Source organism: Falco biarmicus, chromosome 1 (genome assembly GCF_023638135.1).
Source record: "Falco biarmicus isolate bFalBia1 chromosome 1, bFalBia1.pri, whole genome shotgun sequence".
Lineage (NCBI taxonomy): Eukaryota > Metazoa > Chordata > Aves > Falconiformes > Falconidae > Falco > Falco biarmicus.
In genome coordinates, this window is record NC_079288.1 from 74815031 (window position 1) to 74959209 (window position 144179).

The window sequence follows — 144179 nt, forward strand, 5'->3', positions numbered from 1 at the left end:
ACCTTGGTGCTTTTCTGTCAGCTGAGAAGCTGTGCAGGCATCTGTCTGGAAGCTTGTGCAGTTACAGCATAGACTATCATGGAATAATAGAATCATTTAGGTTGGAAAAGACCTTTAAGTTAAACTCCAACCGTTAACTGCAAGTCCACCACTAAGTCATGTCCCTAAGTACCACCTCTACACACCTTTTAAATATTTTTAGGGATGCTGACCCAACCACTTCACTGGGCAGCCTGTTCCAATGCTTAGTAACACTTTCAGTGAAGAAATTTTCTTAATATACAACCTAAACCCCCCAGTACAACTTGAGGCTGTTTCTTCTCGTCCTGTTACTTGTTACTTTGGAGAACAGACTGACACCCACCTCCTTTCAGGTAGTTGTAGAGAGGGATAAGGTCCCCCTGAGCCTCCTTTTCTCCAGGCTAGATAACCCCAGTTCCCTCACCCACTGCTCATAAGAATTGTGCTCTAGACCCTCTCCCAGCTTTGTTGCCCTGGGAGACAATGCTGTGTTGAAGGCTTTACTAAAGCCCAGGTAGACAACATCCACAGCCTTTCCCTCATCCACTAAGTGGGTCTTCTTGTCATAGGAGATCAGGCTAGTCAAGCAAGACCTGCCTTTCATAAACCTACATTGACTGGGTCTGATCATCTGTGCATGGTGGCACAGAGGGTGATATGCTCCATAACCTTCCCTGGCACTGAGGTCAGGCTGACAGGCCTGTAGTCCCCTGGATCCTCCTTCCAACCCTTGTTGTAGACGGGCGTCACATTGGCTAGCCTCCAGTCAACTGGGAGCCCTGTGTTAGCCAGGACTGCTGGTATATGATTGAAAGTGGCTTGGTGAGCACTTCAGCCAGCCCCCTCAGTCCCCTTGGGTGGATCCCATCTGGCCCCGTAGACTTGTGTGTGCCTAAGAGGTGTAGCAGGTTGCTGACCATTTCCCCTTGGATTATGGGGGCTTCATTGTTCTCCCTGTCCTCGTCTTGCCTGTTATAGAAGTTACTCCTTCTCTCCCCAGGAAAAGTCTGGATCCAAAATAATGGATTTCTGTAAATGCCTTTTTATTCCATAAACTGAGTACAAAGATACTTTATTCACTTGAAATCAAAGGTAAATTAATTTGACTTCTAATGTCTTCCTGGAATCTGCTGTTTTGCTTACATAATAATTCCTATAAATTATTAGACCACCTAAATAATTAGGTATTTAAGAAGTGTTACTTACCATCCTGAGCAAAGATTGACAACTTTTACTGCAGAAAAATTGTTTTACAATTTGACTGCAACTGAAGCAAAGACAATCTTTTTTTATAGAGAATTCCTTTTGCTGTTACTAGTGCTAACCAGCTGAAAGAGTCCTGTTTTTGACAAATAAAGATACTATATTAAATTCTTGTAGTGTCATCCACTTCCCTTTCTGGAGATCACAGTTCAAATTACTAAATTTTCCAGAGCAGAAAAACATGGAATGGAAACACTTCTGCTTAAGATATTGTTTATTGGCAAAGAGGAAGCACACCTTAGATCTGCTAAGAGTTTACTGTGGTGAGCTTGTTACTATAACTGGAATTTTATGAGTCTTGTTATTAGTCCGGATCTATTTATTACAGAGGAAGAGAGAATAACAATGCGGTCAGAAGTGTTACCCACACACTCTGCCTAGAGTTGTACACAGCCATCCCCTGCTCCTCTGGGCCCTAAGGCTGATGGTCTCATCCTGGTGGGGGGTGGGTTATGAGAAGTTATCTGCGTCTCCAGTCCTTTGTTCTTTTTTTTACTGGTCTGCAGCTCCACATGGCCTCTGAATTTACTAGATAATGGTGCCTTTTATGCATGTTAGATACTGTTCCTTTGCCTATCTCTTTGTTTGACTGCTAGACATCTGGTAGCAGTGGCCAGGTTCAGCCAAGAGCCCCCATCTGCAGACAGCCCCCAGGGGGTGAGGCAGGTCTGGGGTTCAGATGAGAACTGAAGTCAGCACATGACCCCAGCACCCAAGCTTAGGCACAGCCCTGCGATCAACAGGCAAGTCCATGGTGACAAGGGAGGTCTGAGTTTGAGCCGCAAAGTCAGGCCTGTTGGTCAAGGTAAAGGTCTGGATCAGCTTAACCTGGACTGAGGACAACGTCCGAGAACGTCCCCTTAGCGGGCTTTCCTGCGTGAAGATGGAGGGGGAGTCCCCTCTGTAGAGAGGCTCTCCCTCATGGCTGGGTGCCCGCACCATCCTCTGAGCTGGCCCTGAGCCCAGTACAGGCTATGTGCTCAAGGCCCTGACACCAAGAACTGCTGAAAATGGTAATAACTAACAGACTTTGACCCCGATAGCTTTTGAAATGCAAAGCAGGCACTTCAGCCATCAGCCTTTCCAGTATTTCACAACCCCTGGAAATGTAAGGGAGTTTCATATCTTCACGTCCCTATAACTGAAAACTACTGAGTGTGACAAAACACTTTTTGTAACATTTTTAAAGCTACAACAAAGAACATTTAAATGCCCCTGGAAATCACAGCGAAAGCTTGGGAGAGGCAGAAGGATCTATCTCACTACTTCTTTCTTTCATCCTCCAATTCCTCAAAGTGGGAGGAAAACACCTGTGTTCACAACATGCAGAATTTAACTGTATTTACATTATAAAGCTTTAATTACACAAATTAAGGTAGTGATATTTAAGAGGCAATTCTTATGTTACATTATATTTCCCTGCTTTTAGAGGGGAGTATTTCTGTAACATCTCTTAGCCTTCAAGAGAATAAATGCTGAGCTGCTGCTTGCCGGGTTTCATGAAGCTGTGGAGAGAATAATTTGCTACACAAATATCTCTGCATTAATTTTAGTCCCTAGGTGAAGAAAAATGAGATATTAGACCTTCAGACTACAGCTAGACAAGCTAAAAGGGTCTTGCAGCTTGAAGTGAAGCTGGGACTGGGGCTATTTAAAATAAGTGGGGAGGTTGGATAGGGCAAAGTTTGGTAACGTTTATTTTCCTAGCTTGATTTCCAGGACCAAATTTCACAAGAAAGCAACATGAGTATGTACTTCTACTCTGGGCTTGCTCTGCATCCTTTTTAGGCACATTCAGCATTGCAAGGAATGTGTGGACTCTGGGCTCGAGCAGTCCTCGCTGCTCCCAGGGGGCCAGAGCTCAAGCTTGGCAACTCAGGTTTTGAGCAAGCTAGAGACTGACTGAGAATGCAACGCATGCAAAGGTAATTTGTTTAATTTCCCCCTCCACAAAGGTCAAGACTGATGTCTAAGGCTAGAAGCAGCCACTATATCAATGAGGATGATCCTTGTGTGAGTCAGAACATGGAGCTTCACTTGGAGGGTTAGGAATTTCAGTGATCTTTCAAAAAAATCAGTGGTTCTCCTCTGAAGATTTCAAAAGGAGTAGTAAGCAATTCCTAAGTGTAATAGGACTGTGTAGTGGGTTTGTATGGCAAGAGTTTTGTAGCAGAGGTCTACAGGTGTGGCTTCTGTGAGAGGATGCCAGAAGCTCCCCCCATGTCCAATGGAGCCAACGCCAGCCGGCTCCAGGATGGACCTGCCGCTGGGCAAGGCCAAGCCCATCAGCGATGGTGGTGGCACCTTGGAGATAGCAAATTTAGAGAAGGAAGGGGGGTGGGGGGGTGAATTTTGCACAAAAAAAACCCGCAGTGGAAGAGAGGAGTGAGCAGGTGTGCGAGCAGCAGCCCCGCAGACACCCGGTGGGTGCAGGCAGGGCTGGAGGGGCTCCAGGCGCCGGAGCAGAGGTTCCCCCCCAGCCCGCGGTGAAGGCCGCGGCGAGGCCAGCTGTGCCCTCAGCCCATGGAGCCCGCGGGGAGCAGGGACAGACATTGGGAGTGAGGCGTGAGGGTGAGCCCGGGAAGGGGTGGGGGGAAGGTCTTTTTCTGATTTGAATGGTAATAAATTAAACTAATTTTCCCCAAGCCTGTTTTGCCTGTGACAGTAATTGCTGAGTGACCCCCTTGTCCCCTTGTCCTTATCTTGACCCATGAGCCTTTTGTTATATTTTTGCCCCCCTGCCCAGCTGAGGAGGGCACTGACAAAGCAGCTTTGGTGGGCACCTGGTGCCCAGCCAGGGTCAAACCACCACAGACTGCTGATTGGAAAAACAGTTGTGGTAGAAATTGTCTGCCTGCTCTTGATGCCTATAATGAGATTTTAGAAAAAGATTCATAAAGAATGCATCTGCCAGGGTATAGCTGCCTGCTGGAAGCAGGTTTTGCTACCACTTAAGAGAGGAGGAAGGCTGAAGCCCTTATTACCCTGGTGAGAAGAAGTTTTCTTGCTTACAGCATTAATAAAGACTACTCAAGTAGCAGTAGAAACTGCTCAAATGTGGTAGTCTTGGGAATTTTGAAAGTATTCTCCAATGCTCAACAAAAAATTACTTGGGTGCTGCGTACTCTGCCTTCTTCAGGATTGACCCCAAAATTACCATCCTAGAAGTCCTTCATTTTGGGGCATAATCCTTTATAACAAGATTTATTTTGAGAGTGTTTTCTTTCCACCTGGAATGAACCTGTACCCAGGAGCAGCTTTGGTCTTAACTCAGGGCATGACCTTACAATATAAAAGCTTTCATTGTCAATATTTAATTCAACATTTACTAAATGGCAGGTGGATGCTATACTGACTTCACTGGAAATAACTTGGCAAAGATTTAACTAGCTTTAATCTACATGGAAGGTAATGTTGGAAATAACCCTAATATAATGACAGCATTAAATGCATGGCTCATAAGTTTTTTTCCTAAATGATGACATACCAGACTTGCATGTGTAAATGAGAGAAAATGGTTAAAACATCACTAATGGCCACACAGCAAAAGGTAATTATTAACTGCTTTTTCTTGCAAAGAACTGGGAAATACCCTGCTGCAGCTGATTCAAGGCACTGTTTTGTAAGAATCAGTAAAACGTATTTTTAAACACTTAATATTCTTGTTCCTCCTTCCTCCCCACCCCAATCTGTTAGATCTGTTTATACTAACATCTACATATTGGGAACTTTGAGGGTTTTAAGATGATAAGACTACTTAATAATGATGGTCAGTGTCCTGGCTTTTCTCTCAAAACTATGTTTTTAGCAGTTTGGGAATACAATACATTTCCATCAAGACATGCAGCCATGAAAGACACCAAATTCCAGTTTTGAGGGTTTGACTAAGTGAGAAGCTAGATGTTCTCACTTTCACTAGTGAAGTACTTATGTACATAACTAATTTTCCTATGGAATTGGGTTTAAAACTAAACTGTATACTGCTGCTTTGCCAGATCAGGGCATTTTTATATAACCAAAACCTAAGCATTAATTTGGCTTAGCAATTTGAGACTACATTTCCAAAGGGGCCTATCTGCGTAGAAACCAACTACATCTTTACATGTGAATAAGCATTCACACATATAGTTAGAGACACTGTATGCTCTCTGGTTACCACATTTACGCCAGCATTTCTGTTTCCAACCTCCTAATTATTCTTGAACCTGAAATTAAAATTTCACAGACTGCTGCCTGAATATTAGCCTTGCTTGTAAAGATTCTCTCTATTTTTTCTGTTCTGTTTATAATTTCCACCAAGAATATCTTTGCTACTTTCTGCTGTGGTGTCTAACAAAGTAATTCTTGGTTTGTTTGTCCTACTGCTTGGTCATGACTGCGTAAATTGCCCTTGGGATGGTTTCTTTGTATTCTTGCTCAGGTTGATACAGGACAAATGTATAACCTTGAATCTAAAACTTGGGAAAACTTGGAACAAAGAGGTAGCTTTATTTAGTCTGAAAAGATTAGTTCCAGCGTGGAATGGGCTGCTCTTCAATAATCATTAATTCCTGCTTTTTGAACAGGCACGTCTTCCCAAAGCCTACATAACCACATGTAACATGTTCTATAATGTAGCAGTGCCAGCTTCATAGCCTTGTCTTGTTTATTTCCCTGTCCTTATGGTAATTGTGGGTCATGCTGAGTAACAAGTCCTTTACACAAATGACAGATGCTACTAAGTAGTAGGGCATCTTGGTTTCAGATGTCACTTTGCATTAATTTAGAATTTGTGAACATTTCCGTTAAAATGTTGATGATCTAAAATGTAAATTAAAATATATATAGGTCTGGAAGGCATCACCTGTCACTTGTATCTGAGATACAAGATCTGTTTGAAACTCACCTCTCTGCCCACTCTCACACCAGAGATTAAGAGAATCTCCTATTGTCTTATAACTACCGTGTTACAGAGAGCTAAAGTACAAGACTTTATTATTTTAATGTTAATTATCAAATATTGGGTGCCAAGTCTAAAGACACTTTTAGATAAAATATGCTAGGGGATATTAGGGAGAACTTCCTGTCTCTCAAAAGTGGTGTTTTCATTGATTAGCTTCTTGTAACCCAAGAAGGATGCATATATTTAGCTGAAGTAAATTTGATGGTAATATCTTTTGAGAACTTCACTGAAATTTATGGAACAGGGTCAAAAGTGATCCATAGGAGCTGCCAGAACAATCATAACCTGAAATACAAACCAAGCATCGCTTGTTCAGTAATGCCACCTTCCCTAAAAGAACACAGTTACTTCAAATCCTAGACAGAATTTACAGTTTCAGCAAACTTACATCTGTACAACTGCCTCTCTACCTAACACATCTTGGATAGCTTATCGTCTGCAAGCTTACAGAAAATCCAACTAAATTTGCTACCAAGGTCCTTGAGGAAACAATGATGACCCTAATTTAACATAAGTTGGATTTTCAAAGAAATCAATACACCAGCGGAGAAAAGCCAAAGCAGGGCATACTTCTTCACATCAAAGAGTGTTCTTACCTCTGCTTAGCTCTGGGGTGTAAGGAACTGATAGCAAAAGCAAAGTCAGAACTGCCACACCCTTGTCCTGACCAGTGTTTTGTTTAGTATTTAAACCAACACTGTTATGGAGTTCCTCTCTATGGCACAAAGCCAGAAGAGTAGACAAGGTAAATCTTTTTATGAAATACCGTGAGGTTTGTTACTGTACAGTATGTCTTGCCCCAGTCTTTCAAAATCTTGTGAAGAGGTGACTCCCAACAAGTAGCACACACTGTCTCACGTGCACAAGTACTGGCCCAACACATCACTGTTAAAAGCCTTTTGCAGTACATGGAATGCTGTGGGTGTTCCTCCACCTGGTCACTTGTAATCCTGTAAGAGTATATGAATGCGAGTCCTAGCCTTAGGCACTTGCATTTCAAAAGTCTGATGGTTTGAATGTGGGAAGCAAAGCTTTTTCACATTGTGTGGTGACTGAAACAAAGACCTATTGTATGGTATTGCAGCCATACAAGGCAGTTTGTTCTCAGTTGAGTAGGAAAGAATTATTGCATGAATTCCAGCTAAAGCATCATACTATGCTTTGGTTTAACTGTTAATCATTTATTACTTCTGAAAAGGTATAAAAGAGTTAAAGCTGGCTTTAAATTTAATTCAGCAATTTAACTGTCCCTATTTCAGAGAAGTGGGCTGCTGTAGCAACCCTGACAAGGGCTGCTTCTGAACTGCTTTGAACTTGAGAAACCGCTGGAAGTGAAGAATACTTTGGATAAGTGGTGAGTAGCGCCTGGAAATTGGACTTGATACTTTGGAGCTACTTCTCAAATTTGGCAATGTTCTCAAGGGTTTGATTCAGGGAGGGAGGAACATTTATCTTGGTATAAACCAATTTTGTGAAAATTGTAAGCAAATAATTTCCCGTGATCCTCTCCTGGTTATTAGATTTCTATGGAAAATAACTTTATTTTTTCCCCTAGTTTATATTTTTAAAACCCACACAAAGCATTTAATTTTGAAATAGAAATTCAGTCTTTCCCCTTCTCAGTATAAGAGATCAGATTGTGACTTGTATGGAATACTGAAATCCAGGTACAATAATTCATCACCTTGTAAACACACTTTAGGACTGATGCCACAGATAGAGGGAAAAAGCGACATACTTTTTTTTAATGTTATGTCAACTGATTATTTAAAAGAACAGGTGTTTCTGGAAGTTGGGGGGTCTACAGTATTTGAGAATTTAAGAATCAGAATACATAATTTGAGAACTCTTACTAAATAGTTCAGCACCATAGAAATGCTCTGTGCCCCATTAAAGTCATGCCACACCTAACTCCGGCAATGGTATTTTAATATTGGGACTGTTTGACTTTTTGCATAAGCAGTATAAGAAACATTGACTAGTACAGTATTATTTGCACCAGAATACATCTAGCTTAACAGAACTACTTGAGAAGAAAGTAATCCCTTCAGTTTCTAATGGGGTTCCAGAACACCTATTTTAACCAGATAGTTATGTCACTTAATCAAGATCTAATACATAAAGTGTTCCTGATTTGGGCAACACAGAAACTTGAAATGTATTCTTCACACTGCATACTCTCATTAATCAATCTTTTCATTAATCAATGGTGGATTTATTTTGTGTGGGTATATATGTGTGATTTACAGTACCAGGGAGAGGAGCACATTTATTGAAATAGACGCGATAGACTAATGACAGAAGCATCTAGCTTCAAGCAGAGAGGTCTTCAGCTTGTCTGTTACATTGCAAGGACAGCTCCTGTTTTGAAAGGTACAAGTGTTCACCCATGGAGAATTTCAGCTGTAGGTGAGTGGAAAAAAGGTAGCAGCACACAAGCTACAGGACAGAAGTAAGATTCAGAACTTTTCTCCTCTGTCCTCTTTTATTACAATTCTAGTACTGAATCAGGAAAACAAACAAACAAACAAAAAAAAACCCCAAAAACCCCACAAAACAAACAAACAAAAAAACCCCCAACCAATAAAGGTCTTCTGAAGCACCTACCGATTTCCAGTACAATTAGATATCAGTTTACCACGGCCAAATAGGACTTGCTGAGTCTGTCTCAGTTATTTTTATACCACCATGTTTTCCAAAGCTTTGTGATTCACCATACTGCAGTGTCGTCTCTCTTTTGTCTTTCTCCCATTTAAAAGATACCAAACTATTCTGTGCTACACCTGAAAGAGGTTTACTCTGAGGAGTGCAAAGCAGTCCCTTTCCATTCCTGAGAGGCTGTGCTGGTTTATAATTACAAGTGAATTTTGTCACTGGGGGCTTCTCTTCACACATTTTCCTGTCCATTGTAGCACAATGTTGACACAGACATAATCTTTCTACAGAGGTAATATATTTTGCATTCGGGAGACAGACATGGAAGCTGCATATGCCCATCATGAGGAATTTTTGTCAGCATAACCTTTTATATTGCTGATAAACTGCCTGAAGCCTGCTTGTGTGTGCCTTAGGTGGAGTGACCAGTGACTTGGTGTAAGTCCAGGCACATCTGAACAAGATGGCAAATGGGCCTTCACTGGCTACTGGCCCAAACAGTGCTTTATGGTCAGACTGGACAACAACAATAATTGATCTATTCCAGGTCTTATACACTTCTTATTTTGGTTTTTGGGGTTGCTTTTTTTGTTTTGGTTTGGTTTTTTTTAGTAACTGTGGCTTATAACTTAGCTTTTCTGAGGTGGTCAACTCCTTCATGATTTTGTCATCTAACATAACAAATATGGCCATTTAAAATTTGAGTTCATCTGAAACAACTCCCTTTGCATATTTGCTTCTTGTGAACACAACAGCTTTCCAATGTCTTTTGTTTTTCCTGACTTGCCGTCAGTTAATGAATGCTGAATGTTCTGTAGAAGTTCAGAACCAAACCTAGATTACCTAGATTACAGTAGGTTTATCCACACCTCCCTCAAGTCAGTTTGCTGTGCCAGCCATAATGCTCCTGCTCCGCAAACTGCTGAGCCATCCTTGCCAAGGCTAACAATTTGTAGGACTCGGATTGCATGTCCTACTAATGAAGTCAACCCATTCATTGCTGAATAAACTGCTGGATAAGTAGGTAAGCAAACTGTAGCTCTGATCATAATGCTGAAACGGATGGTGCCCCCTGGCCTGGCGTAAATCAGCCATTCCTGACTCATGGGTCACCTCCTGACTAACTGTGGAAGCTAGGAAGCAGAAAGATCTAATCTTCCGTAATAAAGAATGGATCATGAATGAATATTTTTGGATCCACAATTTAAACAACTTACCTGGTACTAGCAATATGAACTTCAGGGGGAAGGAATACACTTTTCCACCCCATCTTTTAAAACCTTTCAATGAACGGCTAGCAGCAGCAGTAGTGCACATTTCAGACTTTCATTCCCCTAAGTGGAACTTCACTTCTTCAGATTTTGTTAAACACTGCAATTTGAAGACCGGGTTCCTGCTTGCTGTAATCATGTCTCTCTTCCCTGCACACAAGTCAGTAAGACTACAAAAGTAATACTGACAAATCCATGCAGGATTTCAGTGATTTCTACTCCCTCCTCAGCCCAGATTTCTTTTTTTTTTTTTTTTTGCATCACATTGAATGTCTGTCCTGGATATCATAACATGCCTTCTTCTACAGTCAAGTGGATATGTTCAAAAACAAGTGGAACAGGAGGGACAGTTCAGTCTGAACAATTCTGCAGATGGTGCACTGCTAGTAATTAAACCTTCCAGACACAGGAGACATATCTTAAGAGCATTTTAAAGATGGCTCAAAGAACAAGACAAAGAATCAGACATATAAAAAACAATGCCGTGAGGGAAGGTAGATACAAGTTATCCTTGCCTAGTGGCTTAGCTGTGAGGCTGCGTTATGTCTCTTTAGATGCTTGGCAGACTGTTCTTGACTGAGCCTGTGCTGTCTGTTCAAGTGCTACGCCCCATACATTATTTGTCTTGTAAGCTCTTAAATTCCAGTTTGATCACACTTTGTTTGTGCTTTATTGGAACCTTCGTTAATTTAATTATCCACATTATCTATATATGAGATACAGTATAGCATGTGGGAGCTGCAGTGAGCCAGTCTGATGTTATTTTTTGCTATGCTTGTTAAATGTGATATGAGACATGTGAACTGTTTGATGAGACTGAGCATCTCTCCTAGAAAGTGAAATACATTTGCCTTGAAAGCTCTTTTAGAAGAGCAATTTAGCAGGGATTGACAAAGGCCCTTTGCAGCAGAGTAAAAGGAGTTGTTTGCAGGTTTTTAGTATTGAGTGCACTGGGAGGTAAAGAGGGATGAAGGTAATTTTTCTGGCTTTGGCACTTACAGTATGCTGTCATGTCTCTAGCTTCTCTAACTTAAAAGCTCAGCCTGATGTCTTGGAACCATTTGATATAATGTCCCCAGTACTGCCAATGGCAGTACTTCTATCAGACAGGATTTCTTCTTAGAAAATGTATTGTTTGTGTGATGGCCTCAACACAATTTCCACTCCAATGTGCTGTTTCACTAAATTGACTGTTACTCCCCATGTATTATATAGCTCGCTATCTTGTAGACTCTTGTCTACAAGACAACTTGCATCCAAGATTGGATCTACTGATACCATAATGACCAAGTAAGCAAAGATCTTGAAATGTGCTGTCATCTGAAGATGTTGAGATAGAAGAACTTGGTAACCCATATTCCAAATGAACTGAACAGACTGATGGACTGCCCAAGACTATACAAAGAAGCACAGTGTAAATAACAGATAATCCATCCTCTTTGGAACTCCAGAAATCAGTTTAGTTTCTTAATAAATGATGATTAAAATGTCCTTTAACATTATTAAAGCATGTAAGGGGATGTTCAGGCAAGAATTTTCTATACAGAGCAGTAAATAAATGGACCTCTCCTTTGCAAATGCATTCAGGCAATGCCCCAGCTACTATAAGGTCTAATAATCATTAGAATCACACCACCAATTAATCCAGATGTCCTGGCTGCAACCCAGCGATAGTAAAGTAGTTCCACCTGACTATCTAAACTCCTTTTGTAGTTGCAATGGGTCTGATGCTCCTATTCTAATAGAGACAGCACATTCACTGAAGGGCCTGATACTGCAGCTTTTTCCCCTTCACGCTTTAGTTGGGCTAGGAACTACTGCATGCTGCCCTCTGAGTAGACTACTTAAACACAGTTAGCATGTACGTTTCGATTGCTGCTAATTTGGTGCTGCTAATGCCTTCCTGAATGAGGATCTGACTTTTGAAGGGAGTAGCTAGACTTCTTATAGGCTTTGTCAAGTCCTTCCTGGGTCGGGTTTATGATTTTATTAAAAAAAGAAAATCTGCATCAGCTGAACAGTACCACAACTTTCCCTCTTTTCTTCCTCAGCTATCACCTAACGAGGTAACAGAATGGAGAGCAAACAGCAAAGCAATGGTGAGATGAAAGAAAATAAGGTGGTGAAGAAAAAAGTGGTGAGTGAATTCCCCAAACCTTCTGTCAACACATTTGTTTGCTATTTGGGGACTGGAGGCAGAAAATAACTTTTTGGAACCTATCTGAATACTTGCAGGTGCAGGCTCAGTGTCTTGAACGCAGGAATGCTGCTGTTTCCTTTCTGCCTTTGGTACCTGCACTGCACCTGGTACCACAGGACTCTCATTTTCTCCTGTGTTTCTCTTTAACATGTATGTCTACTTTTAAACTAGCCAAAAAAGGGTTTAGGCAAATCATACTGGGATTACCTGACTTTAGGATTTGACTAAAGCCTCCCTTTTATGGGAGGGACTCTGTCATTTGAGAGCAGTGGTAACATTTTGAAGGAGAGTTTCTGTGCCTTCAGAAGGAAATTTTTGGAGGATCTATTCTGTGGAGAAAAGCTTTGATTTTGTCTCTGATACCTTTCTTATACAAGAACCCACAAAGCTGTGTGTTCTTCCCCTTTTTGCCCTTCTGCTCTGACATGCGCAAGAAGAGCAAAATTATGCTTCTTTCCATAGGAATATGGAGACTTGAGCAAATGGAGGCTTCTGGGATGAAAATTTGAGGGGTATAGAGAGTAGCGTGTGTTTAGTTTCTGTAACTTCCTAACAGCAGCTGTAAAAGGTCAAAAAATGGGAGTGTGTTAAGGTGAGAAACTATGTATGCATTAATCACATGCAGACATATTATTTGTATTTGAGTACTAACAGAACTACTTGCACTGCACAATTTTAAATGAAACTAAATAAAATACAGGTGTGTGATTCATCTCAAATACACTCCATGCATTTTAGAGGCTTGATTCTCCTGACTTGACCCTTTTACTGCTTATGATCATTCAAAGACATTACAAATTATGTCTGGATCACCTATCTACGATGACATTTCTCAAAAAGTACAATAATTTTACATGTTAATGAGTAGCATCTGGCTTTCTACTCAAATACTGCTCAGCTTGATCTGAGTCAACGACATATTGAAGTTGCTGCATCATAAACTGCTTTCAAACCTGCAGTGCTTTACGGCATTACTTATTGTGGCTTTGAGAGCTCTAAGCTAGCTGTGAGGTCCGTAGCCTGTCAGAAGTGGCAACAGCACAGATTTACACCAATATTAACCGCAGCCAGCTGGGAATAGTTCCTTATGCACTTAATACTCATCCACTGCCAACCTGAAGGTGTAGTATAACTCTGGGGAGGCCAAGATGCCCATGCTTGCAAATAGGTACCTTCAAAAATAATAGCAGCAGCTTTTACCTTCCGCAGGTAGCGTGTCTCATCACCATCTGTTACACAGCTGTAGTATGGCATACATCCATGCGCCGTGCGGTTAACGTCTTAATTGGCTACAAGGCTTGTGGTATCTTCACTTGCCAGCCTCGGCAACACGGGAAAACTCTTCCCCTCCTTACTCTAGCGTCTCGCCTACAGAAAGGCAGCCCAGGTTTCCAGACCGCAGCCGCGGCAGCCACCCACTCCAAGCCGTGGACCCCAGCCCCCATGCCACTCAGTGGAAGGCCGTGAGGGACACTCAATCGTGACATTTCCCCGCACTGGTGGGTAAATCCCTGCTGAGGGAAGGGTCCTGCCAGGAAACCACCCGCACGGCGCCGGGCACGCACATTTGCTGAAGTTACGTACAAGCAGGCAGATAGGTGAGCTCGCGCTCCTCCGACCCCTGCGTCCCGCCCGCACCCCGGGGCGGCGTGCGCCGGGCACGGACTCCCTGCCCCCCCGGCAGCCGCCTCCCCCCGCGGCCGGCGCTGCAAAGCCGGCCCGGGCACCCCCGAGCGCCAGGCGCCCCCCCGCCCCCCCCGCTCGGCCACCGCCTCCCGCGGCCGCGCCCCCGCTGCGCCCCGCGCGCTGCCCGCCGGAGATGCGCGGCCGCTGCGCACGTGCGGTAGCGGCATGGACCGTGCGGCGGGGCCGGAGGCGGCCACGCTGGTGGCGCGGGGAAAGGGGGGCGGCCGCCGCCGCGCTGGCAGGAGCGTAAGTAGCGCGGGGCAGCGCGGCGTCTCCCCCGGGCCGTTTTGTTTTGGAGGTGACCGTCGCCGTTTCAGCAGCGTGTCATCGGCGGAGCGGGCAGTAGGGCGGGGAGCTCGGCCTGCGCTGCCCGCGCCTGGGGGACGGGGAACCGGGGTGGGGGCTGAGTTCAGTCCTTTCCCGGCGCGGCGGGGTGGGAGGAACGGCGAGGCTGGCGCACGGCGGCGGGGGGGGCCGGAGCGACGCCGAGCCCTTCCCCGCTCGGGAAGTTGTTGGTGCCGGTGCAGAGAGGCCGGCGGCGGGCAGGCGCGGGGGCAGAGCTAAAAATACCGCGGCCGCCGCGCCGGGACCCAGAGGACGGGCGGAGGGCAGCGCCGGCCGCCGCTGCGCGGGGAGAGCAGCCGCCCCCGCGGGCGGAGCGGAGCAGGGCGGGGGCGCCGGCCGCCCCCCCGCTGCCTCCCGAGACCACCGGGACTGGCCGGTCCCCGGGGCAAGGGCAAGCGCGGGGCGAGCGGGGTGGCGGCTCCCCGCCCGCCGCCGCCGCGCCGAGGGCAGGGCAGCCGGCGGGGCCCCGTGTCCGCGCGCGCACCTGCCGGCACGGCCCTTCTCCGGGCTTAACGGTGCTGGGGTACCTGCTGCTCTCCTACAGCTGCATCTCCTCAAGGGTGGCGAGTAAGGTGCGCCAATTCCAGCTTCCCAATATCAGTAGAGAGTCTTAGAAATATCCGTTTAAGAATATTAAAACTTCCACGTAGGAGCGTGCAATGTTTACTCCTTATGGCTGAGAAGGGGTTTATAACTAACCAAAGTACAGTATTCTAAACCGTGTTTTGAAAACCAAAATGCGAACTGTCATACATTTAAAAAAAAAAAAAAAGACAATTTAAGACTTATCGTAGTTGACAGTGATGTTACAGTGTATGCTGAGCTGGGATGGGAGTTGGCAAAAGCATCTTGTAGAGCATGGTGCCCTGGGATCTGTGGTAAGAACAAAACTGTGGACTTTCACAGGTAAGCACTTCCCAGGTATCTGGAGGTCTTTGCTGTGAACTGACATGCAACTTTCCTGCCTGAACACTTACTGCTGTGGTGGCGGTCACACCTACCTGCCCTTGCGCTGGTGGCTGCTACGCATGAGCACACGGATGGCAGTGAAGTCAAGGAACACCTATAAAGGAGGCGTGGTTGCCACCTTGTTTCCTGGTCACTGTAAAACACATTGGATTTTTGGGGGTGGTTTTTTCCTTTTTTTTGTTAACGTTGTCACAGGGTTAATATTTGTCTGAGCAACAGATTTTTATTTTTTTTTTTTTTTTTTTTGCATTCTGTCTTCATTATGCTTTCATCTTTTATCTGGTGTTGCTGAAGCCTGAGCAAATATTTAAAATAGTGTATAAGGAGAATGAGGAGACAGGTCATGGAGAAATTGAAGTTCGTGTTCCAAGAACTGTGAACTGTGAATCGATTAAGTCTGAGGTTTTCTGCAGAGGGCTGTATACTTGAAAAATTCTTGGTATTGAAGTAGGTTATTTGCGATATTTTAAAATAAAGTAGATGTGGAGTTTTCTAATTTGGCAGCACTTTGTGATTTGTCCTGCCTTAGCTTCCACTTAGCCACATGTGCATATAATTTGCCAGCGCTGAGAGGTTTAAGCATTCACTGGAGTTTTTAATAACCACTACACTGTATGATCTGAATTGTTCTGTTTGCAGGATTTTTCTGATGGGTCTAACACTGTTAGAGTAGAGCGCTTTAGCAATATTGCGTCAACATTACCACACAGCACTTGTGAACTTGCACTTACCATTTGTGAACCCTTTGGGAGCAGCCTGGTAGACGTCCAGGAATATTCTCAGTGTTAATAGTTCAAAGTAGTAGCAGCTTCTGCTAAGTGTAGGAACACTTGCACATAATAGAGAAATAATGGACACCTAATATGAGGTGTTATCACCAGAAGCTAAATAAAGTCCTATGTCAACATTTCTACTTTTTGCTACCAAAGTAATGGTGCAAAGCTCTGTGTGTGTGTGGCAGGTTCATTTTAAGAAGCTGGCTAATAATAAGAAATTGTATTTGGCTTATGTAACGAACTCCACAGGATATATTTCTTAATGAGGCTTTTTTTCCCCCCTCGTACACTTCCTCCTGACCTGACTGAAAACAGGCTGGTTAATGAACTGTATAATGTCTTTAAAAGGTCCCGCATCATGTGGAAGAAATTAAAAACACTCAGCTATCCCACAGGGCTTGTTTTGAGCTCCACAGGGCAGCTGTGGAGCACCCCACTTTTGCTGGGTTGTACACTGTGGTCTCTGCCCTGGCACCTGAGAATCTCATCCTTCTTCATGGGTCATAGTGAGCCTACAACGATCGTGTGGAACATCAGCTCTGGCACATGCTAACAACCACAGTGCATTCACTTGCCCTTCTCTGCTGGTGATGCTGGTGGAGCTTGTTCAGTCCATCATCACTGCTTGTATGCCATGTGCTGGTTACACAAAACCTAGTTCGTGCTCCACGTCTTCGTTTTCCAAAGTGAACATACAGCTTTGTGCAGCTGACAGAATTTATTGACTCATTAACCCATTGTGCCTGCTGTAAGTGATATAACTGAAGCTGAGTTTATTAAGCCTGCTCAAGCAGGCCTTTCTCCTTTAGAAAGGATTGATGCTTCAGTGAGTGATGAGGCTGGGCATAAAATGACAGTGAGCTGTGTCTGAAGTTCTAGATTCTTAGCAGTTTTTGTTTTATTCAAAACATGTTAAAAAGCCACCTACTTTATCATTCAGAAGTCAAGAAAAGTGAGGTGTTTTCCATGATCTGCAAAACTTCATTCACAACTGACCAGCCACCAAAACACTGACTTTAACATCTCTTGGGGATAGCAACGGTCAATTCTGATGCCCTCTGATAATCCAGTAGGAGAACTGAGTGGCAGAAAGTCATACTGAGGAAGGTGGAAAGGACCCTGAAAATGCAAAATCTGTCAAATAAAAGCAGTCCTACGTTTTATTCAACAGCTAATGTGGAAGAAGTTGTTAGCATAGGTGGGCTAAAAACAGGATGAGGGGGATGGAGGGGAGAGACCTGAGGAGGGAGAAGTACAGGTGTGTCACTGGGGAAAAGGGCAAATGGCATCTCCACCAGAGAGTGTGTGTGTGTCAGCAAATTGCTGCTGGAGAGTTGCATTTGGGTTACAAAACCTAGTTTGTAGGCATAATTTTGCTTTTTTGGTCACAATTTCACTAATCTTTATACTCACGGGACTGGGGGGCACACGATCTGACAGGTTTTCACAGAAGTCAGGTCTACCCACGGACCTGTTGCATCAAATATATACAACTACTTGCTTTGTTGCATTAGTGCTATGTTGCCAAGTTACCTTTCCTGAGAATGTGCTTCTTCAGCATTTTACTTTTTGGGTTGCTTACACAAAAATCTGTGAGGTTGAAAGAAGTTCAGATGTTCACTTATGCCTTGGTAAACGTTAACTGAGATGCTGTCACTCAAATTTACTGTTCCTCATCGCAGCAAGGGGAGGTGTTTCAGGGTATTATTTTGCCGCAAGGATATATGCCTGCAGAAGCTATACAAGATAGTGTAAAGAGTGTTTAAAACCTGAGGCACGTTAATTTAAAGTATACTAACAACAGCTGCATCTTTCTTTGTTTTTCAGAATTGGTCTGGGAGTCTTGTTGTTGCCTCTTTAACTGGTGCTTTCGGATCATCTTTTCTTTATGGTTACAATCTCTCAGTGGTGAACGCTCCTGCAACGGTAAGTGGCTGACAAAACTGCAATTTAGTATCAGTAGAGGGCAGCCTTGTCCAGCTAGTGTGCACTCCTCAACATGCTGCTTTTATGATCTTGATGTAGTAAAAGAGGTTAAATCTCATATGTTAACTTTCCTTTGCCTGAAAACCTCTTTCTGCTGTCCATGAGGGTTTTGCACAATTGCAGTAGCTGTCATGAAACTAAATGTTGCTGCTGAGGTGAGAGAGTGCACGTGGTTTGCTTCTCATTCTCCCTAAGCCCAGACTTAATACTAAATCTTCTTGCACACTTTTGCAGAAGGTATTTTTAATAGTCTGTCTTTATGACTAGCGAGTACTTGGTGGCTCTATGCACATGTTCAGCAACTTCTGTTCACTTCATTCAGTTCTGGAAGTTTGCACAACATTTCATTCCCACAGTACTGACATTATAAATAATGCCTCTGGCATCATCTTAAATAATGGGCCTCTTCTTCTGTGTTTCGTGGTGATGCCTTGTTTAGTTCTGAGTCCAAAACTGCTGTGTTGACCATCTGTTGGCTGCAACATATGGAATAGATTTGATGAATAGAGTACTGTGAAATCAGTGTGCAGTATTTGGGGGAATTTCATTAAAATATCAGTTATCGCAAACGGAACTCGGAACATTTGGGTTTTACACTGGCTGTCTAGAGATCCTCAATTCAGTCAAGCATAGCAATGGGTAATAGCATAGGTAAGCATATACCATAGCATAGGTAAGCAATTCAGTGGGGTTGCAAGCAACACTATTTTGAAAAGGTAGCTAGTAAATTTTGGGAACTAACTGTGGAAATGCTATTGTGAAACAGTTCCTTTCCAAAGCTAAGCTCCTTCTTTTATGGAAATCTCTTATGAAACCGTGTGGTTAGGTTTCCACCTATGCAGGTTGGTTAAATTAAAGATGGATACAATATTTATGCAAATAATGAAAGAAGATTTTTTTTTTTTTTTAATGATGTTTCATACGTGTATTTTATTTGGTAAACTGATGACCCGAAGAACTAGGAAGAGGCTTACTCTGTTGGAAGCTCTAATTGCCCCCTTCTTAACTTCTGGGAATTTTCTTGGAAGTTCCTGGTCCTTTTTGTACAAATAACACAGGGTTGGACAAACTGGGTATTTATTCTAGCATGACATGTCTGGGTATCACTTCACCTCGCATTCGTCAGAAGATAAACATAGGTTAGAAGAAATCAACAGGAATCCGAATTTCTGTGAGCAATGGTATTGATTGTTCTGATGGTAGACATTCTTCCTGCACAGCCTCGGTACTGTCAACAGAGGGGTGAGAATTATCTGATTTCTAAAGTGTTAAGTGCCATTTAAAAAATGGACTGTCCTGGTAGTCAGGGCTATCCTGTCACTTTCTGCGGGAGTAAAGGAAAGAAAGGATGACAGGATGCGCTCTTTGGCAACACTCAAATGGTTAGGTTTGAGCCATTTGATAGATTATAGTGATGACCAGAGTGTGGGTGGGGAGGATGGAGGTGCAACCATACCATGAGAAATGCTAAATTCCAGGCGTTGTGGTTAGTAACGCTTCCAGGATTGTCCATTTTTGCTTGAAATCTTTTCTGTTGATTTTGGACTGAAACCGGGCACTGTGGTAATGGCTTCAATCATACCGTTGACAGGTTTGCATGAAGTCCTCCTTTTTGCATTGTGGTGTTTCAGTGTTTGAGCATTTTATGTCTGTCTTATTCATGTTGTCACACATTAGCTAGGGCTAAGAATAGTCCTACTGACAGGGAATGCATAGCTGTGTAGTTCAAGAGCAAAATACCAGTGTGGCATCTGGTCCCCCCTCTAGTCCCAGGGTTAATCTGTATCATCCATTTGCCTAGGACAGACTACCTTCCTGTCCCTGTCCCCAGAGCTGTGGTGACTAGGTTGAAGGGAAGAGTCTGGGCTCTGCTGGTAGCCGTGGTGGGGAGGAGCAAGCTATACCAAAGCTGTGCTTCTTGCAGCACAAGAAAAGGAACCTCTGCCCCATCTGTTTTCCCCCTGAATGTCACCAAATCAGTCTGCTGCAAGGCGACCCTTTGGGAATAGCGATGTGAGGTGACTTGAGGTAGACCAAAGGGGAGCACCTGTAAACAGCAGTCCTGTAAGAGGTTATATTGGGAATGCAGTAATTCCTAGAAGTTGTGAGCTAAGTTTCGTTTATAAACTTGGTAGGACAAATAACTTCTTCTGGTGACATGCAGCTTACAGCTTGCATTGTATGAGCATCTCTCTGTAGGATGTTGGATATCTGCTGCCCCCATTTACTTCACTACAGTTCCTTTTGATGTCTAAATTTCTCCAGCCTTAGAGAAGGACTGTATGATGCTTTGAGAGGTATTGAATAAATGGTTGATAATGACTAAAATATGGGATGTTTCCAGGATCCTGGAACTGAACATATCAGCACAATGACTGAGCTGGGGCGGGGGGAAGTTCATTTATGACTGAAGCATTGGAAGAACTGTTTGTAAATTCATGTGTACATTTCCTTTTGGTGTGGCAACTTGTGCCAGCTCATCAAATTACAGGGGAGTACCCCTGCAGTTCTCACCAGTGAACTTCACTGCAGGTGACCTCATAACATGGAGTCAGTCCAACTTCCTTTTTGTTGCAAGAAGGGAATAAACTGCACCAGCTCTGCTCAGAGCAGAATTGCTTTGCACTCAGCCCCCTGCTATTCTGTGGGAAAGAGCAGTGACCCACCGCAGGTATGCTTCCCCCTGCCCATAGCACCTGACAACATGAGAAACCAGCATTAGAAGCCTCCATTAGCTTGTTCAAAGAGTTACAAGAATTTGTTAAAAGCATATGGGAGCATTTGGCAGTAGACAAATGCAATTGAAGCTGTCTTTTTTTGAGCTGAATTTCTACAATTCATTTCATGGACTGACTGCGGGCAAGGTCTGTAGAACAACGATGTGCCTTGTGCTCTGTATGGGAAGCAAAGTCCCTGCTACTGACTGCCGGGCGGTGCTTGCCCCCTTCCCACAGGTGGCTGCAGCTTGGCATTCCTTTTAGAGCTGATACAGGGAAGGTAAGACTCTTGCAAAAATGTATAGAGTGCTACATCAGCCAGTTCAGTAGCTGTTTCTGTGTGTGAGTAACCTTCATAACTATGGGTAAGACAAGGAAAATGTTCTCCTGTATTTAAAATATATCCCTTATACTTATAAGGCATAGATATTTTTATATCTATATTTCCCACCCCAGCACTAGTGCTTTGATGAGCTGAGGCAGCCCAAAATGAGATACTGGTATCAGTCAGCTACCATTCCTTGTAGGCTTTGGTTAGGGGCTATAATTTTTGTATACAGCTTTATGCCATTAGTGTTGTTCAGACAACTGATTAAAATACCAAAGGAGCCTTTCCACAGAATTAGTGGATTCAGATCCAGTGGATTTGGTATGTTTCATGTGCAATTTCTCAAAACTCGTATGTGTTACTAGCTTCCCATTTCTTGGCAATGGGAATCCAGACACCGGTGAGGTACATGCCAGCACATTTATCTGCTACTGTTGACTGTAGTAGTTTGTACTTTCTTTTCTTGAATATTTGCAGTTATTTTATGTCTCCTTGTAAATAACAAAGCTATGCTGAGACAATTAGTCGTAACACAAGGGGAGAATAATTTGCATACTATTTTTAGCCATTATCATTAGCAAGAAATGCTAATAGTGTTCTAAAAATGTGTTCTTTTAGTATTTATTAGTATCAGAAATGAACTTCAAATAAATAAGAAGATATCCAAATCTAAATATAGTCTGAGTATTGATGTTAAAGAATAAGATGTATTTATTGTATGTACTTGATTTAATGGCAGATTAATTTGGAGTTTTACTGTGAGATTCTTCTAAATGGATTAAGCACCAGCTTGACTTTTTTTCCTTCTTTTTTATGCTTTTTTCTGTCTGTATAGATATATGTTTGTATAGAAACATGTAAGATAGGATGGGAGAAATATCCCTGTCCTCCTTTCAATAGAGGGCATAACAGACCTAATAGAAACTTGATAGAAGGAAGACAGTAAGTGGTACATTCTACCTCTACCTTTCTTAGGTACTTTGCAGATGGAGAGGTGGTGTTTCAAACTAAGTCCTCAAATTGAATAGTCCATGTGTCCAAGGCTGGAATACCTAAAGTCTGAAATTCCTAGTTTGAACAGGGAAAATGTAGTGTTAAGCTTATACTGCTGAGTCCTGTCCCAGGATAATTTAATACCTATGACACGTACAGGACAGCCAGGTGATCAGGCCCAGCCAGCATGGGTTTGTGATAGGCAGGTCCCGTTGGACTGGCCTGATCTCCTTCTATGACAAGGTGACCCGCTTAGTGGATGAGGGAAGGACTGTGGATGTTGTCTACCCGGACTTTAGCACAGCCTTTGACACCGTCTCCCACAGCATTCTCCCGGAGAAACTGGCTGCTCGTGGCTTGGACAAGTGAACTCTTTGCTGGGTTAAAAGCTGGCTGGACAGCTGAGCCCAAAGAGTCAATGAAATGTGCAGTGAAACTGCAGAGTTCTTCAAAAGACACACAGGCCAAGCTGCAAACGGACACCCAGACAGAGCATCCAGTGTATTCCATAGGCACACTCAGACAGCTCTTTCCAACAGGATGGGTGGTCCCATGCTGTTACAGGTGATAACAGGAGCCTCAGCGGCAGTGGCATCTCCAGCTGGACCGGCGGACATTCCCCACACGCCGGTGATGCTGAGCTCCCCTCGGGCGGTGTCATGTCCGTGCCCAGCTTGCTCAGAGCTGCAGCACGCACTCCCCAGGCGGTCTCTGGGGTGAGCAGATTCTCTGTGCCAGTGTCCGCAGTTGTCCCTCGGGCCCCACCGTTGAGAGATGAGAGGAGATCCTCAGGGTCGCAGGCACGGGTGGAAAAGCCTGTGACCACCAGGAGATGGGTGCAGAGCTGCAGACCTCTGAGGTGGAAACTGTCCTGCTGGGTGCGCCTTGCCATGTGCCTGCAAAGCAGCATCTCGACAGCAGCGTGGCTCTCTGGCCGTGGCGTGCTGCTGGTGAAGCTGGCCTCCCTCCGCCTACTCAAGGCTCAGCCTGGCTGTCCTGCCACACCGCAAAAATCATTTCAGTGCAGATGTCCATCTTGGAGGCGGTTGTCAGCTGGAACCTGCAGGACTGGGAGGAGGGCAGCAGCGTTAGCTGGCAGTGGCGCGACTCAGGCAAAAGCAGCCAGGCTGTTTTTACTAGCATTTGGGTCCAGCAGACGATTTTCTCCACGTCTAGGCAGGAGTGTGTGCAGAGGGTGTGGAGGAGGGGCGACCTCTGGTCCCTCGGCAGCTGGTCCTCGGGGTGGTGGAGAAAGCACAGTGTGTCTCCCAGCAGCTGCTGCCTCAAGCACACGCACTCCAGCCCCACGCGGATGTTGGGCTGCTCTTCTGGCAGCTGCCCCGTGGTGTCCGGCTCCAGGGTGAAAGAGTGCCCGGGGGGTGGCCACAGGAACACAGGCAGGTGGTAGGTGATGCTGTTCCCGTGCACACTCCAGGTTTCATGGGCACCCTCCTCCCCAGTGGCTGGGTACAGCTCTGGCATGAAACTCCTCTTGCACAGTATCTGGCAGACCTTAAGGAGGTCACCCACCAGCTCCTTCAGGGCCTCGCACGTGTCAGGCAGCTCCTGCATTGGCGGTGGGGTGGGCACAGCCATAGAGCTGACACCGCTGTGTGCACCATGGAGGTCTTCCTCCTCCCTGTCATCCTCCTTTCTGTCCTGCTCACTGCGGCTGCCAGAGGCAAGCTTCATTTTCCTGACCAGCCAGCAGACGCTAACGAGCAGCACCAGGGCCCCCGCAACAGTCCAAAGCGGCCACTGCTGCAACGCGGGAAGGAACGTGCCCCAGCTCCGGTCAACCTCCTGCATCACCCGAGTCGTCTGCTCATCCAGATAGGCCTTACGCTGCCGCATCCGCTCGTCCGTGGCCGTATCTCTGTGGTGAAGGCCCTTCTGCGTGGGCTGCATGGCCAGTATAGCCAGGATGAGGGTGAATGTCACAGCCATGGCCTAGAGGAGGTGGGAGAAAAGGGGGCTGAGCAGGGCTGGGTGGGAGGGAGCGCGGGGCTGGGGGAGCGGGGCAGGAGCCGGCTGGAGCTGGGGGCCGGTAGGAGAGGGGGTGATGGAGGTGCGAGGGAGCAAGGGCAGGGTTTGTGAGCACTGTACCGGCGGGAGCCGCGGGCTGTCCCCATAGAGTCTCCCGAGGCCCCATCCCTGCCACAGGACAGCGTCCCATGGAGCCACGGGCACGCGTCCCATCCCCAAAGCCGCTCTGGGCACCTGCCCCCAGCGGGAGCCCCCAGCAGCTCTGCCCCAGCCCCGAGGGCGGTACCGTGCCCTGCCCTGAGGGGCTCGCCTCTCGCTCTGGGTTAGAAAGGCCCTGGGCATCTGCCCCGTCCCCCACCCAGCCCAGCCTTCCCCCTGCATGCTGCACTCACCGAGCGCCGAAGGCAAACTGCAGTGGGGCTGCCTGGTGATGTCCCTGAAGACAGCTCCCATTGTGACACGTCCTCAGTGATGTCACAGCCGCTGGGACAGCATCACCCACCCAGCAAGCTCCAGCCTTCGTCCCCACCGCCCGACTCAACGGGTCCTGGGCATCGCACCAAGAACAAAGCAGCCTGGCGGGAGCAAGTCCCCAGGGGCTTCTTGACCAAGGGAGCAGACACCCCCCAAAACTGAAATGAAGACGGGGACTGCAGGTGGATGTCCCTGACTTATGTAGAGAGGTGCAAAGTTTTCTGGGCCGGGTGGTCTGACTTCGAGCTGTCTTGAAAAGAGGAGCTAGGAGCCCTTGGGCAATAGATAAAACTCCTCCTCCCTGTGCTCCTCTCGGATTCCTTCTGGCGGGGCAGGACTGAGCCCTGCAGACACTGACGGTTAAGCCAAATGCGAATTGTGTCCCTGGTGCAGGTGGGAAAGATCCGGCGGCTCCTGTCTCTGGTTACCAAGTTGCCCCCTGCAAGGGCACGTGAAGGAGCTGGAGAGGCCATGCCGGGGACCGCGTCTCTCCGCTCCCCTGAGATATTTCCATGGTTCAGGACAGCCCTCTGTACAGCGTGCTGCATCTTGCTTCCCAGAAACGTGGCCTGTACTGCATGAGTGCACGCCCTGAGACCCAGACAGCTCAAAAGCTTTCTTTAGCATTGCTGAATATCCACCAAGACCGACATGGGTGCCGTGTTTCTGTCTGTTCAGCATGTGCAGGACTGTACATCTGATGGGCCTCCCGTCCAAAGCCTTCTGGAGGTGAAAAGAGGGAGGGAATTGTGCCCCAGAGTCCCTTTCTGTGTCAAGCTTCTTGTTGAGGTGATGGGGACCTGAGGTCCCAAGTGGAGGGAACCTAGAATCATGGAATCATTTAGGTTGGAAAAGACCCTTGGGATCAACAAGTGCAGCCATAAACCCAACACTGCCAAGTCCACACTAAACCGTGTCCCCAAGTGCCACCTCTACACGTCTTGTAAATACCTCCAGGGATGGTGACTCAAGCGCTTCCACTGGGCAGCCTGTTCCAATGCTTGAGCACCCTTCCAGTGAAGAAATTTTCCCCAACAGCCACTGTCATCCTCCCCCGGCACAACCTGAGGCCATTTCCTCTGATCCTGTTGCTTGTTGCTTGAGACAAGAGACCGACACCAGCTTTGCTACCGCCTCCTTTCCGGTAGTTGTGGAGAGTGAGAAGGTCCCCGCTGAGCCTCCTTTACTCCAGGCTAAACAACCCCAGTCCCCTCAGCCGCTTCTCGTAAGAATTGTGCTCCGGACCCATCAGCAGCTCCGTTGCCCTCCCCTGGACACGCTCCAGCACCTCTGTGTCTTCCTCGTCCTGAGGGGCCCACAGGTGAACACTGTAGTCGAGGCGCAGCCTCACCAGTGCCAAGTACAGGGAGATGGTCGCTGCCCTGGTCCTGCTGGGCACACGGTTTTGGATACAAGCCAGGATGCCCTTGGCCTTCCTGGCCACCTGGGCACGCTGCCGGCTCGTATGCAGATGGCCGTTTTCTGCCCCAGGCCCTTTTCTGCTGGGCAGCTTGGCAGCCGCTCTGCCCCCAGCCTGCAGCGCTGCGTGGGGTTGGTGTGACCCCAGCGCAGGCCCCGGCACTGAGCCTTGTTGAAGCGCACACACTTGGCCTCGGGCCATTGCTCCATTCTGTCCAGGTCCCTCTGCAGAGCCTCCTGCCTTCAAGCAGATCAGCTCTCCCACTCAACCTGGTGTTGTCTTCAGACTCACAGAGGGTGTGCTCAATCTCCTCATCCAGATTGCTGGTAAAGACCTTAAACTGAACTGGCCCCAGTGCTGAGCCCTGGGGAACACCACTTGTACCCAGCAACCAAGTGGATGTAACTTATTTACCACCACTCTTTGGGGTCAACTGACCAGCCAGCTTTTTACTCAGTGAACAGTACACCCATCCAAGCTATGAACAGTCAGTTTTTCCAGGAGATGCAATGGGAGATAGTGTCAAATACTTTACTCAAGTCCGGGTAGACAACATCCACAGCCTTTCTCTCATCCACTAATTGGGTCTTCTTGTAACAGAAGGCCATCAGGTTCGTCAAGCAGGACCAGACTTTTATAACACTGTTGACTGTGCCTGATCATTTGGTTGTCCTGCACCTGCTACGTGATGGCACACAAGGTGATCTGCTCCATAACTTTCCTTAGCACCAAGGTCAGGCTGTAGAGGATGTATTGGAGATGCTGAAATGGCAGTAGAGGTAAGGAATAAAATTGGTGATAATATTGTGTCAGGTTGCCAAAATACCTTAACGTTTGTTCAAGACTGGAAAAATAACTCAAAATATAGCCTTCATATCACAGTGCTGCTTCTTTTTAAATAGCCTCAGTTACTGAGAAGGTTAATGTGACTTAGTTTTTAGGGGACAAACGTGGAACATGCATGCAAAGAATCAATTATTTGTACCTGATAAACCAGCAGACACTGTAGTAGAAAAGTGAGAATTTGGAGAAGAGCTGGCATGGGTTTTGTGAACGAGAACTATGACTCAGATATCTATCAGAGTTCTCTAAAGTTTCAAGAGGGCCTTGGACTTTCAAAAGATACCCTGGAAGGGCCCTTATGGAAGGGTCTTAAGGAAATTAAGCTTCCATGGGAGGAAAGTGTAGGTCTTAGGATAGCTGAAGCATTAGAGGAGAGGTCTTAGGTTTTCATTCCTTCAGAGAACCAGCTTGTCTGGTGAATAGATTCATATCAGGGTCTTAGGTGTCCAACTTCATGTTTGATACATCGCTTACGTTATTCAGCAACCTGTACTTCATTCAAAAACCAGGTTATGTAAATTTGAAGAGGAGAAGCTATAACAGACTTATAAAAGTGATTTGGGATCCTTAATTTTAACAGTGTCAGACAGCTAGCTCTTTTTGACTGATACTGTGGGCTTTTTTCCCCTATCAGTATCAAACAATGGCTGTCAGCTCTTGCCTCCCTCATCTAACAGTTATTTGTCTTGGATGTAAATTCTTTGGGAGAAAAATGTTGCCTTTCATTGCTTGGCTTAGTAGGTCCTTGATTTTGCATAGCTCCTAGATGTGGCACTGTCATAAATACAATGCAAAAGTGGACACAACCTCCCTTCTTCCCTCAATGCATGAATGCCAGTTGTTTTCAATTCACTCTATCTTGTTTTTTCTAGTGTTATGCTAAAGAATTTATAGAATCACTCACTTTTACAATACTAGCCCTTTGGAAAAAATAGACTAGTGAAAGGCACTTAATTTTGAGCAAATCTGAGATCTGCATTCTGGGACTGAAACAGAAAATAGAAATTATGATAAATGTTGTTTCATGGTGAGTACAGTGTAGAGTTTTGCCAAAACGATTCCTACTTCTATAACTTTTAAAGCATCTTTAAACATTTCCCGGGGAATTTCCCAAGTTGCATGTGAACTCCATCTGGCAGGAATTGGTTGCAACTCCCTTCCTCTACGTTACCTTTACATTTCTGCCAATTCACCAACTTCTTCAAGATGTTTTCACCTGTACCTGCTACTGGAGCCTCCTTTTTTTCCTTTGCTTCCTTAGTTCCAAGTTATTGGCACTACAGATCTATGAAAGAACAGTAAAAATAATTGCTTTTAGCCTAAGACTCTGATTAATGATCATTGGCTAATAGTAGTTAGCATTTAAGATTTGTGCATGTTCTTTTTTTAAAAGTCATGGCAAATGCTAGGCAGTGCAGTTTTCCTTGGCTTGTCCAAAAAACTGTTGTGCTAGGATGTGGTATATCAAATGCATGAGGTTAAGAGTATGTATGCAAGCAGTGAGCAGAGCTCAGCTGACCTCCAGTACCTTGCCAAGCACAGGTGACATAATTTTGTGGAGTCTCCCTTCTTAGAGATGTTCAGAAACCTCTGTACACAGTCCTGGGGCCTAGGCGGCCCTGCTTGAGCAGGGGAGTTGGACAGGATGGCCTCCAGAGGTTCTTCAAACCTCAACCGTTCTGTGATTTTATGTCTGAGCCCTTAGCCCCAGTTCAGGCTGAAATGTTTATGTATGTGTACCTAGTAAGGGTAAAGCAAACTGTTGTTAATTTTGTACCAACAACCTAAATGTCAACATCCTTGATTTATAGGAGTTTGTCTTTTAAAAGCCTCTTCTAAATTCATATACACCTATGGTTTTTTCTCCGCCTTGTTTATGTATGTAGTTAAACATTTGTATGCTTTGACTGGTTCAGTTGGTCTGTATTGCAATTGCATCTAGAAGTGAGGCCCCATTTTCTGGAGGAGGGAGACAGAAGAGCAAGGGTGATTCCTGCCAGCAAGCTACTGGGGTTTTTTTGTTCTCTTCCTCTCAGTTCTGTTCTTAAAGTGTGATTTTGTACATGTATTCTTATTGTTATGTATTTTCTTTCAGTATATCAAGAAGTTTTACAATGAAACTTGGGAAAGAAGATACGGTTTCTCAGTGGATGAAGGCACACTGACTCTCCTCTGGTCCATAACTGTTTCTATTTTTGCCATTGGTGGCCTTGTGGGTGCCATTATTGTTACCCCAATTGTGAAGTTCTTTGGACGGTAAGTGTGTTGGAAAACTTTTATTTTCTAAAGCAGTTTCTCACTTAGGCTCTCTAGAAGGCTTTACTTTTCTTTTAAAACCCTCTTCAACAGAATGCAAATTTAAACATAACATCTTCAAATTATGAAAGCTCATTTCTAAGAGTTCTGAATTTCCAAGAGTGTTTTTTCTAACCCTGCAAGGAGTAAGTAATTTTCATAAATGTATGTTTTTAATATCATGGATTTAAGGATGAATTATAATGACATAAATATGTCAGTGTTGGGGAGTTCCCAAAATGGCATAACTGTATGTAGCTTAAAAATGCCTGTAGTTACATCAGCTTATTGCTATTTGAAGTATATTCTCTGGTTCCTACATACATACATTTACCCAGAGTATGCTTGTTTAGTTCACATTCATACATAGAGACTTGGTCATCGCACTTGAGTTCTTAGGGTGTGTGGGCTGGCTATTTGCCATGCCTTTGAAGTACAGCTCTTTAGTTAACTGCAATATGATTTATTTTAAAGCTGTGGTATAGGTTTGGAATTGTATACATTTGGATATTTTGGAACTCCACACAACATCGAAGAGGCAGTGTTTGTTAGGCACTTGTTGGTCTTATGGATATTTAAGAATAATAACCTGGTGTGATATGAATATGACTAGATCCAACTGTTGTGATGCTGGTATCTACATAAAATATGTTTCCCTTTTAGGAAATGTACTTTGCTGCTCAATAACGTGTTTGCGGTGACAGCTGCATTGTTGATGTCCCTCTCCTTGTTAGCAGGGTCATTTGAAATGCTCATACTGGGCCGAGTTATAATGGGTGTTGATGCAGGTAAGCTTTTATCGTGCTGTACATACCTGAAATGCTTACACAATGCATGATCCATCTCTTCTCCCCCAGCTAGATGTTTCTTTACTTTAAAGAGGCATTTCAGGCACTAACCACACAGATGGGGACAAAACAGCAGACTAAGAAGTTGTTGGATCCCATGCTAATACCAGTAGGATTAAGTGGAAGGTTTGGTACATCATCATTTACTCCTAGCAACATGGTCTTACCCATTTAAAAGTAAACCATGGAGGCAATGCTGCACCAGAATAGTCTTGCAGCAAGCAGCGAGGGTTTCAGCAACTTCACAGATTGCTAGATGGTGAAAAATATTTACCTAATGTGCAGACAGACTTAATGAATTTAGATGGTTTTACACTCTCAGTGTAATTATGTGACTAAACAGTGGAAAGTGCTCTGACTTTTGCATCGCTATGCCCCATTTTTGGCAAGCTTTGGCTATGTTAGTAAGCACAAACTATGGTTGTTTGAAAGTGAATGTGTCTGTCACAGGCAGTGTGAAGTTCATGGGTAATTTTGGTGCTGACTGCTAATTTTTGTCTCAAATTGCTACCAAACTTCTGGAGCTGTGTAAATATTGTCAGTATAATGTATTTGTTTTCTCCTTGCTTTGGGCAGCATTCTCACACTGAATTTATGCCTGCTATTAAGAGTTCATTGCAGCTGTAAGCCTGTATTGAAAGGAATGTCTGCTAATACCGTTTACAGTAAAAACATTTCACCTGTCTGTGTCTGCTTTCTCTGCCTGATGCATTGGGGTGTTTTTTTTTCCTTACCTGTACCAGTGCTAACTTGATTTTGCTTGCTTTGGGATGAGCAAATTTAAAACATGTGTTTTCCAGGTGCTGCTCATCTCTGAGTAACCTTTGGTGCATTTCATCAAATAGCCTACTCGCATCACTGTAGATCTCTTAACAGATAATCAATCCCATGGTCATTAAATGGTGCAAGAGTAATTAGACATGCGGAGAAGATAATTCATATTATCTGTGGATAGGTATAATTCTGTTCTTTGCCTGTTTTTGTGCCACTCTTGTGAGCAGATTAGCACTTCAACTTCCTTCAATAGATGTTTGTTTCATACCTGACATAATGAAAAAGCGATTTGATGTAATATATGGGCTTTTTCTTCCTTTATAGGCATTTCTCTGAGTGCCCTTCCCATGTATTTGAGTGAAATATCTCCTAAGGAAATCCGTGGTTCATTGGGTCAGGTCACAGCAATTTTCATCTGTATTGGTGTTTTCACTGGTCAAGTTTTGGGGCTGCCAGAAATATTTGGGCAAGTGAGTATTTAACAGATGTTTTCTGTGAAAGGACACAAGCATGCTTAAAGTGTTACATTTTCATATTTTGACTGAGTTCCTTACAAAAGTGCAAACCAGAAACATTGGGGTTTTGTTTTGAAACAGTTTGAAAAGTGGTTTCTTCTGTGTCTTTTAAAAGCATGTGTGTGTGACTGAGTTTGGTAGATGTGGGATGCAGTTTTAACAGCTTGAGCAGCTTCTGTGTGTGTATATACGCAGATGTCATGTGTGTACCCTTCTTGATATACATTTATTTTTGCTGGTTTATGGTTTCTTTGGGCATTGTGAAAGTGCTTAAGAGTTTTTTGTGGTTTTCATTTGTAATTTTTCAATGTGAGACAGAACTGGAAAAGGCTTGGTTAGAGTTCGTGTGAGGACCTGAATAGGAAAACTCTTGCTCAATGATTGTAGTGTTCCTTGTAATGCCTCTTCCTTTTAGACTAAGAGGTGGAAGAGCAGAGTTAATATGTACCTTTATGGAAGGAGATTATCTGTTCTGATACAAGAGGTTGTCTTGCTTTTGTAAACTGAGATTAACTTGTTGGCCACTTGATGTCGTCATTACTCTGAATAAAGGAAGTCAAGGTTTATTCGGGATGGCATTTAGAAATGCTTTTCATCCGGAGATGAATCTTCAAGGCAGTGTGGAGGAAATGTCTGCAGCAGTCCTCTCACAATGAAACCTGGAATAAGAATCTCTTCTGACAGCCAGCAAAAGTAGTAAACTGTTGAAAAGTGAGGAGAGCTTGTCCTCCTGGGTCCATCCAAATTCAACTCCTTGTAAATACACAATACCATCCTTTCTGACACTTTTTATTTTTGTCTGACTGGCTCTCCTATACTGCCCCTTTATCCTTGGGCTCACTTACCCTGTTCAGCTCTCCTGATGGCAAATGGTTTGATTAAATGTATCCTTTATTGAAGGGCAGATTACTTACTTCCACCCCCCGCCAAAGCAACGGATTTTAGGAAAAAGCTTCAAATGCCTTTCACTGACCTTAATTGCGTGGCTTCTACAGATGTCTCTTCTCTTGCTTTGAAAGCTAGTCTGTTACAAACAAGTGTATTAAATGTCAAGAGGCTCATGCAATTTTCAGAATTTATGTCAGGCCTTATGTAGTAGGGGTTTTTGTTTTGTTAGGGGTTTGGTTTGGGTTTTGTTTTGGTTTGGTTTGTTTTTTTTCAAACATGCATACACTAAAGGTGAGGTGTCATGCAGTTTCTTTTTCCCCTGTTAGGTCTTTGGGATATTTTGAATAGGAAGTACTTATTCCTTGGTTTCAGCTCATTCTTGTTCTTTTTATTTCTCTTCTCCCCTTCCCTTCCTCCTGACTGTTGTCTCTACCAAATTACTGAGGTTGCATTTGTCCTTCTACAACCTGCTGTAGTATGCAGTTAATTAATACTACACCAATAAAGATAGCTATTACTTTACGTAAGAAGAAATACACTTTATCTGTAGAATTAGTTCTTTTCAAGATGGGAAACATCAGCATGTAAAAGGAGCAAAGTTTTGGCTGGTGTGAACTAGCGTATTTCCAGCAAAATCATTGGAACCAGCTTGAATTTTCCATTTGGGTATGCGGGTGTTTTTTCCTTTTAATACGTTAATAAAATTTAGCACTGAGGGGAAACCTCAGGCTGTTTGAAAGATGATTTCTAGTGCAGTTTTAGCCTTCTCTGAAGGTTTTGTCAAAATTTCTGTTGTTTTCAGTCAAGCCAGGATTTTCTTCCCTAGCTTCATGTGGTTCCCACTGAAGTCAGTGGGCAGTTTGCACCAGGAACAGCAATCATTGCCACAGAACATTCCTACAGAGGGTATGTGTGATAAGTTCACTTCTATTGAAGCTGAGAGGTGGCAAACATGGTGTCCTTTAGTCCTTGCAACACTTTCTCTCCTCCCCAGCAAACACCTTGCTCCAATTTCTGTCACTTTGATTTGATCAAGTTCAAAAGGAGGTTCAGGATGTTTGCAGGCTATTTTCTAGTTGTCACCTTCTTTCTGATTGATGTCATGACTTCTGTTCACTAATGATGTAAAAGCTTCTTAGCAATTCATTCTCGTATTATTTGATTTTTTTCCCCTCCCTTTTCTTCTGTTGGAGAAGTCTTTGTTGCATTTGAAGTGAGGCCAGTATTCCAGGTCCACAGCCACCATATTTTGGAGACAGCTATGCATTCATGGTGTATTATTGATTTCAGCTATAATTGGGAAGCAAACTTGTTTTTCTCAGAAGCCTGAGGTTATTTGCGTTATACTTAAGCCACTCTGTAATAAGCCAACCTGTGGCAGTGGTATAATTCTGCCTTTGTAAAATTCATGAACTGTTTAAAGCAATTAGACAGGTAAGTTGTGATCAGTAAGAGCTTTTTGCCAGTGGTCACTCTTCTGCACAACTACTTGCACTAGCATGTGGAGAAGCACCTTTGTCAAGTTTGTCTAACAATGTTCAGCATTTTAATGATCGTGTAAAACCTCTCAGGAGTATTTTTTGTTGCTCTGTGGTTGGTTGGTTGTTTCTATCAGAATTTGTTGTAGATAGTACTAATTACGAATACTTGTTTTCTGTCATAGTTTTGTAACAATTTTCTCCTAAGCTCTGTCATGTAACTATTACTTGTAACCTTAGCAAGTATCTAAGACTATATTAACCATGGTAGCTAAGCAATGATGGTTTTGAAGAAAGGAAGGGCAAAGACCAAGCTGGAACAGGAATGGACATGGGGAGGGCTGCAGGTATGGCTGAGATCCTGTCTTGTAAGAGGAGGGGACAGCAACATTGCTTGTGTGGCCAGGTAACTAGAGGGAATTGAGAGGAATGGACTGCACCATGTTAACACAAGGAAGAACTGCATAAGGAATAAATAGCTTAATCTCAAGGACAATATGACTACAAGAATAACTTGTTATAAATGCTCTGTGAGTAATTGTGTGCTGAAATTAAGCAGAGTGATGTTTGGAACAGACTCCTGGCTGAAGTAGCTTGAGCAGAAAAATTTAACTCTTACATTGGAGCTTGATGCATTTGTCTGGATTATATGAGGTTATTGCCTTCAGTGGTTGTGTAGAAGTCTCTCCACAGAAAAGGAGAGTGTTTACATCAGCTGTGGGACATAGCCTTACAAGCATTTATTAACAACCTAACTGATAACTTCTTCCCATACTGAATGCAAGAGTGTTCTTTTAAATGCAGAACTGTCATAAAAATAGCTCAAAGCACTGTTACTTGAGGCAATACAGAAAGTCCTTACTGATTTTTGTATCAAGTAAGTTAAGGAGACCCAATTTTAGCAATTCTTTATTTATGAAGACCAGCCCAGGTGAAGCAGGAGGTGTATAGGCAGCCCCAGGTTTGGTGCTGGGGGGCGATGGTCAGCTTTGACTGTGCTACTGTCTTAAGGCTGGTTGGCCGTTTCCTATTCCTTCAGTCTTCCCAAGCTTTCTGCTGGAAGTGCTGAGGGTTGACAGTCTTCTAATTTCTTTCTAATACTTTTCTCATGCCAGTTCTGTCAGCTTACTATTCTTCTGGTCAACTGTTATTGATCCCTTAATATCTTCTCCTTTCCCTTCCCTGCACCCCCCACGCCCTGCCCGCCCCCTGCTGCGGTGTGCTTTGTTTCTCCTCCCCTATCACTTGTGATCTTTCCATTTCAGGTTAGACTTCATCTCCTTTAGTAAAACAAGCTCTTCAATCTCTTTCTCACTCTATGTGCCTTTCTTTATAGTCATTCTGATTTTAAATTTGAACCCAGGAGAACAGGATTATACAAATAACCCAGATGAAATGATACTTCTAAAAACAGAACCATATGAAATACTTACTTCCTGGTTTTCCTGGAAGTGTTTTGGCTGAAGTATTACAGAAATGCATTTACTTTCTTTTTGTGTGTCATGCCACATTGACACGAACTTGTCAAAACTAGTATATCCAGTTTTAGAATGATAGCACAAAAGAGCAGATGCAGAAATAATATAATAATCTAATAATGATTGTACAACTTAAATACAGGCATTCCTTTGGATTCTGAGTATATAGACTTTTATTCTGTTTGTGTCCAAAGGTACTAATTTTAGTGTTGAGTCTGAAGAAGGTGTTCTGTTAGCATGCAATGCTTACTAAGAGTGATTACCTGAAGGAGAAAAGCTGCAGTGGTGACAATGGTCCTCTGCTGCGGTGGTTTGATACTCTTACTTTCTTTCCTCTGTCTTAATTCCCTCCCATCCAACAAGTCCCAGCAGTGCTTTTTATTCAATATTCTAATTTTGTAGGACATAACCTACAGGAAACTGCATCTACTATGTCTCTGTTGAGGTTTGGGAAATTACACAATGGCAAAGCTGGTTGGTGATCAGACTACACCGCACGACTTTACATGCTTGTGACCTGCTTCTCTCCACTACCCTGACTGCTGACAGCAGTGTGCTTGTTTTCATGTGCTAGCATCTTGGTTTAGTCTTCTGTAAGCCAGGGCCCTTAAATTCTTCAGGAAGTCATGGCAACTCTAGATTACAATTTGGTGCTGGCCCACAAGTGTGCAATCACATTATCTGCTGTAATGTGGGCACTGAATTATTGCTACTGACTACAAGATTATGTAATTTGAGACATTTTTGGTTGTATAGCACATGCAGCTGAGTATAATTGAATAATATGGGGTACAGAGGGAGCAGCAGTGGTCAGAGATAGGAAGTGGTTCTTCAGGAGAAAAGGCTCCTGTATTTGTATCCTTACAAACATGCTGCTTTGGGGAGCCTATTATAGTATATAATTTGCTAGTTCTTACTAAGATCTTAAGAGCAAAAATTAGTGTAGGAGAGAGGAAAAGTAAATTAGGAATTTAGCTCATCGGTTCTGGTCCCCAATTATTTTTTCTTTGAACAGGAGTTGCCTACATTTGGAGCAAGAGTTTGAGGATGTGGTTTCAAGTACTCCTGTAAATGCTGTAATATTGAGACAGACTTGCAAAAGGTGACTCCAGGTTACCCTGGTCCCTGCCGTTCCTCTGGACTGCCAAGTTTGTATGGTGTTTCTCATAAGCACAGAAGCAAAGCTTCTTTATATTCTTGAAATGAAATGCAAGCCTCTGAATTAAGGACTAGAGCCTTCCCAGAAGAGTGTTTTAAAACCTCTGCTAAGGATTCCAGAGACATGTTGGTGCTTGTCAATTGCTGCTCAAATCTACAAGGGGATGGTATCTGCTAAGAACAGCTCAGAAAAACGCCCGTACAAAGAAAGGAACCTCCAAATATGATCAGGGCAGAGGGGAAAGAAACAAAACCAGAAAATAGAACAAGAAAACATTTCAGCTCTTATTCAGGTAATCACTGACTGCAGCAGGTGTTTGTATGCCTTTTGGAGCCTGGATTGATTCTGTTATCTGGATGGAAATCCGCCTGCACTTCCTGCAGGCTTGGTGCTAGACACACCAGTTAAGAATTGCTTGAGGTAGTGATTTTGAAGATGGCAATCCTTTTTAAAATATTCTCTGGGTTCCTCTCATCCAGCAATGGGAAATTTCTTTCATCTTTTCACAGTAACACGTAAGGCACAGAGTTTCTTACTGCTGAAGCAATTTCTGTATCATTTGTTGAGGCATTTGCACTTAATTACAAGCTGTGAGTTGCTGATCGAGGGCATGGAGGTCACCTCACCCAATATGCAGCCAAGGGAAGCTGCTGTGCAGCCACCAGGCTAGAGATACATAGCCTTGGTGGTGCTGACAAGAAACGCTGCCAGGACCCTCTGAGTTGTTGCATATTCATAGTTCAGTAGTCCCCGTGGGAAGATAAGGTCTACTTTGTTACACCAGCCCTGTTGGTGGGATGTAGTGAGTGTTGATATATCTGTAATGGAGACATTAAATGAGGTGTTCTGTTTATATCTTTTTTGGACCAGCTGAGATTATGTATTTACTGAAGATTATAAATCAACTTTTTATTGGTTCCCCTAGACAGACACAAAGGTATTTATTCATCCCTTTTCTGTACAGAACTCATTAAGTAATACATCTGAAGACAGCTGTGAGTCTTTGTATTTGCCAATGAGTTTCAGTCCATGAAAGTTGTGCTGTGAGACCTCAATTCCCAAAGTTTTAGGACCAACACATGGCTGATTTGCCATATGTAATAGTCAAATGTTGCGGTTTTGCGTTTGGGAAGGAGAACATCCTGCATGAGAGGCTTTCTCTGAATGCGAAAGTGGAAGCATAGTTATAGAAGAAAGAAAACAGTGGATACATATATATTTATTTATTTTTAGACATTGTTGAACAACAAACTTAATGACAAAGCATCTAATGTTTGGATAAAAGTTTGTCATCAGTGAGGACCACATTCTCATAGACAGCTGAAACAGTGCCCACCTAGCTTTTGAGAAGATAAGATTTCTATGTAGCAGTACTCTGTTTAATTAGTTAGTTGGCAAAGCAGTAGACAAACTTTCATGGTAAAGGAAGACTTTGAAATACCATGGAAGTTGAGAGCAGTTGCATATAATTTGTCAGACTGTTCTCCTGATCCTCTGAAACATAGTTAACACATATAACTGAAACTGAAGCATCTGTAAATGTTGTCTATGTATTTAAGGTTTGACTTTTTGCTGCTTTGTCAGACTTACAGAGGTGGACTTTTTCACTTATTATAGTTGACCTAATAACAGGCAGTGTCTCTGATCCTCATCTTGCCCTGCATTAATGGGACTCTGCTTCAGATGTTTATAAGCAAGTAAACATTTTAGATTTGCCTGTCTTAGTGCTTGAGTATCTGATAATATTTATATGTGTGTTATTAAGCAATAAATCTAAATTTATTTGACCTGTGACTTCCTTCCCAGTGTGCTTCACGCACTGGGGAGACAGTACCATTTAAACTTTTTTGAAGGTTCTAGATGATTAACATTTCAGTTTTAATTTCCATTGTCCTTTATAAAATCACTCATTATTGCAAATTCATGTCCTAATATGTAAATTCGTCCTTTACAAATCTGATATTAATGCTGTGGAAAATCAGTCAAGCATCATAAGGTAGTAGTATCATATTGAGTAGTAGGGTGTATTTTCTAGCCTTTTGTTTCTTCATTTGCTTTTGAAACCACTGGAAAAAAAAGAAGAATCAGGACATATATTCCTGATCAGTGTTTTGAGGGATTTCTTAACTTAAAGTAAATATCAAATCATGAGATTTTTTTTAAAAAAAGTTTAAAACAGATCTGTTGCCATTTAAAAAGTGTCAAGATTAAACATGCAATTGTTTCAGTTGTTTTTAAAACAACAGATGTGCTTTGGGGTTCTTTTAAATATTTTTCTTAACCTTAATATATCTTAGTCTAACCTTTATAACTTCAGTTTGTCAAAATATGATCACACAGAAAAGGAATTGCTTCTAATGTAATTTCTAGATGCCGTGAGGAATTTTGCTTCACCTCCTGCTGCAGCCTCAGGAGGATGCAGGTCTCTGGAGTTGTGTGTTGCATCTGCCAGCCCCACAGGGACATCTGAGGTACCCTAGGGCATCAAAATGATACTGTATGCTCATGTTTGAGGAACTGAATTTTACCCTCTTCAATTAGTTTATTTTACTATTTTATATTTTATTATTTATAGAAGTTAACCTGAGTCTAAATGCATAGCTGAAAGGAAGTTTTATCAGAAATTATAACTCCAACATACCTCTAATACTTCTTTCTAAAGAAGCTCAAGTATATATGCTGGCTGCTGATCGTAATCAGAATTTGAAAGCTCGCCGTTTCCCATTGCTTTTCTCAGAAATTTTTGCTTTTCTCAGAAATGAATAAGCAGTGAAAACAAATTATGCCGTTTAAGTGTGCAGTAAGAAGCTAGTTACTCCAATAAACGGTTGGACCAAAGCGCCTCCTGGGAACTTGTAACAGACACTTTAATTCTCCTTCTCAATGTGTACAACATGATCTAACATGCAATTTAATGAACAAATCATGGGATTTGGACACCAAGCACTTTCAAGGCTGTTTTAAGTCCTGATCCAAAGGTGGTTTTCTCAGTAACAAAAACCTGCTGCTGACTTCTTTAAGTTTTAGATTAGGGTCGTACAGCCTTAAGTCTGGTAACATTTTGTGCTGTTTAATACCTGGGAAGATATCCAGACTTGAGTAATCTTGTTGTCAGACCTGTATCTGTAGTAATGATGTATAAAAATAAATACACATGTGGGTGTAAGAACAGAGGTGAAATACGCATGCTATCTGGGTTGCCTCTGTTTTAAACGAGAAAGTAAGCAATCCATAACACTGTTATTAAAACACATTTTGACAGAAGTGGGTTACAGAAATGGTCGTGCAAAAAGAAAATTGTATCCAGCAGGGATGCAGCTGTGAGACGGGGAGGTAAGTGCACTCTGTGGCCAGAGGAGGTTGTAGGGCAGTGTCTGGATGGGCACAGGGAAGGTGAGAGGAAGGTAGTTGCCCTGCGCATGAAGCCTGAGATAAGAAAGTACTCGTTTCTCAGCTGCCTTATGATCGTCACCACTGTGCCATACCCTTGACTCAAGGAAGAAAAGACAGTTCTAATGCTAAGGAATTGGTTCCATCTCAATGCTTTTTCAGTCCTTGGCCGGAGGCTGGTGAGGTTCTCTGTCACCTTTAGGTGTGTTTTATGTGGCACAGTAACAGTTTAACAGAGAAATGCTGGACTTGTGCAGTCTTCCCGACTTTGCACACCCACATAAGTCTACGCAGTCTGTTATGAGTAGGGATGTGATTTTTTTGTATGGCAAATGGAATATTTCTGTGAGACTGACAGATGTGACACAAAAAAACCCAGAGACCTGCATCTTTCTGGGGTTGCTGTGGGAAGTGAGGCAAGATGCTTCATGGCATCTGGAAATTATACTAGATGTAGTTCTTTTTGTCTGTGTGTGTGCATGATTATATGTTCCTGCTTTTTATAGGAACATGAAAAAGAAGAGCCTGCCAAATCACTAGTTCCTGGACATTTTGAGTATCTTGCATTGGATGCAAGAGGGCTTTGTCTCTGCTCCCCACTTATAAAATGAGTAAAATATGTCATTTGAAATGAGAAAGGTATTATACAATAAAATCACTGCTGTTTGTAAAGTGTTTAGCACTGTAGTAAACCCATCATAACCACCACCACTGCCACAGCCCCCAAGGAATTAATTCCAGAATTAATATTTAAGTACTATTTAATAGTGACTGGTAAATAGACCTGCTCACTGAGACATCACAGGTCGTCCTGTGCACTGAACAAGAAAAAGAGAGAGTATTTATGTGTATAAGTTCTGCTGCACATTTCAAGCAGTAAAGCTAAACAAGCCCTTGGTAGCTCTGTGAGGCAGCGTGGCTGTTACGCTGGGGTGCGAGGTGGGGCTGGAGTTCATGGGGCAGTACCATGTGCTACCCTGTGTGCAGGGTGCTGCCTAGGAGGAGGTGTCTGGGGCTTGTGTTTGGGGTGCAGTAGTTTCCCTGTGGCTCTAGAATGGACAGGAGGCAGGGATGTGGGAAGTGTGCCCTGGGGCAGTTGGGATCAAGGATGCTCAGCTAGACGTGAGGGTCTCCACAGCACAGAAGACCAAACTTAGGGTAACAAACAAGAAGCCTGACTGTGCTGTAGTGGTTGATACTTGCATGGGATGCATGTCCAAATTATGCTTTTGAAATAAATAAATAAAATTATTTAGAGAGAGAGAGAAAGAGCAGAGCTTTTGGCAGTTGTGTATGTCTGTACTCAATCTTTTTGATCCCGTCATACATGTTATACTGAGATACTTAATTGCCCTCACTAGATCTTTCAAAAACTGAGTGCCCACATACAGGGCAGTACAGCATTTCTTCCCATCTCTGTTGTATGACCCCGTCAATGACTCAGTTCTCCCTTTGAAATTTTTTATATCAATGTGTATATTAGCCTTTTCTGTGTTGTGTATTCAAATTCTATTAAATTCTTCCTAATTAGTGAAAATATTACATGTAACTGATGCTTAAATAGGTAATATATGAACCAGTAGTTCAGCTGTCAGCAGTGCCTGTAAACATTTCCCCATATAAGTTTCTTTTCCATCTTTTAATTGTTACAGTAAGTTCCATTTTCTGCATTGTAGCTGATGGTTCTCTGACATGGTAACATTCGCTTTACTGTATTTTGGTATAGCTTAATCTCATCTCATTTGCAGTTGATAAATCCATGTCATGCTTTATCCACCCCACCTCCCCCCTTGTATTTCTGCAGTTTTGCTCTTTATTATATCAACCTTTGAATGAGTCTGTGGTTGTCAAAATTGCTCTACTATTTAACTGCCTTTTGTAAATACATCAAAACTGTGTTTTTTATGCTCCAGCCTAAGCAAATATCCATAATGTGACAGTTCAAAATTAAAATTTTACTGTCTTGACATGTTATTTGTACTGATTCCAAGCAAGTGATGAATCAAGTCCCCTGTAATTAAAATATTTAATGTTTTTTTAAGTTTTTCCTGAGATAAAATGGGATGTGATTGTTTTCAATTCTCTCAGCAGTGCCTGTGTGCTTCTCCTTACTGATGACAGCTGAGATGAAGTGTTAACGTGTCTTCTAAATCACACCTACACTGTCTTTTGCCTTTACCTTATTATTGTTTCTGAGCATTGTCCCAGCTTATATCCTGGTCTGTTCCTTCTTAAAGACATTAGGGAACCCTCCTCCCCCCTGCTTCTTTTACTTCTTTTTATAGGGTCTAGTTCAGCTTGATTTTCAGCAATTTTTTATGGATCTTTTAAACTCATTTTAGCCCTTTTCTGTAGAGTGATGAAGAATTTGAACGTGGATAATGTAAATTAAGAAAAAGGCAAGTAGAACACATGTTCTGTAGTGTTAAACAGGTGTCACCTGAAAACTTTTGATATGAATGGAGAAGTTTCCATTGACTTCAGTGGCTTACTGATCACTCATACCAGCAATGGCAAGTGGGAACATATTTATGACTGTTTACCTTAGGGTTTTAAAAGTCAGCATAATAAAAAGTAAATCAGAAATCTTTCATAGGAAATGAAGGAAGCTCAGTGTCTTGTGGAAGTAGAGGGCTTTTTATTAGACTGTCAGGATTTCTTATTTATTGTGAAGGGTAAGTTCGGAGGTGCAGTCTTGTTCATAGCTTTTTCCAAAAAAACACTTTCAGAAGAGTTATTTGAGAGAAATGGACCAACTGAAAAAACATACACTATGGGAGACTTTAAATGGCATATAAGCATATTCCAAGTAAGTCTCCATAAGTAGGCAGTGTTCATAATAACAATATACAGAGGATACTTTTTTTTCCGTAAGAAGTGTCCTTGACATTATGGAAAGAAACTATATATCATATATAAAGAAAATATGATGTGCTGATGAAAAGTAAGTTTTTAATCTAGAAGTATTGTAAGAAATTATCATGCTGTATATATTTTTTTATATGGTACATAGCAAGTGTGTTTCATAGAACCATAGAATTGTTTGGATTGGAAGGGACCGTAAAGATCACCTATTTCCAACCCCCCTGCCACGGGCAGAGACACCTTCCACTAGACCAGGTTGCTCAAAGCCCCATCCAGCCTGGCCTTGAACACTGCCAGGGATGGGGCATCCACAGCTGCTCTGGGCAACCTGCTCCAGTGCCTCACTACGCTCAATATGTTTATATTATAGGAAATTACTCCAGGCAGACACAGACTGAAACTGATGAGTTATACTGCCTGTTTTCTTAGGTTATTCTTCACAAACAGATGCTTACTTTGATTATGTCATTATTAACTGTTCTTAAAGTCTTAATCTTAGTTCAGTTTTCTGGTTCTTGAAGTAAGATTTAGGCTCATCTGTTTATAAACAGACTGTTAACCGCTCTTGATTCTCCTGTATTAGGTAAAGTTCTCCACTCAACTGCATTAAAAAAAAATAATTGGGAATGAAGAAACAGGATCTTGAAGTCTTCATGGTAATGGAGGCTCTTAGGAAGACTAATAATCTCAAGCTTTAGATTGTTCGAAAAAATCCCTTTCTCAAGTTGTTTTCCCATCCAGGAGTTATTTAAAAAGAAAAGATCTCTATCACTTAAAGGGCAAGTGAAAAGTTTGATTAGGAGATAGCCCACATATTCTGCCTGGGACTTGTTCAGTTATCTCAGGCCCAGGTTCAGGTTTGGGGCTTGGATTATGCCCTGTACCATGTGGTACATGGTATTTTAGACATTGCTGAAGTAGGAGTATATAACATAAAAACTATCAACAGAAAACAGTTTGGGGGCTTTTGACCTTTGATTTGACTGTGAAAAAATAATATTGAAATAAAATTTATCCAGCTCTGTTTAGGGAGATACGGGTTCTGAATAAATAGATTCATTCTGATGAAGGGACAGGATCCAAACCCCCAGTGCCTCTTGCAGCTCAGTCAGCAAGGATGCAGTGCAATCTGCCTTTGATCTAGCCAAGCTTTTGAAAATGTGCTAGACGTGATTCCTGAACAGTAGGCCAACTGAAGTCTCAGCAGGCTTTTCAATTAAGAACCAAGTCTGAGATTAGAAAACATTGAATTTAATAGATGAATGCTGAACTTGGAGAAAAGGAGTATAACATTTCATCTTGGCATTCAGTTGGAACAGAAGGTATCTTAAGAACAGGTTGAGGGCCATTTTGCAGGAGAAAATAATACTGCTGGCACCTTTCTCCTTCAGCTACTTTAAAGTATTCTGTCTGGAGAGTAAGCCCAGAGCCAGATGAGCTCTCTACTACCTTTCCCAGCCTTTTCCTGAAAGAGCTTTGCTCAGGTCGCTCTCTGTAGCTGGTTTTAAATAATGAATGCATTTGAGGATGTTAACAACTTTGTTTCAGTTGCTTTCAAAGAAAATTATCAAAGTCAAGTTGTATCTGAAATCTGCTGTGAGTGGGGATGACTTGTAGAATAGTATTTGAGTACATATCATATTTTTACATGTATAGTTGTTAATGCTGAAGGAGCAGAAGAACATTTTATGTATTGCTGTTTTCCAGCTGTCTTGTGTGTGTCTCTTCAGCCAGTTGATAGCTTGAATTCTGTCTTCCTTGGCCCTTGAGTAAGGTGATCTGAAGGGGAAGTCTTCAGACTGCTTACTAAGCTCAAGCAAATGACATTACTCTGCTCATTGACACAATATGTTGAATGATGAAAAGTTAACACTAAAGCTATTTTTCTTCCTAGTGTCACTGTGGGAGTGTATTACTGACTTCTGTTTGCATGTGTTTACAGGAATCTCGATGGCCTTACTTATTTGGAGCAATCATTGTTCCTTCATTGATACAAGTCATGATTCTGCCTTTTCTTCCTGAGAGTCCTCGTTACCTCCTACTTGAAAAACATAACACAAGCAAGGCAGAAAAAGGTATGAGGTGTTACTTTCTTGCGACAAAGGCTGTTTATGGTAGGGGTGCAGGCTAAGTAAATTCTGCAATCACAGTAAAAGCAGAACTGTTCCAATAGGAGAAATTCTCTTGGGAATTATTTTTCCCTCACCTTTTTTGTTTGTCTGTGTGTGTGTAAATATGACTGTTGCTTTGAATTTTTTTCTAAAATAAATTCTCCAACAAATTAACCTATAGCATTATGTGATGCAAACCCAACCAAATCATCTTGCTGTTGTGTGTCAGCCATTATGTGCAGGGTTCATTTGGGAGTGAATGGTGATTCAGTCTTCATGACTCTCCCTTCTCTACAGTTTTTACAGTTTGGCTAACAAAACTACCAATTCTGTTGCCGGTTTATTTTCAGTAGTCAGTGTGTTTGACCCTGTGCTTCTGTAAATCAATAACCTTTCTAGGTCTAATAAAAACCTTATACACCTATTTAACTGAAGCCTTCCGATGCTTCCATATGGCTTGCTTTAGTTTCAAAGTCACAGACCAGAGTGTTTTGTTCTTACTTTAGGTTCTATCTATAAAAGAGTTTGCTTATGTCATCACAGCTACTGTATACTCTGCCCCAGTAAAATTACTATGATCAGTTTGAGTTCCAAGATATCATCACATTATGGCTGAAAGAATGTTGAAAATCTGTTTTTGCTGATTATAAGGACACATTAAAAATAGTGTACAAAGAAGGAGTCTGATTATAATACCAAAATGTTTGCAGAATATAACTGGACTTTAAAAATGATTCCCAAAAACTTCATTAGAATATAACTCTTAACATTTTTAGTCACCAACAAGTTGCTTGCAAAATTACTTGCAAGGTGTGAATCAGCACCTGAAAATTAAATGTAGTAATCTTTTAGCATGAAATTAGTACAACTCACTCTATTCTGTTTCTTCTGCTATGAAATGAAAAACCATCCTGTTTTGTTTTGATGAGCGCTCTGAAGCAGAAATGGCACTCTAATGAAGAGGCTCCTGTGTTGTCTCAGTTTGGTGATGAATGAATAATTCTGTAAATGTTGGAGCCTGAGATGTTTAGATACAGTTCAGTGTTTAAAAAAAAAATGTGCAAAAGCAACAAGGCTTTGGGGAGAGTTCTTTAGCTTTACAGAGTCAGCAGAGATTTAGTGAGGCAGAGAACAGCTTTTCCAGGGACCGTGAAGGATAGGGCTTGCCTACCACCCGTGATCAGGGCACCCAGCAGGGATGCAGTAGTGAGCAGCTTGAGGCTGGCTCTTGAGTAGTAACTTCTGCAGCACCGCAGCTGGGCTGGGAAGAAACACCTTTGGGTGCCAAGTTTAAACTGGCTCATTTCTACCTGATAAATTCTAGATGCATTTCCAAAACTATGGCTGGCAAAGAGTCCAGATCTGCGATGGTATTGCATAATGTCACACTTGTTACAGGGATCTGTTGGAAATCCTGCCACAGCACCTGGAAACCTCAGCACTCACAGTGATGCTGGACCTCATAGGTAGAGTTTAAAAACTGTAAAAAATTGGCAGTAAAATAGCACCACCTGCCTTGAAATTCACACCATTTACTGTTACTGGTAATGGGCCAGCTGCAATCCGGGATGTTTTCAGCATACATGTTCTGAAAATGATTTGAAAGCTACTCTAGGGGCATTGGAGGTGGATCTTGGAGTAGAAGACATCAGGAGAGCAAAGTTACCCACACTTATTTGGTGGTTGAAGGGAAATGAGTTTTAGCAATTGGCTTGCTGGTTACAAGAAGGTGGCTTTCATGAGCCACCTTAAAGACTATAAATTTAGATACTCAGAAAAAAAAGAGGAGACTGGTATAAAAAACCTTTCAATGTAACTACTTATCAGTAGAAGCTTTTGGACCTGATTAATTCTAAAAGAAATTAATACCGAGATACATTTTAGTACAGAGTGATACTCATTTTGAGTATAGTTTACAGAGCTTTCAGAACAGCTAGGGTCTGGTGATTCTAGACAGAGGTTTGCAAAGGACCATAGGAAGTCAAATGTATACGTCCCCCTGAATTTCTCTCCTGTTCCTTGCCTGTCAAGCAGCCATCCTTCCAGAACTGTCCACCTTGTTGCACAGGCAAGGTTGCCTGTAGGATATCAGGTGCAAAACAGGTAAGGATGATTCTTAGACATTGTTTTGGAGTTCATAAAATCTACCTGTAAGGCAGCATAGATCATATCATCATATACTTCTGTGTTATAAAGTATCTTATTATGAAGCATGCTAGGAACACAAGCAATTTTCTTGCCATTGCACATCCTTTGTAATCTCCCCTCTCCTAATGTAGATTTGCAAGCAAGTGGATCTTTGGATCTCTGTTCAGCATGTGAGTAGCTGGGGAAGGAGTTTGATTCATGGAACTATTGGGCAGAGGACTCCTGTGATGTTAGACCAGTAGTGGGGGTTTGGAGCCCTCCTCCCCACCCCAGGGAATGTGGAGAAATCCAGATTAGGTATGAGCCAAGTTTCAGCTATCTGGAGTAAGGTAGTGGAATAATGAAAGCAGGTAGGGAGGGGAATTCACAAAATAGGGCAGTGAATAACTTTGAATCAGCAATCAAGAAAAATCATCTGGATGTTAGCATTATCTGCAGAAATGAGGGAGGAAAAGCCTAAGTATCAGAGGGATCAGAGGAGTTTGTGGGTTATTAAAAAAACCTACTGCTTGTAAGCCATATAATGACAATGCAGTATTTTCCCTTTTAATGACTACAGTAATGCTTTTAAATTATTTGCCTCTTAAGTTAAAGCTGCATATTAATTTCAGAAATGTGCAAGCCTTTCTTCTGACTAAATCCTTTTTCTTTCCCCCAATGGATCAAGGCTATTCATGCAAATACACATTTCACTGTGGATTATATCTTGTTGGAGAAATATAAAACTGTTATTTGTAAAAGGTCTGCTGTATTTAAGGCAGATGACTACATTAGTCTTTATGAAATAGTCTAAAATGTACATGTATGTCAAAGCTTCTAAAATGGAGATGACAACATTAATCTTCCTAATCATTTTAGAGCAATAAAAATCCAGTGGGATAATATAAGTCATTGAGTTCCCACAAAGTTCTGCTCCTGCTTTCTTCCTTCCTTTTCTTCTGTCCTCAGGAGATAACCAGACTATAACTACCAAAATATGAGCAGCCTCGTTCTCTTTCTTGGCAGAGCTGTAAAAGAGCATGTCTTTTAACTGGAAAATAAGAGACTGAACGAGGGAGCAGGACCAAAATGTGTTGTGTAAGTGATGAAAAAAGAGAAGGAGTGAGGTTAGAGCAGGCAGACATCATGTGCAAGCATAAACCACACCACCATGAAGCTACTCTGTGAGCAGAGGAGTAGTGAGGCCTCAGATGAATGATGTCTCCTGAGTTCCATTAACAGGGGTCGACCCGGTTCCCTTCTTTTCCCCTTCTAGCAGTGCGAACAGTGCATTCTGTGGGTGGCTGAGCCAGTGTCTGCCTCATCAGCTGTACAGACACCGTGGCTGACTTGTAGTTGTCTGCTTTCAAATGCAATGCTAACAGCAAGGATCTGCTTATCTTCCTGGAGGTCTGTATCCAACTCACTGGGATCAACAGGAGCTGAGCTGTCTCCCATATTCCTGTCTCACTGCTGAATGTGGGAGAACTAATTTATATGTTGTGAGGGGAGAACAGTAGACTGGACCAACACAATCTGTAAACCTGTTTTGCTCAGGAAGCTGAAAGTCTAGTAATGGGGAGAAGGTGGAGCCATTCCAGCTCCCCGCCCAGGTCCTGTAACTAACATGGTCCTCTTGAGGTAAGAACAGAAGGGAGAAAAATGCCTAGTATTTAACCGATGTGATCCTTCTTTAATAATGCTCACCAGACAGCAGAGGAGAAATGGCTATTTAAATGGTTGAGGAAATGGTCTTTGGAAGGAGATTGTTACTCACTTGCTAGAGAGCACTAGGAATGGAGAGTAACAGGGGTAGAAACAGGAAGAAAAAAACCCTGCTGCTGTAATCAGGCAGTTTACCATCCAAGCTGTAGGACAGTAAGACAGGAATTTGACATGAGTTGTCTATTAGTTCCATGCCAGGTAGACCCCTGGTCTGTGACTGTAGCAGTGATGCAGTATAAATAAAAACACTTGTTGTTGTTGTAGTAGTAGTAGTAGTAGTAGTGTGATTAAACAGAATATTTTTATGAATAACAACATTGGTTATAAACACTTTCAGTTGGAGAGTTTATGTGTTTCTTTTGGAGAATACTGTTACAAGGAGGAAACTTGCATTTTTGATGCAGCTGCAGGTCGTTGTAAATCAATAATGGAATTCAGCTGGCACCCCAGTTTGCCAGAGAACAGAATATTCTTAATGTCTTAAGGGTCAAATAACTTAGACAAAATGTCACAGCAACATCTGTTGGTGACATACAAAGTCTGCTCATCTAGTGTGTTCAGTCATACATTAAAACTCCCATGGTTATAAAAGTAGCATTACAACAGGTATAATAAGAAGTGTAGATTTAAGAATCAGTCTTAGAAAGATGGATTAGAGTTGATACTTTTCATGTGATAAAAGAGCGAGTCCATTCCTGATTTATAAAAGGAGGTAGGTAATTTTTCACAAAGTTCCTCATGGGGCCCACATGGACAGGAGAGAGATTAAAACCAAAGTTGCAGCAGGAACAAATTACTGCAAATCCAGTGATTTAGATAAAGTTGTAAGGGCTGACAAGGACATCCATGATTTAGTTTTGTTTATCTGTGGGTTTTGTATGTCTCTAAGCATTATAAGCTGTGTTTATTGGAAAGGAAGAGACAGCCATGACTACTGTATTTGCTGGCTTATGGTAGAGGCTCCATCTCAAATGGTTGCTGGCTGCCAAAAGCTGGAGTGTTTGTGGTGTGTCTGTTTAAAACCAAAACTTTTCTTAAATCTCCTGTCTGTTACAAAGGATACTTGGGTCACTGGACCTTTGATACAACTCAGTTTACCAATTGTGTTATTTTAGGGTGGCATGCAGGTATTTTGTTTTACCTGTACATCTTGGGTAGTTTCAAGTGAATCTGAACAGGCCTGTTTTTTATTGATGGTCTGTGAAACCAGACATAAGAGCAGATAAAGATGTAATCCCAAACTGGATGATAACTCACAGAAGATCCGTATGTTGCTTTACTTAGAAGGAAGTGACACATGGGAAAAGCCTAAAACCTTTTGCTTGCAGTTATATTTACTGAATTGGAATAGCAAATTTGAGATTTATTCTCAAACTTTGCTACATGCTAGTAGTTAATATTTTGCTACATTTAAACAGGTATTTAAATGTCTTCTGGCAATGTACATCTAAATTAGTCTCATGGCTATTCAGTACTGTAATAAATTAGTGGTTTATGAAAATAACTGTTTTTTCATTTTGCCAAATATTTTTGTGTTGACATGAAGTTTCTACAGAATTCAATTCAATTCTGCGTATTGAATTCAAAAGCATTGAGACAAACAGCAATGCACTCCATATGTTTACTGTCACTCAGAATACTAGCTAGCATTAACAGGAGATGCCTGACTTGGTCTGTCCAGCGCAGTATTGTGTCTCCCACAGTGGTCAAAGAAGATGCTGTTTAAGCAGAGCGTAGACAAAGCTTTGTGTTAAAGACACTGGGTTTAATATGCTTAATCATCAGTGAAGTGAAGGTGAACATGTCCCTGGGAAACAGATGACAATAATACTCATGCAGCTTATTTTTAAGTTTTTAAAGGCATAAGCCTACACTACTACCTGTGACCATTTCTCTCTTCTGCCTCCTCTTGCCTGGGGCTGTCTCTATCCTGTAAATCACACAATAGCATTTTGATCCTTTAAAATGTCTTCTCGAAGTTCACTAATGCTAATTCAGTCTTTACGATAACAGCTGCTTTCTTTGCACAGTGCTGGAAGTACTACAGTGGAAAAAGAATTAGTAGTTCCCTTTGTAGTTGAGTTCTTGAGTGTCTTCAGTTAATTTAAAGGCCTAACTGGTTTTCAAGGCAGTACTGACTGATTTTGTTCAGACCTTTGAACCGCTTTCAAATGTTTTACCTTCACTTAGAGGAGATGAATAAAAACTGGTAGTGTAAATGGAAGGGTTTCCTAGCTCTTTTCCCCTTGATTGGAACCATCCGCTTTTTTAGCTATTTATAAAGGCAGTGTCCCGACATTTGAAAGCTGAGCATCTAGGACCTTCTGATCCAAGGGAATTAAAAAGAAATCTGGGAAAAGTCTAAAAGTTGCTACAACTGTAACTCCTCAGATGGTTTTAAGCATGAAGTGAAAATAAAACCTCCTTAGAGAGAGAAGCAGCCAGTCACAGAGGGATATGAGTCACTGCAATGGGGAGAGGAATGACTGCTGTACTTCTCAGTGCCAATAATGCAGGGGTTTAAAATGTAAAATGAATAGAATTGAACATCACACATTGAAAGACCTTTGAGTTTTCCAATCTCCCTGCTAATGCAGAATTTATTTCCACATTAATTATGTATAAAATTGTGATTTTTACTGTACTGAAAAAATGTTAATGGAAGAAAATTGAAGATCTGTTGAGCAGCAGGAAAATGTGTTTTTCCAGGAAGACCGAGTGTTGTCTACTCAAAACTATGCATGTATAGCATAGCATTTTCTTAGCATTTCTTGACTTGTTGGTAATTTTAAGTATCTGTCAGAGTTTCCTAGTGACATTCAAATCTCTGGTCCTAGTACCAGGGAGGAAAGAAAAAGAAAGAGTTGTCTGTATTTTTCTTGCTTTGTACTTGGTAATTTTGGTAATTGCATTTTTTACTTCCTTGTTCCTCTAGAAATATAGCAAGCTCCCTTGTGCAGAAAAGACAGATTGCTTTCTTTTTACTTGACTGCACCTATATTTTTGACTTGTGTGCCCTACAGTAATGCCGAGGATTCCAAGGACAGGAAAAATAAAGAAAATTGTGCACTGACCTAATTCACACCGATAAACCAGATGCTTAAAAATCTGAGAAGAGTGTGGTGATAGATGTCTGGTTGTTCTCATCTTTATCTGGATTTTTCTTTATTGGTGCTCTAATAAACACTGAGGGAAGTGTAATTTAAGCATGAGGCATTGACTTTAACATACCATAGACATGCATTATTCTAAGTTTACATTTCTTACTGGTGTCTTTAAATACATCACATTCATTTTAACAAGAGTTTAGAATGTCCTTTAATAATAAATGGGCAGTGGCACAAGAACAAAACTCAGCAGCTTTAATTCTGGGTTCTGAGGTCTGAATTTGTTAACTCATTTCTGATTGTAAGGCCTGTGTGAAAAAATAAATCTCATGCTGTTTCCAAGGGTTTAAAATATTTTGACCTCTCCTCTCCCAGGTGAGAAACTGGATATCAGAGTAAATGAATGTTATTAATTGACTCAATGCCCAGAGGTGGTCAGTGTTCACCCCTTAAAAATATGATCCTTCTTGTTAAGCAGAGTCATGTAGGGCCCATTAAAATGTGATAGAAGTGCTAGCTGCCTCTGAAGATCTTGGCCCAGAGCTGGAGTTCCTCATGCTGCCAGACTGGGAGCTAACAGAGTGTGGAGCGTTGCGCATTTGCCAAAGGGATGGAGAGGGGTTCTCTGGGGGGTCGGAGAAACTGGTTCATTTGTGTGACCTATCCCTCACAACATTGAAATGCCACTACTTGGTCTTTTCACCTACTGGGTGAAGTTAAAATTTTGTAACTTCAAACCATAAATAGAGTCCAGGCGTTTTAACCATGACTAGTCAGTGTCTCTGGCTTTCTTGACCATCCTGTCAAGATGATCCAAAAGAACGTATACTGAATGAAAAATGTGAAGGTCATTTATTTATAAGCAGTACTAAGCAAAGCTGTGGATAAGAGAAAAATTGACTTTTAGGAGAACTAAATCAACTTATTCACTTAATGAAAATAACAATTTTAAGTGACCTGCTGTGTAAAGGATTGTTTTTAGAGTTAGCATCCTACTGGGTTGTAGAGCCTTGCTGCAGGGGTATATGTAATGTAATGGTTTCTCTGCAGTCATTCCAAGATGATGAGCGTTTTAAACATCTCTTAAAAAGCCAGCCCCTGGGGTATGTTCATAAGATTGTGACAAAAGTATCATCAGCATATACAAAATCCATAAAACAGGGTTGGTGGAGATACACCACCTCCAATAGGGGATATCTCTTTGTACTACTTCTTGGAGGAGGTGTGAGATGGAAAGCTTTTATTATTCACAGTGGAAAGATATCTCAGTAAGTCATCAATGTGCAATAATATAATACTAAATGGTCTGTTTTTCTGGGGAGATAAGGTCGTTTGTTTGCTTACATTTGCCAGGTAAGTTCACTCCCATGTCTCCAGTGTTGACAAATAGAAAGTCTTGAACCACGCTGGGTAATTCTTTCTAATATTAGTCATCCTGACAAAGTGAATTCTTGTCTATATGCTAGTAAAAATGAGGTAATGTGAAGAGTAATAGCTATTCCTTTCAAATGTTTGCCTTTTCTTGCTTTACCAGACTTACCTATGGTTTTGCATCTTATTACTTCTCTATCCAATCTATCTCCAGCAACTAAGTCTGCTGTATTGTTGGGCTGCAAAAGTAGCCAAGTCAAATAATGTTCAGAACTGTTTTGCAATTAAACCCTTTTTTTTTTCAGGTTACACAGGGGTTTGACTGCACTGGACCCTAGGTTGTATTAAAATACATATGAAATAATATAAGGAGAGATCTGGTAGGGTGCTAAATAATTTCTACTCTTGTTGCAGTTTCTGAGACCAGTTGCAGGGATGAGTCAGATCATACCCAGAGCAGAATGATATTATTGGCAGAAGAATAATTAATATGTAGCCCATGTATGTGTCCTGTTTGTGTCACACATTTTCATTTCTGTGAAACAAGTCTGTTGTAAGTGCACACGTAGTGCCAAGTGCCTGGCCTGAAATACATGTCCTCTCTTTGTAGCATTTCAGACTTTCCTTGGGAAAGATGACGTGTCTCAGGAAGTAGAAGAAGTTTTGGCAGAGTCTCGAGTCCAAAGAAACACCAAGTTAGTGTCAATACTTCAGCTGCTGAGAACCCGTGCCGCGCGATGGCAGATCATTACGGTGGTCGTCACCATGGGCTGCTACCAGCTCTGTGGGCTAAATGCTGTAAGTGTCCTTCTTCAGTTCATGGCATCTCCTGGGTTGCTTCTTTCTTTCTTCTCAATACAAGATTTCTGTTATACCGTTCAGCAACCTCTATGACTTTCATTTTTGGCTGTTTCTTACTTGTAGTGATTTTGTTAGGCCAGCATGTGGGAAGGTCCATGGAGATCTGTATCATTTATTGGGGTTTTTTTTAACAAAAAAAAGAAAAAGGGAGGGAAGCTATGTTGTGTTAACTTGGAAGGAATACATGAAAAGGTAGCGCAGAGCAGCAAAGAGTGTGCAGCTTCTGCTTCTGATACTCCGATTCTTTGTTTCTGGTCAGTTAAGATCTGGTCTGCTATGCCCCTTGCTTGTTCATGTTTGTTAGGTAAACTTGGTCTTTTAAGAAGACGTTTCTGCTTAAATCAAATGGATTAATTCAGTTCTGTACTTGTAGAAGTCAGTAAAAGTTCCTGCAAGTGATTTTAAGAGGTTGCACTGGATGTTTGATTTTTGCTGTTCTTTTATACAATTTGAGGCGTAAGCTGTGTTTTCAATATGCCTTTCTCAGAAAGTGGAGCAAAAGAGGAAAAAAGACGCAGAACAGTTAATAGTGGGAAATCCTGTTGACTATTAATATGTCTGAGGCTAATGGATATCAAAGTCATCATTTCCATCTGTCTGAACCTATTGCATCAGCTAGAAGAGGGTCACAGGGCAATTTAGGTTGGAAGAGATCTTTGGAGGTCATCTGGTCCAAACTCCTGCTCAGAGGAGGACTGACTTCAGGGTTGGCTCAGGCTACTGAGGGCTTTGTGCCGTTGAGTTTTAAACATGTCCAAGGGTAAAGAGTCCACAGCCTCCCTGGGCAACCAGTGCCAGGTGTTTTCACCACTGTGGAAAGATTTTTCTTTATATCCAGTCAGAATTTTCTTTGCTGCAGCTTGTGACATCTGGCTTAGGTGCTTTATATTGCACAGCACGAATGTTCTCATGAAGCACCTCAAAGCAAAACGGGTTTTCATCATGGTTCAAAGGTGTACAATGCTTATGTATATGAAAGGCAGTATTACCACTGCTGAAAGGACCTCTCACTCTGGCTTTGTGCTTTATAGCATGCTTCACCTAGTTTTTTCTTCCCAAGGGCTAATCAGTGATAATAAATGTAAATGCTTGTGATACCTAAACCAACTAGTTCAGGCTTATCTCAGGTATCGCTATAACTTTAAAACTCCCAATACAAAGTAGTTCATTCAAGACCATTTGAAAGATTAATGCAATTAGAACTCTGGTATCAAAAAGTTTTTGACAAAATCCTAGGAAGGAAAGATTTGTATAGGATTTGTATAGGTGGTGTTTTCTAATTGTAGAATTTCAGTGCTAATGACAGGCTATTTTGTTCCTTATTGTGGATACTTATTTTAAGAAAAGAAATGAAATTTTCTTGTCATCCAATCTTTCTAAGATTTACCAATGTATAAGTGAAATAAAATGACACTTAGACGGTTCAAATAATAAAGCACATTGCTTAACAATAAAAACAAAAAATGGCACAGCTAAATTTTCAGGGGAAATAGAAGTTTAATGGAGGAGACTTCATAGATGACAGAAATTGTCCAGTATTCCATGGCAGAAAAAAGCCACACTCTCATAGCTTAAATGGAGGCAGAGGAGGACAGTGAGACATGACCAGTCCAGAATGGATGCCAGAGTTCTTGTACAGTGTTATTGTGTGCCCACTTTCTGAAAATATGCCTCAGAAGAACTTTGTCAGGAAACCTGTGTATCGAGTTGATTGTTTCAAGCCTTACCTTTTTTTTATTGTTTGTTACTCCTCCCATGCAGTGCCAATAAACATGAAGAAAATATATTCACACAAAATTTGCATTCTGAAATTGATTATTTAAATAGTTAATAATAATAGTTAATTGTAAAAATAATCAAATTATAAGAGAGGTGAAGAGAAATAGCTGGACCACTTGAGTAAGAGACCAGGTTTCAATTCTTTGTCTCTTTTGCATGGCTCTCCTGGCTGATACTGTTCAAGTCACCTGAAGCTGAGAGATTAGTGGACAGGTACAAGTGTGACAGATACTGCTGAACCTGGGTCTTGGTCTGCCTGATTGCATCTGAACTAACCTGCTGGGTGTGAGGCAGCATCAGCAAGGTTTAACTGGCTGTGAACGCTTCCTTCTAACTCATAGCTCCCACCAATTGCTTTGTCTGTAGTGCTCTATTAGTCAGTCTGGTCTTTTCCACAGCTACCATCTGCGCTGGGCATATGGGAAAGTTGGACTTCTTGCAGGCAAGAGTCTCAGGTCACTCTCTGGGGAAATTACCAACTGGCAGACTTCTGTAATCATCCTGCTGGTATCTGAGAAAACTTGCTTCCTTTTAAGGCTTTTACTTTGCAATAAAAATTCTTTTTGCTTAAAAACAGTACATTTGTTGGTTTCCACATGGAACATAAATGATGGTGAAGCCCTGATCGTATTAGTGTATTCAATTATAACAAAATGCCAGGCAGTCTGACCTAAATTTACATAAATAAATTAATCTGTATTAGTCTCTTTTCATCTGATAAAATTCATGATACATATCATCCATAATAAATTTATTAATCTTGCACTATTGTATCTCAGTTAGAAGACACAAAACTACAGTGAAATTCTCTTTGGTGATCTTTATCCTTTTTCATATCAAGAAATGTACTATACTGCGTATCACTTTAAGGAAATAATTCCCAAAGTGGGATCCCTGGGCATCTGTTGCATCTGTCCTTAAAGCAGAGGGCAAGAAACCATGCTGGGGTCAGGTGTCTGTACAGCAATGCATGTTTTAAGTATGCAAATAATCTGCCATGGCACACTTGGTATGGAGAAGACTGGGCATTGGGTAGTGTAGGAAGGGGAGAGTATACAGTGTGCAACACCGTATATGTCTGTGTTGTTGCCCATCTTTTTTGTTTGTTGCTTTCTTTTCCTGCTGAATAGTTGAATTGCTTAGGAAGAAATGTATGTAGGGAGCTGGATGAAAAATAAAAGGAATAGAAATCTGAATGAATGCTAGAGGTATCAATGGTGTGAGAAAGTTTGGGAATACCACTGATAACATATACCACATGCCACTTTAAACTAAGAGATTATAGCTTATGATAAGCAAAGAAAGCACATTTCATACAGATAATGGCAATCTACAGACAAGAATGCTAAATTGTTCCCTCCAGACTCACAGAGATCGTACTACAGAGATGCAGCTGTTCCTTAATGACAGCTGTTTAACTGACCAAAGTGGCAAAGTTTTACTTCAGCCTATGAAGCAGCAGCAACCGACCATAGGTGCAGGAAATTAGATGTCCCAGTGTTGATTTGGACTCGACAGCAGTTGTTTCTGGGTTTTTGGACCTTCTGCCCTATTTTCCACAGCTCCTTCATTCCAAAACTTTTAGCCCAATCATTAGCAAATTTTGTTAGTTAATGAAATCACTAGCTAAACAAAAAAAAACATGTCAGAAAAACAACTGGTGAAAGTAAAACAGTCATCATTAGCCTAGGAAATTTGTCCCAGTAATATTCTAGAGCAATGTCTTTCGCTGTTTAATGATACACAGGTTGAAAAACATTCACTTTTATTGTTTTGAAATGTGTACTTCTTGTTAATTTTTACACTAATTTATTTTTGTGCTGCTACAGAGACTAATAAGTCACTACATGCTGTCTTTGCTCTGCCAGTTTTTTAATCCATCTGTATTACTACCCCTCTTCCCATCAATGGCTAGTCATGCTCTTCTGTAAAACCACTTGCAAAATGTCTTGTGTTCTAGTTGTCATGCTTTTGCAAATTGCATTCAGGAGTTGTCTCTTTGCCCTCTTCTCTTTCAAGGGCTGTATACTTGCAATATTGCTATCCTTCTCAGAAACTCTGCCTGCTATGCAAAACTGATACCAGGAACAAAATGCCTAAACTACAGGGTCTCTGACTTTTATTGCATGAAGTTTTCAATCTTGTAACTTGCCGTATGGAGAAAAAATTTACTTTTGTCACAGTTTTGTCTTACTTTGTTTTCCTTATGTACTGACTAGGTATATGGGATGTCAATAGTTTGTCAGAGTACTGGGTCCAAAAAAAATTATTAGTGAGCATAAACACCGCAGAGGGAATTGGGAGCTGATCCTTGGTTTTGCTTTAGTCTGTGCTCTGTATCAGCAGGCCAATGAAGTGCACAGTTAGCACCAGTGCATGCTACATGAAGGCAGATTACTTCATATGGAGGTTTGCTGCTGTCACTTATTGTCACTGCATCTGGTGAGAAATGATGTGCCATCAGTAGGCATAGAAGTCTACAGTCAGATTCTCTTTATCTGTAAGGTGATCTGGTGACTTTAGTCCTTGGTATTTTATTTTACTTTTTTTTTAAATGTAAGGTGAGTTGGATTTTCTTCTTTGGTCTGGGAGAAGCAGCTTTGCTGAAGGGCCAGTTGAGAATATAGAATTACTTTTTTTTTTTTTTTTTTTTTTTTTTTGCAAAGCTCCTGAATTAGTATCTTGAACAGATGTAGCATACGTATAATATGCTGATAGGCAACGGGGTTTTCCTCATGTGATCAAAACACTTCCATTCATCAGACAAGCGTTTTCTTAGCAGTGCTTGCCCTGTTAGGGCTTGTCACACGGACAGCATATGGTAAAATATATTGCTGCTACTTTTATGTTTAGTGTCACCATTAACTCTGGCTTTCAGGGTTTTTTTATTTTATTTATTTTTATTTTATTTTATTTTATTCTGATAATCTGTTGTTTCAATGGTTTTTCATATTCTCTGGTAAATATGTTATCTTTTTGTTCTCCAAGGCAGTCTCTTCTTGTTGCACGCTTTTGGCCACCAAAATCTTTGGCTAGTTCTTTGCTGTCACCTTGAGTCCAACTGAAATATTATATGGTTTTCAGATTTTATTTGTGATGTGAATGGGGCTCTGATACTTACCAGATTTCTTATTTTGGAGTATTACCACCATATATTCTCATCTGTATATTGTCACCACTGGGTATGGTTTTATTGACCAAACATGAATGGCTTCCTCTAAGCTAGTAACCCTATGCCCCTGTGTTGCTGTGTCAGCTCCTATCTATCTAGCCTATGATTCATTTCATCCTAAAAGCAGCTTTTTACTTTTCACCGAGCAACTCTCACTCTAAAAGTGTCTTTTCTTTGTGTTGATAATGGTGATTATTTCTGGGGACCTACAGCCTGTCAGCCTGACGTCGGTGCTGAGAAATGTCATGGAGCAGACCAGCCTGAGTGCCATCACACAGCACATGCAAGCCAACCAGGGGATCAGATCCAGCCAGTGTGAGTTTATGAAAGGCAGGTCCTGTTTGACAAATGTGATCTCCAATGGCAAGAAGACCCACTTAGTGGATGAGGAAAGGGTTGTGGATGTTGTCTACCTGGGCTTTAGTAAAGCCTTTGACACAGCATTGTCTCCCATCGCATTGTCCTGGAGAAACTGGTGCTCATGTCTTGGATGGGTGGACTCTTTGCTGGGTCAAAAGCTGGCTGGATGGCCAGGCCTGGAGTGAATGGAGTTACATCCACTTGGTGGCTGGTCACAGATGTTGTTCCCCAGGGCTCAGTACTGGGGCCAGTTCTCTTTAATATCTTCATCAATGATCTGGACGAGAGGGTCGAGTGCACCCTCACTAAGCTTGCAGACACCACCAAGTTGAGTGGGAGTGCTGATCTGCTTGAGGGCAGGAGGCTCTCTAGAGGGACCTGGACAGAATGGAGCGATGGCCCGAGGCCAAGTGTGTGCGCTTCAACAAGGCTCAGTGCCGGGGCCTGCGCTGGGGTCACACCAACCCCACGCAGCGCTGCAGGCTGGGGGCAGAGCGGCTGCCAAGCTGCCCAGCAGAAAAGGGCCTGGGGCAGAAAACGGCCATCTGCATACGAGCCGGCAGCGTGCCCAGGTGGCCAGGAAGGCCAAGGGCATCCTGGCTTGTATCCAAAACCGTGTGCCCAGCAGGACCAGGGCAGCGACCATCTCCCTGTACTTGGCACTGGTGAGGCTGCGCCTCGACTACGGTGTTCACCTGTGGGCCCCTCAGGACGAGGAAGACACAGAGGTGCTGGAGCGTGTCCAGGGGAGGGCAACGGAGCTGCTGATGGGTCCGGAGCACAATTCTTACGAGAAGCGGCTGAGGGGACTGGGGTTGTTTAGCCTGGAGAGGAGGAGGCTTGTGGGGGTATCTTACTGCTCTCCACAACTACCTGACAGGAGGTTGTAGCAAGGTGAGTGTCGGTCTCTTGTCTCAAGCAACAAGCAACAGGATGAGAGGAAATGGCCTCAGGTTGCACAGGGGGAGGTTTAGATTGGAAATTAGGAAAATTTTCTTCACTGAAAGGGTTGTCAAGCATTGGAACATGCTGCCCAGGGAGGTGGTGGAGTCACCATCCCTGGAAGTGTTTAAAAAACATGTAGATGAGGTGCTTAGGGACATGGTTTCGTGGTGGACTTGGCAGTCCTGGGTTAACAGTTGGACTTGATGATCTCAAAAGTCTTTTTCAACATAAATGATTCTATGATTAGGGTGATGTCTTGACTGCAGTGAGGTTAAGGTGAGAAATCTCACACCTTCTGACCAAAATCGAACCGTTTTTGCATTGCCTCTCACCATCTCTTTCCTGTTCTCTCTTCTGTTGTTACATGCCATCAAAGTATTCTGTAAAGCCACTCAAACCTGCTTTTTAAGCAGTGTGGCTCAGCCATACCAAACCTATTTGTATCCTCCTGTTCAAGCTTAAAGTGCATTTCTTTGATTTACACCTAAAGTGAATTAAGCTAAATTGAGTTAATGCTACTTGTAATTCTGCCTGGATCTGCAAGCAGAAGTACAGCAGTGTTGTGACTAATACACCTGAAGTTTGCACCTTCCCTTCATTTGTTGCCCTGACCAACCCTTGGTCTTTTGGGAGTGCTCAGTGTTTTAACAAGCCTGTTCTCTGGCAGATCAAACGCTTGAAGTGAATACTGATATGTGGTAGTTCAAAACATAATGATTAATAACTCATTTTCTTCTCTCTGGTACAGATCTGGTACTACACAAACAGCATCTTTAGTGAAGCTGGAATCAATCATGAAACAATCCCCTATGTTACTCTAAGTACTGGTGCTGTTGAGACTGTGGCTGCTGTTCTTTCTGTAAGTGTGGTTATAAAAATCCATTAACATGCTTGCTATTTAAATTTGTGATTTTGTTTCCTTATACAGGTTAAAATATAAACAGAATAGTATATTGACAGTTGTGTGTAATGGTTGATAAAACAATTGAAAATATTATTTCTAGGTTTAATCGTAAACCCAGTTTCATGGCTTGGGATTTTATTTTTTTTTTTGGAAGACGATCTTTAGTTTTAGTTGCATAAAAGGAGCATAAAAAGTTGACATATCCTAGGGCGCTTTGTATGAATGTAGTGGAAGAAGGCAGGAACAGTAAGACCTGAACTATATTAAGTGATAACTCATTAATTATTTCACCTGGTAGAATAACTTTACTTGGTAGAAGTTTATTCACATCTTGATCTTCATGTGCCTGCTGGAAAGCGGGCAGTGTTGTTGGAGAAGGCTCAGGCATAGTACAGCTAGGTGTGTTCAGTGTGGATTGCAAAAACAGCCATATGTCTTACTGGGCATGTTCTAATGACATGTTTTTTATAGCAGTTTACAGGCAGTGAGGAAAATTCTTCAGCCGTTTCAAAATATGGGAGTAAAAGTTTGTAGCCTGCCTTGGTGGAAGCATAGCCAGCATGCTAGAACAACGTTTTCCCATGTTATGTAAAATTCTGCTGTCTCATTCAACAAGGGCAAGCAGGCATCCTTTCATAATATGTGAGCTCCTTGGTAGGTTGTGTACCTTTGCTATGTACTGAAAGTAAAGGAAGATGTTAATAGAAAACATTATCCACACAAACTTTTTTCTTTCCTATTTCAGAATGGAAAATTTGACTAGGAAAAAAAATGAGCAAACTAAACCTGAAAGTTTTAGTAGGTGAATACAGGATTGATTGCTAACAGAAAGACATTTCTGTTTGCATGGCAATAAATAAGAAACAATGGGAGGGGTCTTTGGAATGGAAAGTTGCAAACAAGCTAATATTCTTTTCTTTCTTTGTTACAATTTTTCCTTGTCTTCATATATTCTATACCAAGTGTATTTGCACAATACTGGACACACTAGACAAGCATTTTTAAATGTCAGAAGAATGAGTTCAGCAAAAAAATCCTTTCCAGTGGCAGAGCAACTGCTTACGACCTATAAAATGTTAAACTAAATCCAGCTATCGAGTATATTTTCTTATACATAAGGACTGTAAGGTCACAAAGATCTTCTTCTGATCTTTGTGAATGTACAAATCTATTTATGGGCAAACCATCTTTTTTTTTAATTAAAGGGACATTCTTCTCAATATGTGGAAATAGTGAAGTATGAAAGTCCCTGCCTCTTACAGTTTTTTCTTTCTGATACTGCAAAAATGCTTCTTTGTTTAAGACATATGTAAAAATAATAACGATAATCCTGCCAGTGATTTAAGTGAAGAATGCACCTCATTTTTACGGAAATGGATGAAAATTCATGGAAGTGATTCCATGATATTAAAGCTGTTCTATTAATAGAGTCTGACATCTTTTCAGTTCCTTCTTTGCTATCAGTTTCTTGGGCTTATTCAGAGCATACTGTTCACACATAATGAGGTGGATGTGTCTGCCTGGGTTCCTGGTATGTGTAGTAACTTTTTTTGTGCCTAAGAGGAGTGTTTTTAATAATTTTTCTGTTTATGCTACTCGGTCTGAAAATGCTGATACATTGACATTTCTGCTCCCTTCAAATTTGCACTTTCAGTTCAAGAGAAAAGTTGCTTTGTAGCCTTAATTTTATTTCAGTAATCTTCATAAATGTTTCATTGCTGCTGTTTAAAAGAACAACATGAATTTCGTTTTTCAAATGACAGTTTTGCAGCTTTTCATTTCTACAAGCAGTTTCCTCTAAATTTTTTTCATGTCTAGAACTAAGGGTGGATATTTCCTCCCACTCCCAACCTCTCAGCTGCTCTTTTTCCTTTTTTTTTATTTAAAAAAAAAAAGATCTATTTGACAGCATTAAATATTAAGTCAGGTGCATATGTCTTACATGCTATCCAGAGGGAAGAAGGGAAGAGGCAGGAGAAAGCAAGGGGAGACCTCAATTTTCCTGATATTTTTTTATATGTTGTGCTTGCTAGCAGAAACCAGGTTTTACTAACAATAATTTCCAGGATTTCAATAGATACTCCTATCAGTAACAGAGGCAGATTTTTTGTTCTCGTAAATGAAATAGCTATTGGAGAAGTCCACAATGAAATCATGTACCATCTCTTATCATTATGCATGTGTTAGGTGGTCATGAGACTCTGAGCCTCAGTAAGAATACTTAGGTATTGATGAACTCCATTGATGAGCCCTATATGAATGCCGAAGGAGAAGACTGAAATAAATTTCAGAGAGAAGCAAAACAATATTTAGGAGAAAATATCATTCAAACTGTGAAAAAAATTGAATTTTGAAAGTCTCCCTTTATGTTTCCTGGGAGCATAATAGTAAAAATGTTGATGTGGTCCCTGAGAAAAGGTGAATAGCATCACATCCTTCTTACAGCCTTTTATTGCCTCAGATCAATTTGTATGCCTGCTAGCAGCATGCTTTGCCTACAGCTTCATCCCTCTTCCTCTCAAGCAAAAGCCACATAAACAAGACATTGAAAAATTAAACAAATGCATCATCTTTTCCTTTCATTCATACAATTTGGCCATAACTCCTGCTTACACCATCACTTCCTAGATTACTTAATGAAATACCTGTATTGTAGCATTGTGTACTTGGTGCCCTGGCTTCTCTCTGGGAAGAATGCTGTAAATTTTCTGTGTGTTTTTTTGGTTAATTGTAGACTTCTCCACCCATTGTGCTGAACACAGATTCAGCTTAGAGGATTGACTGGACAAGCTAATTTCAGTTTGCTTCTGATAAAGTTTGATATACTCTGGAATGAAATACTAAATAGATTTCCTTCTCATACGTGTATCGCAGCAGTAAATTATCTAACCCGATGCCATGCTTTTAATCAGGATGAATATACCTAAATAATTCCCTGGCAAATATGTGTTTATTACAAGTCTGTTCTATAAATCCTGCAGTAAGGGGACTCCACAAACTTAGTTTTCTTTAAGATTGGCTACTGTGGCTTCTTCATAATTTTTAGTAATTGACGTTAATTTAATTTAATTGTTGTCTTACTCAGTGGACAGAAAGAACAATGTTGCCAGTGCCTGCCTTTGACAAGGCAACAGGCTGAACGGAAAGGGAGAAGTAAATGTGTGAAAAGATTCCTCCCCCCCTCCATGACACCAGCATAGAATAAAAGGGGATGTTATTCAAATTAAGCGTCCCACATCCAATTTTGCCATCTGTGGCACCACATTTGGTCTTTATATAATGTTCACAGAAACAGACTAACTATGACTATATTGAGAAGATTATGCCATAAAGCATATCCCATAAGGTGATGCATCAAGGTGTTACTAATGTGTGTTCCAGAGCCTGTGACAAAGCAAAGCAAGGGATTCATTCACCCCTTCCCACTGGCAGGCAGGTTCAGCCACCCCCAGGAGAGCAGGGCTGCAGCACAGGTAACGGTTACTTGGGAAGACAGATGCCATAATGCTGAATGCCCCCCCTTCCTTCTTCCCCCAGTTTATATGCTCAGCATGATGCCATATGGTATGGAATATCCCTTTGGCTAGTTTGTCACCTGTCCTGACTGTGTCCCATCCCAGTTTCCCATGCCCCTCCAGCCCTCTCGCTGGCAGGTCCTGAAAAACTGAAGAGGCCTTGACTTAGCAACAACCAGAAAGAAACATCAGTGTGCCATCAACATGGTTCTCACACCAAATCCGAAAGGCAGCACTGCACCAGCTACTAAGAAGAAAATTAATTCTATCTCAGCTAAAACCAGGATAGTTTTATAACATGAATCTGACACAAGACAAAACTTAATGCTTTTAACAAATAAATCATCAACAGAAGGAGCTTTGCTTAAAAATATCTACAATTTACTGAAGGGACATAATAGGAATAAGGTAATGGATTTTGTTATGCTGCCTTAAGGGCTGTTCCCAGGCACTGATGAGGCAAAAGCAGCTGGCTAAAACGAATCCCTGCATGGGCTACATTTTGGTCATGCTCATCCAGCAGGCATTGAGTATGAGACCCTCTTTAGTGAATGGAAAATTTCACTGCCAAGTGAAGCTGCTTGAGGATGCTTTACTGCAAAATACTTCAGACTGTGCATAGAAACTTAGCAATCAATTCCACCTTTTGCTGATAGTAATCCCTAGCCTGTTACCTGCAGAAGATGTGTAGGAACTTACCCTGTCATGGCATTAACACAGATAAAGACAAACTGATGTGAGAGTGAGGGTAGGCAAAGATTTGTTTAGAGCTTGTACTTATGTGGTCAAACTTGGTGCTATGCCTCTAAATTCCAGTATAGGTACTTAAATTAAATAACCTATTTCTTTGTTTTACAACTGTAAAATTAATACAGTAGACAAGTAGATATACATAAAAATATGAATAAAAAATATTTATAACTCTGTCTCCTGTTCCTCTCCTTTTCCTGCATACAAAATAATACACATTGTGTCATAAATAGACCTGACAGTGATATAAATGTGATTATCCATTTTAAGCCTGCTGCATAAAATGGAAATAACACGGAGTTAGCTTGCTGTATTAAGTCTGAATCTCAACATACTGTCTTACTCAGGCCTGTATCCAAAAAACATGGGAAAAAAAGTGTGGCTACTCTTGACATTAACATATAGATCAAACCTCTTTACAGAGCTGAGACATCAAGAAAATCTAACAGGGTTTTCTTAGTATAATTTAGAACCAGGAAATAAGAAGAGAACAGTATTTAGTGACCTGTTTGGATTGTAGAACTCGTTTACACATTAATTTTATTCAGAGAAGCTTTTCTGATCTTTATTAATGTGCTCTGCTTTCATTATGTCAGCTCCAGTATCTGCATCTGACTCAAGTGAAAAGTTGACATTTGCTTTTTTAACTTCATTCGTGTTTTCTGCCAGATAAAAGTAAGTTGTGTGAACTGTTAACTTAGTTTGCATATCAGTTGCCTTATTATCACCAAACGTTTCTGTGTAAAGGGAATTTTGGTTGCAATATTTTTTTACACGTTTTCAGTAATTTTAGCTGTGTTAATTACCATGACTGTGGGTACAGGCTTCTACAAATGCATGTTTATAATCACACATAAACAAGTACCAGCCTACACAATTTGGCAAATAACTCAGTGTGCTATCACAGAAAACAGTTGTAAGATTCTTTTTTTGACTGTACTTGAGCATATACTGAATTTCTTGTTATTTCATTTACTCTACCATATAGTATATTTTGACGACTTACAGGTCTTCAGTAGGTAGCAGTTACCAGCACATAGCAGTGGAGCATTTAGAACTATAAATACTTGAAAACTGGTGAATCATCTTCCATTTCTTATTAGTCATAAGCATCTTAGTGGGTTTTGCAAGTTAACAAGTTCTGTATTTGTATAATCGTAACTAAAAATTAATTAGTTGTCCATTTATAACCTGAAACCCAGCATTTTTTTCACCAGGAAAGCTTGCTGTTATAGCAGACATGTTAGAACTTTCTTTTCAAGTATTTGCTGAAACTTCAGAGTTTACCTGAGCTTTTTTTTCCATGAAGAAAAGGGGAACAAATAATTCAGCAGAGAAATTTGAGGTACCGTTGTGTTGTCATAGATTTTCTTAAGAAATCCTCAAAAATAAATTTTAGTTAGAAATACTGTAGACCTGAACAGCTTGATGGACTGGCTGTTGAAGCGTCTGTGTGCTTAAACAATTCAAAAAACCTTTTTGGCCTTTGTGAAAGATAGTGCCGCCTGAGATGCTTTTCTCTTGTGGACAGCCTCCCAGTTGAACAGCTTTGATTAGCCAGTGGGCCTGGGCCCTGGGCCCTGGGTTGCTTCTGTATTGCCTCGTGACCAGCAAGGCCACAGACCCATGTCTTTCCAAACGCACACACTGCCTTTCACGAGACTCGCAGACCGCAGGTGTGGAGCGTGGTTTTGGTTGTTGTGCTTGGCTTTTCATGAGCTTTATTCTGTGTAGTATCCCATTTCAGCAGAGGCTGCTGTGCTTCATTTGAATCTCTGCCATAAGCAGATGTCTTTTGTTGGGTTGGAACTGGTGATGCAAAAGGTAGGTCACGCATTTGAACAAAATAGAGGTGTTCTTAGCTTAAAAATGGAAGGAGGCATTAATCTTCTCATAATTATGCAAGTTAATCATGTCTAATTGAGAAGTCTTCTGAGTCTGTATTTCCTAGATTTATTAGTGTTGTCAGTGTACTTCATATCATCTTTGGAAATGGTAATAGGGTTCCCAGAAATTCTGGTACATCATAGTGTCCCTGTGGATAAGGATAAAATTCCTGCATATTTTTTCTAGTGAATGAAGTTGATCCATTCCATAAATCACAAGGAATGCCACCAAGAATTGTAACTGGAAATTCTTTCAGGCAGAAACTGCAAGAAGTGCCCAGAAGCTGAAGCATTCAAGTTCTTCATTGCTACTGTATTACAAATGCTTCAGGAGCCTGGCATCATCTCAGAGAAAAGAATAACTGCACATGGATTTGCTTTATTTCTTCCCAAAATGTCTGAGTAAGAAAGAATTTAAATGTACAAGAAACTACTCATCTATAAAAACAGATATGGAGCCCACAGACCTTCTGTAACTGTATCTTTGTTAGGCTGGTCTCAGTTAAAACTGAGTGCCTCATCAGCTCACCTAGATTTGCCAAAGTATGTTGTCCTGTTTTCAGTTGGGGTGGAATTAATTGTCTTCTTAGGAGGTAGTGCAGGGCTGTGTTTTGGCTTTGATGTGAGACTTTTCAGTTCCTCAGGCCTTGCTAGCAAAAAGGCTGGAGGGCACAAGGAGCTGGGAGGGGACACAGCCAGGACAGCTGACCTGAACTAGCTAAAGGGGTATTCCATACCATGGGACGGCATACACGGTATATATAGCTGGGGGGCTGGCTGGGGCAGGCAGATCGTTGCTCTGGGACTGGCTGGGCATTGGTCAACGTATGGTGAGCAGTTGTGTTGTGCACCACATTTTTCTTTCTCCTTTTACCTCTGGATTTTTTTCTTTCCCTTCCCCTTTTAATTATAATTGGTATTGTCATCATTGTTAGTGTTGTTCTTTCATTTTCATTCTGTTTCAATTATTAAACTGTTCTTATCTCAACCCTCAAGTTTTACACTCCTTTCCGATTCTCCTCCCCATCTCTCTGGGTGAGGAGGAGTGAGTGAGCAGCTGCGTGGTACTTAATTACCAGCCAGGGTTAAACCACGACATATGTCCACACTGCTTATTCCTAGTATATGTAGGCACAAGGGCATACACACATCTTTATGGAGGACATAGTCCAAACTGCCCTTCCTAACTGGGATTGGCTTTGCTTTGAGCTTTACAACCAAAAAATGTCACTTTTCCCCCCATGTTTTGCTTTGTATGAGAGGCATCTGTGAACCTTTTTCCCTCTAAGAGAAACATTCATTCCTTACCCCATTTTAATACAAAATACACCAGCTGGTGTAACACCAAGATTTTTTTAATCATGATCACCAATCCAGAATTGAAAAAAATAAGGGAAATTGCCTGGTATGTCAAATTACATGTGCAGCACCTATTGCTGAACATGTAATTCATATCAAATTACATGTGAAGGATCTGTTGCAGAAATCTCTGTGGTTTCATGGACCTATAATGTAACTTTGTATACCTCAGAGCAATAAAAAAATGTCTCCTGGTTGAGTGTATGCGTGACTGCATATGTTTGCAAGGTGGATTCATTAATCATAGTGGAAAATACGTGGCATCTTGTAGAAGTTTTGACAGTGCAGAAGTTGCAGTTTTGGAACATTTGGACCTTGAGAACACAATGTGAAATGCTAATAACATCACTGTGGGTCTATTTTAAACATGTATCTGAAATAAATTCTATTATGGGAGCTGTGGAAACTGTCAAAATGAGTATACTTCCTAATTTAAAGACATAAAGAATGCTAAAGCTTGCCTCAGAGCTGCTTTCCATGTTCTGCAGCGTCACAGTGCACGTCTCTGGTGTGGAAGCCCAGCTTGCCAGGGTGCAGGGTCGGCATGTTTTGAAGCCTGTCCTAAAATCTGCTGGTGAACCCGATGCTGTGGGAGATGCACTTGCCACACAAGGTGTTTCTTCCTTGCATGACTTTGTACTTTCCTTTAATGCATTTCTTCTAGATGCTGACAGTGAAACTGTGTGCAAAATTAGGTTTACTGCAGATTTCGTTTTCATTACTCATTTTATCTTTTGCTTAAAGGATGTGCACAAGAGGGATTTCAGTCTGCAATAAATAATGTGGCAAAGTTGCGTGATTCTGGCTTTAAGTTGTTTGAAGTGGTACATTGTGCGCTTTGTAAAATTGTTTTATTATTCTCATAAGAAAACCAACTGTAATTAGTAATTAGAGTAGTTTTCAATGAGAATAGTGTGTCAGCTGTTCTGACCTGAAATATACATTAGCCTATATTAATGAGTCAGACTAGCAAAGACAGTTTCACATTGCCGTTTTTCAAGAAACTCTTAATTGTGTTCTTCTCTAGCAGGTAAGTATTGCAATTTTATGATGGCTCTTAAGGAATTTGATCTGTCTTCAGGTGTTAAATACAGATTCAAAGTGTGCGTGAGTGCATAAATACCAGTGTTACAATCACTTGTCTGAGCAGAGTTTTCTGATGGGTGGGTTTCTTTTATCTGGATAGTCTAATTACATTAACTGTCTGAAATCATGACTAAATGTTTCTTCTGTGTTTTGAGAAAAAAGAAATTTAAAACAAAATTTGGACTTAATCTATGCTAAAAAGCTTTTAATCTTAAATTTTAAACCCTTGAAGCTTAAATTCAGAGAGATGTTGAAATTAAGAAATTCAAAATACAAAAGCAAGGGACTGTAATTTATTTCAATGTTTTGACATTTTAAAATTACATATTCTAAAAGTATTATTTTAAAAATCTGGTGTACATTTGTAAGCCATTCAATCAATGTAGGTTTTTTGTGTACTGAAAAAAAATAATCAAACTTCATGTAGTTATCATCATACTAATTGTTTTCATATAGCTAATGTACAGTGCTTGTTTTATTATTAAATTGTTGCAAAAGAAGTTAAATATAGTAGTAAGTTTGAAATCTACCACACTAATGGCTTTAAACTTGAATTTATCAGTTGCACATTTTTCCTATCTATATGGCCATATTTGTTCTGAAGTAGGAAATCCAGACATAAAACCAAGTACCACTTTAATGGTTTCTTAAGTTTTTCAGTGATCTCAAATAAGGATGTTGTGCTGACTTGTTTTTTTGAATAGGTTAAAATAAATTGTGTAAACATAATTGTGAATGCAATTATGAACATGTCATAGCTGATAAATAATATAAAATCAGCTGTCATTATTTTATTTTTGATGTTCGTATTCATGACTGTGGAGCAGATCCTCCTGGAAACTATGCTAAGGCACATGGAAAATAAGGAGGTCATGAGTGACAGCCAGCATGGCTTCAGGACGGGCAAATCGTGCCTGAAAAATTTGGTGGCCTTCTACAACAGAGTCACAGTGTTGACAGATGAGGGAGGAGCAACTAACATCACCTACCTGGACTTGTGCAAAGCATTTGACACTGACTCGCACAACATCCTGATCTCTAAACTAGAGAGACATGGATTTGATGGGTGGACATCAGTGGATAAGGAATTGGCAGGATGGTCACACTCAAAGAGTTGTGGTCAACAGCTCAATGTCCAAGTGGAGACCAGTGACAAGTGGCGTTCCTCAGGAGTTGGTACTAGAACTGGCACTGTTAAACATCCTTGTCAGTGACATGGACACTGGGATTGAGTACACTTTCAGCAAGTTTGCTGATGACACCAACCTGTGTGATGCAGTTGGCATGCTGGAGGGATGGGTTGCCATCCAGAGGGACCTTAACAGGCTTGAGAGGTGGAACCGTGCAAACCTCATGAAATGAAATGAAAGAAGGCCAGGTGCAAGGTTTTGCATGTGGGTTGGGGCAATCCCAAGCACAAATACAGGCTGAGCAGAGAATGGATTGAGAGCAGCCCTGAGGAGAACCGCTTGGGAATATTGGTGGATGAGCAGCTCGACATGGCCCAGCAGTGTGTGCTTGCAGCCCAGAAAGCCAGCCAAATCCTGGGTTGCTTCAAAAGAAGTGTGGTCATCAGGTCGAAGGAGGCGACTCTCCCCCTCTACTCTGCTCTCATGAGACCCCATCTGGAGTACTGCATTCAGCTCTGTGGCCCACAACATAAGAAGGACATGGACCTGTTGGAGCAAGTCCAGAGGAGGGCCATGAAGATGATAAAAGGGCTGCAGCACCTCTCCTTTGGAGATAGACTGAGTTGGAGTTGTTCAGCTTGCAGAAGAGAAGGCCCCAGGGAGACCTTACAGCAGCTTTGCAGTACCTAAAGAGGTCCTACAAGAAAGCTGGAGAGGGACTTTTTACAAGGGCATGTGGTGACAGGACAAGGGGGAATGGCTTTAAACTGAAAGAGCGTACATTTAAATCAGATATTAGGAAGAAATTATTCACTGTGAGAGTGGCAAGCCATTGGAGCAGGTTGCCCAGAGAAGCTGTGAATGCCTTATCCCTGGCAGTGTTCAAGGCCAGGTTGGATGGGGCTTTGAGCAACCTGGTCTAGTGGAAGGTGTCTCTGCCTATGGCAGGGTGGTGGAACTCAATAATCTTTAAGGTCTCTTCCAACCCAAACCATTCTATGATTCTGTATGTACTAGGAAAACATACTACGTGGTACGAGTCCTTCAGTGCTTTATCAAGAAAGTCACATGCCACTTTCTGTTTTCCAGGGCTTAGTTATTGAACGACTTGGGCGCAGGCTTCTTCTCATAGGAGGTTTCGGGTTGATGGTTGTCTTCTTCGCAGTACTTACTGTCTCTCTGACTTTACAGGTAACACTCTGGTCACTGCATATTTTTACTCTCTTTTTTGTCTGTTTTGAATACCAGCTGCTCAGTACAGGTTTGCTTAGCATTCCTACATAAGCCAGTCCTGTTAATCAGTTTGGCATAAGGATCCAAAGGTCTGTCTTTTGCTTATTTATGAATCTGTAGGTTTCAAAGTAATATGGTTAGCCATAGCAGCTTTTGCATTAAAAAGCCTTAGGGGCTTTGTATCATTCAGTCTCCCTAACTCAAAGATACATACATATCATGAACTATTATGAAGACAATTTTACCTATAGTTGGGTAAATAGTTTACCCATATTCTGTTCTTTTATCTTTGTTTGTAATGCAGTCTTTTTGAGATTTCTTTCATGCGTTACATCATGCTTATTCTTAGGTTTGGATGTTTTTTCCCAGTAGAGAAAAATTTCCGTGTTTGCTGTGTTTCCATTTACAGTTCCCTTAAAGAACCATTTATAGTTTGTTCTCTTTTCCCCCGTACCTATTGTTTGTACACGTGGCCTGCCTTGTCTGCAAAATCAGATTATGGCTAAAAATCCCCGGACTTTGGTTTTCACGTGCTTTGCTAAGGTTCAGATACAGCTGTCCTACTGAAAGGCAGTCTATCATGTCTAGACTTCAGGCTAGCCTTTATTTGGTGAGCTTTGAAGCTCTTTGGGTCATCATTGCTCTTTTTAAACATGACTGAAATACCTGAGGAGGATGGAGGTGCCAAATCAGTTCAATGGCAAGAAAATCCTTTTCCAAGTTGGCTTGAACTTCAGCACATGAAGTTGTAAACTTTTAGGATTGTGACTTCTGTGGTGCAAGAGCTTGTCTAGTGTTTCACTACAGGGATTCCACAGAGACCAAGACCTTTAATACAAATAATCTAATAAGGTTCTACAGAAATACTGCAATTTTCTAAAGTAATCCTAGAGTAGATTCTGAAATAGATAAAGAACTGTGGAAAACACTTATCTGTTATCTGTAATATATTTTTACATTTTATATTTTTAATACTGGTACATATACAATATACTTAATGTGAATGTCTTGTATCTACCCAGAAAACGGTGCATTGGCTTCCTTACCTCAGTATATTTTGCATCCTTGCAATCATTGCATCATTCTGCATTGGACCAGGTAAGTCTATATTTTTTTCATGTTTCTTTGTACATCAAAGCACAGTTATTTTTGCACCGGCACTATATTAACAAATGGCTTGTAAGGAACTTCATTTTACCCTTTTCTGAAGACTGCAAGGGGTCTAAGACAATAAAAGGTGATAGTAACACAAAGTGATAGCAATATTCCTGACAAAACCCCACATACACATGCATTCCCACTTAGACATCAGCATAATTGAGAACTAGTGCCTAAATTGCAATCAGTACCAAATTAAAATGTGGGCTATTGTAGGATCACTACGATTTTGTAAATCTATAAAAGACACTCATTCTGGAAGTTATTTTATTTATCAATGCTTCCTTTAGCTGTTCAGTGCTGGTAGGATGCAAATGGGACACTGGTGGAGGGGGAGGAAGGGGACAGTTGTGTCTGGTTCCTTTCTTCTGTTCCTTTCCAGAGACAGAGCAGCACTGTGCAAGAGGGTTTACACATACTTTCTTTAGGAAGATGATGGAAAAGGTAGTTGTCCTGATGGTGGAGCTGCTACTTGTCTAGCAGTTCTCTAGTGATTGCATGCATTTCTTATCTGGTGCCCTTGGGTAACTGTTTTTGTAGGTTGTAATGAAATCTTCAGAGCTATTCTCCCAGCCTAGTTTTGATTACTTGGAGTTGGATATAACTTTATAGACAATCCAGTATTCACAGGCTGTAATATTTGTATTTAATTTTCTCTAACAAAGAACACGTTTCAAGTGTAAAAAAGTAATAAAGCCAGACCTTTCTCAGAAGTGTGGAATGAAAAGACAGGACAACAGTCAAGGCTCAGCAAGGGCAATTCTGACTGTATAGAAGAGAAAAGATTTTATACTGAGAGTGGTTAAACGCTGGAATATGTTGCTCAGAGGCCATGAAATGTCCATTCTTTGAGCTATTCAAAACTCAGCTGGGCAAGTTCATGAGCAACTGGCCCTGCTTTGATCAGAGGATGAATTCCAGATGTCCCTTCCAACCTAATTTATTCTGTGATTCTAATTGCAGCATATCTTTGGAAAACACATTTTAATAGATATGCATAATATGCAAATACTTGCCTGAGCATAGTATTTCTCTAAACAGTGTTGCTCTAGCCTTCAGATACTTGGTCGGGATTGGATCCTGCAGTTATCAAATAATGAAATGTTAACAAAAATGATTTGCAGATAAAGAAGAATTTAATCCAAATTCAATTCATGTACAGAGATGTCAAAACAGCACTTAAATTTTCAAAGATTATCTTACAAACTGTTCTCCACAAAAAAGCGAAAAATCAGCAGCTTTTTAGTTTTTTCACAGTTCAGCTGTAAAACTGAAAGACTTCTGTTCCCCTGAGTTCTCGGGTTTTTTCACGCACCATTTATTGCCTCTTTTTCTTTATAAAGGGTTTGACATTAATCAACTATTTGTATATCTTCACCACTGAAGTGATCTAATTAATTGATTGTGGTTTATTTGGGGAAGGAAGGAGTTGCTGATGTTTCATGTGACTCTAATGAAACATTGCTGTAATTCTATGGATCCTCTTTTGGAATTTCCTCTGAGGAAAGATAGTGCTGCTTTAGAGGAAAATGGGGAGACCAAAATATTCCTTTTCCCCTTGCTTCTTGGAGAATACTTGGTCACTGATCTCTGTGCTTATTCCTCTGCATATGGTAGCTGACTAGAAAACAGACAAGTCAAACAGTCTTGACTAGGGTCGTTAATGTTGGACTGTAGGTGGCCTATGAAGACTATTCCCCTCCCTCACCTCCAGCTCTTCTTGCAAGGCAAATACTGCAGGAAGTCTTGCAATGCCTTTGTCCTTCTGTAAGGACAAATCTCAGATTCTGCTAAGTCCCTAGTATTTCTGACATATGTTTCTTAGTTTATTTTTTTTTTTAAGAGGGATTCTGTGGAAGAGAACTGCTCTCGTGTTTTGAATACCTATGGAAAGTCAAATGTTGACTTGAAACTGCTTGAAAACTTCCCTCAATGTTTTAAGTAGCTCAAACAATTTGAATGCAGCTACTTGCAAAATCTACCTTTGTTTTTTCTAAAAAAATTCTGTTGAAACAAATTGTAGAGGGTTTTTTTTCATTTTACAGACATGTTCCACTGATCTGTAGAGTTTACAGATCAGTACGTTCTTACATGTTGTATTTTCAGCATGTTAAAATGAACCCTCTACATTTCCACTTCACCTCACCCATTCTTCAGAATGGATTCTGGTTTCCTTCATGCTGCTCGGGATTTTCTATTGTATTTTGCACTCTGTTTGGAGGAAAGTGTCTGCAGATACATGAACACAACACCTTTTGTTTTGATATTACTTATTTGCTTTCTACAGAAATTCTTTGGAATTAAATCTTCTTTTGTGTTTTTCACTGTGCTCATTGCTCTTAAACCCCAAGAACATTAGTACTGTACTAGTAGCTACTTAGTTGGCCTCTCCACTTTTCCTCTGTGTGTTCAGACATTTGTAATACCTGACAATAGTGGGAGTATTTCAGTAGCATTGAACATTGATTTTCTTTTTATGAAAATGTCGGTAATTGATACTTCAGCAGCTGAGAAGAAGTCGTGAAGAATCATATTCTGAGTCCTCTGTAAATCAATAGCATTTTTTTAGCTGACTTTTCATTGATTTATCTTCAGTGAAACTTCTCTGTTCTGTTTAGTGGTGCTTAGGAGATCTGAACTACTTTGCTACCTCTTAGCTGGGAGGAGTTATCTTTCAGAATATGAAAGCCACTTTCATTATTAGCACTGTTTTAAGATGGATGAATAAGAAGAGAGCATATATATTTTTTTCTAAACAAATATTACCGAAAATTGAGACATCCACTTTGCATCCGCTGCTTTTTGTATCACAAGGCGCAACTTCAGTATTTGAGTGCAATTACTGTGTCAAGTTTTGCCCCCCTTCAGTACAGGAAAGACATGAATAAGCTGGGGCAAGTCCACTGGAGAGTCACCAAGTCAGTAACAGCAGCCCTGCGAGAAAGAGCTGGGTGAGCTGGACTTATTCAGCCTGGAGAAGAGACAGCTTTGGGGCACCTAGGAGCAGCCCCAGTATGTATGAGGAGTGTGTTGCGATGACAGAGCCAGGCTGCTGTTGGTGCTGTCTGGTGGAATGCTTGAGAGACAAAAGGTGTATGTTGAAACAAGATGCAGAGTGACTATAAGGAAAAGCTTTCTGCTTATAGACAGTCAAGCAGGCTACCAAGGATTTTTGAGTCCTTAAATTACTACACAAAGATCAAAACCGAGTAGTTTGTACTTATGCTGTTTTATTTGAGAACTCTATAGCCCAGTGGGAAATTGTATTTCTGAATCTTCCTAGATAGGGCAAGTACTACTCAAAAGCAATTATCGATTGATTTAAAATCAGCTTTATTTTGTTTAGTAATACACTGTGACAAGACTGAGTGAGATACCTTATATGTGACAGATATGACACATGTATATATCAATCATACACAAAGGAACTAAGTTTTTTCTTATGGAAGCATGCAGTGGCAGTGGAGTATCACAGTACACAATAACATAATTTCTTTTAATGGGAGAATCAGTGCTGACAATTAACCTTATCTTTCGTTTCCTGCTAATGTAGAGTTTTAGCAAGAGGGAGTCAGTAGGAAAGAACATGTTTTTGAACACATCTCCAGTGCAGTGCTGGAAGAGAGAGTCTGGAGAAAAGTACAAACAGGGCAAGCAGGTGAGACACTTCTTAAAAGTGGTATACATTTTTTTGGCTTAGGGTCTTCCTGAGACATAGTTTCTAAGATTTTTGTAGTCTTCCATGGATTTTTCCATTCTCCATCTGAAACTGTGCAAAATTTTAGCCTCCTTTCGCAAAGAAAACTACATGTCTGCCATCTGTCATAAACACATCCGCTGTTGTGCTTTATGTGATGCCCTTTAGGTCTTGCATTGGAAGAAATGGGACAACTGATCCCCTTTCTACCTCTTTTAAATTTCTTGTGATCTTGTAGCCTTTATCACCCCAGATTTTTCCAGACTGAATGGCTATGTCTTATTCCCACCTTCTCAACGATATTTTATTACACTCCTTTAGCAGGAAAATCTCACACTTCAATATCTAGTATTCTGTTTTAGAACTCTGGTAGTTTAATGAGAAAAGACTGAAGTTTAGGAGTAACTTTTCCACTTCTCTGGTTAGTAAAAGGGTTTTTCCCCAAGAAAATACATGCATCATCTTTATTATTAAGTTGCAGGTTTTTAATGTTTTTAGCCTTTTGTAGAAATTGTGTCATTTGTTTGTATTGGTTAAACAGGTACTGTTGCCATGGTGTTACTTGCACTTAGTATCTTACTTAATTCCTCCTGTAGTTATGTAGAGCATTTCAGCATTCTTCAGAGTAAATATCCTATGGGTTGTAATGATTCTGTAGATACAGAACTAAACTAGGACAAATTCTGTTTACGTTCATTGAGCTATTGCTGCTTGGAAGAATTATTCCATCTGAAAATAGTAAATCATGAGGAACTGAGCTTATAAAAATACCGCTATAACTTTCTAGGGGATAAAATTGCCTTTAAAAATACAGTATTTTCTCTCTTGTTAGAACATCTGATACTTTCTTGATAGCTTAGATGTTGTGTAGTCTCCCACTTTCTGATAGCATATGGATGAGTCCCATCTGCTCCTTACAGTTAGGATCAGCTGTTACTATAAACTGTGGAGTTTTTTATTTGTTTCATTTTTCTGAACTTGGCTTTTCAGCTTGCAGATGTTTTTTAAGCACGTTGCTCTGGACTGAAACAGTACTGCATGCATATGATTTGGTACTTAATTATTTTTTTTTTCAAAAGGCAAACAGCAGAAAGCTTTCATTTACTAAAAATTAAAGAGATCCTTATGTTCAAGATAGTCAGTCTATCATCTGAAAGAAAAATACCCTTCAAAAATCACTTACTGTTTTATAAATTAGGGAGCCATGCTGTTCCAGACAGTGGCTTCATTGTGCCGATTGGGATAATTATACACATGAAGGTATTTGGTTGCAGAGAAAAAGACTGCTTTCCAATATTACTTTTGATTATGGGAACATGTTAGTAAATAATTTTACAGTTGTACTTCAAGAAAAATGCAGAAGCTTCATGGAAATGTTTTTCTTGGTCATACATTTGACCTGAAATAAATATGAGATACGTTTCAGCTGAAGTGAATAGAAAGGACTGAGGGGATTGGTTCTGGCTCTTAAGTAGACAACAAGCAAAAACCCCCAAAATTAATGGAGAAAACAAATCAAAGAAAAATAGTAAGAGAACATTTTCAGTATCTCTGTAAAGCATTTGTGCTGTTCAGGTTAAGCATCATGAGCAAATGCATTGATTTGCAATGCCTTTACTGGGTGGGTAAATAATGCACAGTTCCTTGGGAATTTGCGTTGTGATAGATGGGGTCAAGTACATGTGAAAAAGTCTTCCTTCTTTCACTTTGTCTTAGATATTATTTAAGGAAAAAGGAAAAGCTAAAAGCAGTTATCCCCACTTTATCAACTAAACCTTTGTGGCTGCCTCTTTGTGGACACTGAACGCTGGCATGTTGAGCTGTGCTCTTTCTGGAAAACCACGCTAAGGTCTGACTAAAACAAAAAATGTGTAGGTTCTGCTTACTTTTATCTGTTTGCCTGAATTCCCAGTTCACCCATTGTGCCTTTGCAACAGTTGCTGTGCAAACAAGTGATTTTTTATTTTGCTGGGTGAATTGAAAAATATCTATATGTATGTGTGTGCATTGGGTGATTGAACGTAGTTTTGCAAAGCTGCTGGAGACTGGCCCTTTTATCTAGTAGCCAAATAGTTTTAAAAACAAAACAACAACAACAAAAAGCAACAACACCAGCTGACCCAGAATGTGTGCAGTCCAGTTTCCTTTTTAGCCTGCAGGGATGTGACCCCACTTGTCGGGGAGTCTGTCATGTATTTTGGGATGAGGGGCTTGCAGTCTTTGGTTTTGATGCTCTTCCAATTTGTATAAAACAATTACATGTTCATCTTCTGAACCAGAGAATGGCTTTTCTGCCATGTGTCAAGAGATTCACCCCAGATGGTGGAACACAGTCCAGGAAAACAATCAATCAACTGATTAATTTGGGATTACAGCAATGTTGGTATGGACTCCCAGATAACCTTCCCAATGGAAATAAGCATGAGAAAATACAGTCAGACCTTAAGAACTTTGGAAACTTGGCATAAAGCGTTGCCCTGTATTATCTTTGTTTGAAGAGAGGTATTGATATTTCTTCCTTAGAGGAATAGTCTGTTTAAGTACAGCACCTTTCTATCCACTTTTGATAAATAGATAAGGCAGTGCTGCAGAGAAGGGGAAGGAAACTATGGTGAAGGAGGTTATGTATGATGCTAGTCTTGAACTAAGTGAAAGGGTGGGAGGCGGTGGACTGTTTCAATAATTTTGCTGGCTTTGAAGTAATCCTTCCTTTATTACCTTCTTTCAGAAATTGAAAAAGTCTTGTCTTGTTTAGATCAAATCTTCGCAAATTTGGTGGCTCTGGAAACACAGTGATCTGGAGCACTGGGCTTATTTTACCATTGGGAATAAATAGAAACAACTCAAGACCCTATTGTTACAGTAAGATCTGTAAAAGGTGTTTGTATAGCATGAGTGTATGGCCCTTCCTTCGACCACTATAGCTGGGAGAGAGGTCAGCCACACGTGTGCACAGGCAAGTGTGTGGTAGTGTTCCTCCTTCCATCAAACATTCCCCAGAAGTTCCTTGGAGTCTTCTGGGAGGGAAAAAAACATCTTTTGTTACAACAAACAGTAACACTAGGGGAAGTTCCAGAAATCTGAGGAGCTGCTTTTATATCCATTGCCTGATTACAGTAAATCAAGCCATTTTTGTGCTGGAAATTTGTGTTATTTTGGTGGCGCTTCAAGTTTGAGAGGAAAGGTTTTGTTGAAACCTCACTTCATCTTTCACATTTTCCCCATTTCTAATAATAGGCCGTGTGTAACTGCATGCAGTTGGAGAGAAAAAGAGGCTAAGAAGCTCAGGAACAGGGTGAGGATTTAAGGATGTCTGAAAATGTCAGTCAGCTAAGGGAGAATATAAGAATGGTATCTGTAAATATCACATGGAAGGCTTCTCCATAGCTGTTTATATTTTATCTAAGTAATTTGAAAAATTGTTTATGCATGTTCTTTTTCATATTTTCATAGAGACCTTTTGCATCGTATTGTCATGCATTGCCTGTATTGTAATTTGAAAAATGCTCACTGTGTTGTCATGTGTCATGTCATCATTTTTGAGATGATGACTTGGAACTGAATGTTGGAGCACAAAACTGCTCATGCAGCAGTTTGCATAGGAAGGCTGAGAGAAGGTGAAGAAAACAGATTTTTATGTTAAAAGATACAGAATAATTTTTTAGTTTCTAACCAAAAAACCTGAAAATATGATTTCTGTTTTTAAATACATGGGCAAAAGGGAAAATAACACTGAAAAGGAGAATAAGCTGAAGGTAAATGTTGCTGCAGAAAATAATAACAAAGACTCAAACTTAGGTGCTAGCTAGCCATGAATAAACTTGGGCTAGAAATTGGAAGAAAACTCCTGGCCACTACAGGAGCTGAGTTCTGTATCAGCTTCTTAATGGAAAGAGCAAAAGAAGAAACAAAATAAACATGTTTTATAAATCAAATGCTTCCTGAAATAGCTGAGGATTGGATTTCAACCAGATGATCTAATCTGATCCTCGGTTTCTTTATCTTCAAGTCCTGTGTTCTTCCTCTATCACTGAGATGTTTGATTCTCTATATGAAGTCTTTCTTTGCTTCCATTTGTCAGAAAGCCCACGTGTCTACAAAGATGAGCATGTTCTTACAGAGGATTTTCTAGCTGGTCATTACATGGAGTGTGCAGCCCCTGACTCAATTTACATCAATAGCTGCTATTTTTAAATCAGTGGTGCTAATGGTGAGAAGAAAGCAGAAGTCTCTGGTTAATCCTTATGCCGTGGCTTCAAGGCATCTGACTTTTCTGTCTTATGCTGTGTAACATCTTAGAAGTAATCATTTGGGTCCTATAATCATTCGGGTCCTAAATCCTGTAGGTATTTCTGTGGATGAGTAGCACTTCCCTTCAGAAGTCCTGCTGACTTCAGTGGTGTTTGTGTAAAGCTGAATTTAGTGTGAATAGGATCAAACCTTAATCTGTGCGATTTTGCTTCAATTCCTACTTTAAAAATAAGTTTCTTTCCAGTATGCATAAGGATGACAAAATCAGATCAGTGCTATGTTTCCAGTCACACTCTCATCACAGAAAAGGGTAATCAATAAAATGCACACACTGATGGATTTTGAAATAAATAGTTAACTTTATGGTAGTGAGATCTTAATTTTTTGACTGTTGCGTTTCATAGCAGTTGCATTTTCAGACACAGTTAAGAAACATTGACAGATCAGACCATTTCAGAAAAATGTTTCTCTTTTTGTCTCTTTATTGAGAGTTTTGTCTTATAATTGAGTTTTATAATACCTTGTCATGTTTATGGACTGTGAGTGAAGTCTTTCCTGAATACTGATACAATAGAAACATGATGGTGTAATATTCAGCATGTGTTAAATTGACATTATGAAGTAAACAAAAGAAAACTCAGAGTATATCATTGCTCTGCCCCGAGGTGTATCAAAGATATTTTGGTATTTAAAGTTTAAATCAGTCTGTGCTCTTACTCTGAATGCCAGTGTGCAGCTGTGTTGACAGCAGAGTGGTTGTGATAAAAGGGTCACTTTGAAAGTCATGAGGTTTGTTCAATCTGAAATGCCATCAGGGAAGAAAAAAAATCTCTTGGATGTGAAACACAAAGGTGTGATAGCACACATGTAGACATAAAAGTACTGAAATGAAAAGCAGCATCAGTATTATTGCCTGAAACGGGCACTTAGAGGAGCTTTGTGTGATGTTTTAGCTTTTCCAGTTAGAGTGAAATGTAAGAATTTCTAATACTCATGGTCTCTCACAGAAGCATTCTTTTAGTCCTTCTTGAGAAAGAGTTTGGAGCTTGCCTGAGTGGAAAAAAACCCCTTCTCTTTGTACTAGAAAAGTGTATGATGTTATAAAGAAACAAATAAAGCCATGTTGCTGTATATTGAATTAAAAAGTGGTAAACTTGACAGTTTAGGTTAATTTTTCAAGATTTCTTTTATTCTATAAACTAGGAGCCTTTACAGTCTTTTCAGCAGATAAGCATCTTTTGATAATGTCAGATAGCTCCTGCATCAGATACAGAGAGTATTTGTACAGAAATAACCTTTAGTTTTCCCGGGTATTTAAGAGAAGTTTTGGTCTGTTGATAGTTGTAAGGCTTTTGTGGGCAAAACAGTAGATTTAAAACATGCTGCACTAAAAGCAGATACATATTCCAACTGTGAGTTACAGCTCAGTTCAGGAACTCATAGTAACCTGGAGATGTGTAATTATTATGCAATACATACCAGTGTCAGTTAAAGATTTGCTGAGGGATCTGTGCCCTATCCCCTGCCCCACTGTGCCACTCTGTTGCTGCAGACAGCCATCCATCCAACACCAGTAGCCTTAGGGTTGGCATTTTACCCTCCCAGCTGGCAGCCATCACGGCCTGCCATATTAATGCCATTCCTTTTTACTGTGTGGGCTGTGAAGCACAGCCACAGGAGATCCGATTTTCCTTTTCTGGGTTTCTTTAGCAATGGAAATAGCTCCTACCTACACTTGGGGGTAGGAGTATTTTCAACTACTTCTACTAAGTCAAGGAGATGAAAGTATGGGAAGTTTAAAGGCATCCCATGAAAATTTCTCTTTTGGTTGCCTCTCAGTGAACAAACTGAGGTTTGGGGCTGTTAAGAAATAAAACTAGAATTGCTTTTAATCTGGCCACGCCTTCACACCATGCTTCTTTTTTTTTTGGGGGGGGGGGGGGGGCGGGGAGATAATGTACCCCTTGAAAATATTAAATACAGTGTAATTCAGCATATACTTTGGGATTAATGCCTGGTTTATGTTTTGTTTGAATACACCTCTTTGTAGAGCAGCATAGAGTAAATGTGTAGCTTTTAACAGTTCTGTTACAGAAGTTCTGAAGAAAAAAGAACCCCTAGTACCTGGTAGGTGACTGTGTATATGCTGGGTAAAGGAACTGCTGGAGATGACACATGGGGTTCTTAGCAGCAGGAAAACTTACAAACTATATTTTTGAAAATAGATTTTACAAATTATCTTAATTGAAGCTTTCAAAATGTGAATGCTTTGACACTTGAGAGCACTCCTCTTACCTGAACTAGTGTGTTTTCCTGAATGATTATTAATTATTTGCTGATGGCTCACAACTCCAATACTTAAGACATCTACTGCTGGAAAAATGCACCGAGGTATTTTAGAGCTTCATGTAACCGTGGAAAAAAGCTGTGTAAGTGACTTAGGTACATTATTCAGATTAATGGGGACTAGATATAGAAAGCCCAGTTAAAAAATATACTGTTTCTTCTGTCAATTAATATGAAATATTTATACTTAAGAAAGTGCAAACTACTAAATATATAGAACAGTAGATGCAGAACTAATGAATGTAAGACAATAAAAATACTTTATTTTCCTTGCGCCCAGGCACAGTGCAGGGCAAAGAAAAGTTTTCTAAGCTCATCTCATCTATTTTTGGCTAAGCTGCATGGCTAGCATGTAAATGCAGATGTTTACTAGTTTTACATTGCAATGGAAGTTGCTTTAGGGTCTAGACAGTGTTTCTTGTTAGCCAGTCTAGTATGTAGAAAGCTAAATAAACAACAGTAGGAGACTTTCATGGGAAAAAACAGATCAGAAGGACAACTGCATGAACAAGGGTAGCCTGATGGTGTTAGTTCAGCCAATTAGGCAGTTGTTTCTTTTGAATCTTCAGTTGTTATCTGACGTACTCCGAAAACTTCACTTTTTTTAGGAACACTCAGTTACGGCTTTGGCGACTTTTTTCTGAGTTTCATCAGAAATAGGGTTTATATCTTTCATTGCAGCAAAACTGTTACCGTCTGTCTTAAAGCTGGTAATTCTAGTCAAAGGGCACCTTCTGGCATGCTCTTCATTTTCTTTTCTGTTTGCTAGCAAACAGATATTGCTGTTTGCTCTGTCCATTTTAGCTATTGGACACAGTAAGGAAGATAAAGTATTTTTATTGGCCTACATTCATTAGTTCTACATCTACTGCTCTCCATACCCTGTCTACCATCCTGGAGCAGCAGCCAAAGTCTTTAATTACTGACACTTGAACCCTCATGTCCTGAAGACTTCAACAGTTACCAGAAACCATAAACATTGAAGACGTGGTCTGTTACCCATCTTAAACAGGAGAAGGAGGTCAGAAAGAGACTCTTCTGTCCCAGGCTCTCCGAAAATTTGGTGCACTGTTTTTACTCTTGGTGTGCTTCAGGATGAATGCAGCTATACAATAACATAATTGTGCACTGCTACTATGATTAATTTGTTTTTTAAAATATTTGTGGGGAAAGCCTGGCATGCCACACTGAGTTTTCAAGACTGTTTTAGCTTGCATAAGTTCACAACCAGCAGCATTCTGTGCTAATGGGCTGTCAACGTGAATTCCTGACAGGGAGATCATGTCTGATGACTTTATAGTTCTTTCTGTAGATTATTATAGAAGTGGTAATGTAGATTATTGTAGAAGTAATAAGCCTGGACTAGAAAGGGGTTGGTTTTTTTCCTGCTTTCAGTCCTGTCATAGTGATATAACTGTATGAATATTTCACTTACCTAGGACTGAACACACTTTTTGAGTTTTTAGTTCAGGTATTTCCATGATACTGCCATCTGTATAGTGGATGAAAATGTAAGGGACACTTCTGTGCTTTTATTAAAGTAAAAACTTTCTCATCATTGATCTCATCATTGAGGTACTTGTTTTCACTAATGTAATATTAACAGAACAGATGTTAATCAGTGTCTGATCATCATTGTTACTGAGAATAATTATAAATTAGTTATAAAGACTCTTAGTCATAGCTCAGTAAAGAAATGTTTTCTTCACGTTCAAGTAGAAGAACAGAAAGTCAGGCTATAAATAGGGTACTGATGATAAAGTGAGTCTGAAAATATAGCAGAAATGTTTAAAAGGCTATTTAAATGTAGTCAGAAGTTTAATGTATTTTTAATTGTATTTTATTCTTCAGTCGTTATGCAGAATTATAATGGTGAAGAAAAAAGAAATATTGCCAGATAACATAGTAGAAATTTAATTATGATGTTCAGTTTTTACCAAAAAAAAAAAAAAAGCTAACACAAAAAAAAATCAAAGAACAATAACAAAAAAAATTACAAAATGCCCACCAGATTGCAAGTGAAAACACCAAAAAAAGATGTATTGGATTTCTAAAGTAGCTGGCAGAATAGCCTAGGTTTGGACTGCTGGTTTCTATTACAATAAAGAAAGCAAAGGAAAAGCTATTAAAAATGGAAGATATTACTCAGGCTTCCAGGAAACAGCTGTATTTAAAAGAAATTATTGTAATTCATGTAAGGAATATCTTAAAAGTACTGAAATTATTTGGGTTCCTCAGTTACATAGTAAGTATTTTGACTTCATTAAAAAAACTTTCAGAGAAAATTCAGAGAAAAAATATTCAGTCAGTAAAATGACTGATCATAAAATTCTGCTTGGAAGCACTGCCTTATGGAACTAAAATTACAGGAAAATGCACTAATTATTATTCAAGAGGGAGAGAATTTCACTGAAGAGGAAATTATTAGATGGTTTGGATAAGGGTATTCTTATGTCTTTTGCATTACAAAATCACATGGAATATCTGCTTTAGAAATAGTTACCTAAGTGGACATAGAATGAATATTGTGTGGTTTATTATATTTTAGTTAATAGCCTTGTTGTTGTATGTCAACCATTTTAGTGTAAATTAGCTGAGAACAAAGAATTAACATTTTAACTAATGATACTGCAACAGAGCATATAAATTTTTTTTTTTCTTCACCGTTGCTTAGTTTATTTATTTACCCTGAATAATGTGGGTTACCTTGCACCAACTAAGTCCAGAATACCTCCAGAACTGGCTTTCTATATGCTGTTAGAGTAACAGGTTTTATAGATGCTATAGGCATCAAAGGTCAGTTAATCAATGCAAAAAACCCTTCCACACAATACTGTATTAAAAACTAGACTGTTAATAACTATAGGTACTAATTAATATATTCTTGGGGTTTTGCCAGGTTTTGTGTTATTTATATTTTCTAATTTAGTGGTATGGTTTGCAGTTTTGGTTTGCTGTAGCCTGACTTTGCTTTAAATGTTGTTTATTCAGTTGAGTGGCCTTTAATCTAAGGCAGAAATGACATGCTCTCCACATGGTACAAATTAACGTGGTTAATGAACTATACCATTTTATACAAGCAAAGTGCCTGTTTTACTCAGTCTGCAGTAGATGAGATAAACAGTTCTCCCATGGAGAATAGCTGGAGACAGACAGGAGAGTCTGTAGCATGAAGTTGTGACTCAGTACACCCCTATCACATGTTCTGCTCCCAGTTCTCCCAAAAGAATTAGCTGGGCAATATAGCCATTGTATCTTACTATGTAATGCTATTTGGTGGGGTATTATTCTATCAAATACGATGAACAAGGTAAAATAATCTGACAGGTTACGGAACACCTCTTTAAAGACTGAGATAAGTATTTTGCAAACTTCTCATTCTGTCTGTAGACCTGTAGAGATGGAAGAAACTTGGTGTTTTCTTTGTGTTTGTGGGTTTTTTTTCTATAGCTTAGATCTGTAGACAATAACAGCCTTTTCCTCTCTCACTGAAGAATGTTGGATTGTTTTTCCAGCAGTTTTCTTCCACAATCTTTGTCTCACTTCCATTGCTTCTCTTCCACAGCTGCCCTGTAGATCTTTTAGCCCTTGAATTGCAAATACTGAAGCTTTTCATTGAGACAGCGCTTTATCTCCCAACCCTATCAAGATATATCAATCTTCTCTACATGCCCTGCTTTGCAGTCAAAAGCTATTTTGCTTGATCTTGTCTAGAGCTGCAGACTTTTTTTTTTTTCCAAAACAGAGCGAAGTTGCAAAGTGCTTGTCTGTTTTCTCAAAACATCTCCCTTTGAAGACTTTTTTCAAAGCATTGAGCTAGAAAGTCTGGAAGCTCTAAACCAAATCAGGGCTCTCAGGATTTCCAAATTCCAAAACTCCTGTATGGGCAGAATTTGGAGTGCTGAGTCTTGCAGGAGGCCACAGGGCTGTGTGGCCACAAGTGGTCCTCCTGGTGGGGCTGCAAATCCTATGGCTGGCTGTGGGGCCACTGCCTGAACACAAAGGTTTGTCTTTAGCCTGTATTGAAAGATGAGCTGCTGCTGAGGGAGAGTTCCTTCTCTTTAGTGGTACTCGGGGCACAAAGTTTCCATTGCCTTTTGAGGCGATTTACCAGTGTGGTACATCTCCCTGATTTGTATTGGGCATTTATTCTTTTAACATTCTAATTTCATAAGTCATATATATAGCCATACGTTCAACTCCCAGTTTAGTACTGGATAAAACCAGAATGAGGAACTCAGTATTTTTCTTTCTTTTTTATGTTTTCTATATTCAGATTTTTGCGCTGAATCAAGTAACTTCTGTTGAGCAGTATTTACTTGTAACTGCTGACTGAACGAAATAGTAAATAGGTGGACTTAATTTTTCATAAGAAAATATTGATACTTGTGCAAATTTAAATTTATATTTGACAATCTGTAGAATGTATACCAAGAATATAATTTCTGTTCTAGCATTCCAATTTCATGCATAAAAGACTATTGCATTGAGATTGTGGATGTTTACCAGTGCATGACTTTTTTTCTAAGTGTAACTGGCCTGATTATGAAAGGAAATTAATAAAATGCAGAGATATAGAAGCATTGTTGCATGTCTAATTGTGTCATGTGTGCTTAATCTAGTTCCATTAAACAGCTCATTGATATACAAGTCCTGCAATGACAGATTTGTATTTTCCAATAGATGTAGCATGGTAACAGTTATAACAGTCTTTAATGACACTGCAGTATAAGAGCTTCTTCTATTATGTTCACTGCAGTGCTGAAAAGAACGAAGAATTAGAAATGAATCACTGTAATTATTGTGGTCAATGCATTACCTCTTTAAATTCATGTTCAGAAGCTAACTTTTGAAAAACTCCTACAGGAAATCCTAATATACATTTTTTATTTTATGATCAGAGCTAAAATAAAGGTGTTTCACTGCAAATTGTGTGGAAAGCCTTCCAGGGGAAGTGCTAATGCCATGTTCATCCCCCATGAGGAAGAATATCAGTTAGCTTTTTGGTGAAATTATTTCACCCACGTTCAAACATGTATTAAAGTTGCAAAACCCATGACAAAAAGTGTGAAGACTTTCAGAAAATACAGAAGTTTGGTTGGATTGCTTTTGTTGTTGCTTTTGTTGTTACCAAGCATCAATGTTTGAACACAGGGCAGTATGGACCCATCTGGCCTCATGATTTTGTAGGGGACTGTCCCAGTTTGGTTGCTTTGCATTTTTCTTTGTTTGCCTAAATCTCTTTTTCACTTCACTCAGTTGTGGAGTGTGTTCTTCAGTCATATAGCTCTTGGCAGGCATTCATATCCCCTGCTCTGTATCCTAGTAGGGTCAACTCTCTGCTTTTCCAGACGTATATCTATATACAGCAATGATCTGGCTTAATTCGGTTTCTCATGTTTCTAGATCTGGCCTGTCTTTCACATAACTCATCTATTGCTTTTCAGGCTCCTTTGTTCCTCCATATAATTTCTCTTAAGTCATCCCTCTACAGAAACTGACTTTCTCTGTTTTGTGATGCTATGAGGATGCCTGCCCATGCCATGAGAAAGTTTGAAAGAGCTCAAAGGAGCTGCTAGTTTGTTGGGGTTTTTTTTGACTTTGCAAAATATTTTTACCATCACTAGATTAATGGATTCTTTTTCAAATTAGATTGAAGAGCTTTTGTGGCAAGTATGACTAATAATAAATTTCAGTCATGATTAATATGTATCTAGAAATTACATTTGAATTTCAAGGAACCTTTTTGCAGGATAGTGCCCATGCATTTTAATTTCCATAACATTTATGCTTTCTGATATGTTTGTGTCCTTTTGTACTCTTTGGGATTTTTATGATTTTTTTTGGGTTTTGCCTCTGGCTTTTTTCCTCTCTTGTACAATGTGTATTTTCCCAAATGGGTCTCGAACAGCATTTTTTCATTATACTGACAAGAACAGCAACACCTCTGTAGATTGTCCTACAGCAAAGGTGTGACAGAATAAATGATCATAAATAAATTATCTTACATGTTTTCTGTGTTTCCAGTCCTTCAGTTCCTTTCTCCAAGGCGTAAGTGCCCTGGCAAGCCACTGCCTTGCATGGCTTTTGAGACCTAAAACAGATGCTGACAGAACAGTTGTGATTGTTGTTTTGCCTGCCATACCTTAGGGTTTGAACCCAAATCCCAAGCGTATGGTAGAATAGGCAGTGGAGGCCACTAAGGATTGAAAGACCACATGCTGCTTGAATTTCATTAAGTTATGCGTGTTCAGCTGCTTATTCTGCATGTTCAAAGTGCTATTGGGAGCAGTCACTTTTTTTAGTCACAGAATTCAGATACTACATATGGCTTGTAGAAAGATACTAAGCTGTGGTTTGGATGGTCTAAACTCTCCGTATCTCAGTCTCCTATGTATAAAGTAGGAGTAAATAAATGTATTTACCCTGTACTTCTTTTGGTGTGACTTAAACTGGCAGTCTTTAGGACAGAAAGTTCAGTTGAAGCCTTTGCTACTGATGCGTTCTCACAAAAAGTCCCAATAGCTGATGATGAAGAGTGATGCCTACTAACATATATAGCCATTTTCTGCATCATGTTGCCTTTCTTTTATGCATGTATTCATGGTCTCTGCATCTGAAGGATCTGGGAGGGAGGTATATCTGATACCATGCATCATCTGCATGTCCTCTTATGTGTTTACAAGTTCCTATCTCATACTGCCATAGGGCAGCTTCTGATGTGTCTGTTTTAAGTGCAGTGCCATTGAACACAAGGGGCTACATGGCACTGCATCACAGAGATATATTCACAACTGTCCAAGGGTAAGGCTAGTACAAAAGATAAGCACATAGATCAAGCAAAAACATGCAAGGAGAAGATCTGGCAGATGGATAAGTCTTTGGTGGTGTTTTTATCTTAATTTATATGTATTTTGGCAATCAGGATTGTTACAGATGTTTTTGAAAGGAAGTGTGGCTATTAATATGGTTTTGATTGTTCACACTAATTTGTTAAAATGCTTAAAACAGAGAAAGGACTTGCATAGTATGTGTGTACATGGATCTTGTTTACGAAGCTGAGTGATGAGGCAGGTAATACCAGCACACATGAGGACCTAGTGGTGGAAATTGGTAGCCCAGAATACTGAAGACCTGAGTGATGTTACTAGGTTTGCAGTTCTCCAAACTGTGGTGAAATAATTCTGCAAATAGATGTGCAACAGTAACTGAAATATGTAGCCAATCAGCAAATGCAATCCATGTTTTATTCTATAAAAATAGAAATATTTGTTGAAATACCCTATTGGAATGCAGGAAGCCAAAGATCATAAACAGAGACTTTCAGCTACTAGACAGCTATTACCCGGGGGTTACTGTCAGACCAGCAATATGCCAGTGCTGTACAAAATAGTCCACTGCCTAAGTGGAAGGAAACACGAGTGTCAAATGTGGTATTCAACTGAGCTTGTTATTACGGAGGTCAGAGTCCTTGGCTGATGGGATAAATAGACCTTGCCAGAAGTGCCAGCAGTACATCTAGTAAGGCAGTGTTTTAAATAAGCATCAATGAAAAGTATGCTCATGGAGAAGCAAATGTTTTGCCTTTTTCATTGCTGAAATAAAGTGGCTAGAGTTAAAAAAAACCCAACTGTTTAATCTCTTTGGAGCTGTCTTTCCAACTGTTACAGTCTAAAAGTATTTTGGAGTACTGCTGAATTTTCAGAATTGCAAGTGTTTTAGTAGAAACAATCATTCTTATCTTTAATGAACAACTTGTCACATGGTATTCTGGAAACTGTTGTGTGGATTCAGTGCTCCATTATCTGCTTACCATCACTGAAAGGTTGTAAAACAGGAGGTGCAGTGGTGTGAAAGAGTGAAGTGTCATTTTTCTAAAGTATGATTTTGACAAATCACATTTTACTGGCTCAGAAGTCCCTGCGTGCACCTGAGCAGAGAGCTGTAGAGCAGTGCTAGTCACTGAGGTGTGCAACGCAGAGCACGTTCATCTCTGTAAGTGAAACAGCTATTTGGCAGAGGAAGTTTACTAAAACCACTGACTTGTTGGACTCTGTTTCAGGTGGCATTCCATTTGTGCTCACTGGAGAGTTTTTCCAGCAGTCGCAGAGGCCGGCCGCATTCATGATAGCTGGGACAGTGAATTGGCTCTCCAACTTCGCAGTCGGACTGCTCTTCCCTTTCATTCAGGTACTCAGCGTCCTTGATAGTTGATACACTATGATATAGTTGGTATAGTGTGATATATGATGTTTGAATAAAATTTTCACATGATATTAAATGTCTTTTTATTAAAGTGGATGAAATTCCCATCATGTTTGTGATACATTTCAGTTGTGCTACCCACTTGTCTCCTCGTTTGAACGTCTCAGAGAAAATTGACCCTCTATGGCAAATTCCCCACAGGATTGCTTTAGCAATGCAGTCTGATATCTGTGTCTGGAATTCATGGTTACTGATGGTGATTGTCGCTGCCTTTTTCTTCAGCCTTTAGGCTACCTATCTTCTGGTTTACACTATACTTTGAGAATCCTTATTAGTCTCATTGGAGAACAGATGGTCTCTGATTCTCCCTCCCTCTAAGTTTGGCTTCATGGCTTTCTTTTTTTCAATCTCTTCTGTCAGGCTTTTACCTTCTTCAGTTGGTTGCTTCTTGCTGCAGCCTAGTTGCTGCATGGATGAATTTGTTCCTGTCTCAGCTTCCCCAGACTTCACTTTTAGTGGATTGCTTTGTTTCCTTGGCTGAACTAGTTACACGGAGGACAGTTTCATCAAGAGACAACTGGTGTTCGTATTTTAACAGGATAAGTTATTAAAAAAAATTGAATTTAAAAATAATTTAAAATAAAATTTGAAGTTCAATATAGAACAGCATTTTCCCCATCTGATTCCTAAGAACACTTCATCACTGTCAGCATGTCATCATACAGCTTCAAGAGTTTCTCATTCAAAAATGAGAGGTCCTTTTCCTGACCATGAACCTCTCCCAAAGACTGTCAGCACTCTCTGGAGCTCACATAGGAGCTGATTCTCTGTTTCAGGAGCTGAAGGACAGCTGATCAGTCCCCTGACTGACTATGTCCAAACTCTTCGAAAGAGCCATCCTGTTCCACTGATAATATTTTAAGAGTGAAGCTTACAACTACAAAACAAAACAAAGAAGTCCTAATTAGTTTTTTAAAACGCACAGGGGAAAATACTACTGGCAGGGGAAGGGCGTAGCGGGGAGCAAGCCTCCCTCCAGGTTACTTGCAGGTCCTCACACCCAGGAGAGAGATTTTGGTTTACTCTTCAAATCAATGCAGAGTAAGAGATTTGAATACCAGGCAAGGTGTTACTGCTGTTCGTGCGTTCCTATAGCTGAAAATTATACGATACTGCAATATTATATGAGTAAGAATATTTGCAGATACTATAAAATTATATCATATTGCAAGATTTTGTATATTCATTTTCATTTGACAAGTAGAACTGCTTTTATTAAACAGTACTATTTTTTATTATGTTATTATGTATTTTATTATTATAAAATCTCATAAATTATATGACATACTTTATGGGAGAACTTGAAAGCTTTATAAAGTCTGACTCTTGATCTAAGTTTGACAATTTAAAATTTCTTCTAAAAGGAAAAAGTCTCTAATAGTTTTGATTATTTGCATCACCTTCTAAGCTAACATGAGTATAAAGACTGTCATCCTTCCAAACTCTGCACTCTTGTAACATGAACTTCAATTAGACTGCTCAGAGCTAGAAGTCTTAAGAGCTTGTTCTAGTGCTTACTGAAATCAATGAATTTTTTTGACCAGCTTCACAGTAAAGGACTTGCCAGCTTAGACATTTAAAGTGAGATTTTCAAAAGCAGGTGGAGATATAATTCTTTTTCTGCAGAGGTCACTAGAACATCTACCAAATGATAGAAAGAATTAGACAATTCCCTTGTGTTTTTGAAAATCTGTCCTTTGTCATCAGCATCAGTCTGGTCCAGGAAGCAGCCACAAGCTTGTCCAGCAAGTGGATGCTCCCATGTGGTTTAATACCTGTTTCTCCAAGAGGATGGGGACTGACTTTAGACAGTATGAGACATCAACTTCCACCCTGGCTGGCCAGGCACTAGCAGTCCCACGCCCTGCCTCTGTGGCAGGTGACAGGGAATGAGGTCTCAAATCTAGGGGCATATAATCAGAATACTTTTATTTATTATGTTTTTAAATCATCCAGTGACATTTAAGGAATAATCTCCAAAACTGCAGTTTCTGTCTCCTGCACAAAACAGATTTACCTGAGCTCTGGCTGTCCATCAGATATGAATTCATGCAACTCAGGGATCTCCCTTCTTGTCCTGCTAATCCTACCTGACAGATTACCTGGTGGGAAGTGTTTAAAAAGGCCCTCAATAAATTCAAATTAAAAGGCAAACTACATTCTCTAACTTTTCATATACATATTAAAGCTTTTTGAGTGATTTAGTACGCATCCATATGAAGTTTGCTGTAGCCTTGGGGAATTTATCATGTTGTGTCATAAAAATTTCCCATTGTGTTACCAGTTCAGGTTTAATGAAGGTAAATTACATTTCCACCTTGCAGAGGTTTTGAGTTTTTTCTTCTTTAAAAAGTAATAAAGGGAAAAGACTTGGAGTTTGCACCTAAAGATGAAAGCAGTGTTACTCTGACTTTGATTTTTAAAGCTTTTTCACAAGATCAGAACTATCACATCTCCTCTTTCAGCTTGTGAGTCACCTGTTTCTTTACAGAAAAGCAATACCCTCTTCTTAGCTCATTTTTGTAAGTCTAAAACAGGAAAAAATCTTTTAAGTGCCTTCACAGAACAAATGTATAATCCCTTCTGTGTATTTAAATAGTAGCCTGATTGGTGGAGAAACAGCAACCACTTTTTTGATCATTGGTGTGCTTCTACAAAATTATCCCAAACATTTGGGAAACAAATATGTTAAGTTTAGAGTTACTCAAAAAATCAAGCAGTACTTAGTTCTCCAAATGTCACCAATTAACTAGCTTAGATGCCTAGCTTTTCTTCCCTCAACCATCTGTAGGTATGTATAATAGAACACTGGCTTGAGTCATACATTAAAATTTATGGATGAGATTGAAAAGCTAGTATGCAAATCAATTTTTGACAAATTTAAAGAAAATTTAATTATGGCTACTGTTCCAGCCCTTATCACTACCTATTTGAGAAGAGAAATTTGTTTTGCAAAGGATCTGAACTAAGATTAAAATGATAGCTGATACTATATTGAATTCACAAATACATTTGATATTGTGTTACTAAGAGGTGTCCAATAGTAGGTGTCAAAAAATGTGCCTTCTTAAAATTTTTTTTTAGTGTGAAATAGAATAATTGAAGAAGCATTCTTGCCTGTGATCTTGGAACATACAAAGAAATTATAAAACATCTGGGTGGAGGTCTGAAGGCCTTTCAGACTTGTGTTTAACATAGAGCTTGACCTTGTGAAATGTCAAACGTCACCTTGAGTGATGCTCCAAATAATGCAGTTTCTTGAGATCTAAAATAATCATTTCCATCATGGACAACTTGTGTACAGATCACCCAAGCATGTTAAGTTGTGTCACAGTTGAGCTTGCAGTGGGAACATGGATGTGGTTTGAAATTCCCTCAGAGACAGGTTTGTTGTCTGTTTTCTCGAGAAAAAGTGTTGGGTGTTGTCCCTACTGTTAAAGTCCACCTACTCATTTTAAAATAGTATGCATTGATGGAAATGGCTTGTGGTTGCGTTATGATATCAAGAGATCTCAACATGTGAATGACAAGCTCAGAGGATTAATTATCTTCTCCATGATCCTAGCATAACTTGTGTTTCCTAATGGTTTAGCTTCTGTGACTATAAAACAGATTCTTTGTGTGGTGTCTGTCTCAGGAAGTGCTAAGCTAGCTGGAACACTTTGAGCAAATGGAGTGTTACAAAGTAGCCTCCAAGTGTTTGCTCGTACTTGAAGAGAGTTTATGCTCAGTCTGCAACCTGTGAGTAATCAACTTCCCTTTATTTTTTGTGTGTTCAGAAAGCATATTGAGAGTGAGTTTCTGTAGTCACCCACAACAAATCATTCCATCATTTATTCATGTCATCTGTCAGGAATAGGGGTAATACTTTATGACTCAAGTGAGCAGACATAACAAACCAAGGAAGTCTTAGGAGCGAAAGTTTTGGGCAATCATGGGTTTAATCATGGAATCATTCCTGCTGGAAGGGGCCCCAGGGAGTGCCTGGTCCAGCCTCTTGCTCAGAGAGGGTCGGCTGTGTGATGAGACCAAGTTTCTTAGGACCTTGTCCAGTTGTGTCTTAGAAGCCTCAAGGATTTACTTACTTCTATATTAGTCTCTATTTAAATTCAGATGAGTCAATAATCAAAACTGATTGTAGCTAAAATTCAACCAGAGTTTGGCTGTTTTCTGAGAATACTTTTTATCTCAGTTTTAAACATTGAATATTATTCACTGTCAAGCCTGAGTTAGAATAAAACTGGCAAAAAAGTTGGAAAAGAAATTGAAACTTCCTGTCACTCATCATTGTATTTGATAGGGTAAATTGCAACAAATGTTTCACTCTGTCTTGACAAATACATGCTTTCTGGATGTTAACAGGTGCATGTTCTACTCTCCCTCTGTAAAACTAGATCTAAAAAATTAATCGGGAAGAGTCTATGGGACAGATGAGTCTATGGGACATATATACACCTAACTGTATAATCTATAATCTTCCTTTTCTGACAAAATGATCAGATACTGCTGATTATAGAATAATAGAATGAGTTGGGTTGGAAGGGAGCTTAATGACCATCTAGTTCTAACTCCCCTGCCATTGGCAGGGACAAGAGAGATTGTACGATTAGATGCATTGAAGAAAAGCAAAATCAAAGTAGGATCATTTTAAGTTCTTGTATAATTTTTGTGAATTCTTGTGAATTTTGTGAACTTTGTGCACGTATGAGATACAAAATATTTGTAGTAGTGAAGTAGAGACATTTGCATTAAAGCTCTCATGTTTCAGAATAAGCAAGGGGCAGCCAAATGGTTCTTCCTTATACACAGATCTGCAGGTGTAACTGGGACACATAACCTTATGAGTTACAGATCGGTGATATTAATGGTTTGCAGAAATGAGTATGAGGCAACCGGTTTCTTTAGCTTCTTCTTGAGAAAAATACTAATGCCATTTTGATGAGAACTCAGGTGTCAATGATGCTACTGGTATTTCTTGTAGGAGTAAGCCATTGTGAAGATCTTTTCATGCTATGGGCAAAAATAGCACTGTCCCCAACTAGGGGAGCAGGAAGCCCACCTTCACCAAGACTTACTTTACATGGAGGTCTTCCTTGTCACTGGGTGTTTCCTCTTTAAATGCCTCAGTTCTGTCTCTGTCCTAATCTCATTAACAGTGGTTAGAACTAAATCACAAGTCAGGATAACAAACCTGGATATGTCAGATTTTCAGATTAAATCCACTAACTAGAATAGATAATACTAGCAGAATAATTACTACTTCATTCCTTAATTTATTTCAGCCAACAGAAATTCTAGAGGGAAAAAGAGCATATATATTTTTTAATTTTTTTGTTGTTGTTTTGGTGAGTATGTAAGTTTTAGTGAGTAATTCTAGGTATTTCAATATGTGTAATATATGTTCATCTGCGTGGTCAGACTGAAGCATTTTTTCAATAATTACAGTGTAGGTATTTATAAACCCTCCAGCATGCTAAGAAGCTTAATACATGACATCAATTAGTCTTTGACTAGAATTCACAAAGAGATTTAAAAAAAGAAGCAGGCTTTTTACATGGGAAGCAAAAGCATGCCTGTTTGTAGGCAGCATAAAGGAGAATTTTGAAGATCTCTTCTTTGTGTTCTGCATGCTTTCTTCCTACCAATGTGCATTTTTAATCTAGATGTGCACTTGCAGGCCTTTCAAAATTTTACTAATCACAGCAGTGGTTATGTGGCTTCTGTTCTTCCCAAGGTAATAGATTATGTGGGTTAAGTTTACTGGCAGTTGTTCCAACATGTACAGCCTGATAGCAAATCTTAACTTTCTTTCTTGGAAAGTGACTTCACACTATGGAAGTGTGAATGTTTGTATAGTAGACATGAGAGTAGGTATTCTTTAAGGTCAAAGTCAGTTAAGAGCATCTTCATCACTGTCAGTGGGAAAGGTGTTAGTCTGGAAAATAGGTAAAGCTATTTTCCTGCACAAAATGGGTTGACTGCTAAATATGGATACATTAGGAACAATATTGGTGCCTGTGGTTCCCTTTTTTTTTATTAGCACTACACAACCTCCAGCAACAAAGCTCTTTCTCTCCCTACTTAACGCACACCCCAAACCAGACTGGAGTTGTATTTGCATCGAAACCTCTTCTTAGAAGAGGGTCTTGAAATGTGAGAAACTTAAATTTGCATTCCTGCTCATCTGGAAACTGTGTTTCACTTTCAGCAGGGCACTTGGCCCCATTTTCACAGGTGGTACTGTTTACTGGTTCAGTATATGCCCTTAGGAATCTTACTAATGCAATCAAGGGCAGGGCTGCTAGATACTGATATCATGCCATAATCTGCCAGACCAAGCACAACATACTCAATGGTAGATGAGACCACACATTCAAAAAGTCAGGTGATGGAGTGGTGACAGGATACTTCTTTTAGTTGTGGTTATAAAGAAAGGATAAAGCATTTAAGAAACTATAGTATGTATTTTTGAAAAGAGGATGCTATTTTATTGCTGTCTGCATCATGTCCGGCAGCCTGCCCATTTGGTCAGAGCTGAACAGTGACAGCAATCAGAAGCCCCAGCTTCTTATCTGCCTGTGTCCCTGTCCCAGGTGACTTTTGCTGCCTGTCAGATAGGAGTGGAGCCTTGTTTTTCAGGCTTCTGCGACCCTCATGGAGCATAATAAAACCTTTTTATCAAATTCCATTGGATTAATTGATTTTTTTATTGATTGCTACAGTGAATGTGAAGTTTGCATTTAATGAAGGTTCAGCACAAGGTCCTGTGCAGTAACTTAACATCACAAAGAGTTAGTTCAGGTAACAGCTCTAACAGGGAGGTGCTTTGATACTCAGCTTAGTTTAGAAAGTTTCCAGGCATGCCAGACTCACTTTCAATTGCTTCCCCATTTTTTATTTATCTTGGGTCCAGGCCTGTTTCTGTTCACTGATTTTACCAGCAAGAAGGATGAAGAAGCAGAGAGAATGCATGTTATATTTTCAGATAACCGCATCAAGGAGGATATTAGGAAACCTTTTAATCATGAGAACAGTGTAACTGTGTAATGATGTGTGGAAAAATTATAGCTTGTTCATTACTGGAGTTCTATAAAACAAAGGCAGACAGATGTTTGTCAAGAACTGAGGCTGCCTTAGTCATGGGAACGGACTGGCTGGCATCTGTGTTCCTGGCTTTCTATGAGTTTATTGACACTCTGAAGCCTTCAGGGCAGGAAATGTCTCTCATTAAGTGTAAACACAGTATGTGGCTCTTTTAAGTCTCCTTTAAGCTTTTTTTTGTTAACCGTTACCATGATACATCAGTGTCATTGCAAGAGGGGCTGCTGCAGGTTGTGGTGGCAGGAGAATCCAAACTCCAAAAAAAAGGAGAAGACAACTGCAATTATTCCTCTCCTTGGAAATGATGACAGCATAGTAGGAATACTGTAATGATGCTTTGGCCTAAAAACTCTTGAAAAATGCAGAAGAATTAAGAGGGAGAAACAGCAACAATTGCAGTGCACTTGGAGTGAAAGAAAGCAAACCTAAAGGTATTCCATCAGAAGAAAAGATTTGAGAAAGGAAGGACTAACTGAGAACAACTGAGGCGGGAGAAAAGATCGCGTATTTTCTTCAGTTCAGAAGGATCAGAAAGTATTAAACTTCTCTGACACATTGGAATAAACCTTGTGAATTTCAGAACAACTTGAGCAAGAATAGAGCATCCATGGAAATTTGAGGAATCTCTAACCTGAAGGCCTTCAAGGTTATATTAGTCATCCTTCTGTAAGCTTATTACTGTTTCATATATTCCTTCTTTTATGGATAATGAGAGGAAACATATCATTTTCCCTTTGGCATTAGTGACTCATTAAAAAACCCACAAACCAACAAATATGACCAGAGGAACTTAAATGTTCTTCTCTGGTTTAAGGTAGAAGCTGTCAAACATCACTTACTTCTGCATTAGTATTTCCTAATTGCACTAAAATGTGTCTCACATGTGCAGTATTCAGTTAACAATGAAGGTTTCCAGTGGATTTCATACTTCTCTATAAGCTATTGATTAATTCAAAATCACATCTAGTTCTGTTTTAAAGTCAGCCATCAGATACTTTATTTCTTGCAAATTTTTGTTTCTTTAATCTTCTGTTGAACAGAACAGACTGGGGGTTTTGACATATTTTCCATTGCTGACTGAAGAGTTTATGTAAATGTATTTCAGGCAGTGAAGTCTCTGTAAATCGCTCGCAAACCGTAAGGAGTTTATCCACAGGATATTTATTCCAGTCCCTTATTTAATGAAGAACTCCTTAAACAGAAGAATAATGAATGGTTAAATAACACGTAAAACAAATATGCATGCTTGTCCATAAGCCTCCTGCTTTTTCTTTCTCACAGGCACGTGTATAAACAGAAACCATTTCCAAAGCACTCAGATGAACAAAACCCAAATCTTGTAAATGTGTACATACACAAATGGATACAGGCACACACTTACTAATTTAGCCAGACTCAAAATTGTTACTTGTGGATATTATTTGGCATCACCTACTTAGATTTTCTGTTTTATTTTATGTTGCCAGAAACAAAATCTGACGTCTTGCCTGACTTTGCTGGAGCTTGTGGTTCAAAAATCTATTCTAAAGAGTGAGTGATAGCTGGTAGAAATGTGTATGCTGAGGAGGTGCCAGAGTGTGGAGAACAGGGAAAACTGGTAAATCAGAAATTAGAGCGTATGTATATGTGGAAATAGGTGCAATGAGCTGAAGCATGCAGAGGGAACAACAAACGACAGCAGCAAAAAAGCATATCAAAACTTCTTGAAAACATCTCGTGCAATGAAATAGGCTTGTGTTAAGCTGTTACTCCTCAGTAACAGTAAATTGGCAGGGTAGGCTTCTGTAATCTCATGGTGTAGAATGACCTTTAATTATGTGTTAGCTAGAAAAAGGTGCTGTTTATTTTTTGTAATGCATTGTGTAAATACAAAGAATTACTAAGCATTAATAATTGGCAATTATTTTCATGACATGTTGTTTTCATTACTTACTAATGCATTCTTATTTCATATTTCAGTTTCTTCCATTAAATTGTTATGAGGCATTTAAAGACTATATGGCAAATTATTATTGTACTGCAGGGCAACATAGCAGATTTCTCCAGAAGTTTTTTGTTATAGTAATTTTTTTCACTTTCTAGAAGAATGTGCAGTCTTTTTTGGTGTCAAGAGTTACACTGTATAGTCAGGGCATATTCAAGAAATACTTAAATTGCTATATACTTGATTGAAATTGGAATCTTAGCATGGATATATTAAACTACAATGTAGAATGAACACACTTTCCTTTCCCAGTAACTCACTGGAAGCAAATGTAAGCCAGAGAGGAAATAAGGACATTAGTCATTTTTACCCACTGTGAGTACTCTTGGGGGTTTGTACTTCGTTAAGTAAACATCTCTCATGTTACCTTTGCCTGCTGCTCACCCCATTGCCCCATGCGCATCCCTCCATCTCCCCGGGTTATGGTGATAGCATCTGGCTGAACTTAGGCTTGCCTCTGTCTCATACCCTTCTTTGCTAGCCCCTGTGCCATCCTCATTCAACTGGCCTTCAGTCTGATGAGTGTGCTTTAGCAGGGGGATACCTCTGCCTGGTTACTCCATCTCGGCAACAAAAACTTACTGCCCAGAGCCTTCCTTTTTCATCTTTCTGCCCTGCAGAGAGGAGCTGCATCTTTAGCGTTCCTCTGGTTCCCTCTCTGTGCCATCAGTAATTTTCCAGAACAACTCTTCTTCAGGCTTTCCTCCCAATACAAATGTTTCTAATAACCAGGGATCGCAGAGGAATGCCCAGTTGTGATTACAGGACCACTAAGTGGAAAGGTGATTTTACTCCCAGCTGGGGTTTGACTTTTGCCTTTGGCACCATGGGGCTACACATCTACAGCAAGGAAAGAGAGTTTTGAAATCATCGGAAGCATTGGGAAAGTGGTCAATGGAGGTCTTCAAATCTTTCCACATGGTTGTACTGATGTACATGAAAATGATGTAGCTCACTACCAAAATGACAAAGAACTGAATTGCTGCTATGGTTTCCGAGGAAAAAGGACAAACTTAAATGAGTTTCATTTAGAAATGGAAGGAACCTCTTTTTCATCTTGTCAGGGCTACATACAGTCCCTGAGGACTGCAGGGATCTTTCCCCTCTTTTACTTCTGTCACAGGAGAAATTTGTGTTATCCCAAAATGGGATGCAAAGCATCATTTTCTTGCAGCATTTTTGCAGCAAGACCAAGGCAATAATAGTAATAAACTGCAAGATGTTTTGCAGCTCTCTGGCAGAGCAGTAGATAGAATATATCATTTTTGCAGGGACTAATAAATGTCACTGTGTAGCTTGAATGTTTTGTCCACTTTTTTTAAAAAAGCTTGATTTTACCAAGTCATAATAGTTGTATCCATCCTCCATCATCTGGGTTTTTTACGTTGTTTCCCTGTAATTGGAAATGGGACATGTTGATAAAACATGTATATATTGTGCTATAGATTCCAGAGAAGAACATTCAGACCTTAGTGAAGACTTGTGTAAAACGTTTAAGTTATAGATAAATTCCTGGCTCTTCAGGGTGGGGAACCAAGTGACTGGCAGAAATGACCTCTGTAATTCGTATCCAGTTCACTAGGAATGGAAAATTATGTGCTTTTTATGATGGAAGAACAAGTCACTAGATTTGGGGCAGGCTTCAATAATATCAGAAATTGATGGAAAGTCTTGGGGCTGTCCTGTTGCACCCCATCGATGTCCCTCCCATAATAATGTGTGTTTTCACAGAGGAGTTCAGTCAACAAGGTGATAGCATATTCTGAGCCATAGCAAACATTAGGAAAACTTTTAAATTAATTAAAATATCCAATTAATATATTTTCTCAGAAAATGAGAACAACGAACAGTGTAAGAGCATAAGCAAAGGCGGCTATGAAGGAGTTCATATAGTAAATAGTGTATAACAAAAGATCAATTTAAGTATTTATTATGAAGAGCTGCCTGTATCCTCTCCAGTTGTGGCTGGGGAACACCTTTTCAATGAAGAAACCCTTGGTATTGAGTGCTGATATTTGCCTAACTTTTCTGCATAAGGATAATAAAATGAGGACACAGCTATAGATGTGCAGCTCATTGCAGCCCATCACAGTCAGATTGTGCCCAGTTTCTGAGCTGATGGGTGGAGGTCTAATTCTTGTGCCCTGGTATAGGAGGTCAGGGTCAGTGCTTTGGTTGCCAGACGCTGATGCTGAGAGGCAAAGCCAGATGCTGAGATGACAGGAAAGAACAAATATCTCAGTGGACATCACAACCCCCAAACAGAGAGTGCTTTTACTAGCTGGGTTTTTAATTGAGGAACTCGGAGACAGTACTCTGATTTTTTGTGTGTCTTCTTCATATAAGCTTTTTACTTAGATTAGGGTAGAAGGCATGTGAAAAAATTAAAGTATAAATTGTTACTAGCTAGAAATTGGGTAAACTTTGATTTTCTTTAATTTTTAGACTAGTTAAAGTGTCTTGAAAAATAACCTGATTGCATCAGTGATCCAGATGGAGCTCAGCAACACATGGGATACAGGTGCTACAAGGCTTGTAGCCTTAGTTCAGATTGCTTACTAGTACGATGCAAAGACCTATATGTGTGTTTATTTTCCCCCTTTCAGAAACTAATCTATTTCTGCCTCTGAAAAAATACTTCTGAGTCATTATACTTGTTACTGGAGGCTCTCCTGCTCTTCTGCTCTGTTTCTTCCTTATTTTTACACTTGAGATTTTCCTTCTTGTGCATGCAGATTTATTTACCCAGCAAGATTCTCTTTTGGTTTTCCTTATTATTTCCTTATTGTGTAATAATACCCCTTGACTTCTTCTATTACGCAGTACAAGAATTTCTATAACAAAGGTGTGCACAGAAGCCTATACATAGATTCCCTCAGCCAAGCTATTTTAAGCTTTTGCAACTATATCTGACTAAAGTAACTACAGAGCACCTGTATTAAAATAGCTAAAGTTCCCCTCAAAGTTGAGAAAATGAAATGCAGGCTATCAGAAGGTTAGGTATGAGAAAAAATGCTCTTAATTAGAAGCAACCCACCTCAAGTATAAAATACAAGGATCTGTGAACTGATTTTTATGAAGAGGTAGTGACTGTGTGAGGGTTGGGGTTGAAATTGCAGTTCATGTCTGAAAATGTCTCTATTTTTTACTTAGGAAATATGTTTCATACATCATGTTCTAGTGCTCTGTCCTTCTTCATTGTCCTGCACCTTCAGCAAAATCTTAAATTATGTCTGAATCTGAAGAAGGACAAGGGGTAAAGGACACACACTCTCATCCATTTGTTTCAGTGGGTTAGATAAATTTGAAGCAAAGTAACTAAAGTCAACTGTCTACATGAATAACTGTTTTGCTGCTGATCATTTTAGTAAGACAACTAACCATTATCATTTGACCTCATCACTTCAAAATCCAGTTTGACACCCATCTCATGACTATAATCTTCATGACAACTTCCAAATTCAAGCACCCTTTGCCAGTGCCAAGGAGCTGTGACATTGCAAGCTGAGAATTTAGAACCACATTTGGCATTTCCTGGGAAGAGCCAAAAGTTTTGTTTTAAAAATATTAATTTGTTAAGCTTGCTAAACCTGATTCAGAATTTGTTCATTTGCTCATTTGTTTTGCTGTATCTGCCCTAGAGTATCTATTATCCTGTTTTCAGTATCACACTCCTGCTTAGAATTTAACCTTTGCTACAGAATGAGTTGTCAGTAAGCAGCCTTTATTAAATAGGACATGATGGTGTTTTACTCAACTACTTTTATATTTTTCCAGACTACAGTGTTCACAGCATGTAAGCTATTAGTGGGAAGACTGTTCTCAGCTAGCAGACTTTAGAAGTGGCAAATTGCTAAGTTTTTTTAAATCAAACCCAGAAATTTGATCATTTCAATGCCAGGTTTTTTACTTGTTTCAGTTTATTTTTTAGCTTGAAAAAATGAGCTCTTTTTCTCATTCATTCTAGGCACTTTAAGCCTGTTCGTAGTGGTAGAAATTAAGTATTCTTTACCATTTTATTTAAAGGGAGGTGGAGGAAATACCTGTACATTCTGCCTAATGCACATAGCAGCACAATCTGGGGATATGTCTGTTGACCTCTTTGCTTAAGAAAACGTGGCTAGGCTGCACCTACTTATTCACAGACCTTGCTTAAGCAGCTACATCTCATCCTCAAAGTCAGGTTTGATTGCTTGCCATGCCTGGGCTCTGACTTGGGGGAATTGCCTGAGTCCTTCAGCTTTAATTCCTTTTTGTGGTAATTGCATGTGTCTCTTAGGTGAATTGTTTCCTGGTTTTTCTTTTTTTGACAAATACAGAGCCACGATCAACTGCAGCAAAGAGAAGATAAAAATAAGTAGTTCAGGATTCATCTGGCAGGACATTTTCAGAAATGTTGCACTTTAAATAGCCTCCTTAGAAAGCTGGTATGAAAATAGAAGGTGATGTATTTAAAAGTTCATGCTTAACTTGTAAAAATCCCACATAGCCATATCCCTCACCAGGCTTGAAAAATCCAGTGTAAATCCTGCTTTCAAGAGGTTTTATTAGCCTGCTGACTAAGTAGGAACAGGCTATGCATATCCAAGGTGCTTTCCTCCAGAAGTTGCATCAGTTTGTCTGCTGTCCTCATGCCCTCCCCTGGGCACCTGGGAGGGCAGGTGACCTTCAGTAACTCACAGAAAGCCTGGCCTTTCAAGGACCTTTGCCTGTGTGTCTGACCTTGACTCTGAACCAGTATCTGTGAGCCTATCAGGAGACAGAAACATTGTTATTCAGGAAACCACCTGAAACTTTGGGTACCTTTAAATCTTGGATATTCATGCAGGAGGGTGTAGTGAAGAAATGCTAGGGGGAAATGGCAGCAAAGCACAGACTATTGTAGTGCTTTATTCTTTCTTCCTTCTAACTCTTTGGTTTCTAACCTTGTATGTAAAATCCTGGCTTCAAGTGTTGCTAAAGGAATGTGTTCCTAGCTCTGGCAAGCCTGTCTGGTGTTGGAGAAGCACCTTTGTGAAGGTGGCAGCTTGTTCTGAACCCAAGAACTATGTGCAGGCAGTCTGAAGCCTGAGTGGAAGTGGCAAGGTGGGTATGGATGGGGCTGGCTCGGTGCCTCCTGCGTGGCCAGAGCTGCTGCTGCTGCTGCTGCTGCTGCTGCTAGGAGCAGAGTGTGAGGAAGTAACCCATCCTTATGTGGGAAAGCTGAGAAGTAACAGAAACCACATACTTTCCTTGAATTTACTCTGTTTTTAGTTAGAATTTCCATTCAGAATTGGCTTGCTTTTGCTTCTGCATCCACCCTTTCTTTTCTCTTCTAACCCTCCCCTCCAGCTGTTTGGATAGGAATCCAGTTTTTGAACACTGAGGCTTCTATCCCATGTAGTTAGTGAAATAATGTCACAAAGTATAGAAAAATATTTGTCTTTTTCAATTTTTATCATATATGTTGTCATTATTCTCATATCATTGAGAATGCACATGTCAGTAAAGGATCTTGAGACCGTGTCCATTGGGCCAAATACACAGAGTTGCAGAGTATCTGTGCTTTCCCACTAAAGACTGTAACTGAAGTTCTTCCTCAGTTTTTTACTGCCGCCCCAGCCCAAGATAAGCAAAACTCTGGGAGTTTAGTTCTAGAGTGGCAGCTGCACAGTCTCTGTAGATGTCTCTAGCAAGCTGGAAGGAGTAAAACAACAAAAGGAGACTGTGGATTTGGGGATTACAGATGTCAAAGAGTAAATGAGAGATACAGGCTTCATGAGTATAATATAAACAATATATAATATAATATAAATAGGAGAAAGCATAGTAATTTCATGGAACAAAGACACAGATCCATTTTCCTGTCAGATCTGTCTATCAGTACCTTTTCTGTAGTAGCCATCATTCGGTAACTCAGCATTTACTCTTCCCATCACATTATCCTACCTTCTGGATCATTTCATGGGTACATCAGATATGCTGTGACCAATCTATTAATTGTTCCACCTTTCCTCTAGCACCAGGCTTTTCAGAATACATTAAACATCTAAGCTGAGCTGTATCCCACCCGTGTCCCACTAAGGGCTTCTATTGAGTTAGGGTTTGGGGTTTAACATTTTCCTTCAGCTTTATCATGTACTTCTGTCCTACATCCTGTATCAGTGTGCAGTGCAGGTATAAGGTTTTCTGCTTGTAATGAGTAATTTAATACACATGTGACCTTCTTCTGTGCCAAATACAGGTTTAGGTGATAAGAGGTGAACTCTGAATGAGTTACGAAAGGCTTATGGATATAAGCGTTTGTCTTTCCTGTATGTGTACAGTAATAACCAGCTGGAAGGAGATATTATGACTGAAGACTAGCTGGTGAGAAAATAACATTTTGTAATCACCCTGCAGTGTTCCTGTCCAAGAATTCAGGCTTGGTTGTGCTAATCCTGCTGGACACAAGGAGTGCAAAGCCTTGGTCTCTTCCCACAATCCCACTTGCAGGATTTATAAAAAAAAATAAATTTTAGCTTATTCTCTGTGGAAATTCAGTTGGTGGTCCTCGGCGGCTACTGCTAAAGGGATCTGCAGAAATTAAGGAGAGCAAGTTTATTACCAATAAATGTAAATACATTATGTAAAATAAATGCAAGTAAAATATGCACTCATAAGAGTGTTCAGTTCAATTAGAAAAGGTTTAAGGAGGCATGAATCAAAGAAGATAACAAACACTAATTTAGATCATGGACAGCAAAGAAATAAACAGGAATAAGAAAACTGGGGCAATGCTGTGGCTGCACCACCAAGAGATGCAGGTAACTTGTGGCATCTGATTGCCAGGCTTATTCATACTAACCATTAATGATTCATTTTCATCACAGAGAAGATTTAGTTCCATGAAGATTTTAAAAAGAGAAAAACATGATTCCATATTGGAGCTCTACCATTCAGCTGAACAACAATTTCAAATGCAGAGGATCCAGATGCAAAATTTGAATTCTTAACATGACGGGATGATTTATGAGGCACTGAGAAGTTATTTTTTCCTGTCTAATAAATCCATTTGCTTCTGCCTCTGTATAAGCTTGAAAATCATTATCTGTTCCCATGCCAGAATATTTTTCCCCCATCGTCACCCATGCTGTTTGGCTTGTAATTGTCAGATTGCTCAGGAGTTCATGCTTCTAGGATTTAACAGAAAAAGCATCGATGATCTCAAGAGTCCATAGTCACTGTCGGAGGATGCGCTTTCCAGCTTTTCCTATTACAGCCAGGAACTGAAGGGCTAAACTAGATAATTAGTTATCCACAGAAATCATTGACTAGGCAGGCTGGCAATCAGCTATGGTGTTAAAAAGCAGCTGCAGACAAGGTTTTTTTCTTTCTTTCTTTCTTTCTTGTTCCACACATGAATCCATGTTCTTCTTCCACACTATATATGATACATACTGAGCAAGCAACACATAAAAATGGTCCTAGGAATTGCATTCACCCTGAGCCCCCAAAGTAAGGAGCTTAACCAGCCTGCAGTGTAGGACTGGTTTAGTTAACAATGATGGGAATGTACTGGAACAATGTGGAAGTCAGGGCTATATCATTGTCTAGCTCTGTCTTGTTTCAGATACATATCTTTAATGGCAATTGTAAATATGTATATATAGGAAGCTACATCTCCTTCCTCCACCCTGAGTGATTTTCCCTGGCGTAACCCCTGCCTTACAACACCTGGGGTGATGTGTGACTGCTCTGGCTCTCCTTGTATTCACTGCTCATGACCTCAGCACCATGGAAAGGTTGCCTTATTTCTGGAGGTGGAGATGTCCCTTTTAGTTTAATTCAGACTTGTTAATAAAAACAAGTCCAAAGTATGGGTTAATTGGATGTTTGGTTTCAGGGGACAGAGCAAGGCAAATCAATAGAGGAGGAAGGGAGATTTCCTCAAAGGCTGGCAGTGGCTTCACTGGTGCCACAATACCAAACCTCTACCTAGTTCAACAAAGTGCAGCTGGCAATATTGTAATTATCAAATGTTTTTCAAAACTAATATTGAAATATAACTGAAAGCTCTTAAATGATCTAATAATCACCAGGCAAGAAATACTTACGTTTCAGTGAAGCACAACTCCTACTAGTTGGTAGGAGCCTTTAATATCAGTTTATAAATGAACTTTTTGTGTCTATCTCTTATTTTTGCAGTGAAGTAAGATTCAAAACATTCAACGATGTCCTATACTTCATTTTCAGTTAATTCTTACACTAGGTTCTACCATGAAAGTGCATTTTGTGGATTTTTTCCTGCTGTAAGCCTGCATAACCTTAGAAATGATACAAATGTCTTAGAAATGGTACAAAAAAATGAAAAGGGTTTTTTTCCCTTGTTTATTTTCTGTTGTAAATCTCAAAGTTTGTAACTACTGTGATACAGATCCCCCTGGCTATGGTACGTTTCCCAGGTGTGTACAGGTGCATGGCATTGCAAAAGCATGCCTCGTTTTTTTGTACCTAGAAATTGCGAGGCAATATGCAGCACAACAGCCTCATTTCCAGAAATACCGTGGCAGCACGGGGCTCAGTTAAGCTGTGCACGTAGCAGGAGCCCTGCTGCCACCTGCTCGCCTCACACCCGTGGTGCCTGAACTCAGTCTGGTGTCTCCCAGCATTGCCCAGATTGCAGATCTGCACGCCTCTGCCAAGAACCTGCTTTTCTATCGATGGGCCACAGGCAGTGTTGGAAGAACTAACTATTCATGCATTTTTATGAATTTCTAAGCACTCTGACTTGCAGTGAATGCCAGCACTTACTGTACTTGGTTAAAAATTGCACCATACCACCCATTTTTTCTTTCAAACCATTCCTGATGTTGCTTTTCTTCTGAATTTTGTTTCTTTTGTAATGACCATCTTCTTTGCTTTCTTTTCACAGGGTGGTTTACAGACCTACTGCTTCCTAGTGTTTGCTGCCATCTGCTTTGCAGGAGCTACCTACCTGTTTTTTGTGCTGCCTGAAACAAAAAATAAGACATTTCATGAGATCAGCCAGGCATTTGCTAAAAGGAATAAAGTATCTTTAGAAATGCAAGAAATGAACCACCATGCGGGGGAGAGGAAATCAAGTGCAGAACAAGAATCAAACTTTACGTCTGCAATGGACAATGGGGAAACCAAAAAGGCAATTGTGTAAACCCAGGATGCTCTTTTGGGGAAAGTGGCAATTGTGTAAACCCAGAATGCTCTTTTCATTCAGTACGTTTATAGCAGTGCTCAACTTGTATTTTTTAATGTGACAGCCTGAACTGCTTCCCCCTTTAATATGTTTTAAGTGAGTATGGGTGAATTCATTAGCAGCTAGGGTGATGGTTGAGGAAATGAGAGGTGGGAGTAGCAGCAGCTGATTAAATAAATCAGAGCCCAGGTTTTCTTGGGCACCTGTGAAACAGGTGCTGTGGTGAATGGGGTGGAGAATATAGACTTGGAGAAGTGCCAGTGGGGAGCTGGAGTTGTGAGCAGCAGCTGGCTGAGCACCCCTGTGTGCTCCTGGGGAGGTGTGCATGCAGTCACTGGGGAGCAGGGGAAGGTGGCAAGGAAAAGGGAAGAGATCCCAGCAGGGTTCTGCTAAGAATTGATGCAAATGAACTTGAAATGGTACCAACTCATATTGCTCCATGTTTCCCACTGTGTCATTCAAGTTGCACATGGTATTTGAAGACCTGAAAAAAGACTCATGACACTCCCCTGACCTCCCATTCCTTTTCCAGATAATTTGACTTTCAGTTTGCTTTGTTTTGAACATCTCCCACCTTCCCACAAATGGAGAGCTCCAGGTCCTGATGCATTTCCTTGTCTGTCTTGCAAGTCCTGATCAATTAGAGAGTTGTCTCTAGTTTCTGGGTTTGCTGGCACTTTGTTGCTATGGATATATATTTTTTCTAATTTTATTTTTTAAGAATAGCTATAGAAGCTTTAATATGAAATGAAAACACTAAACCTCATGGTGAAGTGAGAGGACTGATGGTACATGTAGGGTGTAGCATTAAAAAAATAATCAAACACCAAATGTTCCAAGGGTTGGGGGGGTTGATTTTTTTATTGCTTTTCTTTGCAAGTTCCTTTTAAAACAAGTCTTAGAATCTGAAGCTCTGGGCCTAGTTTGCATTAATAAGTTTCTAAGCTTTGTAAAACTGTCTTCAGGGTCTGTCTAATTTCGTGGTAGAAAGCAGGCTATCAATGGTTAGGTGATCCATCCCCTTCCACATGGCAATTTTTTTTTTTATGAACATCATCTTTCCGGTTTGTAATTTTGATAACAGTTTTTCTTGATCCTTCTAGGTACCTGGATGCTGAGGGGGTAATAAGCACTTTTAAGTGAAATAGCTGTTTTATATGAAAAGTCAGTAAGTCTTAGAGCTGCTCTCGGATAGGAGTAAGGCACAAGAAGGAAGTATGTAGGTAGAGCCAGTTGCTTCCACAAGTTATACTTGCTAATCCAGAAGTTTATACATTTGGAGGATTCTGGGGGGAAAATTGTATATATATTCATATATACACACACATACATGCATATATGAATATATGTATTCCAAATATAGACATGCAGATTAATATTTGTATTCACATGTGTATATATACACACAATGCAGAATTGTTCTCCAGTATTTGTTTTTTTCAGATTTCCCCAAGTGATAAGCTGTCTGTTTTGTTCTACACTGTAGATTACACTGTAAATGAAAATCAGAGATCCTAATGTTCAGTTATTACTAAATTATGTGTATGGTTTTATACTGTGCGTTATTTATATGTGGCATACCTGCTACACACATTGTAAGCTGACCTATAAGGGCAATTTCACTGCTGGGTAATAGACGAAAATTTGATCTGAGCCTTTATTCCAGAATTTATGCTTTTTTACTGGGATAGAGGTACAGCAGCAAGTAAGAAAATGAAAATATGTATGAGCAAGAGAATTAAGAATGAAAAAATCAGATTTATAATATTGGTGCTACTGTTAAGAAACCAAGTGAATCATGATTATACCAACTGATAATCATAGATGGAAGCTAATCAAATACTACAGAGAAAACTGAAGAGAAATATCTTCTAATAACCACTTGGAAAATTATATATACAGCAAATGAACATGTTGTCTTTCAGTGGTTTTAGTTGCCTATTCCATGTGTTACATGAGGCTTGCTAAGTGAACAGCTATGTAAAAAATGAGTTTGAATGCCACCTCTCCAGACAATTTCAGGAAGAAATTCTTCCTCTTGCCCTGCAGGGCAAGACTGGCAAATTCAGACCCTCTCGTTCAGGTTGAGAATTACCTTATTTTGTAATAACAGCTACTAACTGGTATAATATGATCTGATTTGAGTCAAGGTGGCAAGATTGGAAACCATTATTATTATTATTTGGCACTTAGTGCTGTTCATTAATGTACATTACAGGCATTACTTGTTGATAATGTTGCCAATGGATAACTTCAATAAAATATCATGTTGGCCTGATAGGGCAGTTGTATTGCACTTCTGCAACAAGATAAAATCATCTTACAGTCGCACTTGGAGCCCGGCTCTGAATGTGTTGGTAAAGAGATGGCTTTATAGAATTTACTATCACAGGTCAGGGGCTTGTACGGCATTAACAACAGAGGCTTGTGTTTTTCTCTTCTGTAACCCCATTTTGCCCATCTCTTGCCCTGCCTGAGATAGCATACACTAGATAGGCACCTTCTGTGCAGCTGCAAAGAAGCTGCTACAAACCGAGTATGCCAGGGACGGTGGTTGCACGTTTCACCAGCAGTTTGCTGCAGCCCTTGGTACATGTCAAAAGCAATTCCAGTCTGCAGTTGTGTACGTGTGTGAGTGCTTTGCTCGCTGGCCAGGGAAGGTGGCTGCAGTCTCTTCTGCCTTGGGTTGTAGAAGTTTCTAAGCAAACTTCATATGTGCCGGTACTGCACTAACTTTCTCATCTCTGACCCTAACAAAAGTTTTGTGTTGTTCCGTAATGGTTTTTTCTGTTGTTATGCTGCTATAGCTTCTCCAGCAATGAGAGGAAAAATTGGAAGATATCAGCAATTCATCATTTGTTTTTTCTTGTTGAACGTATCAGATTATCTACAGCCCATGTCTTTGTCAGCAGGTGTTGTGTGGTGCCATGTTCTCTTTTCCTGTGTGTGACGTTGGGATGAGGTACTGTGAGATGGTGTTTGTACAGATACTGCAAGTGGGTTACGTGTGTGTGATCCAGTATGTTCCCGCACACTGCCTGCAAAATAAACCTTGGGAATTAAACTAAAATGATGTAGATTGTGTTCTGGGTAAATCTGAACCTCTACAGCTGTACAAGTTTCATTGTTCAATTCCCTGGGGTTTTGTATGTCCAGTACAAGTCCTACGCCTGGATGACCTGAGTCGTTGTGGGCTCTACAGTTGGGTGGTTGGGACTTATGGGGAAGAAAATCATCCCTGAAACTGCATATTTTTTTGAGCATAATTTACATTTTACTTCTCAAATCAGATTCCACACTTCATTCGTGTGTTTCTTTTGGGATTTAGAAATAAAAATAAAGACATCAGTGTGAGGCAAATGATTAAAATGAGCTTAGTAGTAGTAATTGTGTATAAGAATTGTTGAATCTGGTGGGGCTTTTTATGCAGGAAGTTGTCATTTGCAATGGATGACTTTGAGTTGCTATGATGAGAAATTCAGTCAATGACTTGCTGCTACAAAGATATGCAGAATCTGAGATCTGAAATATGTATAAAAACCTGAATTTCATATTTGAGGTTCTGACGCCAATTTTCACTCCACAAGAATCTGCTTTCTAGTGGGGGAAGATGTGAGCCATTCAGCCATATGGGACAATTTTCATCTTCAGAGTAAAATGAAAAAAAAAAAAAAAACCAAAGGAAAAGCCACACCAAAACCAACTCTGAAATTTGCTTTCTTTCCTTTGACTATTTTTATGTGCTTTTTCATACAAAAATCACTGTATACACTATTAGAGCTCCCATCACCTCACACAGCAGGAAGAACATATCTGAGTAAAGCATTCTTAGGAAATACCTGCGGTCTTTTCCTTTCAGCCTGACTCCAGAAAACAAGAGTTCAGATACAGTCTAAAAGTCTGAACTATAAAGACTCAGACTATGAAGCAGGTTTGTTCACGCAAATATTCAGGCTGTTAAAAAATTTATGTTTGGGTCCATGCTTAATTCTGTCTGCAAGTTATTTTATCTGGCAGTGAGCCCTGTGAAAAGGTGAATTTCATGGCAAAAGCTTGGTAGTTGGACTCCTAATCAAATAATCACAGCTCAATAAGCAATCATGCATAATCTCAGTCACTACAGCCCTCTTCCTTGCAAGCTAAGCTGCATTAATCTTGTTTTTTTCACGACCTAAGAGAAACACTGACAGTGGGTGGTCAAACTCTTTCTTGAGATGTTCCTGCTAAAGTTGTGCTACAGTCAAATTCTTTTAAACCTAGGATTTAGATTCTTTAAAAGCATAGAAGAAATTGTTTCAGGAGACTTTTATCCAGTGATTAGTGAAGTCAACAGAAATCTCCTCCAGTGACTTCAACCATACACACGTACACAAGGAAAGCATGGTATGCATAAAAGCGTTCTAAGCTTAGGAAACCCAGCACATTTTCATCGTCTTTAGGTAGTAAAACGGTGGCTTGCTTTCTCAGTCTGGGAAAATAGTATAATTCTTTTGATGCTGTAAAAGCACTGATTTGATGCTTTTCTGACTTTGGAGGCAGGGAATTGGTTGGTTGGTGATTTGTTGGGGGTTTTTTATTTAGGTGGGAACACTAGTAGTCTGGTTCATATGCCAGAGAAAAGTACCAAGCATGAGTTCTGGAGCTGCTGCTTAAGATAATTCCCAAAAGGTAAAAAGCAAAATATAACTCTGTCAGACCTCTGAAACGTGCTACATTAATAGCATGGTCTTGTAAGGGTAGGAGATGAGCTGGCAGTGTGCCCAGGTGGCCAAGAAAGCCAAGAGCATCCTGGCTTGTATCAGAACTTGTGTGGCCAGCAGGACCAGGGCAGCGACCATCTCCCTGTACTTGGCACTGGTGAAGCCGTGTCTCGACTACTGTGTTCAGTTGAAGGCCTCTCACAACAAGAGGGACTTTGAGGTGCTGGAGCGTGTCCAGAGAAGGGCAACGGAGCTGGTGATGGGTCCGGAGCACAATTCTTATGAGAAGCAGCTGAGGGAACTGGGGTTGTTTAGCCTGGAGAAAAGGAGGCTCAGGGAGGACCTTTCTCACTCTCCACAACTACCAGAAAGGAGGCGGTAGCAAAGCTGGTGTCAGTCTGTTCTCCCAAGAAAAAAGAGACAGGACAACAGGAAACGGCCTCAAGTTACACCAGGGGAGGTTTAGATTGGAAATTAGGAAAAACTTCTTCACTGAAAGGGTGGTCAAGCATTGGAACATGCTGCCCAGGGAGGTGGTGCAATCACTATCCCTGGAGGTATTTACAAGATGCACTTAGGGACATGGTTTAGTGGTGGACTTGGCAGTGCTGGGTTAACAGTTGGACTCAATCTTAAAGGTCTTTTATAACCTAAACAGCGCTATGGTTCTATATTTCTATGAGATACTTTGTCTGCTGCTATGTAAGCTGCCACACAGAGACGTTGATTTTTGTTTCATATTCTCATTTCTTTCACTTAAAAATACGAGTCAAGCTAAATGCAATGCTCATGTCTTTACACTTGTTCCACCTTTTGTTTCGGACTTGTTCCTCCCAATTATATAAATATTTTTACAGTTCAGATTTGAAAACAGGAAAGCAATAGTTACTTAGGAAAAGCAAACATGCCCAAGATTACAAAAATTATAAATACAATTTTCCCTAGAGGCTTACATTTTCAAAGATGAGTTCAAGAGTTAATTGCTTAAATCCCAGTTTCATATGGTTTCATCCGTTTGAATTAATCTCTACAGAGTATATATATGTGTGTGTGTAGAGAGAGAGACTTTTATGCTATCCCATGAAAAATGTTCAGCAGCTTTAATTCTTGTACATAGAAGAAATTGGGCCATTTGGATATTACGTAAAGTTGTGAACTAGACTCTGATGGTGCTCAGATACTTGCATTAACAAACTTTGCTAAAGTTTGCATGATCTTTGGAAAATTTTTCTAGCAAGGCTGTCTTCTTTGACCAGCCTTAGATTTTTCTTCTTGCACTTTTCTGAACTGCTAGGTGGAGATTACCATGCCAATTTACTTAAATTTTATGTATAAAAAATTGATTTATATTTATGTGTATGTGTATAATAATAATATACAAAATTCTTATCTATAGATAGGATTATAATATATAATTTACTTTCCTTAAAGGGAAAAGAGTGAAGTTTTTCTAAACTCTATGGAACTATGGATCCTATGATTCTATGATATTTTGTTAAACAAATGTGAGGTAAATAGCTAATAGAAGAAATTATATATTGTTTTAACACAACAGTGCAGTAAACCAAGGTTAGACAATTTATATTCTGTCACTGGCCGGCTGAAGCCTTATCTTCTTAATCGATACACTCACTGAGCTGTGATGGACTGATCATCTGGATACCGAACCGTCAACAAGAGATTTTCATATGGTTCTTGCACAGCAGAGGAATCATCTTGATGCGAAGTTGGGGGAAATCCTCAGGGTAGCTCCAGTTTTAGACATCGATGATAAAATAATTGCCAACATGTAGTGAAAGAACCAATTTCTTTTTAACAAGTAGGCTTAAGAGGAATTTATGAATAGTGCAGTTATCCTTAATGGTAACTTTTGGATTTTCTTTTGAGGCATCAGAAGAAAGATTTGTGTTGAAGACCCTCAAGAAGCAGGATGTATTAGCATAATGCTCAGTCTAGGCTAAGCCAAATATACTCTTCCAATATCTAGCGAAACTCAGATATATTTTATACATCGCAAGCTCCCCAACCTTTTGATGGGGAGGTCTCACTGCCACTCTCTCCCTTTCTTTCCTTCCTCCATCTCACATTCCCCTGCCACAGGTTGTGCTTTGCCTCTCATGCCAGCACACTCTGGGATGAGGCGCACCAGCATGTTATTAGAAATGACATTATCATTAACTGAGAAGTGAAGAAGTATTAAGAAGCAGAAAAGGGGGTCACCTCTCAGCAGGATGAAAGTATGGCACTGTGCAATCCGTGGCCCTCCTGCAGACAGGTATGGCTTCACTTTTTTGGCAGACTTCAGAAAGGGCATGAACACTGCAATGACAAAGAAGGTGGAGGAGACAGATTTTGTGACTGAGCAGCTGCCGACACATGAAATCTGTGTCTGAGCAACCATCCAAGTGGCTTAGACATTGCTGCTGGATTTAAGTAGTACAAAACATACAGGAAGGCATCTCAGGTATCATGCTGAGCTAGTGATAAAATCACTACTTGTTTTGCAACAGTAATCAAAGTAAACAAAGGGCCAAAAGGATAGCAAAGGACATCACAAGATAAATGTAGTATTACAGGTCTGGTCCCCCTCTCTAAAAAGGGGCATAGGAGGAGGCAGGTGATAATTATTTGAAGTTTTCTAATGGAAAATGAGAGTTTTAAAAGTTTAGAAGAAACATGGCTGAAGAAAACAGAATGCAAGACAGATGGTTTGTTTTGACAGTACATGACATAGGACACAGTCAACAAGCAATTAAAAATAAATTTTAAAGTAATAAAAAGTTTCAAAAATGCAGAACTAAAGCTGTAGAATTCATTGGCACAAATTAGAATTAATGAATTTTTATAGTTTTAGATATTTAAATTTATCACGGCTCTCAAATTTGAATTAGGCAACAGAAATAAAAAAGGGAAAAGCTACAGCTAATAGGAGATAAGAAATTTCTCTAAGGAGCTATGTACCCTATAATTAGCCATTAGATCATTCTTTCACCTTCTTTGGAGATGTACAGATAATTTATGGAGACAAGACAATGCTCTGTCTGGATCATTGTTCAGAGATGCTGTCATAATTCTTACAGGTTGCAGTGAATACTACGAGCTGACCCAGAACACAATAGGAATGGGGAAATCCCAGCACTACCCAATAAATAAGTCAGACTTTAGGTCTCACAGTTGTTTCAAAAAAAAAAACACCCAAACCCTAAGTTTTCTCCATGCAAGGGAGCTTTTCAGATGAAAATTGAAACATTATGCCTGGTGATAGTCACTGGGAAATTGTGTGCTGAACTTCGCTCTTTTAAGAGCTTTGCTGCAGTTACATGGTACAAGTTTCAGTCTCTTCTGATCACTCACAGCCTTGGCTAATAAGTGTTAGAAATGAGTATTAGTAAGGCAAAAAGTTGATAATTCAGCAGTAGGAGGAGGACAATCAGCATGTCTGGCAAGCTTGTGTATTTTCTATGAACTAGGGCAGCTGGCTGTTTATTTAAAATTGAAAAAGCCTAATAAGTAGGTTTCTTAGGTACTCTCAAACTGTATTGCTAAATGGGGTCAGCTTTGCAGTCCAAACTAACAGCTTGAAGAAACAGAGTCCAAATGAAGTGGGTGATGTTGGCACACAGGATGCAGGTGGTGCTAAGGAGATGATCACTCTAGAATGCAAAATCGTTCACAGCTCTAGAATTTTTTTTTTATTATTTAGAATGACAACAAATTGTAACTTTCGCTGTCACTAAGCTGTTCAAAACTACTTCAAAAAAGATTTTGAAGGCAAAGGTACTTATTTTTTCTTTCAAATGGAAGAAGTTGACAATACTTTCTTCCGTACACAAGACTAGATCATAGACACTTACTGGATGGCCACTTCTGATCAATTATGCCATGAACAGCTCCACCAACAGAAAGCTCTTTCCAGCCCCACATGATAATGAGGTATCTTTTAGGTTATTCCTACTTCATGATCAAAACAAAAATGACAAAATAGTCAAATATAAAGGCCATACAGCTCTGCAGTTCCAGGTCATAGTTCCTGGAGAGGTTTTACCATAAAATATTGTAGATGGGATCTGAGGTAGGTAATAGTTGGCCTTATTCTGAAGGCAACTAATTGGCATTTTCCCTTTCCATTGCAGGTCAGGATTTCACTCAAAACTGTTACACAGCATCGAATATTCACACAGATGCTTGCGGCAGTGTGAAAATAATTGATTACCAACATAAATGAGAGCTAGTCAGAAGGTTAAAAATGAGCAGGACTGGATCCTTGTTCAGTAAACAGCAGATGCAGCAGATATTGCCCATCTCCCCCTTCTGTGGTCCTATAGATTTGTTACTGAGCTAACCAGAATACTACTGCTATCACCTAAGAAGAGTGAAATTAAAACCACCTCTACAATTTGTGTTCTGCTTTGAGAAACTGCTCTGTAGCAATTAGTACAATGAACGGATTTGCCCTGGGCATTTATCTATAATATTTCATCTGACCTACATACACAACTCTATCGGCACACAGTCTGCCCTCCTTACAACTGATTGGGTTAGACCAAGTTCCTACACGTTGTCGCTGCTGGCAGCAGATCCGATATCCAGTCCCTCTCCCTCAGCCTGGCAGAAGTGCTTGGCTTAGTCCTTTAATAGTTACTTAAAGGACAAAAACCTTACAACTTACTGAAATGATACATGATAAATGCTTAATCTGCTCTGTGACCTTTTGTGCTTCATACTTACGGAACTCAGGAGTTGCTTTATTCTGTATTTATGGGTTGTCTCTTCATTTGTATGTACATCTTGTATAGCAAAAAAACTCCAGCCCTTGCCTTTTGTGAAGCTGCAGACACCTGGGAGATCAGATTTTCTTGCATTATAAAACCAAAAAATAACCTTACATTGTACTTATTTAATACCTCGTCAAATACCCCTTCCAAAGTCTGTTTCTGTCAGTTGGATTTACCTGGGGGGCTATAAGAGCACAAGGATGAAGCAGCACAAGAACATATGTCATAAAGGTCTATGAAGGTGTTGAGGCTGGAAGAGTCCCCCTCCCTCTAGCTGCCCCTGTCCTGGAGGAAGCCAGCTCCCTCTCACCTGCAGGGCAGCTTTGGGGGCTGCAAAGCTTCTACCGCACGTCAGGAAAAGGGGCAGCACTGCTCTGCCTCTCTGCGTTTTGCTTATGTTTCAAAGAGCTTCTCAGACAACACACTGTGACGGGTATGTGGAAAGCCGAAATAGCAGCTAAGTGCCAGGCTCTGACCAGCCAGGCTCTGCCAGCGGACCCTCTGACCTAAGGTGCAGCCTTAGCACGTTAGACTTAACACATAGCATAAACAGCTACAAACAGTTCTAGCTCAAGGAAAAATCAGTGCTTGGGGGAAAAAAAAACCCAGATGTGTAATGGCCAAAAGTTAGCGTATCTTCAGGCATGATAGTCCACTGACAATGACACTGCGATCTAATACTGGTCTGTTTAGACCTCAGTTTTATTTGGTGGAGCAAATACAGGTCTATCACTGTAGTCACTAATGGCTCTGCATTGGATGTATCCTGATGCAAAACAGAAGGCAAAACATACACTGGATAGCTAGATATTAGTCAGTTATTTCTTGTATACATTCAGTAGAGCGTGAAGAATGCTCATGGATTTTAAGTGCCTTCTGTTATGACAATAGTTGATTTTTTTAATAGTTATTTTCAGATAATTGCTGTTTCCAGATGTTTCTTCTACAATACATCCAAATAACAGTTGTGAACACAGAAACACACACCTCAGACTCAAGAAAAGTCTTGTTCTTGGGTTAATACTGCAGCTTTGTGATTCATTTCCAAAATTACAAGCACACAGATCTTTTTATTCAAAACAGAATGTGTACCAAAACGGCCTGTCATTGTAATAATTGCATTCAGATCCAGATCCATCCCCAGAGCAACAGAAATCATATGCACAGTAAAGTAATAACTATATATGTATTTTCCTGTGCAGAGTTCTTTATACATGTATGTTTATATATATATTTATATATATAGATGGATACTTTATGTGCCCTACAAGATTGAAAAAAAATAAATTTCCATATTCTAATAGCAGTAATCCATAAAATCCAGTAAACTGTATATCTGTGCACACACTGGATTAAGTACAACTTCATTAAATTGCACAAACTGAAGCACTTCTTCAGACCAGTTCACAGATTTTTATATTAAATTATTTATGTGTCTGTCAGGGGGTTAGTGATTTGCTTTCTTTAGTTCGAAAGGAGAAGCCATATAAATTGTCACGAATAGTTCTAGTCCTTGAAATATAAATGCAACTGTGCACAATTAGCAAAGAGGGATTGCAACCCCCTGCTGGTTTGGATTTTTCTGCATTCATTCCCAGTTATTGATGCAAAGTTTGTAATAGCTATCCATGTACTTCCATGCAAGCAGTCTGTGCAAATCTAGACCCAAATAATAATAAGCTGCAAATCATAGCTCTTGCTGAACTTCGAGCACCTTAAAAAGCCACTGAAAACAAGTTTTCATGAGTTATTTTCAGCCTAGTCCTATATAAAGCATATTCAGAAATTCTCACACAGCTTAACTAGCAGCTTTGAATGCCTCATGAATTTTTATGATCTTGTTAATACTGAAATAGTGAAGTTCTTTCTGTATTGATTAGTTTATATTGGCAGTAGAATGGGGAGTTATATTAATCTATTGATGCCTGCATCTTTCTATATACTTTAGCACAATGTTTATAGAAGAAAATATGTGTGATAACATAGATTCAGTGTCTTTGGGGTTTGACAGTTAAAGCCTAGGTTTACATGTGACGAGATGGCTCAGGTACAGTAAAACAATTTGTGATGTAGTTCTCCAAAGAAAAATCCACATTTTTTTTTTACACAAACTGGAGCTATTTTGCTTGTGTGAACTAGCCAAACAGCTTTACAGCTGCCCAGCAGGTGCTCACAGCCTGCCTGACCGGGTCAAAATCCCTGCCTCTGATGGACATTTTCAGGGGAACTGCTAAGGGTATGGAGGGGAAAATCACATTATTCAGCCTACCTGTTTTTTCCGTTTCAAAATGACACCAACTCGTTGAGAACATCCTTTTCCTTAGTCCCAGCTTCTTCTTTTAACCCTGATTCCACGGCACCTTCACTCCTCACCCAGGTCCAGCCCTCTCCTCATGCTCTCTATCACTTACATTGCTTTCTGCTTGCTGTCAACTTACGTATCGTTGGCACAGACAGTGTTTTTCAGGACTGCGGTCCTGCAGGCTTTTGATAAGAACTGTGATTTACGCATTTTCACTCACTTCGAGCCCACCACACACATTTTAAGCCACTACTCAGGGTTCACAACGAGGTACAGTTCAGTCTGGCAGGTCACAAAACAAAGCCACGCTGATGCGGAACAAAACTGACACACAGGTTTTGAGAAACAAGGTTTTGTGGTGCTGGCAGACATCAGGCTCCCAAAAAAGAATGAAAGACCCAGGGCTCAGCATAAAGAAACCCACTACACTGAGAAAACCCAGATACGTAAGAGGCTGCTGCAGACAGGGAGGACATGAGCTGTGCTCTTGTGGGGCACAACAAGAACTAGTGGGGTTCAATCACAGTTTGATTTTTTTTTATTTTTATAGCAGTAAAGATAGATGACAGTAGAATAGACGGCTGTGGGAGCTGGGGAAAGTTCTCCTCTGGATTTTGCTATTGAAGAGATTGTACAAAAGTGGTTTAGATGCAATTAATCCCTCTCTGACAAGGCACTAGGTGGCTGCCATGGATCACCCACGGCCTTGTGCAGCACTTCTGGGGCTTGCGGGTTTCGACTTCTGGAGTAAGTCACTGGCAATACGGTACAAGGCAGGATAAAGCCAACAGTATCACAACAAGGCTATGAACAGTCAGAAACTACGTAGTGAGCAGGAATGCAACACGGTTTCTCTTACCATTTGAAGTGCCCCCAAATCCCCACAGCCCTGGCTGGGAGAGAGCAGCAAACCGGCAACGCGCAAGCCACAGATCAGACACAGATGTTCCTAACTCCATGTGGAATAACCTGTGTTGCAGCTCCTTTAATCTTTGAACCTTTTCTCTTTTTCCACACTATAATCAAAGCCTTTCAATGCAATTTTCTTAACTGACAGAATACAAGAGATAACTGTTCAATTTCTGAGTGAAATTCTGAGTGAGAAAAGCCTCTCTCCTGTTGTTCCATACATTTCTGTCTCCAGCAGGAGCAGGCTGTAGTGATGATAATTTTTGTAGTTGCTCAGAACTTATTTTACCCTGAAATTGTTTTACAGTGCAGCAGAGGAAAAGGTAGCCATAGCCATACTGAATGTATCACTTCCAGCTAAAACTGCTTCAAACGCAGCTAGCTGCTCTCATCCGTACATTATCCACAGAGACAGGGTTTAACAGTGTTCCTCATGACTGTGATGGAAAAAGTCAAAAAAAGGAAATCAATGGCAATAGGAGAAATGTTTTAATTAGCATCTAAAATTTAAAATGCTCAACGTATTGATCTGGAAAGTCTCTAGTAATTACAGCTGAACGTTACAACACAGAAATGACACAATACTCAACTACACTGTGTTTTAAAGCCATGTGGCAAAAAAAAAAATATATAAAAAATTGCTGCCGAATAATTTTATTCTCTTGGTGCAGCTTTAGTGCCAGCAGCAATTTGTGTTGATATTCTGGAGTGGGAGAGTCCAGTCCACTGGACGGGACCAGTGGGTGCTGTAATGCACTTCTCATTAAGGCAGTGTGGTTAAATGAAGGAGCAAACTCTACCATCAGCCATCAAGAACTTTCAAAGTACCTTGCTGTGCACTAGGAACTTGGTAGGCACAAATTTAATCTTCCCAAATGAGTCACAATAATATACACTCAAGCAACTAACATGCAGAAAATAACAGATAATGGAGCCTCTTCAATATATATTCCAAATCCCAATATCTGCTCCACGATAAATGTGCCACACAGCTGCAGAATATTAGTCCTTTCATTAGCAGAGGTAATCAACTTTGTATAGCAGAGTATCTGCTTCCAGTAGTTACCTAGTGCTTTACCTTAAATAGTTATCTTTTGGAAGATGTTTTAAAGATCACCTTTCAACAGCATGCTTGCATCAACTTAGTAATAGTTATAATGTCTATATCGGGGGTGAGCTATGGCCCATGACCTCACTCAGCATCTCAGGCGTCACTGTGGCACTGGGTAACACCACACAACCAGTGGTGGAGTTGGCCTGGTACGAGAGCTGCTGCGATAGCAAATGATGAAACATGCCTGCAAGGAGTTTTGGAAAACTCAGGGTCCCATCTGCTTGTCCTCCTCTGAGAGCAGAGCAGCAGTAATACCTGGATACCATGGTGATAAGTGAGTGATAATGTTACATTGCTTCCCATCAAAAGTATTGCCCCAGCTGTAACCAGGGCTGGATGCAGGGCTTTGTTTCCACGTAATTAAATTTTAGATCAACGAGCTGAAAAGACAGTATTTTTCTAAAGCAAAAATAATCCTCTAAATTCTGGTGATACTCTGCTATAGTGCCTGTGTAAGTTTGCATACATTGGCCCTGGGTTTATGTCATTATAATGGTGATAAAATCCTTCTCTTGTACACTCCTAAGAAGAAATGTAAATTTTATGCTAAGATGAGATGTGAAAAATTGAAATGTTCCTGATGATAGAGTGTGCTTGTAGGAGGAAAAAGACTTACATGCTTGCCAAGGCACTGAGAGACATCCACAATGGCTGCCCTTACTCCTGGGGCTGCCTGCCTCCCAGGTGACATCCTGGGGAGTCCTTCCCTCCCTTCCCTATAGGACAGCTGGGAAGGTGAGCCCCACTAGGCAAAAGTGAGCCTTTTTTTCCTTCCAAAACTGCCTCGCAATGGGATACTCCATGTAGCTGTAGGCAACCATACAATGGAAGAGGTACAGCCCCTTTTCACGGATTTGTGTCCAAATGCATATTGGTGTCAAAAGACCAAACCTACACAGATCAGCCAATAATTCCTCGCTCGATCCTGATCCCACATGAACTACAGCCATCCCCAGGCTTGAACAGACTCTGTAGGAGCTCCTATATCATCCAAGTGGGAGCTTTACCCATGACCTGGCAGCTCCAGCCCAGTAATGAGGGGATGAGCTGGGAGAGGAGACATCGAGCTCCACTCTGTCCTCCCACACCCCACCAGCCCCCAGGCAGGGCCATGCAGCCCCCAGGCGGGTGCCAGTAGAGGATGGAGGTGGAGGCACAAGAGCTGCACAGACCACAGCAAAAGATTTTAGCTGTCACAAACTGTCAACAGTAGTTTATCAGAAGCACCTTTCATAAATATTTCTGTATTATTTTATATTACATACACACAAAATCAAGATACTGTAACTTCAGCGCGTTGCCTAATGCTGCTCTAGGGGCAGCCTGACCCAAGTTTTCTTTTCAAGCACAGCTAACAGTGCGAAAGGCTATGATGAAGCAAACAACCTTTACTCCATTTTTCCCCTTTGCAATTTAATTAGTACTTGTTTCATGGCTGACTAGAGATGCTGTGTAAATGTTATTACTGCTATTCATAGCATGTAATCGATCTACATACATGGTTTCTTCTGATGGTAATATACAAATAGCATGTCTTATGTTTTGAAAATCACAACTTAATTTGTACAATGTTTGCAAAATCTTCAGGTCAGAAAATATGGTATAAATATAAGTTGAAGAAAATAGTACATGGAAACAATTAAGTATGGAATTTACATAGACTGATTTTTTTTCCTTCCTAGATCTTTCTGTTGATTCTTACTCTTAATCAATCCCTGTTGATTCTGTCAATGGCAGACACTAAAGTGTAATGGTAATTACTGCCATTACAAGCACAGATGATCAGACTATTCAGTGCACAGGTTTTGTGCTTTTTAGAAAAAAAAAACACCACTCCTACTTATGACATTTATCTAAATGTGCTTTTAAAACAATTTGGCAATGGAATGATTAGTATTGTTTTCACAGCCAGCAAAATAAATTTTCTACCATCACTGTGATTTTCAGTGAGCACTAATGAAAAGTAAGAATAAAATAAATAACATATTTGAGTGTAGTGGGTTAGAATACGTGGGCTTGTCTAAGTAAGACTTGAAATTTGTGGGATCAGGCCCTATAAACCTGTGTTTGCTCCATCCCGTTTCCTTCCCTCTTCCATCTCCACAGAAAGTGACTTGTAAGTTTTTTCTAATTATCTCTTCAAGGTCAAAAAAAATCAAATATCTTCAATCTATTTTAAGATTATAAGACCACAACAAAAGCTAGCATATTGTTGCAGAAGTTTAATTTAGTCATTGCAAAACTTTCTTGCAAGTGCTTTCAGCCATTGATTGTGTCTTGGGCTCCAGCTGCAGAGGACTGGGTGAACCATTTCTAAATAGTTTACCTGGGAGGACAGGAGTGGCAGAAACTGTTTCTCTGGTATTCCTAGGAGTAAATCAGCGCAAGTTCTGACCCCTATTTACATCCACACAGCATCACACCGAATTCTGGGACCCTGGTCCTGAGCACTGGTGCCATGTCTCTGGAAAGCCAGGATTCAAGTATTTCAGAGCTACAGCCTTAAAAAAAAAATATCAGGTATGAATTGGATTAAATGTACACACGGGCTCTGAACTACCTGTAATAAACTGATATCCCTCCATTTCCAAGATACTTCAGATTTAACAGCCAGGTATCTGGAACTGACTTAATTGTAATATTACAGCTATTTTCCTATCAGTTTGTAAGGCATTTTATAGCATGTAATCAATGCGCAGTAAGTTCCACAATTTCTTACCTACAAAGGCTTGAACTCAACTCCCAAAGCACACCCTATTGCTACATAATGCGGTACAGGTAATTTCTGTAATCACTCTCCTGTCCTTTAGGATTAAATTTAGTGTTAGTACTTTCCCCCACATGCTTCAAAACAAAAACTGTGTAAAAGATGGTAAATGCTGCAGTTTGGCTCAAGACCACTATTAAAATAGTAAGCCAAAGCAAAATTCATTGTGCTATTGCAAACTACCTTTCAGATCACTCCAGAGAGGATATGTCTGTTGTACCAGCAAAGGAGATATACAGCAAGGGAGACATTTATCTCTTTTCACTCAAGCAGAGCAGCAGGTTATATTGAAGCTATAGAGGACACCATCACCTTGTCCCTCTTGTTGGTAAAGGTTTTAGACACAAAGTTTGTTCTTAAAGAAGTCAGTATTTACTAGGCTCTCACCCAAATCCTGACATTCACAAAGCTCTGCACACAAGTCCTGTATAACTCTGATTTGCACACTCACTGTGGAGCCAGAAGTTGTGTTTCAATTGAAATTCTAATAGGTAATGTTCATACCAGCTGCCTATTCTCTAGTGGAAACCTCCTGCCATACATCCATACATCACAGCAAACCAGCTGCTCCTCTTTCACAGCACAAATAAACTAGCTGGCTGCAACAAGCTTTTCACCATCGCATTCCAGGTTAACTTCAATAAGTAGTTCCCACGCCTTGCCACAGCACAGCCACCAGTCCACCACAAGGTTTCAACAGCTCATCTACTGTTCCTGCTGTTTCCTCCACCCTCTTCAGGCCAGTCCACCCTGCTTCTTGCCTCTGCTGCATCCTCACTCACTCACTCACTCACTCACTCACTCACTCACTCACTCACTCACTCACTCACTCACTCACTCACTCACTCACTCACTCACTCACTCACTCACTCACTCACTCACTCACTCACTCACTCTGCTTCTTCCAGATCTCTCTTCATTGGCTGCCCCTCTTTCACACACACACACACACACCCACCCCCCTTAGAGCCATTTAACTACTTAGCAGGAACCAGCCACAGCTGCACCTTATTCAGGTCAGCCAACCCACCGCCCCTGAAGCCAGCCCACAGCTGTATATGATCAATGTTAATTAACCTGCCTTCATTCCACTGCAATTCCTCTACACTCCTCCATATGGTTTCACAGCATAGATGCTGGTGGGACCCAGGTAGCAACCAGGGCTGCTCCCTCTGCTACTGCTGGTGCTCCTGGTCGGTGGTGGGGAAGCCTCCCAGCTGCACAGCCCCCATGCGCATATCCCAGGGCAAACAGCTATGTACCACTTTCAGAGATGTTCCCCCTGCAAATCCCACATGGGTTGGGGGGCTAGAGGTGGCAACAGAGGTGCACACAGGAATGGCACCTGTCTTGGTGAGACCAGGTGGTCTGAAAATAGTAATATTCCTTATGATCTCTGATGGTTAAGGCTAAGCCTGTAAATCAAGGGGAACATGCGTGGGCACTCTAACCTCACTGTGGTCTACAACATCAAATCACTAGAGAGGTCCCTGGCTCAGTTTTGGCCCATGCCAACTGGCAGCCTCCCAAAAACTTCCCAGGCAGAGTTGTGGGGTTGGGACAAGCCAAGGACTGTCCCTGATGAGTGTTCTCTCATTTCTCTGTTGCTTCTTACTGCAGAGCAATGTGAGAAGTTCACGCATCTCAGTAATAGGTCCCTACCTTCTGGAGATAATCCTTGTGTGTAGCATCACTATCTCAGTCACACAAAACTTTCTGGTTATGGTTGGTTTTTTTCAAATATGGAGTAGGAAAACAGAAAAAAAATTTCCGGGTTCATACGTGTCAATATTTTCCTATTTGCTGGCCCCTAAAAAGTTTCCTCTGGCTAGAGATTCCTGTATGACACAAAGCCCACTGACAGTAAAATTGCCTTTCTTAGACACTTCCACGTACCTTCCAAAATAACAGCCAATGACCCAGTGACCACTGACAGGGCAAAGCCATTTCTCCAAGCACAGTGCTGCACTTTTAGGCTGAGGAGAGCCACGCTTCAGTTCACCATGTTTTTCATGCTGCACTCGAGCTCCCTAAAAGAAACCGGCTGCCTTAATTCTTTGCGATAGTCAAATGGCAGGAGATGACTCATTTTCAACTAGCAAAAAACGAAGAGAGAAAGAAAATGCCAAAGTTCCCAAGTTCAGCACTCCAAAAATGACTTCAAATTTGACAAGCATGAGTGGAAAGAGCTCTTCACCAGACTCTGAACTGCAGGTCTGCTTAGCTCAGGAGCTGCAAAGCACAGGTCAAGCCAGTGAGATACGCAACGGAGAGCAAAACAGAGAATACTGACAAGGCAACTGCCTTCACAGAACAAAAGGAAGGGAATCATTCTGACATGAATCTAAAAAGCCTGATGAGCATTTTGTTCTTAACTGGAATAAAAGAGGGGTGGATATAATTCTAAAAAGGGTGTAGAGCCCCGGAAGGAATCTGGAATACTCTTAGAGGACCTGTACGTGGAAACAAAAACACTAAAGCAACTACAATATTATTAAAGAAGTTCCCTGGGGATTTCACAAGTGCACAATTCAGGCTGCTCCTTAGGAGTAAAGCTGTTGCCATTCTCCAAAGAATCTCCAATGGGGCATAAACCAAAAGCCTGCTGAAAGCAAAAGGAGATGATTCATCTCTCAGACAGGCACCCATCTTGCCAAGAGCAACGTAGAGTAACCAGTTAAACCCCTGAAGAAGGTGACCAGAAGAAGTGAATCTCTAAGTAACCCATCACCAGCTAAAGATGCTGTCTTGTGACAGTGAAGTTTTCTACAGCTTGTAAGATTCAGTATATGCTTAAGCCCTTAATCAAATCACTACATTCATATATTTCTGACAGCCATGACATGGGCTTATCACACTGCTCAGAACATTTGCCAGTTTGACTTCAAGACCTTGGTAAAGAAAAATCAGGTTTTCTAGAAAAGTCGGCCAGTTTGCACTCTTGAGGGGCACTGCATTACTACTGGGGTGCAGCCAGAAAAGCCACCACACTTGGGAGAAGCAGCTGCAGCTTTGGAACGGAAATGCAATGCAGCAGTGTTCAGCTTAGCTGTATACAGCAACTGCACAGTTTCTGTCCCGCAAGAAGCCCAAAAGAATAAGATGTCAAAGAATTTAGGGAGTTACGTGTAATATCTTAAAAGAAGCTAACAGAATGCGGGTAAAAAGCTGCAACTATAATTACATAATAAGTAGTTTACTTGCTCTCTGGGCATTTTCATCTTCGCTTACTAATCTGTCTTCTGCTGGGACCATTAATAATGTTTCAAATAAGTCAGCAGCTTTCAAAGAACCATTATGTCTGTAAAAGTGAGTAGCTTCAAAAAACCAATTTCTTCCCCAAAGGCCATTAGCAATGCACTGCTGTTGCAGTAGTTTATGCTCCATGCTGATGAGGTGGACATTTTGAATTAGCATATTTTTATTTTATTTCAAATGAATTAGCATATTTTTATTTTATTTCAAATTAGAGGAACCATCGCAGGAAGGTTCGCTGCATGTTAAGGACAGCTGTCCAGGCTAACAACATCAGGCTGAGGGACTTCCCTTCCTGTTGCATCCATAGCCATGACTGAGGCCAAGGCCAAAGAATTTGAAGTTTCATTAAAGTTAATGAAAGTTTTGCATGCATGAGAACAGCTCCAGAGCAAATGAATGAATGGCCTGATGACAACTAGATACGCAAGTGTATTTTTTCCCAAATACCATCAAACCTCTGTGACGTAGGGAAGACCAGCAAAATATGCACAAACAAGAATCTAGTGAGCTCTCCTTTTGGCTTCTACCACAGTCCTCAGGTGGGAATTCATGTAGTTGTACACAGCCAAGCAATATTTTGCAAAACAGGGCGGAGAAAGGAATGCTATTAACCTCCCGGAGTATGTGGGGTACATTTTTCCAGCTACTTGCCTGGTATAAGGTAATTCATGGACCTATGTTTTTCCCAGCCTTGGTAGAACAGTCTGCACTGAAGGGATACCAGCAAGTGCCTGTCCTGGCCTTCAAGAGAACATGGGAGATTTGACCAAGGGCACCCAGAAGCATAAAGGTAGGAGGCTCCTTTCCTCCCCTGTACCTTTTCCAAGCAATACAGGGCTGCACCTCAGCAGAATATCCCACACCTCTCAGCCACGGTTTGCCTCATTCTGAGGATCACAAATTGCAAACACAGCTCAAAAAATTTGCATCATATAAAGGTTGTCCTAATGGCCAGCACCTGAGTATAAAATATTCAGGCTAGCCAGAAGTGAGCACCCAGAGAGGAGAGTCACACCTGAGCTGCTGTGGTCTGAGGCCACTGAAGGACTTCAGTGCCCACAGTTGAGGGACACAGCCTGGCCTCCAGGCTGAAGTACAAAGGCACAGGCCCGTGTACCACTTCCTTACTGTGCAAGGACTCTTCAAAAGGGCTACCCAAAGGGCCCCCAGCACACTAGAGAGAGCTGGCTAGAGCTGTCTTGGAGTGCAGCTTGGGCATCAACTCAGGGCTGTAAGATGGGTGGATGAACTTTCAGCCCTTGGGGTCGAGAGATTGACATCTGCTGGGAAGGTTTCAAAGAGCTCCTCTGAGCTTGTTCCTTTCTCTTTCTCACCTGAAATACAGTACCCTGGTGGCTAAAGCACAGCAAGCAACAGATTGGACGTATTGCTTTATTTTTATCTGGAATGAGATATTCAAACTCCAGCTTCCCAGAACAAATTTAGAGAAAGCAGCTAAGCCTTTCTACAACATTGCTTAGGCTTCTGGGGACATGCCACAAGTGTCTTTGTGACCTTTACCTCCTCAAATCAAAGGAAAAATTGTCCATCTCTATAGTCCTAACTAGGAATTGTTGTAGTGCCAGCTCTGCAGTTCAGATCACAACTCAAACCTGACAATCATGAGACAGAGAAATCACCTTCCAGCCCAGGGAGAGCCAGGAAGGGGGAAATAAGAAACCAAATTTCATCACTAGTCTTCGTAGCTTTCTACGCCACCTCCATTTCTCACATAGCTGAGATAACTGTTAAGATACTTCCATTTTTTTGCACAGTTTACATCTATTCTCTTCAAAGAAAAATACTACTGATTTTTGATTACTTACTTGATTAATTTCTTTCTTAGTTTCTTACCTCCAGTGTGTAAACATCCTGTCCAGATATCCCCCTTTCTTCCTCCACATTATTCCTTGGCTGCAAGCAAGCCCCTGCTCAATGCCAATCCAACAGTGAGTCCTTCGGCTGGGGGCCACACTCCACTCCTCTCCCACTCCCCCCTCCTTCTCCAACACTGCTTCGCCAGCCCTCAAAGTCTATGGGTATGTCAGTAATTTATACTGAAGATACATTAGGGAAGAAGAATCATACTGATCCCCCAAGCCACAGACCGTCCTTTGCTGTCCCAAAGAGCAGCCATGCGGGCAGCCACAGGACCAAGGTCAGTGTGATGGTGTTCAAGTACAATGACCAACATTGGGAGGTGTTCACAAACCTCAACTTTAGGGCAACATCCTGTGATCCCTTCCGTTTTTTAGAAGTTCCTGCCATAGAACATGAGCTTTTTTTTTTTTTCATTTTTTTTCTGTAGAATCCTGAAAAAGTTTACATGAATGAAAAATGGATAAGTTTTTTTATCCTGGCTGCTGCTTCTCAGTGGTTTATTGAGAACTGGGGTGGGATTTCCCAGATATACATAAGGTGTGTGTAGTTCGCTCCTTGTTTGCACTTCACCGTGAAGTGCAACCCTGCTCGCATCAGGTCACCTCTGCCCCTGGTACTACACTACAACACGTGTGCTTTACCTCCTCCAGCGCTCTGTAAACTCACCCACAGTGATGGCTACAGTGACCAACAGGCAGGGGAACAAGTGTGTTTATCATCAGGGGATTAGTAAAAACAGAAAGACAAACCTTACCTGGAAAATTGTCTGCTTTTGACAGCTTGTGTTATTTTTAGCTGAATTGGAAAGAAAATTGTGAAAAGAATTTTTGGCTTGGATTGGAAATGGGTATCTGAAAAATATCTTCTAAATAAGAACAAATGTAGCTTAATAAAGCGGTGAGTCAAGTTGCTGGAAGAAGAAAAAGAGAAAAGATTTCTTTTTATAACAGTAATGATAATTCCACTGGCTTAAGCACCTCTCAGTGCCTGATTGAAGGTAATACTAAGACAAATGCCTGCATCATTAAAGACATAATAATCACCCATAAATTCAGGGCATATTCAAAAAATTGAATTTCATCAGATCATCCGTACAAACAGCAAATTCTTCACATCAAGTCTACCTTCACCTTGCTGTTTCCACCTACAGAAGGCACCAGGCAGCCATCAGCTTTTCCTCTTCCCAGTTTTTCTTCTCTGTTTAAGGCATGTTTCCAGGTCTGGCAGGCCACTGGGCTAACATCAGATACACTGGTATAAGCTGGAAAGTGATGGGGGCCATTTTTGCCCACAAAGAACCCACAGGCAACAAGTCCCAAAAGCTCATGGTGAGAGACCCTGTGCCCTGCCCCAACCCCCTCCCCAGCTGCCGGGGCCTGGGGGTTGGGGTGGGGGATCCTGCAAGCCCCACTGATACCACAGAGCTCCCTGGGCTTGGGACCATCCTACCCAGCTGCAAATGCAGCTTCAATCCAGCCCTGATGGATTTTCTTGCAGCTTTCTTCTTTGATTTATAACAGACTCTGTCTGTCAGCAAAGGTATACTGTAATTGCCTGCCACTACTATTGCTTTCATTCTACTCAGTTTTGCAAGCCAGAACTTCATCTTTTCCTCTGCTAGGGTAATTCCTCCCTTGTATTTAAAAGCATCAACAGTCAAGGGTTATGCTGGCCAGTGCAGTGAAATAACAAGGTCCATGAGCATGGTGCTGCTTTTGGTGGCCTTACGTTGAAGTGGATGAAGCACTGGGATGGTTTTACACTAAACAGGTCACACAATCATCCAGAAGCAGAAACAAAACTGTCCCCCAGTGGGATGGGGAAAGAGAAAAGGAAGAGTAACAGTGTGAAAACTCATGGGTCAAGATAAAAATAGTTCAATAAGCAAAGGATGGAGGGATGGAAGGAATAAAAAGCAAAACAAGTGATGCAGAGGCAATCACTGACCACCTCCCTTGTGTAGAGTGATGTCCAGCCACTTCCTGAACAAAATATGACTCGCCTACCTCATCTCACTCCTCTGTTTTATTGCTGAGCATGGCATTATACAGCATGGAATATCTCGTTGGTTAGTGCAGGTTATCTGCCTGGTTGAGTCCCCTCACAACCTCCTGCACATCCCCAGTCTACTCAGTGGGGGAGACAGAGTGAGGAGCAGAGGCGGCCTTGATGCTGTGCAAATACTCTTCAGCAAAACCTAAAACATTAGTGTGATATCAGCAGTGTTCAGGTCACAAACCTAAAACACAGGACCATATGTGCTGCTATGAAGAAAATTAACTCCATCTCAGCCAGAGCCAGCAGAGAAGAGCTGATTTTCAGATGAGATGTACAGCTCTGGCTGCAAATAGCTATATTAACAATACAGAATGCATAGACAGAAGCTGATCTTATTTTTGTTGTGTTTATCAAAACTGGCTCTGCATCTTCAAAGGCAGATTTAATGTAGCTGGGTGAGCTGGCCACTAAAAATCTTATGAACACAATACTAAATGTGATGTCAGAATTGTGTGGCACAAGTTGCAGAGTTTTAATACGGATGTGGGTTTTCTACAGAAAATGTAACGATACTTCTCTTAAACTGCACCTAGCAGCCTTGCCTTTAACTTACATATTTTGTGGGGGAGGAAAAGAGCTAGGGGTAATAAAATATCACCGATATAATTTCCTAACAATTTGGGAATCAATTGGATAAATACCAGTTACTTTATATGTGTCTGAGTGAAATATTTTTACTTGAATCCACACATGTCAATTTCTTGTTTGGAGTCTGAGTTATTATTTTTTAGGATGGGAAGGGGGAGAATCAGACTTGGTGAACTGCTAGACTCATCAGATCTTGGCTGTCAGCTGCACCTCAAAAAACCTGTCGATGTATGACAAGCCCACTTTCATTATATACATCATCAGCTTTAGAATCAGATTTGTCCTAAGAAGGATATAAAAATGACAAACCCACTCAGTTACAAAACTACTCACTTACTCCTACTAGTGCAGGATGCTGCAGTTATTTTGTTGTAGTTACCTCCTGGTTCTAACACTGAAATAAATAGGCTTCCACATTTTAATTGCAGGAAGACAAAACAACAGTTGGCCTTTGCATGCAGCCCCCACTCCTTCACTCCTGCCACACACATATGGCTCCTGCCGTTACTGCCACTCACACACCCACAAATGCAGGACTGGGGCTCCCGTAAGACAGCACACTCTGTTACTTAACAGCATTTGATTTGCTTCCTCAGCCTAATACTTTTTTTTCCCCTAGTAAACCCTGCATATGAAAGTAGCTATAATCCTCCAGGCAAGGAAAGAACACTGGCTGAAGAAGATTCTTTAATGCCATGTTATCTGCACAGCGCTGACTCAAGTGGTTAATGATGTATGGGAATGTTAAGTAAAACTTGAGTCATTTTCTTTTATCAAGCCTGCCACTCCTTGGATGTGTAATTTAAAAAATAACTTCAGTGTTTTCCCAGATCTACACAGGGCAAGATAGCTAGTCTCAAAACTTTTCCATAAGAATCAAAATACATGGAAGAAAAAGATGATTCTCTGTCAGATGTCTCTTTGAGTTGCATTAGTGAATCCAACTCTTAATCTGAACTACACTCCCCAGTTCTGCTTTTTTTTTATTTTGCTTTTTTTTCCTGCTGCTTTTTTATGAAATAATGATTCCTACCTGTGCTCTTATTGCAACAATGAATTAAGATGGTGTAAAAGTGCCATAATTCAGTTCTGAATCAGACCTACAGTGGTTACAAGATACTTTACATAAACTAGTAAAGCAGAACTGTAGTAGAGCAGAGCTTTTGCACAAGAACTGTAAGGGTCATAAACACAACACACACACACACCCTACCACCCCACCTCCGTAAAGTGTAACTGAAAAGTTTGGAACTATTTACCTTACAAGCACATAAGCTCACAAATAAACCAGACTGGAGTTTGTGTTCTCTTTGCCATGTGACACAAGAAATAAGGAGGCATTAGATGAAACAGAGAAGCAGCACATCAAAAACTGACCACAGGAACCGATTTTTCAAACACTGTTTGACATCCTCAGATTACTAGGACCAAGCTGGATATTTACATAATCTTCAGTAATATCTAAAGTTAGTCAAAATTGCGGAGGAATCACTGTCCATCAAGGCTACAAGGACAGCACTATTTGTAGCAGGTGGTAATATCTTCTATTTTCCTCTATGGCAACAAGACTTCCAAGAACAAACACTTTGCTTCATCAGATATAAAAGCAAAATACTTTAGACTTGAAGAAGGGGTTTCCCCAGAAGTTTGACTATTTACTGTCTCCATTAAATATAAGATACTATAGCTCTCTCAGGATCTATAATAGTCAATGACAACGGAAATCCAGGATGGAGTATAAGACATCGTGCCTCAGACACCAGTTTTTTCAGCGCAACTTAACAAGGAACAGCTGCAGAAAAGGAAATGTCTTCATTTTGAGCTGCAATACTTGAAAGGGTTAGACAAACCATGCACACATTTTACCAGGTGTGACAGTTCCTTCCTTCTGGGATTTCAGTGCAAGACCTTCCTGCAGACCTCAGCAACCTCCCTCCCCGCTCCAGGAAAGCTACTGGCTCATTTTCAAATACCTTCAATACCAGACTGGTCAATATGACATAAACTTTCTTAACTGTGGAAGAAGTTAAATCTAACACTTTTCCCACATTAGGGCTTATTAAAAGTTTGACAAGAGACATTTAAGACACCTTTCAGTGCTTTTCCTCCACTTTTTCGTACATGCTGTGGGAGCCCGACTATCTTGCATAGGCCACCCAATGGACTTGATTGATTCTATAATTATTAACCAGGTCTGGTTCCAACCAGAGGCCGAATACTAAGACACTTTTTATAACCCACCTTCTAGGTATCTTCTGCTGCTGTATGAAATATTTGCAAAGAGATGGAAATGGAAGGAAGCAACTGAGACTGAAATGACGCCAGAAAGCTATCAAATTACTGCTCGGTAACCCTAGAAAGGTTGGCTGTTGTTTTTTATCTTTAACTTTTTAAGCGTAGGTTAGTCAGACTGGACACCTCATCCTTCCTTCTAATCAAATTCAGAGATTTACCAGTGAGGAGCAAATTAACTGCACAACATGGGCTACACAGCACAAAAGCCATGGGTAGAAAAGCATTTCCAGCTTCTTTTTAGCTCTCCATTTTGGAAAATCCAAAACAAATGGAAGCAATGGGATGGGAATACCAGCCAAGTAATTTTATCACGGACTTTTGGTCCAGACTGTGCCTTTGAACAGGTGGGAACCACATCCAGGCTAAACTTTCAAAGCACATTATTTACACCAGGACCAGACCTTCTGAGCCCCTGGGAGAGGAGAACTGGACTGAAAAATGCTGCCAATGTGAGCCTGGGAATGAGCTGCCTCCAAATCTGTCCATGCTGGAGGAAGGAGATATACAGGTGTAGCCAGTCGATGAAGACCCAGCCTTGCACATGATGCTAAGACCATGAACTGTAAGTCTTTGTGTAGCTATTCACTTTTTCTTTTGTTTCAATCTCCTGTATTATCTTCTTGTGTATGGTTTTTCTAACTCATGAAGATGCGGACTGGTCATTGTATATTGCTCATCCTGTAGAGAAGGCAAGAAGGCGGTTTCCACTGTTCAGGGCCTCAACAGATACGATGTCAGTCCAAAGTGCTGGCAGCTAAGACTGGTGCAGATCCCACCACCTCCAACAGAGTCAGAGACTTAACTGAATAGCTGAGAGTAGCAGGAACTTTACTTAACCTGACACAAGCAACTGATGAGACCTCCAAGGACTTAGGAAAGTGTGCATCTCTTTTCTCAAAGGAGAGATTCTCAAAGGGAGATAGTCTGGTTCCAGTACTGGACAAAACTGAAGTCAATATACCACTCTGATGCACCTTGAATGGTCCATCCTCACTTTAGTCACAGCTCAGTTGCAGGTAAGGTAGAAGCCCAGTTCCAGTCTGGCCTGAGATTATCACTGCTTGCCGACTAGGAAGAATCCACAGAGCCAAAGGGGTATTTTCATATGACGTGAAAGCCACAGACTCGAACACAGAATGAGACATGAAGAAATTAGTCTCCTCTGAATCTGGAGTTCCTTCACACAGGAAAAGAAAAGAGAGTTTGTGGAGGACAATTTCCACCATAATATCCTTTCTAGCCATTGTAGGTGAAAGAACGAACTTAAATTGCGAACATTAACAGGTTGCAAGTAACTGGTATGGAGGAGCAGTATTTGAAATCAAAACTTTTGAACTTTCAAGCAGAAACCTGCTACTGCAACTAATACAGACAGGTAAACTGTAATAAAACTAAATGATGATGAACTAAAGCAGCACATCCTGAATCCTCCAGTAATAAAGAGGTCACCAGTTATGAGGCTGATCACACAATGTGCTTTTGCGCATAGACTGTGTGGTGCTTGGGGGTCCTGGACCAGGGTTCCCAAAAAGGAGTAGTCGACTCGGAAAGAAGGGAGGCTGGAAAGAAGAAAGTTGAGATCTTGGCTAGAGGAAAGATCTGGAAAGTAGGTTTCCACTTGATTGATTAGTAGCTCCCTAAGGAGACTCTCAGACACTTTTAGAACAATTTATTATATCTAACCAAATAGAAAATAAATTTTCCTCCTCTACCAAACAACATTCTCTAGCGCTCTAGCTAATATGCTAGGAAATTAAGGAGAGGAGAGAGAACCAAAAAGACAATTTTAGAACAGAAAGTAACCTCTTTTACATCATCTTCACCACTGAATGATCTGTCCTAGTAGATTAAAGTTACAAAGTTTGTATTGCTGCCATCACTGAATTCATCGCATTTGCTTTTATACATAAGGCACTGAAGCATACATAGCATCTTTTAAAAAAGAACTGAAAGTCTGCTTTACCTCTTTGAGCCACAGAATAATGCTCTCAGTGCAGAAATGTGAAGTTAAGGGTGTCTTTCAGCCTCCCTGAGGCTGCCTGAATGTGCAAAGAGGCACAGAGGTAGCACAAGCTGTTCTCCAGCCAGACGGAGCTGGGAGGCACGTCACATAGGACAGTCCCCATTTTACATCCACTGGTCCCAGTGCGGCAAAATTCTGCTCCAGGGTGTTTTAATAGCTCCTGTACATGAATGGATGCAGTAACATGCAGGAGCCAGTGGTTTGCTTCAGCTCAGAGTGAGAGAATATAAAGCAGATGCTGAACCAGGTGATGCTCACAAGTGAGAAGGCATGATCCTGCTTAATCTGTGTTTGCAAGTCATTCAGTTTACACACTTCGGTGTGGCATTTCAGCCTGACCAGCTGGGATTCAGATTCATTTGCAACATGTACAGGTACACTTGAGTAAATACATCTGTAACCTAGAAGGTACTGAAGTGTTTACATTTCCATTTATGTGGCATTTAGGTGCCTACATTTAGGACAGTCTTGAAAAAAAATCCCACTTCACACCCAGCAGATTTTTAAGGCAATATTGTCTCCAAGTGCCTAAAGCTGTGCCATCACACACGCCTCACTGGTCTTCCTTTTTGCTGAGACACCTTCCCACCAGCTGTGGAGGGTTGGCACCTGGAGGCTAGGTATTCCTGCACTGCTGCCACTTGCTTGATTTGGCGAGCACACTCAGCCTGCCATTTAGTGTGCCTCAGAAACAGAGCCAGTAAGGACAGTATTTGCAATGTGTATCATAGCCTAGTGGTTAGAGATCCTGCTGAAAAGAGAGATTAAGCTCCTGCAACCTCCACGGAGAGCTGCTGAGCTGTAGCGTGAGCAGGGGCACTGCCTCCCCTTCTCTAACCTCGGGCACTGTTGGGCCAAGGCTGCGGTCTGCATGGATCCATAGGGACTGCAGGTACAAGATGTTGAGCTTTACCTGGTGCAGGTCTTTGTGCTAACATGGTGAACACATTCAAACAGAGGTACTGTAACTTCTCATCCAAATAGTGCATCAGCAAACCATTTAAATTTTGGAGTTTACTCTGCAGATCTCTGCAGGCTGTTACCATCACCTGGGTATCCTGACAGATGTCACTAAAAGCTTAAAAAAAGAGAGAGAGAAGCATTCTGCAAAGATGTAAACCAGCATGAGCCTTGTATAGTATAGAACTGAAGATTTTCCCAATAGATATTACATGATATAGAAGTATTTATGAAGTTGGGCTTTCTGCCTCTTAAACTCATTTCCAACTGTCCCATCACTGTACAAAAGTGTCTGTACTCAACAGGCAAACCATTAGTAGAAGTTGGTACCTTTGTATTTGAAAAAAAATATTGCTAATACTTGTATTTAGCAGGAAGCAGAATCTTTGCATCTTTTGTACTTGCACATTGGAAGATTTGGGCTCATCACTAAGAGTCAACTCTGTAATGTGATGTTACAAATCACAGCAGGAGATCAGCTTTTCACAATGAATATATGCATTCAATATACAGCAGGAATTTTTTACTATGTTTGATACCTTATTTGCACAGATTAAAGAAATCATAGTACTGACATACTGAGGCACATTCTGCCAGAGAATTCAAAAGGGACTAGGCACCTTCAGAAAGTTTCTGGCAGAGAGTCGGACAAACCTCTGAAATGCCCTACCATCACACAGCAAAACCAGCACATACAGCACAGCGGGAAGATGATCTTAAAGCCCTCTTTGTTCTCCACCCCTTGACCAAGTAATCGTTGCAGGATGATGTAGGGTGTTGCTGTGTGCCGTTTTCCAAGCTTTAAAGTAATGAAATAAATGTGACAGCTCTTCATCTGCTGCACAGTAAACAAGGCTGTGTGTTGTTGTACCTGCTTAATGATAAAATGAAGTGACAATATTGAAGTTATTCAGAAGCAGCAGGAGGGGACTGCACAGAGCAGGAGCCTGTGGATCCTGGGAGAGGAATGGGTACGTGGGTAGGTTGTCCACTCCCAGCCTTCTTCTGCCAGCTTTCCCATGGAAACCTCATCCATCTCTCCCAGCCTCCCAGAGCCCCACTGCCCAGACTCCATCCTGACCCTTTCCTTAGTCCCCTTCCACCCACTCGCTCTGAAACCTACTGACCCTCGTTACCAACCCTGACTCAGCCACCTGGAACTGTATCAATTCAGCTCCCACCAAATCTCTGGCTTCCTGGACCCTCAGCTGCTTTCTCTCATTCCTCCCTAGAATTCTCTCTCTGCCTCCCACCCAACTATTTTCTTCCCTGTACTCAGACATGGCTCTGCTATTGCCAGGATGTTCAATCCTGCCTACTTTGTTCAGTGCTACTGAGCTGGTCCTCAAATCTGCACGTTTCTATCCCGTTTAACCTATGAAACCCTCACCCTTTTCAACTATTACTTTTAAGAGAAGGGCATTATTTGAATTATCAAAGGAGCCGTTTAATACAGAAAATACTTCTACCTAGGATGCCATTTAAAATTTGGGCACTGTGTTACCTAAATTGGATATTTTGAAAGGTTATGCAATGCATTTTATCTTCTGATGAAGCAGAAACTCTTTGCACACTGTCAAGGAGTTTGCACCTTTGTTTCACTGAATCAGAAAGACAAAAGCATTGTTTACTATCTGTTGTTGAGAGACATCCAAAATGTACTTCTAAATCATCTCCTCTTCTTGCTATCTGTCTAAAAATGATTACAGACCAAGATCAATTAGCAAATCATTATAACAATGCTTTGAATATAAAATAGTTGAAAAAAAGAATTTTGTATGCTCCTTCTCACTGCATAACTCAAGTTCAGATTTTCAAAGATTCTCAACTCTGAACAGCCAAAACTCCTTCTGAACATCCAGGAAGACTGTACTTGTATTTGATTACTGTGATGAAAGAACACTAGTAAAATTTTAAGATCTGACTTGCTTTCTTTCTGGATGAATGTGCACACTTTGTATTTATATAGAGAGGAATATATTTAACTACCCTGAAAATATAACAAAATATATTTTTCTGTCTGTATATACATATGTATGTAAAAGAACATGCACATGCATGTAAGTGAATAAAATCAGATGCATATACTCTTTACAATGAAAACATCCAGCTTTTATTTTTATAAGAAGCCAAAAATTAAACCTTTTGTAGAAAAAGCTGTTTACCTCTATGCCTAATACCAATCCATTCTCATTTTGTACAATCATGCAAAATCCCTAAGAGCTTTAAAAAAGTCTAGCTACGCCTGTCCTCTGAATTACGTTTCTAGTGAATAATCTTGTGTTGAGGAGGGAAATGTTGTTACTTGAAAAAAAAAAAAACAACACCAAAAACCAGAAAAAGAAGATCTAAAAGATTCCCTTTGGGCTGGAGGCATAATGTAATTTAAATGTAGCTTGAGGTAGTTCTAGATTTGGTGATGAGGTACCCAAGCAGCTAACTCCATGCCAGGAGCTTCTGTTCACCGAAGGAGACTAATTATATGAAGTTAACACAGAAAGCAAAAGGTCAAGGCCAAAGGCTAGAAATGTAGATTTTTAATCTTACTAAAAACCTTGTGGATTGGAAAAAAGAGGTCAAAAGGTAAAAGAGGGCGTGCTGAACGTCCCTGTTAATATTTTACTCATGGGACAATTTCAAAACTGCAGCAGACCAGCCTTCTCCAATGCCCTCAGAAGCAACCATGCTCAGGCTGCAGTCGCAGCTCATCTCTGCTCTGCAACCACCAGACTCCTCAGGGGCTCTGGTAAAACTATGTATGAATTTAGAATTTCTTCCACTCAATATTAGGCCCCTAAACTACAACCTGCATGCAGCTCAAATATAGAAATGCCGAGGAGCTGCCGTAGCCACATCTGTTCGATCACTCGGCAGGCAGCAGCTAAACCAGAGAAGCTACACCAATCAGATGTCATTTGCAACCACTTTTTTCAGAACATAACCTCGAAAAAGAAAGTGTGGCTTCTCTTTCAGGTAGTAAAAGCAGCTGTTAGAAAGTTCAGACTTCCTACGCGTTACATGATTGAGCATCCACCCTGGGAGCAAGGGGTCTACCACGCAGCCAGGGTCTAGGGAGTCAACATTTGTAGTCGAGGCTGAGGTGCTTGTGCATCAGGATGCCTCAGTGCCACACAGTCCCCTTCACAGCCTGGCTGATGCTAGACCAATTTCATCCAAATTGCACCTATCTGTACATGTTGGTGACATTTCTTTCCTTAGTTTTCAGACCTTCCTCCTAACGTGAATCAGCAGACTATTAGTAGCAGTTTCACAGCATTCCAGCTTCTTCTGGCAGCAATGAAAGTACAGTACAGGATACAAACAAGTATGTATTGTTAACAGTGGGTAACAATTCATAGGAAGAATTTTTTTTTTATGGACTGGAATTTTTAATTATTTTTTTATGATTGCTGCACTGTATTTTGCAAACCTCACAAATGTGACTGTGATGGCTGTGATATAAAGGATTAAGTCCATAAAAACGTTTATCCTCCTTAAACAGCTAGCTGTCCACTACAAATATTGTTGAATGTTACCTGCAGTCACAACTTTACACACATAACAAGATAAAATCATCTTGTAAATTTTGTTTTAAACTAAGCTATCCTGGGAGAGCCTGGCAGGCTTTCCGAAAGAAACAATCCATCATCTGCTTGAGATGATAATATTATTTGTATTTCCAGTCTTCACACCACTAATCCAATTATTGCTCACTAGTCTTACCACTGCTATAATAAACAAAAGGCTGAAAAAAGAAACACATCTTTGGTGCCTCCTTAATAATGGAAGTGTCCTCATTTATAGGTATTTTTGTGCACATCGGTGCTTTTAGACCAAAAGTATACCCTTATCTCTGAAAACATTAGCTAAAATTTAGAGAGGTGTAATTCTGTTCATAAAAGCATAGTGCAGTATATAGTTACCAGGGCACTAAAAATGGAACAATCAAAGCAGAGATGCAGTGTGTGAACTTTGTGAAGCTCCTGGAAAGTTTGAAGCACCTTCCGAAGTTTGAAAACAAGTAAATCTGAATAAAAGAATTATTTCTGCATTACCAGTTGATGAAATACTTTGTTCAGCATGCTGACTTTAACATGTCATCATCCACTAGCAAAGAATACCAGTAGTAATATTCATAAGAAGCCAGGAGAAATAATTTCATTGCTCTGTGACCCAAGCCCACATCCATCACTGAGGTCTTCTACTGATTTAAATAGGCACTGACTAATCTTAAAGATCTGCTGAATCCAATTAAACAGTAGCAAAGATGGCCTCAGAGGAAAGAAAAACCTGCATAATTATTAACACTAGTGCAGGTGTATACCCTGCCTTCTGTGTGACACTGACAAAAATGCCCTCCTTGTTAACAGTGGCAAGTTTGGCACATACAGACAGCTGAGAGACTTCTGACCGCTGAAACCTCCACTCTGATGCCTGTTCCGAACACTGCCTCCAGCCTTCTTAGTCTCTTGAATGCTGAGTTTGTATGTGACTGACTCCTAAATGGTGTAAGATTGTGCTTAGTATTATTTCTACAAGAAGCCTTCCTAATTTCGAAGCCTTTTTTT

General features: G+C 40.6%; 1 protein-coding gene across 3 annotated transcripts; it reads left to right on the top strand.

Annotated features, from left to right (window-relative positions):
* Positions 1-7505: 7505 nt before the first annotated feature.
* SLC2A9 (solute carrier family 2 member 9) lies at positions 7506-113051 on the top strand. 3 transcript variants are annotated; one of them, XM_056350561.1, is made up of 13 exons: positions 7506-7580; positions 12204-12289; positions 17956-18054; positions 28971-29131; positions 29834-29958; positions 31117-31262; positions 44508-44640; positions 53617-53804; positions 60872-60982; positions 71843-71944; positions 73009-73084; positions 91501-91628; positions 109682-113051. In XM_056350561.1, the coding sequence occupies exons 2-13, from the start codon at positions 12227-12229 to the stop codon at positions 109937-109939; spliced, it is 1590 nt and encodes a 529-aa protein (XP_056206536.1). In that variant the 5' UTR covers positions 7506-7580; positions 12204-12226; the 3' UTR covers positions 109940-113051. The 3 variants fall into 3 exon arrangements, with proteins under 3 accessions (XP_056206536.1, XP_056206528.1, XP_056206521.1); XM_056350553.1 differs by lacking the exons at positions 7506-7580; positions 12204-12289 and adding an exon at positions 14158-14284 and having other exon boundaries at positions 109682-109963; positions 110003-113051; XM_056350546.1 differs by lacking the exons at positions 7506-7580; positions 12204-12289 and adding an exon at positions 14158-14284.
* Positions 113052-144179: the final 31128 nt, after the last annotated feature.

What these genes read in the sequence shown, in the direction of transcription:
- SLC2A9 (XM_056350546.1), top strand. Translation starts at nt 14,204, where the DNA reads ATGGACCGTGCGGCGGGGCCGGAGGCGGCCACGCTGGTGGCGCGGGGA. An exon ending in TATAATGGGTGTTGATGCAG is followed by an intron (nt 29,959 to 31,116) that starts GTAAGCTTTTAT and finishes CTTCCTTTATAG; the next exon opens with GCATTTCTCTGAGTGCCCTT. An exon ending in ATCATTCTGCATTGGACCAG is followed by an intron (nt 73,085 to 91,500) that starts GTAAGTCTATAT and finishes ACTCTGTTTCAG; the next exon opens with GTGGCATTCCATTTGTGCTC.